We start from the raw sequence: 144,179 nt of genomic DNA on the forward strand, positions 1-144,179 counted from the left end.
CAGTACCAATGTGGACACAAGAACAAATGGATATAAACTGGCCACTAGGAAATTTAGATTAGAAATTAGACGAAGGTTTCTAACCATCAGAGGAGTGAAGTTTTGGAATAGCCTTCCGAGGGAAGTAGTGGGGGCAAAAGATCTATCTTGCTTTAAGATTAAACTCGATAAGTTTATGGAGGAGATGGTATGATGGGATAACATGGTTTTGGTAATTAAATATTCATGGTAAATAGGCCCAATGGCCTGTGATGGGTTTTTAGATGGGGTAAGATCCAAGTTACCCGGGAAAGAATTTTCTGTAGTATCTGGCTGATGAATCTTGCCCATATGCTCAGGGTTTAGCTGATCGCCATATTTGGGGTCGGGAAGGAATTTTCCTCCAGGGCAGATTGGAAGGCCCTGGAGGTTTTTCGCCTTCCTCTGTAGCATGGGGCACGGGTCACTTGCTGGAGGATTCTCTGCTCCTTGAGGTCTTCAAACTACAATTTGAGGACTTCAATAGCACAGATATAGGTGTGAGGTTTTTTTTAGGAGTGGTGGGTGAAATTCTGTGGCCTGCATTGTGCAGGAGGTCAGACTAGATGATCATAATGGTCCCTTCTGGCCTAAATATCTATGAATCTATGAAAATGAACCATGTAATATCAGTAGGGCCCTACCAAATTCACAGCCATGAAAAACACGTCACATAGCATGAAATCTGGTCTCCCCAGGTGAAATCTGATCTTTAGTTTTCTTTTACTCTATACTATTCAGATTTCATGGGGGAGACCAGTGTTCCTCAAACTGGTAATCCTGACCCAAAAGGGGGGTCACAAGGTTATTTTAAAGGGGGTCACAGTATTGCCACCCTTATTTCTGAACTGCCGTCAGAGCTGGGTGACTGGATAGTGGCATCTGCTGACCAAGGGCCCAGCTCTGCAGGCAGCAGCACATAAGGAAGGGTAGGAATACCATACCATTTCATCCTTTCTTCTATGCTGTTGCTGGTGGCAACTCTGCCTTCAGACCTGAGCTCCTGGCGTGCAGCTGCCGCTCTCCGGCCACCCAGCTCTGAAGACAGCACAGAAGTAAGGGAAGCAGTACTGAAACTCCCCTACAATAACCTTGCCAAAAAAAAGCAACCCACCCACGCCTTTTTGAGTCAGGCTCCCTATAGTTACAACACTGAATTTTCAGATTTAAATATCTGAAATCATGAAATTTACGATTTTTTAAAATCATATGCCCATAAAATTGACCAAAATGGACCACGAATTCGGTAGGACCCTAGATATCAGGAATTATCTTTCTTTCTCATATTGTAGGGAAAATTAACTATCACAGCCCTTTCTTTTGGTTACTTAAATTATTACCGCAGGGAACATATTCATTTCCTGAAATGACAAACTACTCATCACATTTAAAGCTTTCTTGTTTAGTGTTTGGCCTGATTCAAGATCACTAGCAACATTCTTTTACTAAGTGAAAGAAATCTTTGAAAAACAAAAGAGTTGCATAAACAAGACTCTCTTACTCTAGAAACAGGTCTAATCTGATGACAGGAACAAACAGAACTTCAGTTACAGGCAACAAAGCAGCGCCTCGGTGTTAAGAAGTGTCTCCCCCTTGATCCAAACGCAGAAAAGGCCTTGAGAGGGGAAAAAAATGGTTTTAACCAGTCTCCAAGGCCGTGCGTGGGTTATAATGACAGCACCACCCAGGGTCATTAGACTCACAGCACAGCCAGCGGACCCGTGACCTATCCGGCTACTAACCGCACCCCCGGCCCCGGCCCAAACCCAGGCGTCCGAACACCCATCTGCCCTTTGAGACGGTGGGAGAAAATTCGCCCATCAACACTTTTAAAGGATCGTGTCTGCAACTTTCCTGGGCGCGGACCAGCCCGGCCTACTCGGAACGGAAGGCGGGGGCCGGCAGCACGCGCGCCGGACAGTTAACGGGGCTTTCGCGGGACGCGGCAGCGCGAGGCGCCGCAGCGGTTCTGCCCGCCGAGCCGCGCGCTAGCCCTGGGCTTCGCCGGGAGCAGGTGCCTCAGCGGGGCTGGAGCTAACGGGGCTACGGAAGGGATGCGGCGGCCGCAAGAAGGACGCCCGAGCGGCTGCTCCCTTACCCGCGGTTGGACGGGCTCTGACGCCTGCGCTAGGCGCCGGGGCTGCAAGGAGATATCGGTCTGCGGGCGCCACCCAGAGCTGGCAAAATGGCGGCGCGACTGCCCGTGCCGAACGCCGCTGTGCCGGGCGCATGCGCCGTGGGCCGCGCTGACGCCAGCGTGGGGCGGCTGAGGCGGAGTGGGATGGGAGGCGGGAGTGGGCGCTTGAAGGTTCCTCTGGCTCTCGCTGCGGTGGGGGTGGGCTGATGCTGGGCTATGGACTCCCTGCGCCTCCCACCCTATTCACTCACAGGGGTCTTCAGCATGGGGCTGGGCGTGGCTGGCTGGGCTCCCCCAGACCCCCAGGCTTGCTTCCCCAGGCCCCTCTCCAGAGTGGGGTCAGGCCAATATCCAGCACCTCTGAAAACCCACCTGGAAATCCACCCTGCTTCTGCAAGCCCATCCAGGTGTGGGCCATGACTGTGCCCACCCGGCGCTCCGCGAGCTGCCCCCTTGGGTTCCCATTGGCAGCCTCTTCCTCCTCCCAATAATGAGCAACATCCAAGTCCATCCAAAACATAAGCACTCTCAGCATCTAATGAGGTGGCCACACCAAGGGAATAGCGTGTTAGCCCACAAAGTCCTTGAAGTGCTATTGGATGCTAAGAACAGTTGTTGGGATGAATTAATCCGGGGATCGTAGTCGCCAAGCTTGTGGCCTTCACTTTTGCCAGAGTTTGGTCTGTGACTGCTAATCGGGGATCTTGGTGGACCGTGGATAATAAGAGCTAGCCCTGGCAAGCTTGGGAGAAATTAAAGCTTTCTGTGCAAGAAATGGAAATATTCCTATTTGGAAAGCATTGCTAATACAAGCTTGGGAGAGAGATGGGACTATTTGGTCTTGATACTATATGTTTTGTACAAATCGGAGGAAAGATCATGCCAACCTGGAGTTAGTTCTCTTTAAAACTCCTGGCCTTTAGGCTATTGTAGTTAAAACATCCATAATAACAAAGTTCAAATATTTTGTAGCAATAGTTTCATTCCTTAAAATAGATATTTCTAAATGCCCATCACTGAGCTGCCTAAAAGGATAGAAATGTATGTTTCTGGCATTACTTCATAGTATGACAGTTATTAAATTTGCCTCATTATATGACCATTAATAAACTTGCTCCCTTTCCATATTTTTCCTGTTTTTGCAGGAAAGACAATCCATCATATCTGAACACTTTGAACATGTCTCCTATGCAGCTTTGTTAGTAGTACATGGTGCATTAATGTCCAGGAAGGAGATGTTTACATTTAATCTTTCAGGATAGAGAAGCTCACTAACTCTTGGCTGGACACCAAATTCTAGCCCTCATTTACTTCTAAGTGCTGTACCAACCTGGAAATAGGTCTATGCCTTTGGATTACCATGGAGATGTCAATGATTTAGGTGTGTGAAGTCATGCCACTTTCCAAGAAGCTACTGTAGCAGCATCCCTGATGGGGTCTGTGGTTGCTTGTTTAAGCAGCTTAAAAGGGCTGAAGTATTTCTAAATGTCTGTATGAGTGAATGGCAATAGAAGCTGTAAAATATGTACCAAGGTCTGATGCAAATGAATAATAGCATTTCCAAATAAAACTAAAACATCTGGGATAGTTTTGCCAAAAGGACTTAGGCACCTAACTGCCACTTTAGGTGCCTAAATCCCAGAATCAGTCCCTTCTGAAATTCAGCCCCCCTTTCCCCCCCATTCAGCCACCGAACCCGGCAGGCAGCTAAACTCACTCATTGCCTACATTTTTGCAATAAAATTCCCTGTGCAACTGTATTTCAACCACACACCAGGTGACTGGATGCTTAAGCCTCAGCATGATTCATGCACTAGGGAGAGATAAGCATTCCTCCATCTAACTGACCCATGGACACCGAGACAGTAAGTGTGCTCAGAACTTGCCTACTGGATAGGGCCTCTATATGTAAGCTTGCACAAAACAACTGGGGGTGGCCTCTCTCATAGCTTTTTAGTCCAGTAGTTAGGGTACTCATCTAGGATGGGGAAAACCCCAGTTCAGATCCCTTTTCCACTTGAGGGAGACAAAGGATTTTATCTGGGCTCTGTAACTTTTCAGATTAGTGTCCTAACCACAGGGTCATAGGATACCCTAATGTGGAAGGGCTTCCTCAGTCTCTGCTGTTGAATCTGTTCCACTGTAGAAGGTTTTGTTTTTTTGAAAGCAGATGGACCAGGAGACTGGCTACTGAGTCTTCTACCACTACCACCATCACCACCCCCTTTTAAGTGAATGTTCTAACCACCAATCTACAGAGCCATTCTCATGTGGGGTTATCTCTCTCTCCCTCTCTGGCCTCATGATTCTATTGTTATTTAGCCACAGTGGAACAGCTTCAATAGGCAAGAATGAGGGAGTCTCACATCATAATATGCCATAGGCCAGTGGTTAGGGCTTACACCTGAGCAGTAGGTCCCTATTCAAGTCACCTTTCCCCACGTGAAGGGAGAACTTCCCGTCTTCTACATCCCATCTGAATACCCTACACTGACCACTGGATTAAGAGTTATAAGGGAAGGCCTCCTCTCCTGGCTTCTTGCTAAAATGGCATAGGCACTTAATGCCAAGGCAGGGTTTTCAGAGGGAACCCCCTCCTTGCACCCAGGACTTAGTCACCTATGTCTAAGGGATGGGGTTTAGCACACACTGTGGCTTGGCATCTCCCACTGCCTGGCTTAGGTGAGGAGCTGCCTAGGATGCTGACTTTTGTGAATCCAATTCTGAGGCACTTATCTCTTTCCATTCATTGTATAGGGAGCCTAGGCACGGAACTCAGGCTTTGTGAATCCCATGGTTTTCTGAGTGCCTACAAATTTGACGTGGCAATATTCAGCATCACCACACGTAAAGTTTCTCTGTGAATCTAGCCCATGGTGAATGACTCAGATTTGTTATTCTTTGTAATAATCTTCCATAGATAAGAGAACAAATGCTGGTGTGTATAAGAAATGGGGGAAATAAAAATAATTTCTTATTCAAGACTTTGAATGGGAAAAAAAAAACATTTAACTATAGCTCCAGATGTGGAGCTAACTGTTGGGTGAAGACTACTGTCTTTTGTAGTGCATCTGTGCACTATATTCAAACCTTTACACAAAAGGATTTCATACATCACAAACTCTGGTAGAAGTTCTGCTGTCTCTGTAATAGACAGAGATTTGGAAGAAAAAAAAGTACAAAACAACCACACCAAAATTAGGCTAGTGCAGAAACAATGAGAAGTCCTTGTGGCACCCACTGTTTTAGCCCACAAAAGCTTATGCCCAGATACATTTCTTAGTCTCTAAATTGCCACAAGGACTCCTCATTGTTTTTGCTGATACAGACTAACATGGCTACCCCTCTAAAGCTAGTGCAGAGGTGCTGGAAATATTGTGTAGTGGGGGTGCTGAGAGCAATTGAATCAAACCTTAAACCCTGTATATAATGGAAATCACTTCAAGCCAGGGGGTGCTACCGCACCCCCGCACTCCTAGCTCTAGCACCTATGGGCTAGTGTACTTTTTCCCACTCTTTCTTTGAAAGGACCTCATCTAATCCACAGCAACCAATGTGTGGTGCGGATAACTGAGCAGCAGCCACTAGGTGGCAGAAACAACCAAAGGTGGCCCATAGTGAAATACTTGACAATATACCAGTATTGCTTCAACAGTTTGACCAATGAAGCATTTAAATGAGCCTGTCCTATTCTGAAATACAAGTGTCTATATGTATGGGGGAACTTTGAAGATCACATTTGCACTATTAGAAATGTTTTCAGATATTGCTATAATTTGTATTAACATTGAAGCATCTTGATTTATGTACACAATGCAGTTCCCTTTGAAAATATTTTATTATATAATACATTACTCTTGTAGTCACTGTATTTTTGCAAATTATCTTTATATCATCAGTAACCTGTTATTACACAGTTATAAACTCAGCAGTTTATACATCAAAGAGCAGTCAGTGAAAGCCATAACTATGAAATCATGGCAGAAGAAGCCAGTATCTTCTATTACTACTTAAAATATATATAGCACTTTACAAGCAATTAAATTACAAGCAGATTTATTTGGGCATAAGCTTTCATGGGCTAGAACCCACTTCATCGGATGCATGGAGTGAAAATTACAGATGCAGACATTATTATACTGACACATGAATGGTAACATACAAAAGCCAGTAGGAGAACACTTCAGTCTTCCTGGACATTCTATAACAGATTTAAAAGTAACTATACTTGAACAAAAAAACTTCAGAAACAGACTTCAAAGAGAAATAGCAGCACTAAAATTCATTGGCAAATTTTTCACCATTAATTTGGGCCTGAATAGGGACTGGGAGTGGCTGGCTCATTACAAAAGGAGCTTTGCTTCTCCTGGAATTGGCACCTCCTCATCTATTATTGGGAGTGGACTACATCCACCCTGATTGAATTGGCCCTGTCAACACTGGTTCTTCACTTGTGAGGTAAATCCCTTCTCTTCATGTGTCAGTATATACTGCCTGCATCTGTAATTTTCACTCCATGCATCTGATGAAGTGGGTTCTAGCCCACGAAAGCTTAAGCCCCAAAAAAATCTATTAGTCTTTAAGGTGCCACCGGACTCCTTGTTATACCTGTATAAGTCACCTCGGTACCAATATAACTCCATCCACAGTAGGACTTTTATCATTAAAACTATTTTAGTTTAAAAAATCACAGCCCTAACGCAAACAGTGACACTGGTAAAACTTATAAGTATACACAAACGTAAGATTTTTGAAGGGAAAATCAGGGAGTGCATGTGCAGTGTAACTTGTCATTTTAAAGGTTAAGTGATATGTCAGATGCATGGTAGAGCAATTTAGTGCATGCATTGATGGTGGGTGATCTAACCAAATTGTGAGTCATGGAATCATATAAATTAAGAGGTGGAAAAAGACCTATTAAATCATCTAGACTGGTGAGGAGACAGACTATATGATCTAATAGGTCTTTAGCATCTTTCATTTCTATGATCCACATCAGTTAACCAAGGTGTGGCCCGAAACCTGCAAACTGGTCCATGTGGAAAAATCCTGATGCTCACACAGAGCCCCACTGGCGCCAATGTGGGGAAGGGGCCTGCCTAAACAGATTTGCTTGAATGTTCAAGGACTTAATTTGTACTCTATTAAACCTGTTCCAAAAAGTTCACCTATATGACTTTTGTAAATTCAAAGAGAAATGTCAGGCAATCTTATCCAGGAAACAATGTGGATTGGGAATTATCTTTGTATATGTTCATATGAGGCCAGATCAACAAAGGGACTTAAGTGCTTACACTCTAAGTCCCAGTTTTAGGCAACACTGCAATCCACAAAAACAACGCTCAGCTGCTGCCTGACATTGTATGTTTCTAAACTCACCTGATTCCTAAATTTCCACTGTAAAAATTGCCCAGACCCCTATGTTCCGCTTCTGGGCATACACACTGTTGCTTCATTGTAGGTATCTGGGTGCCTATATCCCAACCTTAGCCCCAGTGCAATTCATGAACCCAGGGATGATAGGCATAGGAGTGTCTATGTTATTTGCAAGGCCTGATCCAGTAGGTGTGCTCTGAGCATGCTTAACTCCACACAAAGCACTGGAGCGGGGAGGGGAGGAGGAGGCCTCTCTCATATCTTTAGATTTGTACAGAAATTTCTCACCCCTCAGGAGAGTGCCCTAGCCACTGAAATATCGAGTGATACAGTCTTTGGCCCAATTAATATTTAATATTTCAATTATTTAATTAAAGTGGAATGGCTTCAACAGGAGAGACTGAGAAAGAGACACATCAGAGTATCCCATAGTCCAGTTACTAGAGTATTATCTTGAGAGAGAGGTGATCCTTGTTCAAATCCCTTCTCATCAGACTCAGGAGAGAATGGCACCAGACTCTTCTACTTGCTGGTGAGTCCTGACCACTGAGCTAAAGTTTATGAGGGAAGCTTCTTTCTCCTCCCACTCCTCATGACCACTTTGCATGGAGTTAAGTGCTTGCATCACTCATTCTCATAAGAAATGGATTAGGTGCCCAAGCCATCTGAGTCCAGAAGAGGGGTTCCTGGCAGTGGATCACAAGCCGAGATAGGTGCATCCCTGCAGGCCAGATTTAGGTGCTGAACTACATGAGGGAGTGGGACTTAGGACACACCCCTTTCATCAGCATCTCCCATTGGCTAGTTTAGGCAGACCTCACCTAATAGCTTTTATAGATCCTATTCTTAGGCACCCAGCTCTCCCCATTCATTATATAGGGAGCCTAGGCACCTAACTCAGACTCTGGGGCTCTCGTTGTTCCAGTGATTTTCTAGGCACCTAAAAGTTAGGTATTACAATGACTAATCCCTTTGTGGATCCAATCCATGGTGCTAATTACGGGACCCCAATCTTTACTGGGCCCTGTGGGTGTGATTTTAATATAAATATAACAGAAAATACATTGGAACTGCAAAAGACTTCGCTTGATTAACTCTTCATCTCAAGGCTCAGGTCTGCTGTCCCTAATGACCTGAGAGGGGGCTGAGCAACCTTCACTCCCACTGAAATCAGTGCTCAGCCCCTTTGAAAATCAGGCCATAAAAGCCTTGGTTCAATCTAGACTTGTGTCTGGGTTTCTCCCCCACCCCACCCCCAACCCTTGCAATATGAGGCTCTAGAGTTAATCATTATGTCTGTCTTGTTAAATATTTCACATTTTTCTCTGTTTACAAACAGAACAAATGACCTAGAACTGCTTTTTGGACATTTGTCATTGGTCATTTGTATGAAACGTGAAATTGCAGTGCAAACAAAGGCAATGGTCATGCGATGTCTACTTGCTCTTCGTACTGTCAGCAGGGCTAATGGATTTGCTCTGTAATTCTTCAGATATATGTGGCATTTAGCTCCAGTTTTTTAAAGGTATATGACCCTATTCTGATTTCAGGTGGGTACCATCGATGGGAGCTCCATCAAATATCTGAGGCAGAATTGCACTCATCAGTTGTCCATTAGTGTTGAAATAAGTTTTAAAATGTTCTCTTTAAAGCTAGTGATTCTCTTTAATCGCTCTGTGGTACACCCTGGATAGTTTTTTTATGCAGCATAAATCTAAAATTATGTCTACACTATCATCCAATAATAGAGCAGACAATATACTATGGTACTTCAGGAAAAGCATGATATAGCAGTTTTAATTGCCTGCAGGGTGCTGATCCATCTTGGAATCAAAATATGTGATGTTGTCATCAGATATGTTAAAGGGACAATTTCATGGGTGAAATTCTGGCCTTATTGAAGTCAATGGCAAAACTCTGATTGTCTTTAATGGAGCCAGGATTTCAGCCCATATATTTTAAAAAATACACGTGTTACTAATGTTGTATGCGGAAAATAAAAATGGAAAGATTTTCAAAATCTGACTGGCTTTTGATCATTTGTGTTGTGGATTACTTTTTGCATTTCACTTCTGCTGGAGTAACAATAATAGATTAGTAATTTTCACATTAAAGCCCTGATTAAAGCAATCAAATCTGTGCAGATGGACCCCTGTGCCTGAGCCCCTTTGAAGTTAGTTCACGCATGCAGATTTCGTTGCAGGATTGGGGCCTACAAGATTCTATTGGTGAGGAGAAAGCTACCAAGAGACAGAGCATACTCAGCAGCAAGCCTTCTCATTTGGAATCACTCCCATTTGATCCAGACCTTGTTTACATTCAGGAAATTATGTAAATCACACCTCCTTGTCCAGACTTCTTGCGATGTTCATTTCCCAGCATTCAGTCTATTGTCTAAGTTTCCCCATTTCTGTCTTGCAAAATTGTGGTATTTCTGGGCAGATGGAGATTTCTGCTTCATATACTTTACTACTAATCATATCATATCATTTACTGCAATCTAAGTCATATAAACTACACTCTGGTCTTGTGTATGCTAGGTTTTTAGCCACCAGTGCAACTGAATCAGGACAAAACCCTAGTGCATACACAACTTATGTTAAAAGAAAAGGAGTACTTGTGGCACCTTAGAGACTAACCAATTTATTTGAGCATGAGCTTTCATGAGCTACAGCTCACTTCATCGGATGCATACCGTGGAAATTGCAGCAGACTTTATATACACACAGAGATCATGAAACGATACCTCCTCCCACCCCAGATTGATAGAGCCAGAAGAGTTCCCAGAAGTTACCTACTACAGGACAGGCCTAACAAAGAAAATAACAGAACGCCACTAGCCGTCACCTTCAGCCCCCAACTAAAACCCCTCCAACGCATTATTAAGGATCTACAACCTATCCTAAAGGATGACCCAACACTCTCACAAATCTTGGGAGACAGGCCAGTCCTTGCCTACAGACAGCCCCGCAACCTGAAGCAAATACTCACCAACAACCACATACCACACAACAGAACCACTAACCCAGGAACTTATCCTTGCAACAAAGCCCGTTGCCAACTGTGCCCACATATCTATTCAGGGGACACCATCACAGGGCCTAATAACATCAGCCACACTATCAGAGGCTCATTCACCTGCACATCCACCAATGTGATATATGCCATCATGTGCCAGCAATGCCCCTCTGCCATTTACATTGGTCAAACTGGACAGTCTCTACGTAAAAGAATAAATGGACACAAATCAGATGTCAAGAATTATAACATTCATAAACCAGTCGGAGAACACTTCAATCTCTCTGGTCACGCAATCACAGACATGAAGATCACTATCTTACAACAAAAAAACTTCAAATCCAGACTCCAGCGAGAAACTGCTGAATTGGAATTCATTTGCAAATTGGATACTATTAATTTAGGCTTAAATAGAGACTGGGAGTGGCTAAGTCATTATGCAAGGTAGCCTATTTCCCCTTGTTTTTTCCTACCCCCCCCCCCCCCCAGACGTTCTGGTTAAACTTGGATTTAAACTTGGAGAGTGGTCAGTTTGGATGAGCTATTGCCAGCAGGAGAGTGAGTTTGTGTGTGTGTGTGTGTGTGTGTCCCTGGGAAAATGGGGGGGGGTGAGAAAGCCTGGATTTGTGCTGGACATGGCCCACCTTGATTACCATGCACATTGTAGGGAGAGTGGTCACTTTGGAAGAGCTATTACCAGCAGGAGAGTGAGTTTGTGTGTGTATGGGGGTGGGGGGGGTGAGAAAACCTGGATTTGTGCTGGAAATGGCCCACCTTGATTATCATGCACATTGTAGGGAGAGTGGTCACTTTGGATGAGCTATTACCAACAGGATAGTGAGTTTGTGTGTGGGTTTTTTGGAGGGGGGTGAGGGGGTGAGAGAACCTGGATTTGTGCAGGAAATGGCCCACCTTGATTATCATGCACACTGTGTAGAGAGTTGTCACTTTGGATGGGCTATTACCAGCAGGAGAGTGAATTTGTGTGTGGGGGGGTGGAGAGTGAGAAAACCTGGATTTGTGCTGGAAATGGCCCAACTTGATGATCACTTTAGATAAGCTATTACCAGCAGGACAGTGGGCTGGGAGGAGGTATTGTTTCATGATCTCTGTGTGTATATAAAGTCTGCTGCAGTTTCCATGGTATGCATCTGATGAAGTGAGCTGTAGCTCACGAAAGCTCATGCTCAAATAAATTGGTTAGTCTCTAAGGTGCCACAAGTCCTCCTTTTCTTTTTGCGAATACAGACTAACACGGCTGTTACTCTGACAACTTACGTTGAGGCAGCATGAGTTTTACACAGTACAACTTATTTTGTTTTCAAACAGCTACAAGTACATGAGTGGCTAAAACTCCGTGTAGACAAGGCTCCATGTACTATGGTGCTGGGTGCCACATAAATTCTTGTAATCATATTTTTTTTCTCTGCATATCAATCTATGTAGCAACAGGTAAGGTTCTCTATTGAAGAATCACAAGGCACCATTGGATATTCTTAACAAAATGCTTCACTTATATGCTGAAAATAGATTCCAAAGACTGAGGGATCTAACCATCTTGAAAGCCAACATATTTCTCAAGAGCAATCCTCAAGCTGCTCTGCACAGCTCTTCACTTTAGTTTAGTGAGATGATTAACTTTTTAGTCCCTAGATTAACTCACTGTGGGAAACACACATTAACCTGGTAATACACTCATGTTTTATGTAATGCACAATCTCACCGTGACATCTTTCCAACTCTGCTGAGACTGGCATTTAGGATAATCAGTATACTGTTTGGTAATAATGTGACCTGCTAGCTTTGCATATCTACAATAAACAGAGTCGATGATTATGTCAGTAAGAGAAGCTTGTCTCGTAAAACTCAACTGCACTGTTCTATAGGGAACTTTCATTCCTCTCCATCTTTTGCAGGGAAAATACAATAACATTAATAAACTATAGTGCTGAAGTGTATAACTTTTCAGATGTTCTGTTAAGAAATAAAATAGCTTTCTACTAATTGATCTGGTTTGCACATGTAATCCTCGTATTTATATTTTGGAGAAAATCTATTTTTTGTACAAAATGACAATGTAGGCCAAAACTTACAAATAAATAAATTTACAAATGAGACACTACTTTTATGGAAAGGGAAACCTGCTTTGATAACTCCAGCTGAGAAGGAGCAGAATTGGGGGACAACTGCAACAGTGAAAAAAATGTTATGGACACTGAAAATTGTACTAAAAAAAAATGTACCTGACTTGAAAGTGTCCCCCCAATTCCATCTACATCTGTGTACTCTAGTTCTAGATAAGTAACTGTTTGACTAAATATGGATAATATCAATTACATTGAGAATGATTTTCTTTTATGAGATCAGTAAGTGACTCTTTCCACATAACTTCAGATTTTGTGTATAGCACACAGAAATTTGGTGAGTCCTAGCAAACTGTAGAATTATATATTTGATTTGGCTCATATGTAACTAAAATCTTTTGGATATTTTCATAATTTATCTGTTTTTGTTACTTTACGTGGCCACTAGTACTGTCAGAGTTAAGTTGTATTAATCCTTTCATATCCGATGAAGTGAGCTGTAGCTCACGAAAGCTTATGCTCAAATAAATTTGTTAGTCTCTAAGGTGCCACAAGTCCTCCTTTTCTTTTTACTCTCAAAATAGTGTTGTTTTTTAATATTAAAAGCAGAATAAAACAGAATTTGTTGCGTATGTTGAGAGATAACTTTGCATCCAGACATAAGGGCCCAGATCCTGGAGGGTAGTTCAGCTCCTAAAATATCCATTGAAATCCATGAATGTGGGTCCTTGTGAATATTCAAGCAGCCATAAGGCCAGGCATGCTGCCTATATTTTAAGAATGAGCTTCATACATATTTTCTATTTACTCCATGATAAATCTTGGCCAAGAGATGTGCTTGAAAATAGGTGCAATATGTTACAGGAAAATCTATTTGTTTGCTTTTTACTCAAATAAAAATGCTTATTTCATAAGCAAGGAGGGAGGCAATGTCACATGACTAACAAACTTATAAGACTTTTTACTTCAAATGCTTATACTTTGTTCCTGAAAAGTATACTCAATGTATGGGTAAAATACAAGAGTGCTTAGAAACTATGTTAATACAAACAAATTAACAATTTATGAAGGGAAAGAGTCCTCCCTGATACTTTAATAAAATCAACCCTGCAATTTGATGCAATCTGATCAATTCCAAAAGGCAAAACCTTGTACTTCAGAAATATTTCTCTGAGTTCCAGATATAAGGCAATCTGCAGCAGAGGTTTAACTTTGTCCAGACATGGGGTGAAACAGAGAAATTGTCCCTCTTCACTCTTTAGTTTGATGGCAACATTTTAACAAGGGGCTCCCAGTAGCCCTGAAGATCATTACCCCTTCAGCTTATCCTGGCAAGCAGACAAGATCCTTCTAGTCAGAACTAGGTTTGCAAATGGTTTTCTGTTAAAGAACAGCACCATATACTGTAATTATGATTGGATGTTCTCATGACTACCTTTTCATTAGGATCTGTCCTAAGTAACTTTTATAACTTTTCTCCCTTTGAGGACAATTGCAATCAAACAAAACTTTAAAATGTCCAAACAGCTTCCTTTAAGAAATTGTACACAATACAGATAATAAATAAATAAGCTTTTGATGGGGACAGTGAATGATCATTCATATGTGAGCTCCATAATCATGAATCCTTCCTTCATACCTCACTCCCGAAAGAGAAAGACTCCCATTTACTTTACTCAGATTATGCTGAGGCCCCAAACCAGTCAATGTAGGACACAATGTGAATAAATTTGATTTAGATAAAGGGAAAGAGGCACTTTGCTCCTTTAGCGCTCTATTTTTCCAGTTAAGGTTGGAGACAGTGGTTCAGGCAGATGCTTGTAGCTGTAAAGCAAACTGTTCAATTCTTAGTGGATATTAAGACCAAAAGGGACCATTTTGGCTCTAGCCTAACCTTCTGCATAATGCACATCATAGAATTTCACACAGTTATTCCTGCACCAAGCCCAATAACTTGTGGATGAACTATTTTATAAATGAAAAAGTGTATACTTAATAGTGCTTGCTAATTACCTCACTTGATAAAATAGTAAGTAAATGTAAGGGTATACTAAGGCTAAAAGTGGGCAGGATTCACCAAAATTTGTCCCATCTGTTAACTCATTTTAAGCAGAAGGGGTGAAGTCCTCCCCCACTGAAGTTAATGGGAGTGTTACCACTGGAGCCAGGATTTCATACGGCAACTCAGCCCATGTAATGTGAGGGGTTGAACAGAGGGAAGGCAATTCTTCTCTGCAACTATTCCCTGACTAAAGCGATTGCTCCCTGGGGCTCAGGCAGTCACAGAGTGCAGATCCCAAGGACCTGGATTTAATTCTCCCATGTAAAAAGAATACTCGGCAACTTTCTTCAATGTTTCAACGGGGGTTAACTCTGCCATGCCTGATGTAAGAGAGGAAAGGTTACTAAAGGCAGAAAGTACACAATCTCCTCTATCTCTACAAAGGGCATATCTCAACTTCAAATAACATTGGAAGCATAACGAGTTTCCTTCCCCCCAAAACTAAAAAAGTTGGCAGTTCTTCAGACAGGCTGGTGCAGAAACTTTTCATCCTAGCTCATGGAGGAGACTGCAAACAGGGGGACAGAATTCATCCAAACAGTCATTGTGGGGCACATTAGCTATTTTTCTTTCATATGCCCTGTGTCATGCTGATCTTTTAGCTGAATAGGTCAGTATGCTCTGAAGTTAGGTATTATCTACTGAACTGAGCCCTAACATGTTTGCTCTGAATAATTGCTTTTTTTTTTTTTTTTGGGGGGAATTACACAACATACAATACTTTTCAAAATACATGCATTAGCCATTTCTAGTCATAAGCTCTATTTTATCTCTTTAATGGTTCAAGAAATTTAGGCAATATAAGTTAACCTGAATGTTGCATCACTTAAGAGACAAGGTGCCTTTATTTAGCACAGAGTAACTGCTCCAAAGGACCATTTTATCACTAAGACCCGAGAGCTAGAGCTGGTTGAAATGTTTTCATCCAAACATTTTTTTCTTCAATAAAAAATGTATCTTGAACAAAATGCAATTTTTATTTTGGTCAAAAATCTGGATTTTTGACCCAAAACCCTAAAACAGTCAGTTTGCAATAAAAAATTTGGGGTTTTGATAAAACATTTTTAGTTTTTGAAAACTGAAAATGTTTATCAACAACAAACAAAACAAAAACACTGTTTTTGAACAAAAATGTAAGTTTTCAAAACCTAAAAAAAATTCAGGTTTGGGGATTCTTCCTCCCATTGAAAAACAAACATACATTTGCAAGAAATTTAGGGAAAAACTTTCAAATGTCACATGAAAAACAATAGGTATATTTTTACTAGCCTCACAAAGTGTGCAATTCTGAGTTATATTTAGAACTGTGTCATGATTCATGTTGCTCCAATAAGTTTCTTAACCTTGATGTGCCTCATTTTTCCTTGCCTGTGATTTGGGGATAATTTCTACCTCACAGGAAACTTTGAGGATTATGTTATTAATTTTGATGAAGTGTGTTAGTTTTCCTACATGAAGGCTTCTATGGACCTTATTCAGACAAAACTCATACTGATATGAATGAGAGTTTTGCTTGTATTAAGACTGAAGGTTTAAAAAAAAAGACTTCAGGAACTGGGCTAATTTAAGGACAAAGTAGTATTTCTATTATTTATTCACTCTGACCAGAAATTTTTGCAAGCTTTTAAATTTCTGGTTAAATTCCAAATACAAAATGAAATGTGGAAAGTCTCTTTTGCAACATCTCTATGAACAATTCAACCTAAATGTTCCATCCACTAGCAAGATACTGTGATATTACCATAGCACTCCACTTCCACTGTGATAGCACCAGGAACTTATTACTTGTAGTTGAAATATTCTTATCGCGCTTCACTATCACTCTCACCCCTGCACATCAAACTAAGTCATTCTCTCCCTCATGAATATATGATAGAATCATGCTAATCCTATGTATCCTTCCAAAGACACTGTGGTGGAAATCATTTAATACAAATGTGTTCCCTTAATTCCTTAATTCCATGCCATGCCATGCCATGTCAGACTCATGTTGAAAACTTCTATTATAATTAGATGCTGGTTATAATTAGAAGGTTTGGGGGCCAGGTCGAATTCTGAATCAGGGATAGAGGCTGGGTCAAATTGAATGGTCCCAACTCTTCTCTTACTCATCTCATCTAAGAAGAGTTCAATCTTTATGAATAGTGAAACTTGAGATAAACTTCTTCCATCTTGAATGGCAGAAGTTCTTACGAGGTCAGCCCCTTCCTGTGTTATTTCAACACCATCAGAACCAGAAAACTGTCCCTTTTGGTCAACCCAAAGCCATAGGGTCAGGTTTGAATACAGAGAATTAAATCTAAATCTTATTCATTCCCCTGGGCCTAAAATTTGGAAGATAGTTGACATTCTGTCATCTCTAACTAAAACTATTTAAGGAAAACATCAAGGCATAAAGATTTAGATTTTTTGTAACCATTTGAAAGAAATAAGAATATTTAAGTGTTTTTTTGTTTTATTTTTAACCCCCACAGGAGATGATGTAACATAATTCATGCCAATTAAGTTAAGTTTGTTTGTTCAGATGGACTGAGGCCAAATTTCAAGAGCAATTTAATGCCTGATAGCTAAAATAATGACTTGGGGAAATTGGCTTAGCAAACATAGCAACTTGGGAGGCAAGGGTGAAGTGATAATTTCAAGAAAAGAAATTTAAGGGATTCACAACCTTCACAAACAAGTCCAGAGAATGTAGGTTAGAGGGTGATGATGCTAGTGTATGCAAATGTTCTCACATGAAATCTTCCTCAGGATCAATATAGGCAGGCACGCCAATCTCAGGGAGTGCGCTCAAGATAAAACCGTAGACTTTATTACGTGATAGAGCAAAATAAATTATTACAAAATGAAATGTGTAACAGCACAGTGAAACTGGGGAGGTTGCCACTTTATTTAGACAAACACGTTCTGTAACCAGCATAAGTAGCTCTAGGTTGAATTCTGTCACCCTTATGTCAATTAATACCTTGTTCAATGAGCAATAATAGTGCTTAGTTATTATACCTAGGCACAGATATGTCCAGTCAAAGGCAGAGCTGGGATTAGAACCAGTTTCTTTTCTAAAGTATCAGATATGGTTGCTATGTTGCAATTAATCTCAATGCCATGCTATCTTGCTCGGTTTTTGAGTTCTCCATGCTTTGAATTCTTGCTTTACTGACACAGAGATTTATTTCTATAATGCCACAAGGGTGCAAATCATTAAATGAGCATAAAGACACAGACCATATACCAAGAAACTTCCAAATTAAAGCCCTGATCTTGCCTCTTTTAATCATATGGGTATTCCTTATTCACACAAGCAGTCCCATTGATATAAATGTTAACGCCTTGATATTAGAAAAAATACAGATGAAATAAGTGGTGAAGAGATGCAACACAAAATAAAATAGTTTAGGTTTGGTACACACCCAGTCAGCTCCAGAAGTCAGGCATGGAGGGTAGGTAAGCCTTGTTTACAAAATAACTGTCAGGAACGTGTTAGCCCTAGACCAACACTCTGAGAGAAAGCTAGCCTGATGCCATATCAAAAGGTCAAAGTAGATGTCCAATTATGCCCTCAAAATATGTAATAAATACAGAGTTAGGACCTAACTTTGGGTAACCACATTTGAAAAATTTGGCCTAAGTTCATACCAAAATCAAGTTATAAAACTAATCTGTGTGTGAGCTACCCAAGCACAAAAGATAAAGCTTCTGAAAAATAATTTACATGGTTAAATAAAAACCCGCACAAAAAGCTTTTTTTCATTCTGTTATCTATCTCCAATACTTTTAAAGTACCTGAAATTTAATTGAACTTACCAAGAAACTTTGTTAATGGAGAACAAGCATCGGCCATTTCTGGGGAATTTTATATTTCAGGATAAATAGGAGTTTACGCTGAAAATACCATCTTAACCATAACTCTAGTATCACTAAAAACATATTGTGATCCTTTTTTTATGAAATATACAATCTAAGCTATTTTGCAATGCAGCCTGGTTGAGAACATAATACTTTTGGCTAGATTGTCCTTTAACAACCAGCCCCATATAAGAAATGGTGCTTAGCTCTGCCACCCCAGAAGCAGCTGTGGAAGGATTGTGCCTAAACAGGAGGTAAGTAATCTGGTGCTCACCCTTCCCAGTAGCAGAATATTACCCAATGCTTCAGCAGGCATTCCATCCCTCCTTGTCCACCTCCTGCCCACTGGTGTGGGGGAAGAAAAATTCGGCTGCTTTCTTACCTCAGACCTGCAGTGGAGATGCAGAGAGTCTGTGTGAGATTGAGGTGGGATGGCTTGTGGGGAGGGGCAATCTTATCTCCAATTAGGCCAAACCAGAATCTGGCCCTTTATGAATGGTGTGTATGTGAACCACTGACCTCTACTAGCTGGAACTGCAACTGCTCAGCTGTGTGTCATAGGCCATATACCACTAACAGAAATTATTTGTTGGCTCAAATGACAGGGACTTGTGATTATAGAACAGGAGGATTTGAATTCCATTGGCTTACTATGTAAAGTTTTCAGAGGCAATGGTGTGTATCGCAGTGACAACTGTGAGTCCCTTAAGTGCCCATAATATTAATCATATCTGAATAAATAGTTGGTACTGTTTCCCATTCTTATGAGAGTCTTTATCTTGACAGTGAGTGTAAGTAAATTTCCCTGTATTTGCAATCCTGTAAAATGTGTAATAATGAATTTATTATCTAGCATACTATATAAATTACAGGTCTGGGTTCTGCTGCTTCCTAATTCTCTGTTCTTCACAGCTTAATTATCCAATGCAGAATAAGATGGATCGCCTTTTTGGCCAGCAGTCATTACTGTAACAATGAAAGGTCTTTAGACATTACGTTTCTGATACCACATTCTCATGACACAGATTGCAACAAGAGTAAAGGTGCATGATTCCCCATAGGAGTCACCAGTAGCAATGAGAAGTGGAATCCCCGGAGAGAATTTATTCTCATTATGATCTCCAGATCATACTCTCTTGGTATTTCCTGGATGTTCTATTTACCATATAGGTCTGAGGAGAAGTGAGAAGCTGTAAATTCAAACACAATATATTAGATGGTTCAGCCAGAAATGACTTCTGCTAAGAATCTGCATGGATTTTTCCAACTGTGAGACACCGTCCATGTATAAAACTATGAGATACACAAATGGCTTAGCAATCATGCTGACTCTACCACTGTTTATCAGTATTGTGTATGTGTGGGTTAAAACTGGTGTCAGTAATGAACTGACTTGAGACTGAAACCAGTGTCTTCCTGTACCTCCTGTTTTTCCCAGCCCTTATCAGAGAAGTTATAAAGAAGTTGTTTTATCTGAACCCCCATGGATTATACAGAAGCAACAAGAAATATCCTGCTTTTATTACTAAGATCCCAGATACCTGGACTTTGCACCAAACAAATCTCTGTTGGCTTTAACCTTTGCACAATATCATAAATCTGTTTGCTGCGTGGCAATGAGATCACTGGTTGTTACAGAGCAAAGAACATGAACTGGTTAGTCATGTAAAATTATTCTCTAACTTTGAAGAAACAGCCACTTTGTAGCTATTTCATGCTCTGATTGATTTCAAACCAGGAACCTTATTAATCAAGTAGAATATCCACACCTCTGGGCTGTGTTTTGTCCCCAGGTGGTTCATCCATAACTTACATTGTTGATTCTGTATATGCCTTACAAAGTGATACATCAGTTTTATTCAGGTGCACAAAAGCAACTATTCTCAGGGTAGAAAAAGGATTCAATACTTAGTGACTACAATTGTATATTCATTCCAATATATTGTAGGCATAAATAGAGATGGAATTCACAAATTTTGATTTCTTGATTATACTCTTCATCAACATTTGAATTTGTATGGGGAAAAAATAGGGGAAAAGGTACAGGAAATTTTTACAAATTTCTCCTTACCATTTTTCAGTCACATCAGTATAACAATAGCCATAGCACCAAGAGCTAGATTTTTAAAGGGATTTAGGTACCTAAAGTTGAAGATAGGCACCTAGGGTGGAATGTTTCACAGGAGTAAGGCTCTTAACTTCTATTTAGGTTCCCAACTTGTATTGATTCCAATGGAAGTTAGGATCCTAACTCCTTTTGAGCATTCCACCCCTAGTGGGCGTTTCAGAAGCACCTAGGTGCCTAACTCCAATTGATTTCAATAGGAGTTCGTTATCTAGGTGCTTTTTGAATCCCACTTGGCAGCTAACTACATCTTTAGGCACCTAATACCTTTGAAAATCTGGCCTGTAAAGGGTAAACTGCTGGGCATTTCTCCTTGATTGCTTTATGAATATGATTTTCTTGAATTAGAAAAATAAATACAAACTATTAGCAAAGTGTATGACTTATTTCAGAAGATGACACTTAAAGGAGGCAGAGACACTCCCAGGGTTTGTTGTCATATGGTTTGGATATACATAATCTATATGGGGACAGAGTATTTCGGAAGAGCAGCAGTGCCCAGAACTGTGTTCAGTAAGTTTTTTGTGAAGACAAGACTTGCATTGTTAAGGAAGATAATTCTGTTGGGCCAAAATTAGCGCTGGTGTAAGCAAGCACAGTTGTATGGAATTGTACCAACCATACAAGGTCAGAATTTTACCATTTGTCCCTGAATCTCTTTGTGGTTACACAGGTGTAAATCAGAAGTAACGTCACTAAAGTGAAAATCTGTGTATGAGAAATGAGCATAATTATTTTCAGTAAAGATAATGTTGTGATTGAGGCAATGGCCTCAGATTCAAGACACCTGAGTTCAATTCCTGACTCTGCCACAGACTTTCTATCTGACCGCGGCCAAGTAATTAAGTCTCTCTATGCTCAATTCCCCAACTGTGAACTTTCCTATCTCACAGGGGTGCCTTAAGTATAAATAAATTAATATCTGTTACTGGGAGGTGCTCAGATACTATATTGATGGAAGGACCATATAATAACCTGGACAAATACATATTAGGATAGCTATGATATGGTGTGGTATGGTATGGGAGGATGTAAATATTTCTGTAACATTGACATAAATGACTAAAATCTAACCTGAAAAAGTAAAACTAAATTAAGTTTTAATTATATTGATGGCTACATGGTATCACGCAAAACAATAAAGAAGTAGTAATTGAAAGGAAGATTCAGACATTGTCATCAGGAGTTTGCTTCAGATTTACATTGGTATGACTGAGATTAGCAACTCAGGTCCTTCCTTTAAAATTGGGCAATTTTTGATAGACAAGTACTGAAAGCTTAGAAGCCAACAGCTCTGTCGGTATTTGGATCTAGATTGTTTTGTCTTGATCTGGGCTACTTAAATTTTAGGTGAGGCTTTGTAGCTTTACAAATGTTTAGACAATGGAACAAGCTGCAGCAGGAGGGATTGGAATTCCCATCAGTGGAGTTATTTAATGCTAGATGAGAGACACACATCTATCAGCTGGGTCAGGAATAATCAAACTAGTCATACCAGGATGCAGGGGGAAAGCTAGATGAATCACTAGAGGACCCTTCCAACTCAAATGAATCTATGATTTTTTTCTGAGTGTTATTAGATGTTGGTATATATGAGATGGTTCTGGGCATGTCTTCAGTGAAAACTTAATTCAGATTATCGACACTCAATTTACTCCTCCCGAGATGGCCTAGCTCAAATGAGAGCAGCCACACTGCAGGATCAGAGGTAGCCTCCTGATTCAATGGGAATGGGGATGGGGGCCAGGAAGATGATAGGGGGGGAAAAAGAGGGCTCAGGCCTGTGAAAGAGGGAACTCTGCTTTGCATGAGCTGGGAGAGCTCTTCCTGCCTCTCCTTGAGCTCCAACTCCACCGCCAATGGATGCGGTGGTATCCCTGACCCCCAACCCTGTGCCTACCTCGGGGCTCTCATCCTGGCAAGTCACCTCAGTCCCAGTGCAATGATGCCAGCAGTGATGATGGTGGGATCTGGGCCAGCCCAGGATGAGCGAGTCACTCCTTGCACTATCAACGGTGGATGCCAAGCCTGAGTGGTGCTGCCACCTGGTGCATGGGGTCGCAATGCCACTAACTCAAATTTGCCATGGCTTCCCCTCCACCACGGTGGCCACGTCAAATTTGAGTGAGGGGCATTGCAATCCCTGTGCCAGATGCATTGCGACTCCAGGTTGACCTGAGTTGGCTTGATATTCGTGGATGCAGTTGCACCCATGTACCCCAGCTAAGGCTGCCCCTGGCATACTGTGAAATAATACTTAAACTGCTGTGTCCACAAGGCGCTGCACTCATTTTTGTGCAGCACGAAGACTTCTGGGGGTATCTGGACTTCCCATTGTCCTTGAGGTGTAGTAAGCTGGGCCACTATATTAATTCTTTCACAGTGAATTGTGGGAGAACTTGTTTGTCTTTTTTGGGCTCATGGCAAGGAATCAAGAGATTCTAGCCTTCTTCCACACTACAAGGTGATGAGTTTTTCATACAAGTTTAAGTCTATGCCCCTTTTCGGGCTAGCCAACTCAAGTAAAAACATCACCACACTTGAATTAAGGGGTTTTGTATGTGGATGGGACTCAAGGAATGAGCAAGACTCAAGTTAGAACTTGAGTAAACTTGAAAGTGAAGACAAGCCCTCTGAATGAGAGTGGAAGAGATTCTGAGAGGGGATGGATGTATTGGGCACCAGGGGGAAAATCCTAGCCCCATTGAAGTCAATAGCAAAACACTCATTTACTCCACTGGAATCAGGATTTCACCCAAAACAACTTTATTAAAGGTCTGATAATGTATTCTTCAATATGCAGAATATGAAGCCTTTCAGAGTGCTGCATGCTAAAATACTGCAGAATCAGGTAACTAACTTCCATTCAAGGAATGGAAATAAACTGAAATAAAAATAGCAAGTGAGGGGAAGAGAGGAGTGAACCCCATAGTAGTACTTTTTTCAGAGTAACAGCCGTGTTAGTCTGTATTCACAAAAAGAAAAGGAGTACTTGTGGCACCTTAGAGACTAACCAATTTATTTGAGCATAAGCTCACTTGTAAGTGATTTTTATTTCAGACTCTTGATACGCTGAAAGAAGAGAAAGAGTTTTGAGTGAGTGGTAATGTTTGTGCAATATAAACCTAAGAATGCATACAATATAGTCTAACATTCCCTAAAGTGCCCTCAAAGCATTTACAATTGATCACTTTTCACTCTATCAATGATTGTAATAAGCTGCCCCTAAATTTGTTGTCCAATGAATTTATAGTTTTAGTTTTGTGTTTACATTTTCCTCAGGTCTATTAACTGTGGGCTCAATCCCACATTTCATACACAGGCAGAACTCAGCTGAAGTCTGTGGGAGTTTAAGACAAGCAATGAATGATGGGCCAAGCCTTAATTGTAACATTTTGTACTGTCTTTTCCCTTGAATTTGTTTTTAATTTCAAGGCAAATAATAATAATAGTATCCCAGTTTCTAGAAATGTTCTCAGATTAAAATATGCTTTTCTGAAAAGCAATGATTAACTTATATCCTCCTCAGTCGAAGAGCCAACACAAACCTTTTGTTTTGCAATGTAACTAGCATGTCCAAAACCAAAAAAACCAAAGCAAACAGAAAAGAACAACCAACAATCCTCAAGTCGTAGTAAGGCTTGTGCAAAACCACAATTGAGCCCTGCAGAAGTACCATGTCCTGATTTTGATCTTATGTAAACATGGAATAACTTCACTGAAGTAAATGGAGTTCACCAGTGTCAAACTGGTGTGGGATGAAAATCAGGCCCTACATTTTTGCATAGAAGTATATGAAGTTTGTACCATCTGCTTTTAATTAATTAAATATTTTAATAGTTAGACTAAAATTGAATTATTCAAATATTCTATATAATATGTAATAACATTCTATGAAATCCAGCAAATCAATGTTACTCTTTGTTACTCTATTTAAATAATATATTAGGCAAAACTGCAACGCATTAATGAATCTTCCTACATAGCTAAAAAGCTATGATTTTTTCATGTAAATAATGATACAGGCTTATTGATTAAACTGTCTGCTTTATCAATCACTAAACAAAAACTGACTAATTAAGTTCACATTAAAGCTTGACCCCCCCAAGCCCCACTCCCAACTCGGAATTTCATGATTTCGCATGTGAAATAGCGTATGAATTACCATGGCATCTGTCTTTGGCAGTCTCCCGCTATGTAGAATTCAGGCTTAGTGGGATTGATCTGATAAGGTGGCCGCAGAAGCAGTGTACTGAGTATTGATCATACTCCAGCAACTTCCCTGCTTGCCTCATGATCTTCCCTGCGTGGGCCAACATACAGAGCATTAAGCAATGCTCTACACACCATGGCTGAAGAGCACCCCCTTGTTTCTCTGGTCTGAGCAATCACAGGAATCTTGACCAAAAGGCAGGAAATGCAAAAGAGAAGAGGCTCACAGAACAATGATGAGTGTACATACAGTGGAGTAGAAAGGAGGTGAGTGGTGGAAATAAGGAAAGAAGTAGAGAAAGACAAGATCTACGAGACAGGTTGAAGCCGTGCATGGTAGAATTTAAAAATAAGGAGAACAATTCTGAAGTGAATGTTCAAGTATGTGGGAGCCAATGGAGCTGTCTGATAATGGGGGGTGAGGTGATCACACTACTTTATACAGAAGAAAAGAGATACTAAAATAGATCAAAAGTATGGAGTGTTGGTTATGATGTTAGTTCAATGATCTTGAGATTTAAGAAGGATATGGAGAATCTTAATGCAGTATATATAGTAAGTGATAATGCTAATATAACACATCTAGTGCTTTTCATCAGTAAATCTCAATTTACTTCACAGTCTTTAATAAATGTATCCTCACAACCCCCAGGAGGTAGAGACATGCTACTATCTCCAATTTACAAAGGGGGAACTGAGACATTACGTGACTTGCCCATGGTCACACAGGAAGTCTGTGGCAGAGCAGGAATTGAACTTGAATCTCTCAAGTCCTAGGCCACAGCCCTAATCACTGGACCAAAATGATGAGCCTTGGACAAGAATCTCTGAACTAATCAATAATTGGAGAAAATGTTCCATTGTATCCCAGGCTATTACAAAAACAAAGTTTTAATTTAATTTGAGATCTGCTACTTATTCTACTCATAGTGTTGTAGAAAGAGGCTAGCAATGGTTCATCTACTGCCTGGAAATGAATACTGGACCGGAATCTTTGTAATTACAAACCATCCACTTGGGAGACCACTGTCTTTCCTTCCTCATCTCCTTCCCACTTTCCCCCGTCATTACATCATGTGTAAAATCTAGGGCCCAATCATACAAACACTTACCCACGAGTTTAAGATTAAGCATGTGCATAAGTGTTTGCTGGACTGAGACCTGAGGCCTTGATTCAGGAAAAGCTCTTAAATATGTACTTAAGTGCCATTGACTAGTGGGAGATACGTGTGTACTCAAAATTAAGCATGTGCTTAAACACAATGACTGAATGTGGGGGCTTTCTATCATCAGGGACGCAGATTGCCCAGAAAAGCTTAAAGAGACCAGTCGTATGTGCTAGAAAGTGCCTCAGCACAGTTTTGGGTAAAATAATAAATAATATGTAATAGTACTTGGAACCGAAAGAGGGTGGACAAAATACACCTATAGAAAAATTTAAGGGGGGGTTGTCCTAATTTTATGCTATATGAACGAAAGACCAAGGAGTGTATTGAATTAAACTTCACACTCTATTGCTTATCTCCTGAACTTCCATGTTATCAGGTTAGATGCACAATCGTTATTAGACTGTAATATTGCATGGGGCATGCAGCACGTGCACTGTGTGTGAGACTCTACCAGAAATTCCCGTTTGTACAATTATACAAATAGGGCCCAAGAGTGGCACAACTGGGCTCTGAATTTTTTGACTGATGGAATATAATGCTGTAAAGGAAAAAATATTACTTTATATATTCATTGTCATAAATATCCATATTTAACGGCACATGCACAAAGGTTCAGAACTGAGTCAACATTAACTGCATTTCCTGAATTTTGTGTGCTTGATTTCTCAGATCATCTTAGGTTTGTGTGTGGTAGTTTGTTAGACCAGTACTTTTGGCACAAGAGCAGGAGCGTTGTCCAGGTTCGTAGAGTTAGACAATGGCTCATGTGTGAAACAGAGAAATGTGAACTCACAGGACCTGAAGAGAAGAGGCAGACTTCTGAAACAAAAGATCTGGGAATGCTGTGCTAACTCTGAATTTAATAATACTCAATATGCTGACTTTGCTGCCTCCTTGTCAAAAGCAACATTTCGTGACTCTTCTTTAACATTTTATTTACAATGTTGTACTATTCACTCTTCTTCATGGTATCTCCAAATGGATCAAAAAGAGAGAGTTGATGTCTGCTGGTCAGGGGAACAAATGAAGTCAAAGAATCACTGATTTATACATCATCATTACCCATCAGTGGAGGTTGGTATGGCTTAGGATTCTACAGTGAAAGATAGGAATTGAACCATGTTCCTAAATAGTGCTAAACTGATCATATATAACCCTGAATACCAATACTGAATTTTAGCTTTATAGCTACCACCAACAACAAATCATGTTGTTTCCAGGCTTCTTATACCTGGAAACCCAGGGTTTTTAGATGGTAATGCTGCAGCTATTCAGATTTAGAGAAATAAATAGTTAATGATGAGAGCAGAAAATATTCAGGGTAGAAACACTGACCACCAAACTAATGTTTAACTAAAATAAATTTGCCCTGGGTTTCCTTGACAGAATTTCCAGGAAACTGAAATGCACACAGAAGTCTATCCAGTATTCTGTGCTTAGTTGCTATCAAACATTGCCTGAAATTTATTGAAAAACAGCTGTAGTACGCCGGACCCTCACTAGAACACGGGATTTGGGATCCATGAGCGGTACCGCATTAACGCGGAGACCACATTATAGCAGGGATTGTGTTAAAATGAATTGCAATTAAATTAAATAAATTTGGGATCCATGGCCGCGACCGCGTTATATGCGAATTCGTGCTATATAGACGCGCATTCTAGTGAGGGTCTGGTGTATCTTAATTTTTTTGTTTTCAAACAGAATGTGTGTGTGAATCATAGAAACATAGGACTGGAAGGGATCTTGAGAGGTCTTCTAGTCCAGTCCCCTTCACTCAAGGCAAGACTAAATATTATCTAGACCATCCCTGACAAGTGTTTGTCTAACCTGCTCTTAAAAGCCTCCAATGATGGAGATTCCACAACTTCCCTAGGCAATTTATTCCAGTGCTTAATTACCCTGACAGTTAGGAATTTTTTTCTAATGTCCAACCTAAACCTTCTTTGCTGCAATTTCAGCCCATTGCTTCTTGTCCTATCCTCAGAGGTTAACAAGAACATTTTTTCTCCCTCATCCTTGTAACAACCTTTTATGTACATGAAAACTGTTATCATGTCCCCCACCTCAGTCTTCTCTTCTCCAAACTAAACAAACCCAATTTTTTCAATCTTCCCTCACAGGTCATGCTTTCTAGATCTTTAATCATTTGTGTTGCTCTTCCTTGGACTTTCTCCAATTTGTCCACATCTTTCCTAAAATGTGGTGCCAAGAACTGGACACAATACTCCAGTTGAGGCCGATTCAGCACGGAGTAGAGCGGAAGAATTACTTCTTGTGTCTTGCTTACAACACGCTTACTAATTCATCCCAGAATGATGTTCACTTTTTTTTTTTTGCAACAGTGTTACTCTGTTGACTCATGTTTTAGCTTGTGACCCACTATGACCCCCAGATCCCTTTCTGCTGTACTCCTTCCTAGGAAGGCATTTACCATTTTGAATGTCTGCAACTGATTGTTCCTCTGGAGTAGTAGAATTTGTCCTTAATGAATTTCATCCTATTTGCTTCAGACCATTTCTCCAGTTTGTCCAGATTATTTTGAGTTTGAATCCTATTTTCCAAAGCACTTGCAACCCCTCCCAGCTCAGTATTGTCCACAAATTTTGTAAATATATTCTCTATCCCATTGTGTAAATAATTGATGATGATATTGAACAGAACTGGACCCAGAACTGATCCCTGTGGGACCCCACTTGTTATACCCTTTCAGCTTGACTGTGAACCACTGATACTCTACTGTCTGGGAATGGTTTTCCAACCAGTTATGCACCCACCTTACAGTAGATCCATCTAGGTTGTATTTCCCTATTTGTTTATGAGAAGATCATGTAAGACAATATCAAAAGCCTTATTAAAGTCAAGATATACCACATCTATTGCATCCACAAGATGTGTTACCCTGTCAAAGAAAGCTTTTAGGTTGGTTTAACATGATTTTTTTCTTGACAAATCCATGCTGTTACTTATCACTTTATTTTCTTCTTACTTACTATTTATTACCTACTATTTGTTATTTTACACTATTTATTAATGTACCCATTTCACAGAGGTTGTAGTAAAAGACATGTGTCTTGCTTTCTCTTCAACCATCTGCTAAATCCTCGCATGATGAATCAGAATCCAAAACAATCTGAGTCCAATATTTTTCTTTTTTTAATAATGCCTGTTTTGTTGTAAATATTCGGCTTCCACATATCATCAGAGGGATCAGAAGTACAAAGCTTGCGCTAGGGGATCCTATGGCAGCATGGCACATGTGACTGTGTTTTCAGTGAGAAGTATGAGGTGTGGTTGGGAATCAAATGGAGCCAGACCAATTAAAACCAGGGGCATGCAAAAGGGGGGGACAGCAAGCAGGGGCATGGGGCACAGCACTCGTCTGGCCCTGGGGTCACAGTGGGGGGAAGGGGAGAGTGAGCTCCTGCCAGGTAAGGGCGGAAGGAAGGAAGAGTGAGTTCTTGCCAGAGATGGGGTGGGACGGGACGAGAGAAGGAAGAGCCAGCTCCTGCTGGGGGCCAGGAAGGGAGGGAAGAGCTAGTTGTCAAAAGGTGTCAAAGTTGTCAAAAGGCAAGTTGTCAAAAGGTGTCAAAGTTAAATTCCTGCGCACATCCCTGGTTACAACCTATGCTCCAGGATCAATGAATCTTACATAGTTTTTACCTGTAGTCTCCCAGTCTACTCCAATATGGGAAAATGCAGAAAAGATAAGGCCAAAACAACCACTGATTTTTTTCTCACAATCTCTCCCCTTTAGCTAGTTTTTTCTGGAGGAGCCACAAAGGCACCTAGAGTTCAATGCTTTGCGGAGAGCTTGCCTAGGATCCTGTTATAATTTTCTACCTGTGAACAAAGCCTGTCTACACTGTAACTGGAGGTGCAATTGCGGCTTGGGTAGGCGTAGCTGTGCTAGCTTTAATCTAGCAAACAATGGCAATGAAGACCTGACAGCCTGTGCTGCAAATTGCATTTTTGATTGCAATGTAGGCGTAGCCACAAGCACAAAGGATAAAATCCTCGCTCTGCTCAAGTCAGTGGCAAAAGTCCCATTGACTTCAGAAGGAATAAGATTTCATCCAACGTGCATAGAGTATTCCTAAATCAAAATGTAAGCAAGCAGGCTCCTCATTAAAGAAGTCCCAGTAACAACTGAGCCAAAAGCAGCATTATTTCTTTGAAAGAGAGTGATGCAGTTTACATGCCAACAGCAGACTTGCTTTTGGAGTCTACGAAGGATCCAGATGCCATAGCTAAAATTTCTCACATTCAGACATCTGGGTTCACTGATCACAGTTCAAAGGGAAATAATTAATAAAGAATAAGTGGTAAAATGATGTTATTTACGTAAGGGCACTAAATTTTATAGCCATTAAAAGCAATATATATATATATATTTTAATCACGGAAAGCTGGTTTCATTTTGTACAGCAGTGATTCCATTTTTCTCCTTGGAGAAAGTGGAAAAGAGCAAATGGAACTAATTGTTTGAAGATTAGTGGAGTCAGAGAGTTTCAAAATGATGACAAAAAGTGAAAAAGGGGACAATTTTAATGACTTTTTTTCTCATTTTCCAGCCAGATATACAAAATAGTTAATATTTCCTTATACAGCTCTCTTAGAGTCATGTGACTATATTCAAACCCCCAAAGATTCCAAGATTTACTACTGAGACCTCAGTTCAGTGTGTACTGGAACCTGTATCTGAGTGCATTGCTCTTGGCTTGCTGTCTCCAGTGCAGAAGAGACCTTGAACTCTTCAGCTGAACCCAGTTAAAAAGACTACCTCTGTGGTTATCTGCTTGTTAATTACCCTTGCTACAGGGAGTCCAGGAGCTGCTCTTCTTCTCTACACAGGAAGAGTTCTATGCACTAGAAGCAAAGATTTTGGTGGGGAGGATTATTTATGCTGCTTTTGTATTTTTTCTATCCACTTTTCAGTGGAATGGTGATCCTGCCCAGGGGTTGTGACGGCAACCTTATTACAGGGACTGATAAGCCTGGGAAGTTATCCTCCTTGTTTAATGGTTTCCAATGCCATTTCTCATAATGAAAGAGTTGGCAAGTCTGGAGCAAGTACTCAGCATTTTAGGGTGAGAGTACAGGGAACCGTGGAGGTCAGCAAAATCATTTTTTTGCAGCTATGAGCAGTGATGGTATTTGCTCGTGATTCTGGTTTTGTTTTAAGTTCTAGGAGATTGTATTGCACAGTGGCACATTACTGAAGAGATATTCATTACCAGTGAGAAACATTTTTCTTGTTCATATATGACTGACATCCAACACTCTTAGATCTGGTAGCATCACTGTGCATAAATCAGTGCTGGTTTCTGGTCTGCATGCTTCAAATGTGACCAAGGATTAATGGCCTTACATTTATATTTTACATAAGGAGATAACCTTTACATATGAACTTAGTGCTTGTTTAAGGTGAACCAACAGCCCTGGGCAGCAGCAATGCAATCTCTTCCAAATGCAAGTGTGCTTCAGGCCTGGGCTAGAAGGACCACATTTAAGGTGATAAATCTGGTTTGATTTCTATGGCCCAGTCAGTGTTCACGCACGGCCTACCTCCTGAACAATGAGTAAGGGTGCCCCGCAATGGTGGTAGTTTTTGTGGGAAGTTAATTATATGTTTAAAAATATGAGGGTTGTGACATAAACATACAAAAGTCAGAAATAAAGCCAAATTATTTTTCTATGAAACATTAACTTGACCTCCCATCCTCTAACTTCTCCTAAGAGGAAGAGGGGTAACATTTTCAAAAACTCTTGAATGATCAAGGAGCCTACGTCCCAATGACTTTCAATGAAGCTTAGCCATCTAAGGGCCAGGTTTTTAAAGGTATTTAGGCACCTAAAGACACAGATAATCACCTGGTAGGCTTTTCCAAAATGTCTAGGCCCATTGGGAGTTAGGACCCTAACAATGTTCATTGAGAGTTAGGAACCTAAATACTTTTGAGAATTTGAGCCTGTGACTATGCTGCTATTTAAAAATGGGGCTTAGGTTCCTAAGTCACTTGGACACTTTTGAAGATTTCTCCTGAAGTGTCTCCAGTGACTGTTCCTAGGGCAACAGAGTGTCTCACATAACTCAGCAGTGAACAGTTATGCACAATAGTTATGTGTGGGTCTTGTTAGAGGGTGAATGGAAATCACTCTGATTTTATCTAGCCCTGGAAGTTTACAGATGCAAGGTATTGAGGGAAATGAGAAGATGTACATTAAAGACTAAGGGAGGGTAGACTGTCCTCTAGAGAGGACAAAAGCCATACAAAGTCCAAAACAATGAAAATTATAAATTTTGCCCTGATCCTGAATGCAATGTAGTAAGGAATGCCTATGTAAAGGTTACAGAAAGGGGGCGGGAGTCAGAACAGCTGGGCTTCAGTTCTGGCTGTACCACTGACTCATTATGACACCTTTGGGAAGACACGTAGGTCAAAATTTTCAAAATTGGCCTCTGATTTTGGGTGCATTAATTTTTAGATTCCCATTTTGAGATACCTCGGCCCTGATTTTCAGAGGTGCTGAACATCAGTACCTTCCATTGAATGCAAATCACATTTTGATTGTTCCACACTTCCGAAAATCAGGCCCAGGGTATCTCAGGTTAGCCTTGCAAATACTGAAGCACCCAAAAAGACATCCACTTTTGTTGGCCTTAACTTGTCTGTGCACTCAACTTACTCCTGTCAAATGGCAACATATTATTTAAAGAGGTGTCATGAAACTTAATTAATGTTTTAGAAGGATTTGCAAAAGTGAAAATGATTATTGTAATAAATACAGTAACAATACATTTGGCTGAATTTTCTAGCTCATGAAACATTCTTGTGACTATCCAGAAGTCTGCTATGATATCATTTGCAACTGTGAGTGGCACCTTGTTAGTAGTAACTGTGACGGGTTGGACCCCCCTTTTGGAATGCCCTGCGATGTACTGGGGTTTCACGGAGCCCCTCTGCTCCACCAGGCTGGATTCCCTCTCCCTGTTTTGCTTAATTAGCCTCTCCGGCATCTTGCAGCACACACACATACACACAGGTAGGGCCACACCCAGCTGCAGACACAGACTGAAGTCATCTCTGTGTGAGAGGATTCACCCAGCACTCACGTGACACCCCTTTTGGGGAATAAACCCAAAATAATACTGTCTTGCACTGTATAGAAAAATCTGCACCGCACAAGCTCAGAAAAATTCACCCTCTCCCTCGATGTGAAGAGATGTGCACAGTTTCTTGCCCCCCAAGATATGAATTGCACAAACTGGGTAATGTTATAAACAAAACAAATGCATTAACTATAAAAGGCAGATTATAAGTGATTATAAGAGATAATAAACAGAACAAACAGATTACCGAGCAAATAAAACACAACACGCAAACTAAGCTTGATTCACTAAAGAAACAGGTTACAAAATATAATTTCTCACCCTAAATGTTGACTTAGGGAGGATGCAGAGTTTCTGTAGCTCAGAGTTCCAGTTATTTCTTCTTACAGACTGGACCCCTGTCTCAGTCTGGACTCACCCCTGCCTTTCCCTTCAGGTTAGTTCCTTTGTCCCTTCAGGTTCTTTCAGCAGTCCTTCTTCTTGGGTAGGCAATGGAGGAGAGTTCAGATCAACCCCCTCCCCAGCCCTTAAAAAGGATTTACCTAAGGCAGGAATCCTTTGTTTGATTCCCATCCCCCTACAGAGGAAAAGTGCCAGCAGTGTCCAAGGTAGTATTTTGTATCACGTAACAGGACCACCTGACCTGGTAGTGTCAGAGCTACGTTCCAGGATGCCTCTCAGGAAAGAGAGAGATTAGTATTTTCACAATCTTCTTGTTTCTTCTCAATGGGCCATCAAGGCTGTGATGGCCGGTTGTCTGGTGGGTGTCTCCCAAGTACACACACAGCTGTAATTGTTACATAGTGTGACAGGGTCGGACCAGATGGCTATAGGAGAGTAATAGAAGGCAGATATATTAGCCCCAGGCTAAGTAGGTCCCTTTTTCCTGGGTAAGGTAACGGGGAAGGTTCCAGAACAATCAGGAACCTTCTGGAGACAATTAAGACAGGCTGATTAGAACACCTGCAGCCAATCAAGAAGCTGCTAGAATCAATTAAGGCAGGCTAATCAGGGCACCTGAGTTTTAAAAAGGAGCTCACTTCAGTTTGTGGTGTGTGTGTGAGGAGCTGGGAGCAAGAGGCACTAGGAGCTGAGAATGAGAACGCAGACTGTTGGAGGACTGATGTGTACAGGCAATATCAGACACCAGGAAGAAGGTCCTGTGGTGAGGATAAAGAAGGTCTTGGGAGGAGGCCATGGGGAAGTAGCCCAGGGAGTTGTAGCTGTCGCACAGCTGTTCCAGGAGGCACTCTAGACAGCTGCATTCCACAGGGCCCTGGGCTGGAACCCGGAGTAGAGGGCAGGCTTGGGTTCCCCCCAAATCCTCCCAACTCCTGGTCAGACACAGGAGGAGTCGACCTGGACTGTTCAGAAAAACGGCCAAGCTGAGGGCTGCTGTGAAGCTCCAAGGCGAGCAAATCCGCCAATAAGTGCAAGACCCACCAAGGTAGAGCAGGAACTTTGTCACAACAGTCAATATTCCTAACCTTAGATACAGAAATTATACATGCATACAGATTGGATAATCACATTCAGTAAATCATAACCTTTCCAGTGAGCCATCTTGCATAAAGTATATCTTAGTTATGCCATATGCATATCATACCATATTTCTATGAAGAATATGGGGTGTAACATCACAGTAGTGATGCTTGGCATGGCTTCCCGAAGAGGTTCATCGTTCAGTCCAGAATCTTTTTTATCTACAGTTTTATCAATTGCAAAATGCTGGGAGATTTAAATACAAAAGTTATCAAAATGTGGTTATTTGTTTTTATGCCTTCATTATCTAACACAATTATGGAAAACTTCTTTACTTTGATTTTACTTCTTTTTATCCCATGCCCTTTGCTCTCCAACCTCTTCCTGAGCTCTGCTGAGGTCAACTCGGACACAACTCAGAATTGGGATCTTTGGTTTTACCTAAGAAAATATTCTTCATAATAATAATATAATATGACAACTGTAATTACTTGTATTACACTGATAAAAATATATCCGAATCCCATCTCTGAATGCATTAATCACTGCAAAAATAAACTTAGCACTGAAACAGAAATAACTGAAGTCAGACATTCACTTAAATGTCCATTGTTGCTGAGATCACACTTTGTACTGATATCAGTACAAGATCAAGATAGGATATTAAAGATGGGCAAAACCCATATTTACTGATACCACTCTATGCTATCTCCTGTGTGTAATACAAGAAAAACCGATTAATTACTGTACTTCATTCCATGGCAGACTTTGATACTGACTAAGCAGTAGACAAGAAAGACAGTTGCAAGATAATGCACAGTAGAAAGAACTAAACTGCTCAGTAGAAAGATCTAGGTGTTATTTAGGACATCTCATTGTAGCTGTTTGCCCAGTGTGTAGCAGTGATTTAAAAGATGAGTTAAGATCTTAGTTTGCATTAAACAGAGTTTAAAGTATAATTTATAGAATGTACTACCACCCCCAGGACTAAGCAACAGATGAAATAGAGGGCTTTACAGATCAACTTTCCATTCGGAAAAGAAATCAGTGACACAGAGTCAGATATTTTCTTAGTGTAATTTGTTTATTTTCAAAATGTACCCCAGTCTTGTTTCCCTGGACAGCAGGAGGAATCAACTGAACATGGATTGTACACTTTTTTTCAGGTAAGGAACCACTACTTTCTCCCACGAAGCAGCTATTCTGAGCCTCTGCCTCTCTCCGAGGGCTTGTACAGAATCTCAGCCAAACACCGATTGCTCCTTCCGAGGGACCAAACTTGGTGTGTTGACTGCATAACACAAAGTTTTGTTCCACCCCTCAGTCCCTGAGTTTGAAACCTAGGCAGCCCTGTCAGTGCCACATTCTCCCTTTGGAACATATGGTCTTGGTGTGCCAGCCTCCTCCTTTATATCCAGCTGTTCTGTGCTACCAAAGGGCATGAGCTGCTCCTACTGTTGGGCACAATGGATGTGCTAAAGCCCCCTCCCTTCCCTTTAAAAAAGTCTGTGATCACCTTTGCATCCAAGGTTCTTAATAGTGGACCATTCCACTATCACAATATTATTAAAAAAGGGGAAACATTCTAATGTCACACCAGCCAATGCTACCTTCCACCTTGAATATTTTATTCACTTTGGATTTCATTTCAGAGAAGACATAGAGGGGAAGAAAAAATTCTAAAAAGCAAAAACAAAACTGAGTGGAGTCATGGGAAGGTAGATCCTCCATATGGGGAGATTTTAAAAGATTAGGACTATTTTATTTATAGAGGAGATATAATGAGAGTAATAGAAAGTAAAATAATGGACGATAGAGGGGAACAAACAGTGGAGTTAAACAGTAAATAGGTATAAGAGTAGCTTCTTTATCTCAAGTGGTCGAGGATTGTGCTTTGGCACCAACAGTACTGGGCTCAGTCCAGCAGTTGAGGTTACTTCATGGTGGTGGCCTGCTGGGGTTGAATTCTGTTGACCTCAGACACTGGGGATAAACTTTCCCTAATCTTTGATACACTCCTTTCCCTGAGGAATGTATCAAAGATTCTCCAGTGTGAAAAAACTGCAATGACTCTTGAATAGTTTTCAGCTGCTATGGTGAGTGCAAAACCCAATTGCCTATGTCCTTAAAACTAGACAAAGGCCTGAAAAATACAAATAAGGAGACAATCCTTAGTTACAGGGGATGAACCAGCGGTTGTTTTTTTAAAAATAGGTGCCTAAAGTTATGGTCCCAAGTCTATATTTAGAGATCAAAATAAGTGACCTGATTTTCTAAAGTGCTGACAAAACTTGTTGACTTTTTCTGTTGCTTGCTGTTGTTCAATGGCTCTGCTGAACTCCCTTATATCCCTAGTGATTCTGGTGAGACAAGAGAATGGTAAAGATTATAGCGGAAATGCCGGGTAACGTGTCAGTAAGTTTGTAGCCAGGGCAGGAATGTAAGAGAAAAGTCTGGCTACCTCAGTGATGGCCCCACTATTGAGAAACTGCTCAGCAGTCTGCATGAGAGAAAAGTTACAGAGGGGTCCAATGGGTGTGGCTTTCATCCCACTTCTAGGGATCACTGGGTTGGGTGATCCATATATGGCTTCATACGGTGGCTGAAATTCACCTCTGCGCAGGAACCATTTGGCCTTCACTTCAAACCATACTATGGGGCTTCCAGGAAAGGAGTCTGAACTCTAGGCCTTCTGTACTGGGGTGAATAGGTTCATTCATTTTAAGTGATATAGCAGGGAAGAAGAATTGCCAGCAAGAGATCTCTATGGAGCATATACAGAGGCCAGTGGCACATGCAGAGAGGCCTGATTGTATCTGGTAACAGCCTTGCCACCAATTTGCAATCCTGAGCTCCAAGTGTCACATCAAACTAGGTTGTTCCTGAATCTTTTTGTCTAGTCCACTCCTCATTCTACAAATATCAGTTATATATTGACATTCCTTTGCATCATAAAGTGTATGTTTTCCTGTTTGGGTGAGAGGATGCCAGTTTCCTCAAACATGCCAGAAGTAGGCTCTACAGATTTTAAAAGAGGGGTTCTCAATTTATATTCAAAGAAGGAGCGTGTCTAGTTACGCATCAGTTATTACAGCTGATTTCAATGTTTGTTAATTGCGGTATCATAATTATCTTAATCATACAGTTATTGCAGGACTCAAAGTACATTTATTTTTATATAATGGAAAACACCCTGGGGTTAGTAACGCAAGTGAAAATAAAGTATGATGGTTACATTCTACAACAGTTGCTCAGATAAAGCTTCCACTGAAGTCAGTGGGAGTTCTATTTGTGTAAGATCTTACATGCACTAGTAGCCTCATATATCAAATTACATTTGGAGCAGAGACTATGGAGTAGATTTTCAAAGGCATAAATGGCATTTAGGAACCTAACTGTTGTTTGTGTCTTTGAAAGCCTACTCCTGTATCTTCTTGTGTGTTTGTCCATTGCCTGGCACAATGGTGCATCTACTACTGATAAATGGGTGCAGGGCTGATCTAAATATTTATGTATCTTATTAGTTGAACAATCTGTTATTCTGCATTATTTAGCTGTTAGCCTTTGAAATTAGACACACTTCTAATTTTAGATATAGCATTCCTCAGATCTTTTGGGGTAATATTATAAAAACAACCCACAACTTTTCTGAGGATCATATGATGTTGCAATAAGGGGTTTCACCTTTCAGGTTAATGTTTGACATTAGGTATAAATGTAAACTAGAAACTAGTCAAACAGAGAAATCTCTGTGTAAAGAATCCATGGATCTGTAGTACAGCTGGGACAAAGGAATAATCACCCTATGTTTTCAGCAATCTCCTAATTAATTCACTTCATAGTGATACCATTTTGCCAAAAACTGCAATGCTAATATGAAGAGAACATTAAGCCTGTTTCTTACTTTATTCCAAAATAATTCCTTACCAAAGAGTTTAGTCATCAGAAAAGGTCAACAGCTACTTTCACAACTTAAGTCTTAAATAATTAGAGTTCAATATTCATCTTAATACTAACCCCTGAAAAATACACATATCAAAATGAATAACTAAAATGTTAACTACTGCATTTGTAAGCTGACCTCCCATTCCAAGATTAAGTTTCTATCCCATTGGAAAAGTATCGAGTTCTCCTTCTATAACTATCAAATGTTCCCTTCTCGCAGGTCAAGGACCTGGCTTTGTTCTCACCCTCAGGTAAATCATATGTAATTCCACTTAAGTCACTAGAAAATAAGTATATGAGAAGTAGAAAAGTGCTGTTTTCTCCAATAGAAATAAACTCAAACCCTCTTAGAACCATGTCTTATGAATTCAAAGAAAAAAATTAGAATTACAGGAACATAAAAATTGCCATGCAGGAAGAGAGTAGTGGTTCCTCTAACCCAGTATCCTGTCTCTAACAGTTGGCAATGCCAGCTGCTTCAGAGAAGGATGCAAGAAGCCCTTAAGAAGGCCATTACGGAAAAACCTTCCTCATCCCCATTTGTCTCTTGTTCATGACAATTTATAGTCTTTCCGAACATTGGATGTCTTCATTATCCCAGTAAACATCCAGTCCCTGTGGCAACTAATTCACGAGGCCAATTGGGCATCATGTTTCATTTTTTCAGTTTCAAATTTACTGCCAACTTTCAGTTTCATTGAATGGCCCCTCATTTTCATAGTGTGAGAAAGGGTGAATAGAAGTGCTTGGTCTTTAATTGTTTTGTGTGCCTTTACCCTGCCCCCTCCTCTGAGATTCCTTTCTAACACAAATAGTCCCGGTCTCGCTCATCTCTCTTGACTGGATGTTTTCTCATGCCTCTGACCATTTTTATTGCTTGTCTCTCAACCCCCTCTATGTCTGCAATGTTTGTTTTGAGACAGGATAAAAGGCATTGAACACAGTACTCCAGATGACGACATGTCATTGGTTTATATTAATATAATGCCATTTTCGTATCATCTTTGCTATCTTTCATCACACTGCACACTAAGCAGAGGTCTTCACTGAACTGTTCAGGCGCAGTTATAAGCATGTATCTTTACTGAGTTCTGACAGCTAACTACAGTTAACCCAGTAAAAGGTATGAGAAATTCAGATTATTTCTTCCCATTTGCAGATCCTTGCATTTGTCACCAGTTAATTCCATCTGTCACTTTGCTGTCCATACACTTCGCTGTATTAGGTCTCTCTGAAATTCCTCACAGCCTTGCCTAGAGAGATTTGGAGGAGGAGCTGGCAAAGGAGCGCTGTGCCAGCTCTATTCCTCCTTGCATCCCCCTGCATAAGGATGATCCTTCTGTGGCTAGTGTAAGTGGTTTTAAAGCAGCTCTGTGTTGCTCTGCTTAATCTGAAATAAAGGAAGTGGCTCAGTACAGGTTGGACCTAGGGCTGAGGAAGTGCTAAGGTGGTTTAAAGTCACTTTTGTACTTTCCCCATGCTCTGAGTTGCACTGAGTGCCCTTGGTCCAGAGTCAGGAATGGGATAAGAGGACCAGGGAAGTTCTGAGGGCGAGTGATGGAAAGCAAACAGTTAGACACACATTAAAAACACTAACAATGTTCTGTGTGTAAAACTTTAAGCACATAAAAGTTTTCCATGTGGATAAAAGCCTCCACTTCTACCTCCTCCATTCCCCTCTGACATCCATGACCCCCACAACCCTACATAGCAATGAGTAGGGCATACTCACCTTTCCTGGGCTGCATGCCATTCACCAACAGCAGGGATGGTCTTAGTCTAGGAATCACTGCACTCAATCTACATCCCTGAAGGAGCCGCTGTGCTGGCATTAGGCTCTCATCACACCAGAGTACAGGAGTGGGGTCACAGTTGGGAGGAGAGCTCCATGGGGAACAGAATTCTGAGGCACTCTGAAGGCAAGTACAATTATCTTGTACTTAATGCAGAATAAGAAACCATTTACAGGAGGCAGGTGCTCTGGTGAGAGCAGCTGGAGTGGAAAACGCCCCTCGCAATGGAATTCTGGCTAGGATGGAACTGGTGAAATACAAATGAACAGGAGGAGGAGACTATAGTACTGTGGCACCTATGCAGGATTTAGCAAGATCTTAGATATTGGATGAGAAGGTAAGGGAGGAGTCAAAAGTGGCACCCAGCTTGCAAGCCTGGGTGACAAGGAGGTCTGTAGTGTTGTGCTGTAGCAGAGAAAGGCAATAGGGAGAAGAGGAGAGGGCATGGGTTGAAATGCAAAAAGTGTTGATAAATGTACCCGCAAAACATCCAAGAGGAGATACTAGACAGACAAAGGGTGGGTGGTGAAAGTTCTAGTGTGAAAAGGTAAATTTCAGAGAGGTGGTAGCTAAGCCCAATGAACTGAATGAGAACAGACAGTGAGACAGTTTAGAAAGTGAATGGGGCTGGCGATGGAGGAAAAAACAGAATTTAGAAACACAATTATCTATTTGCCTATGCAAATATGGTATTTTGCAAGTGAAAAATGGATAACCTTGCAAATTTTATGGTCATAGTTAAAGAGCTAAAAAACTGGCTCCATAAATCTCAGACTTGCTCATGTTGCTATCAAGAAAAAAGCATCAGGCTAAATCCTCAGAAGCATAGCCCCAGCCGTTCACTCCAGCAGAGAATCTGGCTCACAGCATCCATATTTCTCTAAAAATAACTCCGTGTTTTTCAACAAGGCAAGATAAGTTTTATGTTACAAGATAATCCATTTATTCTTCAAATTTGAAATGACAGGAGCAGCATAATTCTGAAAGTTTTGGCTCTTTCCTACTAAATAAATATTTAGGTGCTCTGTTTACCTTTAGTAAACCTGTTTTCAAAAAACTGAAAAAGGAGGAACTGATGGAAGGTTTGGTCCTGTTACTAAATAACATTTGAACAACAGAAGTTTTCTTTTCTTGTCTGACAGCCCTAGCTGTTATCTAAAGATAAACTCTAATTATGTTTTTTTATGGCTTATCTTAATTTAAAAAGTTAGTTCAGTTGAAGAAAGACCATTGTAACAAATCGCTGTGCTGTAGACAGACTGACACATAAAAATCATCCACACCCCATAATAACATGAACTAGAATGCTGCTTCTTCAGCTCAAGAGCAATGGTATCTACCTCTTGAGCTAATGGAGTTTTGGCTTTTCTGGCAATAAGATTAGGTTTCTGTGATCTCTGTATGTCAGACACTAAGGATCACATTTTCAAAAGACCTCAGAGCCTGATTTTCCAAACACTCAGCCTCCAAAATTAAAGCCAGATTTTCAAAATAGCTCAGCACCATTGTGAAAATCAGGCCATATATTTTGATGCCTAAACTGGAACTGAGCTGTTTTGACAATCTAGCTCTACAGCATATCATCATACACACATGCAAAGTGGGTAAACAACAGCATGTTTGTTTCCAGCATCATTCTTTCTGACTGTACAAAGGAGTGTGTCTTAGCAAGAACAGTGTGGATTTTCCAGCGTCAGCTAAAACAAACTAATATCCGAGATGGGTCTGAACCTAAACCTCACATTTGGAAACACCTGGGCTTGTGGAGAAGTGTATATCCAGAAATGGACATGAGCATGTGCGGTGGACAAATAAAGACATGGCCATTCCAGATGCCATATGCTCACAATACCACTCCAGAAGTGGTTTCCAAGTGAGATACCAATCTTATTTTTCTGAATAAAGGGATCTCTCTCATATTGGGTGAAATCCTGAAGGACAGTAGTCCACAAACCAATTGCGTTATCGTTTCATCCATATAATTCTTGTAGCTACCTGTGTTGATTTCAGAAGCTACTTTTTTTCCAAATGTATTCAAATTACACAGAGAGTTGGTTCATTCTAATTAGATGACTGCTGCTTCCAGGGGTGAAAGTAGGACGGTACAAGCCGGTACGGAATACCGGTAAGAAGTGGCTGCCGGTACCAGCCTGTACGCAGCTGACGTTAAAGCGCTGCCGCAGCACTGCTTTAACGTCACTGCCCCCTTTGCCCGTCCCCATTGGCGGCCTTGCTGGTAGGGCTAGTAGTGGGTGGGTGGGGGCATAAAAGGGATAGCTGTCCTAGAGCCCGGCAATTTAAAAGGGCCTGGGGCTCCTGGCTGCCGCCACTGCTACCACAGCAGTGGCTGGAGCTCCAGGCCCTTTTAAATCACTGCCGGAGTGCCGGGCAGCCTGGGCCAGGCAGCGTGGACAGGATGGCTGTGGGGATGCTGACCCCAGCCCCACCCCTTCTGCCTGAGGCCCCGCTCCTTCCTCCTGAGGCCCTGCCCTTTCCGGGGGCCCAGCTGGGCCCCCATACTGGTAAGTCTTCTATGTTACTTTCACCCCTGGCTGCTGCTTTATCCAAATTAGTTTCTGTGGGCTAACTCAATCTGTCTAATGCAAGGGATCAAACCCATTCTGTGGAGAGGGACAAATCCAATTTTATTATGGTCCATGGCCTCAGATAAATTTAGAACTACAGATTTCCTTTGACCCACAGCAGATCTCCCGTTGATGTCAATGGAAGGTGTGTGCAAAGATCAATGGCAAAATATAACCTCTATTTAGTAACACAACTTTTATTTATCATTTATTATTTGTTCAGTAACTGTCTGGATATATTTGAAATTCAAAGCTAGCATTATTGGTAGAATGAAAGGAGGAGGGAATCCAAGAAGAATCCTGATCTGATATTTAGGGTGGGGCAAGGGAAGGCTAGGACAAGAAGTTTGAACATAATAAGGAAGGCAAGAGAGTAATCTGAAGAGGGGAGTGTTATAATAAGAGCAATAAATGAAGGACAATTTTTTAGCAACATTTGAGATGGATAGAAGGGAAGAAGGGTGGCAGGGAAGGGTAACTGTAAGGTAGCAGAGGGCAACAACATCCATTAAAACCCTTTGGTGGGCCAGGGGCTGTGACATGGGGGAGGAAGGTCAAATCCTGACCATATGTGGTATGATGTGGGGTGGGAGGTGGGAGGCCCGGGAAGGGGCTGGGGAGAGGTTGGAGAAGGAACCTGCCCTGCCCTCACTCTGTAGAGGTGGTTCCCATCCTCCAGGGCTGGGCCCAGATTCCTACTCCATCTCGTTGGCTCTTGCCACAGCATCACATGACACACACATCCGCACACAGGCAGGGCCTCACCCATCCCCTTCTCGCATTACCACTACCAGGTTGCTTGCCCCATGCTAGGCTATAGTGGGTAATAAAATGATCTGAAAGGTCAGATGTGGCCCTCAGGCTACCAGTTGCTCATCCCTGTAGTATGGGATTTGGAAAGACAACAGAAAAGATTTTACTAATTAATTTGGAAGGTAACCAGAGCCAGGACATATGTTTTGTCCACTGAGAAAGAAAAGAAAGGTTGGATTTTTGGAATATGATAAAAGAAAGACAAGAAGACTTGGTAATGGGTTAGATGAAGAAATCAAAGGAAGAAGAGGGAGGAATCAAAAATAAACCCCAAGTTTATGAAGCTGAGGAACTATCCAGTATGAGCCATGATTTTGTAAAGGGATTGCTCAGTGCAACAAAAATAAATTTACTTATAGGACTTCAGGCTGGGAACTTGCCGTTTTGTTTAGCTGCACCGCAATAGATGGGGAGGGGGAGCATGGAATTACTACTAACTATGCAGCAAATAAGTGATGGGTGGGCATGGCTCCATCCCATAATACTCTGAGTAACCAAGTTATCCCTATCAAGACCACTTTACTATACTTGATTTATAGAATTCACTAATAAAACACAAATAACTCATAATTCACACAAACTGAAAAATGGCACTATTGGTTTATCCTCTCTGAAGTTCAAAATGTGATTTTCAACCCTAAAAATATAATAAACAACAAAGAAGTTCAGAGTCTTTTGCACCTTGCTACTCATGTAATCACATATTTTATTTCCTGTAGGCTGTGCACAAGAAATATATGCAATAACACTCTACCTTCGATTCATTATATAGCCCAAAACAGCCTCTCATAAGACAGTATTGATAGTTGCATAGATGCATGATTTTTTTTATTCTTTCATAGTGTATAGTGTCTTGTAAAGTCAAAAGCAGAATTTGAAAATATCAGTGGTTCACAATATAAACGTTGAGTTTTTTTGGCAATTAATTACCAGAAAGTTATTTTAATGATGAAATACATTTTTATAATGAGATGCTGGGTGCAATGAAATTCTTCACTTTCCATAAAGTACCCTATAAAACTCTGATATAATTCAGTTTTTTTACATTTGGGTTTATGAATAATTCCCCCTCATCCTCAAGTACTTCGCTGCAGCTCCATGCCCTAATATCTCTGGGCTACCTTTAAATCCCTACAGCCCTTACTCCCATACTAGTCCCTGAGAGTCCCTCTCACTGACTCAGCCCCTCTGGGCTACCTTTCCAGCTTCTGTGTTCTGGGACTGAACCTTGCCTCCCAGGCCACTTCCTTGAAGTACTTACAGACTCTGCTTCAGAGATCCATAAGAATCCCACATGCTTCCTATGAGTGCTCCCCCACACTGAGCTCTCTCAGCCCTTTTATGAGGCCCATTAGGTATCAGCTGACACCCCCCACCTCCGCCCCGTAGTTCCACCCCCTCAGGCTGAGAAGCGGCTAATTAATTATGGTGCAGCTGAGGCTGATGGAACAGGGCTGATTAGCCTAGCCCTTATAGGGACAGGCTACCCTGTTACCGTGTTGCTTTGGCAGTCAAAAAAGGCCTGCCCCAACCCCCAGGACGTTAGAGTCTAATTCAAAACAAGACACAACAAAAGTGGTTAGCAAGCAATAGGCGCTTGATCTAATGCTCAGTGAAGTCAATTGGTAGAGTAGTAAATAATGCTAAGGATAGGTGTGTTATACAAAGCAATCTGAATTATATGTTAATAATAATAAAATAAAATAATAATGATCATTAATCATAAAAATTGTTAGCACTTTTCCTCAGTAGATCTCAAAGCACTTTACCAAGAAGGTCAGTACCAATAACCACATTTTACAGATGGGGAAACTGAGGCACAGAGTGTTGCAATTACTTGCCCAAGGTCACCCAGCAGGCTAGTGACTGATCCAGCAATAAAACCAGTTTCCTGAGTCCTGTGTCCTGTCCATTAGACAGCACTGCCGGATAAGCTGAGTTCAGCTGAACAATATCTATTTTAATACAGTCAAAAGCAAGGTCATACATCGAGAAGCAAAGAATGAAGACCACACTTTCAGGATGGGAGACAGCATTCTGAAAAGTACTGACCCTGAAAAAAGGATTTAGGGGTCATGGTGGATAACCAACTGAACATGAGCTCCCAGTGCGAGGTTGTGGCTAAGCGGGTTAATACCGCTACTCAGATGTATAAGCAGGGGAATACTGAACAGGAGTAGGGCAGTGCTATTACCTCTGTATATAGTGTTAGTGAGACTATTACAGGAATGTTGTGTCCACACTTCAGAAAGGAGGCTGAAAAATTAGAAATGGTTCAAAAAAGAGGTACAAGAAGTATCTGAGGTCTGGAAAATGTGCCGTCTAGTGAGAGATTTCAGCAGCTCAATGTTTTTAGCTTATCAAAGATACGGTTAAGAGATCATTTGTTTCTGGTCTATAAGCACACACACAGGACAAAGATTTATGATAGCAGATGATTTCTTAGTAGAAAAAAACATAACTAGATCCAGAGGTTGAAAGGTGAATCTAGACAAAGTCCGACTAGACATAACATGCAAATTTTTGACTGTGAGAGCAGTAAGCCATTGGAATAAATTATCAAGGGATGTGATGGACTCTCCCTTGCTTAAAATCTTTAAATCAAGCCAATGTCTTTCTAAAAGATGTTTTATAGCTAAATAACAAGAGGTAGGCTTGATGCGGGAATTACTGGGTGAGATTCTATGGCCTGCCTCAAGCAGGAGGTCAGGCTAGATAAGCACAATGGTTTCTTCTGCCCTTAAAATCTATGAATTAGTGAAAGTTCTTCCATTGACTTCAAAAGGTGTTGGATCAGGCTCAAAAAAGAAGAGAAGACAATGGTAACAAAAAATAGATCAAGCGGGTCTATTTCACAACTTGATGGTTCAAAACCAGCTGAACGTTATTTTTAAAAAAATACATGCAAAAAATAATCTCTCTCAATATAGCCATGATTGGTTGGATAATCTTTTGTAGGCATCACAACAGAAAAGGGGTCTTTAGGAAGGATTTGCCACTACCCTCACAAATAAAGTTACTTCAACATGGTGAGTTCATCTGTCGCCTTCTATTGTTTATCACTAAAGCATTAATAATAAGGCCATATGAAAAGACATCTTCTACAGTAAACACATATCAAGGAATCGCTAATAAGGTTGTGGCACATTTTAGATGAGTTATCACAATGAAAATGTATGTTATTGATGCCTCTCACTTTATTTACATGCATACTACATGCTACAAAATGCTGCAGTTTCCTGATGTGTAGTGTTACACTGTATATAAAGGTTAGATATAATTATTATATTATGTAATGATTAAAATTAAATAACTGAATCAGCAAAATACTTAAGCACATGAGTAACTTTAAGCCCAGGAGCAAGCCCCATGATTCAGTGAAACTATTCACATGCCTAGAGTCAACAACCTTGTTGAATCAGGGCATAAGTCCTCAGTTTAGCTAGGGACCTCTCTAGGGGATGAAAGGACAGTTCACTTCCCATGGCCCTTTGATCCTTGGCCTCTGGTGGGAATGCAAAGTAGTGCTAGTTACAGTAATGTTTTTTTATGCTGCCAGCTTCTGTCCTCTAGGAATTGAATTGAGACTAGTATCCACTAAGGTTGCTTGTAAAAAGGCAACCTATAAGCGAAAGATTATTGATATCCTTACTACTAACCTTAACTACTTGCTCTCTGATTCCTCAGAGAGTCAAGCATAGTAGGTAGCACTTCATCATCCAGTAATGACAAAAGCTACAGGAATTTATAACCTGTTCTATATTTTGTTTAAAGTTCAGTCTCCATCTAGCATTGAAATCTGCTCTCTATCTCTTAATGTTTCATTCATTATGGCTAACATTTCTGGTAATGCCACGTAAAAGATAATTGTTTTTCTTCTTCTCTTTCATATATTTCATCAATAACTTAGCAAAAAAAAGTCTCCCTGCCTCTTATCTAAGATAAAAAACAACAACAGATGAACCAAGAGTGTAAAATATTTTAATGCAGATGTTCCCCAACTGTGGTCTGTGTGATCTCTGGCTGGTCACGTGGTGCGAGTTCCTCCTTCTTGTTTCTAATGGTTAAATTACATTAAAAGGTATCTAAAACCTTCAATTCTTTCCTGATATTACTGTTCCATGTAAGCTTTTGGAGAAGATGCCCCAGGAATGTTATATGAGTATGACGGTGAGGGAGGATGGGCCAGTGACTAGGGCACTAGACTATGTCTTGGGAGACAGGGATTCAAATTCCTGCTTTGCTACAGACTTTCTGTGTGACCTTGGGCAAGTCACTTAGCTCTGGGCCTCAGATCCCCGTCTGTAAAATGAAGATAATAGTACTTCTTTACCACTCAGGGCTATTGTGGGGATAAGTACATTAAAGACTGTGCAGTACTCTGATAATGAGGGCTATGAAGGTGCCTAAAATAGATAGAAGATGGTCCATGTAATCATGAATGGGAAAGGAGGTGGGTCCACATGATAATCTCCTTGCTAGGGTCTGGTCACATGTAAACATTAGAGGACTTCAGTCTAAACAGATCATTGGGGTCTATCAAGACAACTTTTTGACGTTTTTGGACAGCGTTTTAAAGATTCAAATTATGAGGGCCTTGAGACCTGTCTTCCACAAAGTATAACGGTCAGATCCTCAGGTATAAATTGCCCTAACTCCATTGATATAGACATGTACTAACTGAAGATCTAGCATTCTATCTAACAGATTTTACGAGACTTAATAGTACATCTTCCTCCATAAGCCATGCCAGCTCCTTTCAGTTACAATTAATTACTTGCTAACTTTTCTTCTCTCTTTTTGCGGGGGAATCTTTCCCTCTTCTTACATCTCTCCTAAGAGCAAAAGAAGGGAACCACCCAGAGCCAAATGCTTCCTAAATAGCTGCACTTCACAGTTCCGTAATTTCCCCCTGTGTATTTACTATTAAAACTAAGATTGCGTCTATATTGTGCAGAAACATGAGGTATGATCTCACTGTTATTTCAAAGTACATATTGTCTCATCAATATGCCCCTCCACCCAACTGGGGCATCACGGCCTAAGTGGGTTTCCTTCCCCAGCCATGTGGGATAAAGAAGAAGAACAGCACTCCTAGGGAAAAAGAGTCAGCAAGCAGAGCAAAGATTCGCCTCAGATGGGCCTGACCCAAAGCCCATTAAAGCTAATGGGAATACTCCTATTTATTGAAATAGGCTTAAGATAGTGCCATAGAGCTCATGCCAGCATCAGGGCAGAGTTTAAGGGGTAGTGAGGGCTCCCTTGTCTCCTGGATCTAGCATTAGGATTGGTACAGCATTAATTGCTCCCTCCTTCCTCGTATATCATGGCTGAAGTTGGAGCCAGCCCTCAGGTGCATAGAGACTCCTCCCAGCTGGAGTGACCTTCTCAAACCACCCCTCCTCCCACTATTACCAACACAGCTCTGGACATCAATGTTGTCCTCAGACTCCACTTTCTTCAGTTTGAAATATGGACTTTCTTCTCCCTCTGCAGATTGGCATCAGTCACCTCCCATCCCTGTGTGACGCACTCTGTATGGTTTTATAAAAGTATGCTGATGAGTGTGAATATAATGTAACTAAAATATGCTTCATGCAAAAGGTCTCTTGTAAGGTATCATTACAAAGCTTATAATCTAATCATCTGATTTGTCTAAATGAAATATAAATTATAACTCTGAGGGCCTACTGTAGTTATGCAAAGTGTGGGCCATTAATGGTGGTTTGGAATCTTGATGGCTCCCATCAACCAGGACAATTGACTGTGGATGGCTCTGTTTGCAGGCAGGCCTTCCTGTGAGTTAGGCTGGGAGGAATGAAGGCTTGGGGTCTCACAGGACATGTGATATTGTCACCTGAACTGGAATCCATCTTTAACCTGGTGCTTTTCCACTGAGAAGGAGGGGTGGGAACCCAGAGGGACAAAGGATTCCCGCCTTATGCAAAAGATATATAAGTGGGTGGAACAGAACAAGGGGAGGCAGCCATCATGAGAAATCCCCTAGCTACCACATGAGCTGGAATAAGGGCTGTACCAGGGGAAAGGATTGTGCCCACACTAGAAAGGTGTCCAGTCTGTGAAAGAAACTATTGAAACATCTCTAAGGATGAGATTAAATCTATATTCAGTTTTTATTACTGTACTAGACTTAGACTTGCGTGTTTTATTTTGTTTTGCTTGGTAATTCACTTTGTTCTGTCTGTTCCTACTTGGAACCACTTAAATCCTACTTTCTGTATTTAATAAAATCACTTTTTACTTATTAATACTTGGGGGGGGGGAAACAGCTGTGCATATCTCTCTATCAGTGTTATAGAGGGCGAACAATTTAAGCTTTATACAGGGTAAAACGGATGTATTTAGGGTTTGGACCCCATTGGGAGTTGGGCATCTGAGTGTTAAAGAAAGGAACACTTCTGTAAGCTGCTCTCAATTGAGCCTACAGCTGTTAGGGGACGTGGTTCAGACCTGGGTCTGGGCTTGCAGGAGGCTAGCGGGTCTGGCTCAAACCAGGCAGGGCACTGAAGTCCTAAGCTCAGTGCACAGGAAAGCCGGGGGAGAAGTAGTCTTGGCACATCAGGTGGCAGCTCCCAGGGGGTTTCTGTGATCCAACCCGTCACACCCTCTTCCTCAAATAAAGAAAGAGAAAGAAAGGAGGGAGGCAAATACTTGTATACAATCAGATCCTTCAAAAATGTTGTTCTTGTGGTATTTTCAACCCAAATCACGGAAGGAGAGGGAATTCTCACAAGAAAGTCTGTTCTTATGAGATTTCTGATCTGACCAAAATGGCTTGCCTATCCAAGTGCCTTTAGATGAAATCCTAAACCCCAGAGATGTCAAGGAAGGGCTGGGCTCCCTGGCTGAACTATATCTGCCATGATGCACTACCTACCTTCTGGTTGAACTGACATTGTACATCATGAGAGTTATGTGAACATGGTGCATCATGGGAGACTAATCTAGCAACAGAGCCTACCCCACAGAGAAGAGTCAAGTCATGAGGTACCTGAATTACAACTCCCATGAGGCACCATGGCAGTTTAGGGGCACCCAGATTACTGTTGATCCAAGCTAAAAATAAATGTTTTGATTTGGTTCAACAAAACAAAAAGAAATATTTTGATTTGGGAATGTCAGAACTTTTCATTGTGGACAGAAATGTCAAAATCAAATGTTTTGACATTACTGAACTGAACTTCTGGGAACTTTCCATTCTGAAAAAAAAATTGCTTTTCATAGTGATTTGGGAATTTTTCCCCAAATATTAGAATTCCCTATGGGATGGAAATCCTGATTTTTGACCAGCTCTAATATACACTTAAATGTTCATGAATACTGTACAGTTTTCAATTTCCTTCATTTAGTTTTCTGAATAATAATGATCATTTCTTATCATTACTTCTCATTTCTTTAAAAAGAACAGGAGTACTTGAGGCACCTTAGAGACTAACAAATTTATTAGAGCATAAGCTTTCGTGAGCTTATGCTCTAATAAATTTGTTAGTCTCTAAGGTGCCACAAGTACTTCTGTTCTTTTTGCGGATTCAGACGAACACGGCTGCTTACTCTGAAACCTCTCATTTCTTTGTTGTTGTTACCAAACAAGGCGATGATCTCTAAAAATCTGGGCTAACTGAAACCAGCAAGAATACTGAATTTTCTAATCCCAGCATTTAATATGGCCTCTCGTGCCTGGATATTACCAGCCTGTCTGAAATGCATCTGCTTTTTAGCAAGGTATGAAGGAAATTTTTGCCTTACAAAGGGCATCAGTAACATTGATTGTTCTATGACAGGTTTCAGAGTAACAGCCGTGTTAGTCTGTATTCGCAAAAAGAAAAGGTGTGCATCCGATGAAGTGAGCTGTAGCTCACGAAAGCTTATGCTCAAATAAATTGGTTAGTCTCTAAGGTGCCACTAGTACTCCTTTTCTTTTATTGATTGTACTGCCTCTTCTGGGCACATGACAGCATGTTCACATTAAGTAAAGAGAAGATGCCTAAATTGCACAATAATCTAATTGCTCTCATGTATAAGTACCATTCAAGCCCTCAGCCTCCATACTAATTCAAAGTTCTGTAGTGCTAGCTTGCCCCAGCAGTAATTTACATGATTTACTTTATTTCTTGCTAAAAGGAGGAAACCCCTTTTGTTGTAATATTATCTTCTGCTGTTAAAAGTCAGTTAAAGACCGAAAAATACAATTGAAGTGGCACAATCATTTACTACAGATAAATGTTCAGTCTTCTTCTGCATGCTGGGGCCTCAGCAGCCCAGGCTGAGCCTTCTGCCGCATTGCAAAGAGGATCCAGGACTCTAACCTTTGGACCTTTTGCAATTTGCTCTGAACTTTCTAAACGATTTGGCTCAGCTGCTTGCAACAGACTATATAAATGCAGGGCCAAGTGAGGAGGCTCATTCTCTCCCTGAAACTTGGGTAGAGGAGGTGAAGGGAGGAAGGAGAAGAACTGAGGGGACAGCAGCAATAGGGTCCGGTGCTCACCATGGGCCCTCTGCAGCTCTGGCTGCTGCTGCTGTTGCTGCTCAGCAGTGATGTGCTCACTCGTAAGTAGCTTTTTGCAGCTTTATGTGAAAATCTATTAAAATATCAGGGAGGGAAAAATCTATGGGACTATGAATCACAGAATCAGAGAAGCCAAGGATGGGAAATATGAAATCTATTCCCTTTTGGGGAGTGTGTCCTAATAGCAGGATCCAGATTAAATCCATAAAGGAAAAGTTGGAAATGTCACCATTTCTCTGGTTTATTTTTAATTTATTTGACAAGTGTAGTGGTATCATCGTCCTTTATTTTTGCCTAGCTGCTTTTCTTTACAGTGATCATTGCTCACCTGCGAGGAGACATTTTATAGTATTCTGCAGATTTCGTGTGGGTGTTGCTAATATGTTTTACTGCAAGTGTGATGGGATATGAGTGATAAAACATGATGTGTCTGGTAGGAGGCACTGTATGTGAAATAGTGATTTGTATTAAAAGATGACAGTAGCTCTGTAGTAATTTTGGTTCAGTTCAGTAAAGATAGACCTGGTATAATTTGGGGAAAAAAATGAACGTGGTGTGGTGGAGTTGTAAGATAACTCCTTCCTGGCCTAGGAGTGTCTGTTTAGATTGTTCAATGGTACCATAGTTTGTAAAATGTTTTGGGATCCTTCAGGAGGATAGAACTATGGGTTTAATCCTTCACCATTGAAATAAATGGGTGTTTAGCAGGATCTGGTCCTATATGCAGGTAATGATAATACTCACCCCCAATGTGCCTTTATTGACTTCACCGGAGTTACACTAAGGATGTATTTGGTCCTATATATTGTTACTAGTATTGTTGTTTTTATTAGATTATGTGAAATAAGTAACTTTTTTTCTAATGCAAAACAATATGAGTCTGATCAGTTAAGTCAAAGAAAGGACTGTGGGCTTTGAATCAGGGTGCATGGAAGAATAAAGTCTCAGTATTCAAACTAACCTTAAGTGAATGCATAGCTTTATGCAATCCAAATATCGATTAAATTAAACACCTTTTTCAACAAATATGTTTACCCTCTGTCATCAATACAGCTGCCTCTTACTTATCTACTTTTCGCCAGTCCACAAATTTTATAATTCAGACACAAAAACGGAGGTCTCTCCCTGCTTCTTAGTCAAGATGTAATAGCAGAGAGTTGTACAGAGGTCTCATATAGCAACACTATCATTATTTTTACAAAGGAAATATTACCGCCGTACAGTTATTAGTCTACTATTCAATATTTTCATAATTTAAAACTAACCTAGAATTTTTAGTGTCGTAAAGAAAGCATATTCTGTGATGCATTTGGTCTGTTTGTCATCTATCAACAATTCTTTTTATTATTATGTTGTACATTTAGTGCCTGATCATACACCATTAATATCAAGGAGCACTTTGCTACTGAGTTCAGTGATCTGAGGATCAGGCCCTTGCTTGCTAATTCACAAAATTCAGTCATTTGCAGTGTTTTTTTAATGCTCGACTTTACCATTTAAGTAGATGGGAATTTTGCCTTTTACCTCAGTGTTTGCAGAACTAAGCCCTTAATTGTTAGTACAAATTAGTGAGGCCCCACTGTGTCTGCATATCCATCTCTGGACTGTGATGCAGAATGTACATATGAATTTCTATTTTATTTGTTTGATATTAATCATTTGTAAAAGTTTTATTTTATGCTTTGCTTTTTTACAGAAGATGGGCCTGAAAATGGAAATCCAGCTTGTTCAAGTAAGGGTTCTCCCTTTGTATTCCTTTTGCTCTACTATTGTTTTAACTGACTATACCTCCCAAAGTTCAGGTTTTTGGTTTTTGGTTTTCCATTTCCATATATCTCTTCCTTTAAAACAGATGTTTACTCAGGCAAAACTCCTGTTGACTTCAGGAATTACAGGGTCTCAGGGACTTAGCCGTATGAATTTTAAGACTTTTCATCAGCCTGAAAAGCAATGATTATCGCTTTGAATTTTAAAAAACTTTCCAAAAAGAAATACCACATTTATTTGCTTGATTGATTTTCAAGATCCATTATTTTGGAAGTCCCCTTTCTCTGACTTTGAAGATTTAACAGGGAAATCGTATGCATTTCATTTCAATGTACACTGGTAATCTCACTCCTGATTTACTCCTTTCGGTTATTGCTACACCCAAGTATTTGACTCATATAGCTAACTAAATACCTACAGAATACTTTATGTCAATAACTCTGTCAGCCGGGATAATAATTTATTAAACCAACCTAGTCAAGAAACAGGAAATGCTGACTTTATGCACAACCTTTGTAATGGACCCTGGTTGGCCCTGACAGCTTGCTTGGATACAGAACGTTCCTCTGGAGGGTCAGTGTCCATGAGTTGTTTTGATCTTTGTCTTTGATAAGCTTTTGCTTTTTCTTATTTGACACTCTAGCACCATCTACAGGTGATCAGGATTAATTCATCCATCTGAGACAATTCAGAGAGTTTTTTCTGGGTTTCACTGTCAATTTCTCAACTTTATTTTTATTTACTATTTCCATCATTATTTATTCCTTTTATAACAGATAAGGTTCATGTTAAACCCTGGAAATGAAGCAGTAGTTAGAGAGAAATTATGTCTCCTAGAATTAATACAACAGATATCAGTATTGTGAGAATTGATGAAAGTATACAAACAATTATAGTATGGTGGAGTGTAAGATAGCTGAAGTTTACATGGATAGCCTTCAAACTGTTTGTATGATTGTAATTAATATAATTGGCTGATCAGATTAGTTAAATCATTGGGGATGAAGAGAACTATATCATATTAAGTATTTATTGCTATCATATTCATATTTATTAATAATTAAATTAATGGTGTCTAAAATAAAATACTTGACATCAAAGGGAAAATAGGTAAGGCTTACAGACTCTGGAAATCCAAGGAAAAAAGAGGATACTTACAGCAAAATTCTACTCTCATTTACAACCCCAATGATGTCAGAGTAAACTCTTGGCCAGATCCTTAGCTGGTGTAAACTGGCACAGCTTGACTTCAACAGGTCTATGCTGATTTACACCAGCTGAGGATTTGGCTCTCTGATTTGAAATTATTCAGTTCGCACTTCCATAGCTTAGTCTGTGTCATATATTCCTCTTCTAAGATGTATAGCTTGCTTTTAAAATCTCTCTTTTCCCCTCTAAAGCGTAATTCTTGTACCAAAATATAAAGAAAGCAGTCAAAATCCCACCAGATTCTATTGAGATATTCCCTGCTGACATGATAAAATGTGTTACAGGAGCATGGCTGAGAATATAATACACTTCACTGAGCCAAACACAGTGCTGGCATAAAGAGACAAAACTCTTGATTTCACTGGAGTATGTGTGCTTACGCCAAGATGAAGTTGACTTTCCTTCCTCCCAAGGAGGATCAGGGTTAGTTTCCAGTTCAGCCTGCAGACACAATGGCAGTTATCTGTGAACAGAATTTGGCCCACAATTTCCAGGCCTGCCACTGGAAGATCTCATATCCCTGTGAGACAGTGAAGGATATTCTGCTTTCATCTACATCTACGTAACCTCACTGATTTTTCATTTTATCTGTAAGCAGAATTCAGTATGCTGTTCATGGCATCATTTTTGCTCTGTGTTATACAGCACCTAGCACAATGGGGTCCTGGTCCATGACTAGGGCTCCTCTCCTAGGCGCTACCACAATACAGATAATAAATAATAATATTGTTAAATCTGAATCTCTTTTGCAGGTAGTAGGGACAGATAGGTGAAATTCTCCAGTGTGAAGAGACCCAGCACAAGGCCTGTCTGCCACTTAAGTCCTCTGAGCTCTTAGGAGAGGCTTCTAAACACATTTCCTCCTGCCTGATGTTGTCTCAAGGACTTAAACAGTGCACAGGCCTGATCTGGGTCCTGTACACATAAAAAAAAAATGTCCACTAACATAAAAAGGAAGAACTCCAGGGAGTCCATGAACTCAGATGTGAGTTTGACTCAGAAAAATATCTCATGTTCCCAGAAAACTCATAGAAACTTTTGGACAGGAGGACGGTTCTTTAGATTCTCACAGAATTAGAATTAGGGATTCTGGTTTGGGGGTTGGTTTTTTCCACTCCATTTCCACATTTATCTTTGTAAATGTCAACCATGTGAAATTCCTGGACAAATTGGCACTTATAGTTTTCTTTGAATTGTGACTGCACAAATTTGAGCTGAACTCTGTTGTTAGCAAGGAAGCAAACACCACTTTTAAAGAAACCCAATACATGCTTTTTAAAAACAATCTAATTAATTGTCTGCATAGAATCATAAAAAGGTGGGGCTGGAAGGGATATTGAGAGGCCTTTAAGTCCAGCCCGCTGTGCTGAGGCAGGACCAAGTAAACCTAGACCATCCCTGACACATGTTTGTCCAATATGTTCTTAAAAGCTTCCAATGATGGGGACTGCACAACCTCCCTTGGAAGCCTATTCTAAAACTTACTTACAGATATAGTTAGAACAATTTTCCTAATATCTAGTTTAAATCTTTTTTGCTGCAGATTAAGCCCCTTTTTTTCTTTTCCAATATTCAGTGGACATGGAGAATCATAGAATCATAGACTCATAGAATATCAGGGTTGGAAATTGATCACAGTCCTCTTTACAACAGCTGTTAGCATATTTTAAGACTATTATCAGGTCTCCCTTCAGTTTTCTTTTCTCAAGACTAAACATGCCCAGTTTTCTCATAGGTCAGGTTTTTAAAACCTTTTCTTATTTTTATTGCTCTCCTCTGGACTCTCTCCAATTTGTCCACATCATTCTTAAAGTGTGGTGCCCAGAACTGGATACAGTAGTCCAGCTGAGGCTTAACCAGTGCTGAGCAGAGCAGGAGAGTTACTTCCCGTGACTTACATACAACACCCCAGAGCGATATTAGGATTTTTGAAACTGCATCACATAGCTGACGCATTCAATTTTTGATCTACAATAACCCCCAGATCCTTTCCAATAGTATTACTGGCTAGCTAGTTATTCCCCATTTTGTAGCTGTGCATTTGTATAGTACTTTGCACTTGTCTTTATTGAATTTCATCTTACTGACTTCAGAACAATTCTCTAATTCATCAAGGTCATTTTGAATTCTAATCCTGTCTTTCAAAGTGCTTGCAACCCCTCCAATTTTGGTGTCACCTGCACATTTTATAAGCATACTCTCCACTCCATCATCCAAGTCATTAACAAAAATATTTAAATTTGGAAGGATTTAGATTTAATTTTTTTCAATTTGACCATACACACAGAAACCAATGAAAAAATATTCCCATCCATAATATTCTAAATTTACCAATAGGCAAAGTAAGAAAAGAGCTGCTTGAGAATTTATTAGAGTTTGATTTAAGGATATTTACTTTGTGTATTTTGACATGCAATGTTGACAATTTGTATTTTAATAGCTATAATGCTTTAACTTTTTAAAATCTCAATATCAAATGTCATTAAATAATTATTGTCTAAATATCCCCTTAATTTCATGTAACAACTGTGCAAATTTAAACCATTTTTTAAAATGGTTTAACACCCATAATTTTGCAAAACTGAAAATTTAAATATTTTTTAAAAATGCTTAAAATAAATATTTATATTATCCATCAAAATTATAAAAAAAATTGATTCTGTCAAACCTAAAAATATTGAATAGGGTCAGACCCAGGACAGAACCCTGTGGGACCCACTAGATATTACCTCCCAGTTTGACAGTGAACCATTGATAACGACCTACCTTGGACACCAGGTGGGTCAAAGAACTATCAGCCCCCTACAGGCCAAAGTGGATGCTATCCAAAAGTGGCCTGTTAGTCTCTAACGGGCCACAAGTCCTCCTTTTCTTTTTGCAGATACAGACTAACACAGCTGCTACTCTGAAACCTGACTCTTTAAGTATGGTCTTTCAACTAATTTTGCACCTATCTTATAGTAATTTCATCTAGACCACATTTCCCTCATTTGCTTATGAGAATGTTATCTGGGACTGTATCAAAAGCCTTCCTAAAATCAAGATATATCACATCTACAGCTTCTACCCTATCCTTTAGGCCAGTAACCCTGTCAAAGAAGGAAGTTAGGTTGGTTTGGTATGATTTATTGTTGACAAATCCATGCTGGCTATTCCTTATAAACCTATTATTCTCTGGGTGCTCATAATTATATTGTTCAAAAAATGTTTAAGTATCTTTCCAGGTATTAAGTTAGGCACACTGGTCTATAATTCCCCAAGTCCTTTTTGCTCATCTTTTTGAAGATAGGTACTATGTTAGCCCTACTCCAGTCCTCTGGGACTTCATCCATCATCCGTGAGTTCTCAAACATAATTGCTAACAGTTCCAAGTTTTCCTCAAGCCATATTGACTTGGATATATCTAATTTATCTAAACATTCTTTAACCTGTTCTTTCCCTATTTTGGCCTGCATTCCTTCCCCCGTGTTAATATTAATTGTGTTGAGTATCTCATCACCATTAACCTTTTTAATGAACACTGAAACAAAATAGGCATTAAACACCTCAGCCTTCCTGATGTCATGAGTTTTAGTTCTCCTTCTCCACTAAGTGGAGGACCTACACTTTCCTTCATCTTTCTCTTCCTCCTAATATATTTAAAGAACCTCTGTTTATTGCATTTTATGTCCCTTGCTAGGTGTAACTTATTTTGTGCCTTAGCCTTTCTGATTTTGTCCCTACATGCTTGGGCTATTCTTTTTACTCCTCCTTAGCAATTCATTCATGTTTCCACTTTTTGTAGAATTTCTTTTTGATTTCCATGACTTTAAAGAGCTCCCGATGGAGCCATATTGGCCTTTTATTATTCTTGCTATCTTTCCTTTGCATAGCTTCATTTATCCCTTACATTTTCTTCCGATGGGGCCTACATTCCCAAATGTGCTTACCATTGACTTTAATGGGGAAAAAAATCTGAGATGCATAGACTTTAAAGCCAGAAGGGATCATTATGATTGTCTAAGCTGACATGTTGTATAATACAAGACAAAGGATCCAATAATTTGTGCATCAAGGCCATAATTTCTGTTTGAGCACATATTTCTGTTTGAGCAATATAGTACATATTTTGGAAAAAAACATCCTATCTTGATTTAAAGGCTTCAAATAATCACAACTTACCATATCTCTTCTACAGATTTATCTTAAAAAAACCCCAACTTATGTACAAAACCAAAGAAGAAATCAGCCATAGGGATATTGTAATATTTCCCTCATTTCTGGCATTATTTCCAGTTTGCACAATGCTATCTTGAACTGTATTGTGATGATCTAAATATGCATCTGTCTGTGCTATTCATAAAAATGTATTTGTTTTTCTAATTGCAGAAGATGCAACCAGATTTAAACATCTCAGAAAATACATTTACACCTATGAAGCAGAAATAGCAAGTGGAGTGAAAGGAACAGCAGATTCACGAAGTGGCTCTAAAATTAACTGCAAGGTAAGGAAAGAGGAAGAAAGAACTGACTTCAATCAGAAAAAAGATAATGGGCAACATGGGGATTAACAATTGGAAACTCCTCCCCCATACTTCCTATGGCCTCCATCTCCCTTCCCCCTCCATTTTGTATTTAGTGAATGTAGTGCTTGTGAAATGCACACATTTGACAGCCCTGAAGTCTGAAGCCCTTTATTTTCCGACAGAAAAGGCAGTGGCAAGATTGGCAGAGTTTCTTCACTCCTGCCAATGCACCTCGAACCTGACCAGGCTTTTCTACTCCTAGAGAAGAAATAGCAGAGTTGGTAACTCAGTGCATGGCTCATTCAGTATTTGGCTTTTCCTCTGGGTCTGCCAATAGAAGCATTCAACACTTATCCACTAGAGCCTAAACTGAGACTGCTAATTGATCAATTGATTTCATGCAGCACACTGAATACTCACCAGGTGATGACAACTTTCAGTTATCATCTTCCTGGGTCAGGATCTGGTATCCTAGGGGTGAAAGGCTCCATAGGCCATTAGCCCGATAACCTATGCTATTCTCCTTCCAACTTCCTCAAAATGTCACATTTCACAATATTACTTCATTAACTGGGTAACTGGGAAAATAGCTTTTGGGTGTTACAGTGTTCTGTCCAGTAACTAAATACTCCTCTGTATAATGCTCAAATTTCTTCACAAGTTTTGAAGCCAATGTCAAGACCACACTGCAGATTGCTGGTTTACAGTGAATATTGCTGGTCTTTGCATCTAGCATGCAGTATGGTGTGGAGCAAATGTTCAGTGTTTCTCATTAGTCATCTTCATGCTTGTTCTGCTTGAAATGTACTCACTTTTGACACATTCCATATGTGAGAAATCTTATAAATTAGAGGCCTGATTCTGCTCCAATTAAAGTCAATGGGAGTAAGGTCACATGTTATTATCATTACTTTAAGAATACCCATAAATACTCTGGTCATACCATTTCAAATTTCAACATTTTCTGACAAAAAAGTTTTTGCAAAAAAATTCTCACTTTTTGACCAGCTGTAGTTATAATATTATTTGATTAATAATAATTCTGGACTTTATAATAATGTTGGACCATGTCATACTCACTTTCCTTAGTTAAGTAGTTCTATAGATATCAGTAGGACCAGAATAGAGCAAAAAGGACTTGGTCCATTGTGCATATTTTCAGAGATAATATGCTGTCTCTCTTTTAAAAAGATTTGAGAGTCTAAGGTCTGTATCCTCAGCTTGTGTAAACAGAACTGCAGAAAGAGCTGGTTGGATAAATGGTCCTCCCACCCTGTGGCAAATTTTGAATTTTTGGCAAAAAAAATCTAAATCTGAAATATTTTGGCCAAAATCCAAACTATTTTAGCCAAAATATTTCTATTCCAGAATGTCACTGCAGTGCCTTATGGGTGTTGTAGTTTGGATGCCTTGTGCTCCCATTTTCTTCTACAAGTTGGGCTCCCTGGTTGGACTATTCTCCCCTATTGGTGAGGATAGGCTGTGCATCATGGGAGTTGAATGGCCATGATGTATCTGAGGAGATAAAACCCGGCTGGGGAACCCAGTCCTTAGAGGAGAATAGGGAAGTGAGCCAACCAAACTACCATTCCCATGAGACAGCATATCCAAATAGAAGTATTTTGGGTTTGGAGCATTCATTTTTTTAATAAAAAATCAGTTTTCCATGGAAAGCAGACAGTTTTTCAACAAAAAAGATATTCAATTGAAAACCCAACATTCTGTTGAAAAATAGTTTTAACTGAAAATTCTCTACCAGCCCGAAGTGAGGAATTGATTCATATGTAGTTTGGTGAAATGGGTGGAGCAGGCGACCTGGGTACTTGTTCCATTCTTTGCCATTGACTTACTATGTGATCATGAGAAAGTCACATAACGTGCCTGTCTCTCAGTTTACCCATCGTTAATATAAGGAATATATTATTAATTATTCATATTTCCATAGCTCTTAGGGGCCCAAGTCATAGACCAGGATCCCTACATGCTAGGTTCTCTACAAATCTATATGACCTTTACTCCACCTGGATATTGTAAGATTACTTAAAGCACTCTTCGATCTTCACACAAAAACTGCTATACAAGTGCACGGTGCACACAGTGTTACTTTAAAAATAAATTTAAGAACATCTCCTGTATCTTTAAAAATAAGAACCACATAGTTCTGCAGGAGTGATAGTGAGAGAAGGAGAAAACATGTGCTGTGTATGTTTTCAGGTTGAGCTGGAGGTCCCACAGCTGTGTAGCTTCATCCTGAAGACAAGCCAATGTACCCTGCGAGAGATGTTCGGTGTGGATGCTGAGGGAAAGAGTCTCCTGAAAAAGTCAAAGAACTCGGATGACTTTGCCAGAGCCATGGCCCAGTGAGCAAAAACTTACTAGAGCCTTTGCTAACAAACCCATTCTTATTTAATTCGGGATAGACTATGACTTTACAACCTGCCCTGTCCTTTAGAAGGGGCGATGTATGGCAGTGCTGTCCCAGACTCGGGAATGAACTGTGATGCTGAGAGAGCAGGAGCTAGTTGCAACTCCTTGATTCAGAGCCACCTGGCTGTGGCACAATTTGGGGCTGCATGGCGACAGCCTTGAATTGTGTCACTGAAAGCCTGGGTGTAGCAGAAATCATCCCATCCACACTCTGACGCTGGAATGTTCACAGCCTGCTCCCTTCTCTCCCTCATATCAGGAGTGTGGGGAGTGCTGGTGTAGGAGTCAGTGTAGTCCACTCTGAGTTTTCTACCAGAGGAAAGTTCCCCTGAACATGAGGAGTTGTCAAATGGACGTCTCCAGCCACTTTCAGACTACTTTGCTCGGCTTACACGGCACAAAGTAACATTAGCCCACCTAAGCAAACAGCCCAGGCTTCTGCTACTGACCTTTAATGTCCTTCCCAACTTAGCTCCTCCCTACTTACCTGCACTGGTAAGTTATTGTGTCTGCCCCCTCTGGTCCACCAGTGAAACCAGCTTCCATTGCTTGCTTGTCCATTTCTCCACATGAACCTTCACACTTGTTCAATGCCTCCCTTTATGCATGGAATGCCCTTCCTGAAGATGTCCCTAATGCTATTACCCTGTTCTGCACATCACAGGCCATAGAATTGCACCCAGGGATTCTTGCATCCAGCAAAATAACTTGAGGTTTAGGAGCTAAAGCATATTTGTTAGAAAGATATCCAGTCTTGATTTAAAGACCTCCAGTGATGGTAATCTGTTCCAATAGTTAATTACCCTTACTTTGAAAACATCACATCTTATTTCCTCTCTGAATTTGTCTAAATTTAGCTACCAGCCATTGGATTTTGTTATGCATCTGTACACTAGATTAAAGAGCCCTCTAATATCAGAAATCTTCTCCCTGTATAGGTACTTACAGATCCATCAAGTTTACCCTTAGCCTTCTCTACAATAAACTCAATAGACTCAGCTCCTTAATCCTGTCACTATAAATTAGGTTTTCCAGACCACAAATCATTCTTGTTCCTCTTCATTGAATGTCCTCAAAGTTTATAACATCTTATTCTTTAAGTGTACGGTATACACCAGAACTGAGGAGGTATTAATGGTCAGTAGTTTCCTACTCAGTATTCAAAGAGAAACTAATAATACCAGGTAGAGTCATGGTTGGGGATAGTCTATACAGACTATACAGAATTGGGGGAAAGAACGGAGCAATATAAAATAATAAGCAGAGAGCCCAAGCTCACTATTTCTCATGAAAAAAAGGGAAGGGAGAGATGCAGAAAGTGGTTTATTAGGGAATATTTTAAATGCTGTTTTAAATTATTTGGAATGTGTGTATTTGTACAGTCCTTGGCACAATGGAGCCCAATCTTGATTGGGGCTTTGGGGAGCCACATTAATACAAGTGAATAATTCTATATCTAGATGTACATGGAGCATTTGGCAATAATCAAGATGGTAAGCTCTTGGCTAGCTTGTTTTTATTTTTGTCTCACACCTACTATTTTTTTGGGGGGCAGATATGAACTGAAATTTAGCACTCAGGATGGGAAGAAGGTCCAGCTGTATTCAGAGAAGAATGAACCAATGAACATTCTTAACATCAAGAGGGGGATCATCTCAGCACTTATTGTGCCAATGGAAACAGAAGACAACCTAAAAACAATCTCCATGGTAGGAAGCTGAGCAAAAGTTAATTTACTTCTTTAACAAATGCAGCAAAACCCACTAAGTGGGCCCTGTCCTGAAGTTCTTACTCAGACAATGGGATTTCAGACTAGACTTGAACTCATTTGGTAACATGAACAATGATGTTAATTTTCTCCGCTCTCCAGGATACCATATATGGGAAGTGCGACAGTGAAGTTGAAGTCAAGGATAGAAAAGGGAACACAGCATCAGTTATTTCAATTAATAGAAACTTGAAAACCTGCGATAACTTCAATCCCATCAGAGACTATGTCAGCCCAATTGCCCTCATAAAGGGACTGGTAGGTATAGCAGGGCATAATGTTATTTAAGAAAGTGCTTCATTATATTATTTTAGTTCTTCAGAATCTGACCCTCTGCCTTTGCTTCCTGCCATTAGTGGAAGTCAATAGAAAAATCTGAACTTTGGGAAATGAATATCATCTCAACTTCTTTCACATTGTTCTCACAAATACTGCAAAGTGATGTGGGTTTTTTGTTTGGTTGGTTGGTTGGTTGGTTTGGTTTGGTTTGGTTTTTTAAGACACTAGTTGGGAATAACTGATTATATATATATATATATATATATATATAATATATATATATATATATGTAATCACACTTTCCCATGGGCTTAGTACTGTCAGGTGTGAGGCACCTTGTCAGATCAGGCCCAAGGTTTTCTAGATAGCCCATTAAACTTTATTGGCCAAATCTTCCAACATGCATATGTACATTGTATGTAACCAGCATATGCATGCAAGTAGCTTGATGTGCATGCTGAGGTTTCTGCATGCACCAAGATAAATCCTTTGACAAGCCCCATCCTCAGAAGCAGATCAGGGTATTTGTGCATGCAAGTAGGCTGAGTGCAAACGTGCACACACACGCGCTGGAATATTTGTTCCTGGTACCGAATGCTCCCGTGCTTATACTTTTAATGTTTGTTCTTGATGGAAATCTTTAAACCATTTGTAACCATAGGAGGACTGTGAAGTACATCCACTATTTTAAAGTGTCTAAATTATTCTAACCATTGCAAGTTACTTCATAATGATAAGGGCCAGTGCTTAATTTGTGCCAGAGCTTGCCAGGGCTGAGTGTGGGCACCTTTAGGCTTGACAGTTCATAGCTCTGGCACCTCTGGGTTTGCTGCATCAGTAATGAATGTAAAAACATTACTTGAGCCCTAACACCTAATTGCTTGAGCCCAGGCAACTTCTTTCATGACAAATGCACCCTCAGCAAGTTTGCAGATGACACTAAACTGGGAGGAGAGGTAGATACGCTGGAGGGTAGGGATAGGATACAAAGGGACCTAGACAAATTGGAGGATTGGGCCAAAAGAAACCTGATGAGGTTCAACAAGGACAAGTGCAGAGTCTTGCACTTAGGACGGAAGAATCCAATGCACCGCTACAGACTAGGGACCAAATGGCTCGGCAGCAGTTCTGTAGAAAAGGACCTAGGGGTTACAGTGGACGAGAAGCTGGATATGAGTCAGCAGTGTGCCCTTGTTGCCAAGAAGGCCAATGGCATTTTAGGATGTATAAGTAGGGGCATTGCCAGCAGATCGAGGGACGTGATCGTTCCCCTCTATTCGACACTGGTGAGGCCTCATCTGGAGTACTGTGTCCATTTTGGGCCCCACACTACAAGAAGGATGTGGAAAAATTGGAAAGCGTCCAGCGGAGGGCAACAAAAATGATTAGGGGACTGGAACACATGACTTATGAGGAGAGGCTGAGGGAACTGGGGATGTTTAGTCTACAAAAGAGAAGAATGAGGGAGGATTTGATAGCTGCTTTCAACTACCTGAAAGGGGGTTCCAGAGAGGATGGCTCTAGACTGTTCTCAGTGGTAGCAGATGACAGAACAAGGAGTAATGGTCTCAAGTTGCAGTGGGGGAGATTTAGGTTGGATATTAGGAAAAACTTTTTCACTAGGAGGGTGGTGAAACACTGGAATATGTTACCTAGGGAGGTGGTGGAATCTCCTTCCTTAGAAGTTTTTAAGGTCAGGCTTGACAAAGCCCTGGCTGGGATGATTTAGTTGGTGTTGGTCCTGCTTTGAGCAGGGGGTTGGACTAGATGACCTCCTGAGGTCCCTTCCAACCCTGATATTCTATGATTCTATGAAATTAAGCACTGATAAGGCCATGTCCTTTCCTGTAGGTTATAAGGGCTCAGTCCTACGGTACATTCTCAGGCAAACACCATAATAACTTCACTGACACTTAGGACAAGATATCTGCAGGAGTGGTGGCTGTGAAGAGACTGCAGGATATGGACTGAGATATTGGCACAGTTTTTCTTTAGACAAGGATGTGATTTAATTATGAACCAAACAGCAGCACCACTCCCAATGTGCTGTAACTGTTAATATTGTAGCCCAGTAACCATAGCGATCAGAAATGTGCTTGTTTTACTACAACAAAATATGCCAAATGTTCCTCTAACTATGTTTTACAGAACAGCCCATTATCCACCCTGCTTAGCAGCAGTCAATCCTGTCAATACACTGTAGATTCAAGGAGAAGGCATGTGGCTGAAGTAGACTGCAGAGAAAAACACCTGTTTCTGCCTTCCTCGTACAAGTAGGTGGCATGTTATATATCGTTACCCTTCCTTTGTAAATAGTCATAATGAATGATAATAGGTCAAATTCTGCCCTGTTTTACTGCCCATGCAATGGCGGGCAGGATTCAGCACAACTAATTCAGCCACAACTAAAGGACTGTGTTTTTCTTTTATTTACTAGAAATCAGTATGGTATGATGACACAAGTCACGCAAACTCTGAAACTTGTCGAAACCCCCAAAATCAACAGCAGAAACTTTGATGAAGGTAGGTCTGCAGTACTGAAACATTTTTCAGTTTCACCGTGGCACATTTCTGGCTTCCCATCTCAGCATGCGCTCCTCATAAAACATGTCCACTGATCAAGTTAGATTAGCTTTGTTAAGAAATGCATAACCACCTACGATAAAAAAAGCAGGATATCACTTTCAGGAAAAAGCAATGGTGTGTACTCACCTATACGTGAAATAATTCTAGATATGGGGAAACAAATGCACTATTCAGCTACATCAGTACCTATATAAAACTTCATAAAGATCCTGTTATTTAAACAGGAAGGATGCTTTAAGGAGTCAGAAACTAAAATGTCTCTGTGATGTCTTGCTCTTGTGGGCAGTGTTGCCTAATGGTCAGGATTTAGGCCCTTAGATATGTGGTGGTTGGGGAGTGTAGGGGAGCCTGGGCCCTCCCACTCCACCAGGCTCCAGCTCAGGGCCCTGTGAGGGCTATCAAAGGTCTGACATCCAAGAAATCCTTAAGGCTGCCCTCCCTGGGCAACTTCCTACCACCCCACTATGGTTCAAAATTTGAAGTCTGTGAGAAGAAGGTGTGAAGGGGGTCAGCTCAGCACTGGGCACTTCCTCATGGCTGTGCTTTGCACAGCAGTGCTCTCTATCTCTCTCAGGGTAGCAGCTGCCTCTTCGTGTGACTTGGCCCCCTGGCCAGGTCAGTCTCCAGTCTCTCGCCTGTCAGGGTAGACTACAGATAGCACAAGGGGAATTAACACAAACAAACTGAGTTCATATGAGAATGAGAAGGAAATGCCTCTCCCTCACGGTGCATTTGAAGCAGGTCCTTGTTAGTATCTAGGCTTGTTTGTCAGCCTGACATAGAATTTTGAGTTTGACGTTTTGAAACTCATATCTTATACTAATATGTGTGAAGAAGAATGAACAAAGAGACTGTGTTGCATTTCCCACAACCAGATGGGGCTTTTAGTACAATGAGAAAAGATAAGGGATACAGCTAAAGTGTTACTGGGCATGGTGGGGATGTAATAGATGAGCGCACACTTGAAGACTGCCTCAACTCCTTATCTCAAAGCAAGGTCAAGCAACCAGTTAGGAGGGGCAATGGGGGTTGTAGAGGGAGGTATAAGAAACACTAAAATCCGAAGAAAGGCCTGGCCTTGGCCAGAGCACAAACTCACTCCTTACCCCTTCCGTGGGGTACAAAAGGGATGGAATGAAGACCCCAGCTCACGACCCTCGAAAACAAAACAGGACCATAAGTTGTAAGGGGTGTGACTAGGGGTGTGCACTCCAGGTATATTTGGGCCTGCTAAGGAGGAGGAGGTGGGGATGGGTAATAGGGGAATGGGGACACAGGCAAGGCTCTGTGGAATCAGAGCTGGGAAGGGGGACATGGAGTAAAGGCTCTGTGGTGTCAGAGCTGGGAACAGAACACTGAGAAACAGACTCTGCCAGCGTGTAGAGCTATGAATATGATTGCTTGGCACTAACCCCAATAAACATCGAATTGCCTGCACTTCAGACTTCTGATCTTCTGCTTTCTGTATGTGTGACAAGAATCAGGGGAGAGGGTGAAGGGAAAGCCCTCTAACAGTCTTCCCTTCCCTCAGGAAGTTGTTGTTGGGAGAGGTCCTACCTTCCCTCAGCCCTTTCCTCAGGAGCTGCAAATTGCAGGTCCACTCTCTTCCCTGGTCTTCCACCAGTGAACTGTTCTGCTCCCTTTCAACTCCTCCTCCAGTCTGTTCATGTCTTGCAAGTGTGGCAGGGTGGGGCTAGCTGAGCCCAGAGCAGCTCCATAATCCCTGGTTGCCCAGTGTGGGGTTTGAGATCACAGTGCTTACAGAAAGAAATAATGCTTTTCCTGTTTGTTAGATAAACTGGAAAAGAAAAGTCTTTCCTTGGAAAGTGCAGATACCAAATCCTTCCGGCATGGGGACACTGTGCTGAAGGTCCTCCAGGAACTGCAGAAGTTGTCAGCCTCCCAGCAGAACCAGCAGAGAGCAAGTCTTTTTTACAAATTTGTAACTGGACTTAGAGGCTTGCACAATGACACGCTAGGGTCTCTTGTACTGAAGATGATGGAGACCTCAAGGTAATGTATAAAAAGTGTAGCTCTCGCATTGTGTAAACACAATGCCTGGTAATGTGAACGCAAATTTAATTCCAGAGGTGATGTTCTCCTGTAAACAGTTTTAATCATAGCCTAAAGTAATATCTTAAAATGCTGTAATAGTTGGCGACTGGGAAAGACTGCTAAGAGTGTGTGTGTTTGAGGGAGAGACACAGAATGCTATTTAAATGTTATCCCACAAACAAACAAGTCCAGTGGGGTAATAATTTTCTTCAACAGGTTTATTCTTGCCTTCCACAAGGTAGTAATATTTTTCATTTTCTCATTAACTGTTATTTTGATATATATAAATCCTAGTATATTTCGGGGGGAGTAGACTCCTAAGTGTAAACCATACTGCTCGGTATTATATGGGATCAAATCCAGAACTTGTACCAATTGTCCCTCAAATGGTCGTGTAATAAATGCTGCATAACTGCATAATAAGCCTTTATCAAAGACATCAGCAGTCCCCCTGTGACTCCTCCCCTCCCCCCACAGTCCCATGAATAGGTAAATTAGATTAGACTTTTAAGCTATTCAGGGAATAGATGTGTTAAAATACACTGATTACAAGCCCTGGCATGAGCTGCTACCACTACCAAATCTCCAGTTGCGGAGAGCACATTTTTGGAGGTCCAGGACTGGGCCACAAATCTACTGCTCCACCATTTCCCTCCTGGCTGCATTTTATTCCATTTACACATACACAGGAAAACGCAGCCTTCGTTTAACTCAGAGGTGGGCAAACTATGGCCCGCGGGCCACATCCAGCCCATGGGACCCTCCTGCCCTGCCCTTGAGCTCCTGGCCGGGGAGGCTAGGCCCTGGCCCTTCCCCTGCTGTCTGTCCTCCCCCACAGCCACGCTACCACACGGGCAGCACTTGGTGTGGCGGGGCTGCGTGCTCCAGCAGGGCAGTGTGGCAGCGTGTCTAGCTCCAGCCAGGGGGCGCAGTTGCCAGACATGCTGCTCTGAGCAGCATGGTGACAGGTCTTGGGGGGTGGATAAAGGGCGGGGAGTCCCAAGGCAGTCAGGGGACAGGGAGCAGGGGGCGGTTGGATGGGGCAGTGGGCGGGGGGCGGTCAGGGGACAGGGAACATGGGGGCTTGGATAAGCATGGGGTCCCGGGGGGCCTGTCAGGGGGCGGGTGTGTGGATAGGAGTCAGGGGATGGGGAGCGGGGGGAGGTAGGATATGCGTGGGGTCCCAGGGGGCCTGTCAGGGGGCAAGGGTGTGCATAGGGGTTGGGGGACTGGGAGCAGGGGGGTTGGATGGGGGTAGGATCCCAGGGGGCGGTTAAGGGCGGGAGATCCTGGGAGGGGGCGGTTAGGGGACAAGGGGCAGGGGGGATTGGATGGGTTGGAGGTTCTAACATGAACGGGAAAGGAGTCCAGGAGAGCTGGCTGTATTTCAAGGAATCCCTGTTGAGGTTACAGGGACAAACCATCCCGATGTGTCGAAAGAATAGTAAATATGGCAGGCGACCAGCTTGGCTTAACGGTGAAATCCTAGCGGATCTTAAGCATAAAAAAGAAGCTTACAAGAAGTGGAAGGTTGGACATATGACCGGGGAAGAGTATAAAAATATTGCTCGGGCATGTAGGAATGAAATTAGGAGGGCCAAATCGCACCTGGAGCTGCAGCTAGCGAGAGATGTTAAGAGTAACAAGAAGGGTTTCTTCAGGTATGTTGGCAACAAGAAGAAAGCCAAGGAAAGTGTGGGCCCCTTAATGAATGAGGGAGGCAACCTAGTGACAGAGGATGTGGAAAAAGCTAATGTACTCAATGCTTTTTTTGCCTCTGTCTTCACGAACAAGGTCAGCTCCCAGACTGCTGCGCTGGGCATCACAACATGGGGAATAGATGGCCAGCCCTCTGTGGAGAAAGAGGTGGTTAGGGACTATTTAGAAAAGCTGGACGTGCACAAGTCCATGGGGCCGGACGAGTTGCATCCGAGAGTGCTAAAGGAACTGGCGGCTGTGATTGCAGAGCCATTGGCCATTATCTTTGAAAACTCGTGGCGAACGGGGGAAGTCCCGGATGACTGGAAAAAGGCATGTCAGCATGGATTCACCAAGGGAAGTGAATCCATGTCAGGAACAGTCAGCATGGATTCACCAAGGGAAGTGAATCCATGTCAGGAACAGTCAGCATGGATTCACCAAGGGAAGGTCATGCCTGACTAATCTAATCGCCTTCTATGATGAGATTACTGGTTCTGTGGATGAAGGGAAAGCAGTGGATGTATTGTTTCTTGACTTTAGCAAAGCTTTTGACACGGTCTCCCACAGTATTCTTGTCAGCAAGTTAAAGAAGTATGGGCTGCATGAATGCACTATAAGGTGGGTAGAAAGTTGGCTAGATTGTCAGGCTCAACAGGTAGTGATCAATGGCTCCATGTCTAGTTGGCAGCCGGTGTCAAGTGGAGTGCCCCAGGGGTCGGTCCTGGGGCCGGTTTTGTTCAATATCTTCATAAATGATCTGGAGGATGGTGTGGATTGCACTCTCAGCAAATTTGCGGATGATACTAAACTGGGAGGAGTGGTAGATATGCTGGAGGGCAGGAATAGGATACAGAGGGACCTAGACAAATTGGAGGATTGGGCCAAAAGAAATCTGATGAGGTTCAATAAGGATAAGTGCAGGGTCCTGCACTTAGGACGGAAGAACCCAATGCACCGCTACAGACTAGGGACCAAATGGCTAGGCAGCAGTTCTGCGGAAAAGGACCTAGGGGTGACAATGGACGAGAAGCTGGATATGAGTCAGCAGTGTGCCCTTGTTGCCAAGAAGGCCAATGGCATTTTGGGATGTATAAGTAGGGGCATAGCGAGCAGATGGAGGGACGTGATCGTTCCCCTCTATTCGACATTGGTGAGGCCTCATCTGGAGTACTGTGTACAGTTTTGGGCCCCACACTACAAGAAGGATGTGGATAAATTGGAAAGAGTCCAGCGAAGGGCAACAAAAATGATTAGGGGTCTGGAACACATGACTTATGAGGAGAGGCTGAGGGAACTGGGATTGTTTAGTCTGCGGAAGAGAAGAATGAGGGGGGATTTGATAGCTGCTTTCAACTACCTGAGAGGTGATTCCAGAGAGGATGGTTCTAGACTATTCTTGGTGGTGGAAGAGGACAGAACAAGGAGTAATGGTCTCAAGTTGCAGTGGGGGAGGTTTAGGTTGGATATTAGGAAAAACTTTTTCACTAGGAGGGTGGTGAAACACTGGAATGCGTTGCCTAGGGAGGTGGTGGAATCTCCTTCCTTAGAAGTTTTTAAGGTCAGGCTTGACAAAGCCCTGGCCTGGATGATTTAATTGGGGATGGGTCCTGCTTTTGAGCAGGGGGTTAGACTAGATGACCTCCTGAGGTCCCTTCCAACCCTGATATTCTATGATTCTATGATTCTGAGGGGGGCAGTCAGGAGGTGGGAAGTGGGAGGGGGCGTATACAGGGTGGGGGCCAGGCTGTTTGGGGAGGCACAGCCTTTCCTACCCGGCCGTCCATACAGTTTTTGCAACCCCAGTGTGGCCCTTGGGCCAAAAAGTTTGCCCACCCCTGTTTAACTCATTATATTACACTGTATCACTGAGGATTGTGATTGGTTTGTGGATGTGAGGAGGGTGAGATAGAGAGAGAAACATGTGACTACATGTCTTGGGTGTTCTGTGTTTGTACAGCGCCTAGCACAATAGGTTCTTGGTCCATGAATTGGGCTCCTAAGTGCTACAATAATAAAAATAATGAATAATAACAATAACAGTAATGTAATAAACCTTTTGTTGTCCATAGCTGGTTATGATATTAGCATAATTTGTAAAAATAATATGATTTTAACTGATTTTAATGGCCATTTGTGTGATATATTTAGAGACACACAGCGATATATGTATATATCACTCACACTAGAACGCATACAAATCTAGATACAGACACAGAATACATAGATATAAAAGATATCAATGATACAGACAGGGATGGAGAAGGATACGCCTGAACCAAAACCCCAGTTCCAAACCCTCCTCTGGACTTTGTGGAAGTTTGGATCTAGATTTGAACTTCAGGTTGTGGACTAGTCTCTACAGTGGACCTGACTGGAAAACTCTTACTCTGAGACACTCCAATTTCATGAAGTTCTGATTTGAATTTCATGACTCCATAGAGACCTAAAAACATTTCTCAGTTGTAGAAATTATCTATCTTCATTTGAATATAGTTGTAACACACTGGCTGGATGTTTCTTTCTAATATGCAACATGGACATATACTCAAGAACATTGGGCTAATGTCCATAATCTCTTTCCCTTTCAGTTCCATCACAGTGCAGGGTCTGATTCAGTGTGGTACTCCAGATTGCTTCGGTTCTATACTTCAGATAATAAGAACTGGAAATGTCGATCCTCTGGTGACGGATGCAGTCACATACAGCCTTGGACTCCTGCCTTTTCCATGTACCAAAAGAATACGGGAAATTCTTAACATGGCCCAGTACCAGCAAAGTCGAGCTACTTTTTATGCTCTAAGCCATGCTGTTACCAAGTGAGTATATGTGCATATACGTGTACAGGGAAAATGTTAGGACAAACTCTGACAGAAGTCATTACTTGGAGATTTAATCATTCAGATTGCTATGTTTGTGCAAATTGACTTAGAAAAGGATTCCCTACACACACCTAAGTAAGGTGTTTCTAATGGTTTTTGGTTCATTTCTGTCTTCCCTTAGATTCTATGAAGACAAGAAAACTGTGACACAGGAAATAACGGATGTTGCAAACTTTATGGAGTCAATGATTGGCAATGAGTGCTCTGGGAATGACGAGTTAACCTACCTCACACTTAGGGTATTTTAATTTCCCTCTCTCTTTATATAAGCTATTATTTTAAAATCACAGCGTGCAGTATAGCATTCTTATTGACTGGGGAAATATATTTATTGCCTTGTTTTCATAATCCACAGGCTATTGGAAACATGGGCAAGGCAATGGAGGTTGCTAATCCGAACCTGAAATCTGCTCTGAAGACATGTATCAAAAGTGAAGTTGCGTCACTTTCTGTTCAGAAAGCAGCCATCCAGGCACTGAGAAGAATGACTATCACTGATGAGGTAAATCAATCTTTAAGAATTTGTACAGTTCTAGCTCATCTCAGTTGTATGCTTCAAGTTAATGATTAAACAAAGCAGGTTTTCTCCATCCATGAATATTTTATGCTGTTCCCCCATTATCTATTCGCCTGCCTTTCTTTCGAACCCCTTCCTTGATTTTACTGGGTCTGATACTCCTCTTACAGCAGCTTTCTGCTGATATAACCAATGGGCCAGATCTTTAGTTTGTGTAAATCGGCATAGCTCCATTGTGTTGCACCTGTTTTACACAGGTTTAATTACGTGAGACGAGAATTGGATCTGTCCATTGCTATTGGATGGGGTCTTCAATGAAGTAATTACAATGATGATGTGGCCCAATGACTTCAAGAGAGTTACCTCTGACTTACCCAGGTTTAATTATAGTGAGAGGAGAAGAATCAGGCTCATTGCTTTTACTGGGTGGTTATTTGTTGTGGTAGTGTTGCCTAGTGGGTAATTCACTAGACAACCACCTGGGTTCTGTTCCTGGTTCTACCACTGGCCTTCTGAGTGACCTTGGGCAAGTCAGCCTCTCTGTGCCTCATTTTCTCCATCTGTACAATGGGGATAACGGTACTGACCTCCTTGGTAAAGTGCTTTGAGATCTATGGATGAAAAGCACAGTATAAGAGTTAGGCATTATTTGTATTTGCACTACAGCAGCATCAGAAGATTTGTTTCAATCACACTGGGGATGCATCGTGCTAAACACTTTACAGAAATGAAGAAAAAGCCCGTTCTAGCTCCAAAGAGCTTACAGCCTACAAGACAGGACCTTTTTTCATGTTTTAAATAGTTGTTAAGATGTTGTACATCACCCCAAACATTTCAGAGATTGTTTTTCTTGTGTACTGTGAAGGTGAAGTAATCAGAATTACTATGCAATATATATGAAATAAGTAGAGCTGGTTGGAAAATAATTTATTTTTCCCTAAGAAAAATGTCAAGCAAAAACCTTTTCATTTTTCATCTAAAGTTTTCTTCAGAAGTTTTTGGCCTTTTGTTGATAAAATAAAAACTAAAAATGTTTGGGTTTTCAACAAACAACAAGCAACAGTTTTCATTTTCAGTTGACAGAAACCAAAATGAATTTCAGTTTTGACAAAAGCAGATTTTGTTCATGAAAATTTCCATCAAAACAAAGTTTTAATGATTTTTTTTACCAGTCCTAGAAATAAGGGGTTTCCCTGCTCTATAACGCCAGTAAAGTTGCAACAAGGTTACATGGGTGTGATTTAAGGAAATAATTTGACCCAACATGTTTCAATCAGAGACTTGGCAATATCATCTGCTAGCCAGATTATCAGTGCACTAATGTACCTTTCATTGTTGGTACAGGACCGTGCTGTGCTTCTTAAAGCCTTCCAAAATGCCGATGCTCCAGTTGACAAACGTCTGGCAGCCTATCTCATGCTGATGAAAGGCCCTTCCGCATCTGATCTCAACAAGATCATTAGAGCGCTCCTAAGGGACAAAAGTGAACAAGTGAAAAGCTTTGTCGCTACCCACATTGCCAACATCTTGGACTCTGAGGAAGTAGGCATCGATGAGTAAGTACAATTAAATTGTACGTTGTTGACATAGGAACAAAGTTATAACCCTAATCGGAATTCAGATGATCCTATTCTGTGCTTTTTTCCAAAGACTAATCATGAACTGAAATAGCCTTATTAAAACAATTTTAAGTCAGAGGGCCAGATAATCAGCTGCTGTAAATCAGTGGCTTCAATACAGATATGCCAGCTTACACCAACTGAGGTCCTGGCTCTTACCCTTGCTTTTACTACATGAACAAGTACAGAGCATTCACTAAGTACAATCAAGACAGGTGGCAGAAGAAATCATTATTGTTTGAAGACTAACTGATTTCTGGAATGTTTACTAATTGTATTCCAATTAATTTCCTTTTTTCTTAGTCTTAAAAACAAAGTACAAGAAGCTCTTAAAGGATCTCAGATTCCAGCAGCCAATGACTTCAGAAAGTTTTCACAAAATTATCAGATTTCCAAACGTATTTCCCTGCCCGGGCATGATCCTGTCTCAGCCAAAGTAGAAGGAAATCTGATCTTTGATCCAAACACCTACATTCCTAAAGAAACCATGCTAAAAACTACTCTGCAGTTGTATGGACTTAGCCCAGTGGATATCTTTGAGGTACAACAGATGTCAAATCCTTACACTGTTACTCAGTTTTTACATATTTTCTTTCTGTTTGCTTATACTGACTTGCAGTGACTAAATATTTTATTTTTACAAGCACTAAGATCCTGATCTAAACCCCATTGACGTCAAAAGGAGCCCTACCATTGACTTCAGTGGGCTTTGGATCGGACTGGCCCTTTCTTGGCACCCATTACCATCATGTCTGGGAGCATTTCAGGCTTAGGTTGAGTCATTCAAGATCTCATTAAGCGTAAAATTCACCCCTATGCAACAGCCCCATTTGAAGTGCATTGTCACACTAATGTCACACTTGAGCACTCATATTACGGTTTTGGAGGGATGTAAGCAATTCATAGGTCTTGTGCTGATGCTGTGCGTGGGGGTGAATTTCATCCAAAGAGAGATCAAATGCTTTGCCCCCCAGCTGCATGCATGCATCTTCTCTATAGCTTTCTGTAATTGCAGTGTACATTTGAAAATGTACCATTTGTTCACCAGAGAGTCTCTTTGCTGTAAAACTCCCTAGAAGCAGGGAATCTGTCTCAGTCATTATATTGTTTTGTTGTGTTTCAGATTGGCATGGATGGGAAGAGTTTTGAGCCAACGCTAGAAGCATTGTTTGGGCAGAAAGGGTTCTTTCCCGACAGTGCCAGTAAGGCTTTGTACTGGATTGACGGCAGAGTTCCAGAGCATGTCTCCAAGGTGCTCTTTGACTATTTTGGTTACTCCAAGAATGACAGACAGGATCAGGTATACTTTCAGACTGTTCTTTGGACAGTGTTTTATTAATATTTAGCACACACATAAATCTGTGTGGAGTACTTTCCGGTATGTGTAATGTATTGTATATCTGGACCATTGCCCTCTCGTAGTTAACTTACAGAAGTTAAAAATCCCTAGTTACACCTAACTAAAGGTGATTTTCCTTTATTGCATTTCATAGAATCCTTTGTTTTAAGAACCAAAGTTCCTGAGTTCTGTCTACAATCAGGCTATGTGTGCAGATCAGCTGGAAGCCATTATGTAATTGTACTAGGTGTATCAAATTCTCAGGCTTGTTACAAGGGGATTTCATTTTGAGGTACTTTTTTGTTGAATTCTCAGGATGTGATGAAAGGAATAATGCTGAACTTTGAAAAACTGATAAAAGAAATGGGAAACAAAGAAGTTCCTGAAGCTAGGGCCTACCTCCGAATCCTGGGAGAAGAACTTGGGTACATGAAACTCAACGATTTCAAGCTTATGGGAAATGTGATTTTAAAGAGCATTAAAACTCTGCAGGCTATTCCAGAAAAGGTATGTTTCTCAAGTGCAGAATGAAAATATTTCACATTAGGTTTTTCTATCAGATATTTTTATATTTATCTTCCAAATAAAGCAGATATTTGAATGGAGTACTAGTCACTTAAAAAGAAAATTATTTAAAATGTAGTGTCAAAATTTAGCCAAAAAAAGACAAAGGCCCTATCCCCAAAGTTATTTAGGTGCCTAACTCCCATTGGAACAAATCCATCTAATTGTGCATCTCGACAACAGAAGAATGTGAGATTCACAACAATGCCTTCAATATCATGATTATCTCTGTATCTTTATTCCATTTGATTTCACATGCCGGGGATCCAATCCAACAATGAGATCCATGCAGAGTCCCAGAGAAGCCAGTGGGAGTCTGCTGAGACACAAATATGCACCTACTGACTCCAAAGGATCCCATTGCAGGATTGAGACCAACATGGGAGTAATCACTAAAATCTTAATGCTTGTCTATGGCTATTTTGCTAATTTGTTAATTATGGAGGTAGAGTATAGAGGAAATTTTTTTAATATTTTATAATATTAAAAAGGAAAGAAAATGTATTGCACTTTAGGGATATTGGGTGAAATCCTGACCCCACTGAAGTCAGTCGGAGTTTTACCGTTGACTTCAGTGATGCTAGGATTTCACCCTTCTACCTAATCTGATCCACCTAAGTAATTATATTACGCCTATCACCATATAAGCAGGTGGTCATTATTGTTTCCTCAGATTTAGGTGAAGAAATTATTGTATTAATTTTTCTTAAAAGCCAGATTTTGATAAATGTTCTTTGTGAATGTTTTTATTTGTGCCTCATAAAGTAATATTTTTGTGCAGTCTTGGTCTCTGTACTGTATAAGAATTATAGTCTTAGATTACGTGATTATGATTAAAGGATATTTTTAAAAGGTCCTTTATACCTCATCCTAGGATTCATTTTAATGTCACAAAGCCTATATTAAAGTACTTCATTATTCAATGTTTCCTTATTTGATTCACAGATTGTGCAGGCCATCTCAAAAGGTACAGAGGGTGACTTATTTGTTCACTACATCTTTATGGACAATGAATTTGAGCTCCCAACTGGAGCAGGATTGCAGCTCCAAGTTGCTTTGTCTGGAATTGCAACTCCTGGAGCCAAGGCTGGGGTGAAGATTCAACCAAAGAATGTGAGTCTTAATTCCTGTCACGATATTACATTCCCCTAACAAGTGTGCCATCTCCTTTGGGCAAAAACCAGAGATATCAGCAGATTGTCAAAGACAATAAAGAATATTCCAGAAACAAAGATTAAATTATTAATTACAAAGCTTCCAGGTTGTCATTGGGTGAGGGCAATATTAAAATAATAAATTGAACAAAACAAATATTAAAATATACCTGGGTTTTATATATCTATCTAAGATTATTCATCCAAATTAACCCAAGTTAACAGGCTAACTTCTCTGAAATCCTGAGTCACCAGAAATAGGTTTGAAACAAAATCTCCAATCCAAACATCTCTGAAATTTGGGGTTGTAAATTTTTGAATCTGCATCCAGATTTTGCATCTGGCCCCTATTTTGGTTATCAGCCAAATTAAAACCTTGAGCCTGAGTGGTCTTATACATTGGGAAAGTTTAGATAGATCTTTGGACCCATTCCTATTTGTCAAACCTTTTACTCACTGGAGCTTAGTATAATCCTCCCACTGTAGAAAAGTCTCTTCTGACTGGATTTAAATTGTGTGAGGCTCTCCAAACAGCCATTTTTTATTCAAAGTCTCTCTGCAGTGGGAACAGCTTCAACAAAAAGCAAGTTCACTGTCCCTGAGTTATCTCCCCCCATATTTGCTTCCCCACAAATATCACTTCCCTTTTCCTTCAGATTCTATAGTGTGTCTTAGGCCTGGTCTACACTGGGGTAGGGGGGGCAGATCGATCTGAGTTATGCAACTTCAGCTTTGTGAATAACATAGCTGAAGTCAACGTACTTAGACCTACTCACCGTGGTGTCTTCACTGCGGTGAGTTGACTGCTGACACTCCCCTGTCGACTCTGCCTGTACCTCTCGCGGTGGTGGAGTATAGGAATCAATGGGAGAGTGCTCGGGGGTCGATCTAGATGCGATAAATCGACCCCTGCTGGATCGATCACTGCTCGCCGATCCGGTGAGTAGTATAGACATACCCTTAGGGACCAAACTTTACTGAATAACAACATAATTTGATAAATTAATGTACCAATATCTAGATCTAGTCCATCAATAAGAATGAGAACATTACTCTTATATTGATATTATCAGAACTAAACGATGTTCTTTGGGGAATGAAATATATCATTTTCTCTTTGCCCCATAGATGCAAGCAGACCTGGTCCTTAAACCCTCGATGGCAATTGAGTTTATAACTCATGTGGGAGTAAACATCCCAGCATTTGCTAGAAGTGGCGTGCAGATGATCTCCAACATATACCATGAGTCTGGAATTGAAGCCCGGGTTGGTTTGAGAGCCGGACAATTAAAACTCAGCATTCCTGCTCCAAAGGACCCTACCAAGCTCTTCAGCTTCAGGTATTTGGATCTGGATAAGAATATTGGCTCTTTCAAGATTGCATCCTCCTTTCCTTCTTGCTTTTTTGCTTCTGAATGATAAATATTGTACTGGATTTTATTTTGATGGTGATAGGCTTTTTTTGTTTTTGTTTTGGATTTCTTTCTTTATTTGTTTGTTTCTTTTTTGCTATTCTGGAAAATGACCGCTACTGTAAAGCTACGATAACTTCCTTCTCGGTGTAACGTAGTAGTCAGAGCAGACTAAGGACTGGGAGTAAGGCTTGAAAGATTCCTGAATTTGTTACTCATTTTCATAGTATTTGCCAAGACACATAACCTGTTTATGCCTCAATTTCCCCTTTTATAAAATGCTGGTAATAGCAATACATATCTATGTGATGGGGGGTTTAATTAATTATCATAACCACTTTGAGATTCTAAGATGAAAGGATCTGTATGCATGCAGGTTATTTATTATATAATAATTATTAATAAATAATTTTATCATGTTCTCACTATTTGCTATTTCCAAAGCCCTGTATTCACAGAATCATAGAATATCAGGGTTGGAAGGGACCTCAGGAGGTCATCTAGGGCAACACCCTGCTCAAAGCAGTACCAACACCAACTAAATCATCCCAGCCAGGGCTTTCTTAAGCTTGTAATAGGTATATTTTTTCAGAAGGTTTTCACTTGAAAACTAATCTCATAAATAAATAGGATTTATCAAATAACAGTAATATTTAGATACATGTCTTGAGAATAACTAGGCTTATTTTTCTTTTCCAGTAATACATTACATTTGGTTTCTCCAACCAAAACTGAAGTGATTCCACCTCTGATTGAGAACAGAGAGTCGTGGACATCTTGCAAACCTTTCTTTGTTGGTCTAAATTACTGTACTAAAGTAGCTTACTCTAATGCCAGCTACACAGATGCAGCACCATACTACCCACTGACTGGAGAAACCAGGTCAGTCATGTCATCCTTCACTGTATCTATTTTTTGTCTATCCCACAAAAGTCAACCGTCCCCCTTATGGCTGCAGTACATATTGCTTTTTTTTTCATGTACTTTAATAAAAGACAGGCAGGATCAACTCAGAAACAAGATGGATGGGAATTGAGGTGATTTTTACCTTTTGCTATACTAATTGGATTTGTTAGTTACTAATATAGATTACCTTTTTCCCATTATGAATTCTCTAGGATTGAAATTGAAATACAACCTACAGGACAAGTACAGGAATACTCTGCAAATGCTAACTATGGGCTACAGAGAGAGGGAAATGACCTGGTAGACACTTTGAAATTTACCACTGAGGCAAAAGGTAAGAATCTAAAGAACAATCAGATTTAGCTCATCTTTGAATTATGACATTGCCATTAAGAAAAATCAGATTAACAAAATTAGCATTGCTATTTACAACATACAATACAAAACAATTTTTGTACCCAAACCTGCAAATGCATGTCCTCAGTTTTATGTACATGAATAGTTCCAGTGCACAGGTGTTTGAAGGACCATAACTATATTTTGCATCTCAAAATGTTTTACTGTGTTAAATAATAAAATTACATTGATACATGAAAGCAATAAAGAAGGGAAATTACCCTATAAGCAAGAGAAAAGATACATTGTTAGGTGAAATATGAAAATAAATGGTTAGTCAATAATGCACAGAAATACTGAAAATCTGTTACAGAAAAAGAGTTGCACCAATATCAGATTGTATGGAGAGACAAACTGAAGGAGATCAGTGATAGATAAAGAGAGAGAGCAAGCAGAGAGGTCATTAGAGACAATACAGAGACTCCAGTAGGTTGGATGGAATCCTTAGAAATTTGAAAGAACAAGGAGAGCAAATTTCAACTTGTGTACTCAAATTGTTCTCTTCACTGTCTGCTTTAGATATTTGGGGTAATGCTATTTTCAGATGCTCATTTTTTTCATCCTTCCTTCTATAAAAGCCTAAAAAGACATCATTAATGTTTCATTTTTCAGGTGCAAGACAAACTGAGGCCACACTGACCTTCAGATACAACAGAGACAAGAAGATTTTGACCAGTGATGTGCAAATTCCAAAATTTGATATCGACTTTGGTACCAACTTCAGAGTCAATGATGAATCTACTCTGGAAATGAGGGCATATACCTTTATCTTAGACATCAGTAACAAGAAGATTCCTGAAGTTACTCTTACTGGTCGCATAAGGTAATCCCAAGACCCTGTAAGACATTCCGAATATTTTGAAATGAGGTAACTGAATATTTTATTAACAGTAGGGTTTTCAGGAGTACGTTCTTCCAGGTCAGGGGTCGGCAACCTTCGGTACGCAGTCCATCAAGGTAATCCGCTGGTGGACCATGAGACATTTTGTTTACAGTGACCGTCTATAGGCCTGGCTCCCCCTAGCTTCCAGTGGCCACAGTTTGCCCCCCCCAGCTTCCAGTGGCCACAGGGACGTGCTGGCTACTACTTCCCAGAGCTCCCATTGGCTGGGAACGGCGAACTGCATCCACTGGGAGCTGCGGGGGGCCATGCCTGAAGGCGGTCAACGTAAAAAATGTCTCGCAGCCCACCAGTGGATTACCCTGATGGGCCACATGCTGAAGGTTGCCAACCCCTGTTCTAGATACACAGAGATTGTCCATCATCTACATGCACCATCTGACTTCTCTCTCTCTCTTCGTTCAAATCCCTCTTTAAAACACACTTCTACCATAAAGCCATTCATCTATAATCCACCACAGATAAATAAAAAGAAAGTAAGTATAATCCAGCTTCAGAATGGATCCTTCACACTATATATGGCATATATAATTTTGGTTACAAATTCTTTGAGGTAATTCCCATATCTTCTGTTATACTGGTAGAGTGTCAAGTGTGCCATTGGCACTCAATACATAATAAGAATAAAAACATCAGAGAGCTATCTGTAAGAATCCCCACTCTTCATGGTAAGAATATTTCCTGTAGCATCTATGGAAGAGTTTATAATTAATGGCAGTTTTCCCTTCATCCTAAAATTGTCCCAGAGCCACAGTGAACTGCTCACTTTCTTTAATACCCTTCATTCTTCAACAGAATTCTCCTACCTTGATGCTGCCCCAGGGATCTTCCTCATGCAGAGCTGCCTGTAACACCAGTGGCATTAACAAAGTTCAAGTACCTTGATTCCCTTTCATTTACACCAACGTAAAATCACGATCAAGTCTACTCAAGTCAGCAAAGTTACAGTGGCGTAACAATCCTTAAGCTAGAGGAAGATCTGACTCAGTAGTAGACTCTTGCCCATAGCGGGCCAAATGCTTTAGTGCTTACTCAGTTGTTAGATAAAACTACTATTGATATCATTGGGAGTTTATCCTGAGTAAGGATTTTAGTATTTGGCCCATATATACCTGGACAGAAAGAGCTCCACAATAGTATTATAATAATTTTCCGTAATCAATGGGAATTCAGAGCACTCCATAGCTCAAGGGTCAAGTTCCTAGGTCCAAATAAACTCATTCTTTGTACCACCCAGAATTCCTTTTTGCAGTTTTAAATGCTATAATTGCTCCATAGTGTACCCAAACAGGTGACATTCACATTTGCTACTATTTTGCTTTCACAGATATGATGGGAAGAAAGATGCAATGCTGGGAGGTGTCATTTCTATCCCTCGCCTACGGACTGAACTCAGAACTGAAGCATTGCTTCATCATTCACTGAACAGGGTTTCTCTTCAGATGGATTCATCTGCAACAACTTATGGGAACTCAATTTCAGAGAGAGTTGTTTTCAGATACGGTATGGGCATTTATCATGACATAGAAACTTCACCCATATGTGAAAACCATATATGTAATCTCCTGTTACATCCGTTATCTAGTACTTCTCTATACACGGTGAGCCATACAAGAGTAACGTGATTTTGTTAATTTTTATCCTCCCTCCAACCCCGAATTCATGATTTTCAGATAATGAGAAGATTGAACTAGAGTGGAATTCAGGCACCAGCACGGCAGTGAAAAAGATGTCTGCCAACTTCCCTGTTGACTTTGCAGACTACCCGAAGGCTTTACAGAAGCATGCCAATGAGCTGCTGGACCGGAAAGTGGCCAATACAGATATGACATTGCGGCACATTGTCTCACAATTCATCGTGGTAAGTGTGAATATTTATTTTAAAAATATTATAGCTTGATCATGCAACCCTGAAGAGCAGTCCAACACATTTTACTGGGACTGCTTGTGTAAATAGTCACTTGTGTGTGGAAGAGTTGCATTATCAGGTCTATCTGCTCCTCTCCAGAAAAGCACACAATCATGTGCTTAACTTTAAACACATGGGTAGTCCCACTGGCTTAAAGCTAACAATTATTTCATACTACTCTGGAAAACACATCCACTGTGTCATTGCAGGCAACCCGTACCTGGCTGCAGAAGGCATCCAAGGATGTTCCCTTTGCCCAAACTTTACAAGATAAGCTAAATGGACTGCAAGAACTGAACATTCAGACAATGGGGCTGCCTGATATTACCATTCCAGAAGAACTCTTCCTGAAAAGGTAAATGGAGAAATAAGAACAGTCACCACAGGGAACTGAAACTGGAAATTTGGTCATGTATTTTTTATTTAAAATATGATTGGATTTTGTTTTAGACAATAGCACATAATGACCATAACAAAGAATTGTAAGAGCAGAGATATATAATTATGTTTACTAAATGGCATATATATTTAATATGCAGGGGCCGAGCCTCAGCTAGTGACATTTGCCATAGCTCCACTGAAGCCAGTTTATACCAGCTGATGATCTGGCCCATCACATATAAATATATCATGCACTCCATATCCCTTAGCAGAAAATGAATTGTTTTTCTTATGCTTTCTTTCACTGTGGTAACGTGAAGCTAATATTAGGCAAAAGCATCTTCATTGCTTTCAGTCTGTTCGTGGTCAGAATATGGGTTGGGAACCAAGTGATCTTTCTCCTATGGTCTTACCAACTATGCCCATTATTATAACAGTGGGTAATTCTGCTGCCCTACACTACATTTTTGTTAACCATTTCAGATTCAGTGCCTCTGGTTTATTGGCCATTTCTTAAAAATCACAACTTTGTATTTGGGATTCCATGACTTTCAGATTGCTCCTTGGTGCCATTCACTTCCATTCAACAGCACACATTCTGCCTAGCTAATCTATCTGTCTTGAAGTTTGCACCATATTCACCCCTTTGGTACCTGACTGACATTTAGGACCATATCTTATATAACATATTTTCTGATACCCCAAGGTTCTAATACATTTCCAATTCTTGTGCTTCAGTAAAACTGTTTTGTAGACAGTCATATGTGCCAATGGACTTGGTCAATATTTTCTCCAATTCTGGAGTGGTCCTTATTGGTATGTAGAGAACAACAACCTTAATCAAGTACAGCTGATAGAATAATTCATTACAAATAATGCTTGTGAATATAGCCCTTTTTTACTGTTTGCAAATTATTTATGAATCTGTCTTGATTTCAGCAAATGTATCTATTATTTGTTAGTATTCACAGAACAGTTTATTCAAACAATTTCAGCCCATGTGTGTTAGAAACTTCACTTTGACTATTTGGTATTCATTATTTGTGCTGTGCAATGGAGCATTAAAGTATAAGTATTAATATTCTGGTAGCACAAAGAGATTCCAACCCTGGTTGTTCCAGCCACGGAGCACACGTAAAATAGCAGACAGTCTCTGTCCCAAACATCGTATAATCTACAGCCAGGTTAGAGAAACAGATACAGACAAACAACAACAAAAAGAACTTGCCAAAAGTACAGATCTTATAAATTACAATGCAATTTCTTCTCATTTTTCTCTGTGCATAACAATATCCCACACTACCACCAAACTTCCCTGTTTACAGCCGCCAGTCAGTTTTTCACGGTCACATGCTATTGTTTCTGATTGGATGGCTGGAACTTTTAAAGAAAAACAATAACAGGTATTGAAAGATGAGTAATGAGTAGTGTGTAATGATCAACACACTTTCCAGTATGAATTTTTGGATGAATAAATAATGTCTTCTAAAATTAATTAAATTTTGAGATATTCAAATAACCAGGAACTATCATAGAATATAATAATAATAATAATGAAGTCCTTGATGTAATACTCTACAAACATATCACTTTTATTCACATGAATATGAACAGATCCCTTTTTCTACTATTCCAAATACCATATTGCAGATGACATTAGCAGATGACAGAACGAGGAGTAATGGTCTCAAGTTGCAGTGGGGGAGGTTTAGATTGGATATTAGGAAAACCTTTTTCACTAAGAGGGTGGTGAAACACTGGAATGCGTTACCTAGGGAGGTGGTAGAATCTCCTTCCTTAGAGGTTTTTAAGGTCAGGCTTGACAAAGCCCTGGCTGGGATGATTTAACTGGGAATTGGTCCTGCTTCGAGCAGGGGGTTGGACTAGATGACCTTCTGGGGTCCCTTCCAACCTTGATATTCTATGATTCTATGATTCTATTGCATAAGTGTGGCAATGACATCAGAGAGGAAGGGTTTCAAATCAAGACACACCAATTGGAGCACTTAGGGCATTATTCTGGGAGTTAGGAAAGTGTAGTCTTTTTTATATAGAATGTGACCTTGGTCAAAAGACTTTTTCTGTCTTTGCCTCAGTTTCCTCATTTATAAAATGCATATTATACCTTCATCACTCTGTCTCTGACACCCATTCCCATACCAACATCTCTGTTCATTAATGTTCATAAAGCAGATTAATATCCTCAAATGGCAGGTGCAAAGTATTCATTAGAGTAGAAAATAAGGAGCAAAATAAGAGTCTTGTGTTTAACTTCCTTGGAAAAACTCATTAGAGAAGCAACCAGCATGGTCTAGTCAATTTATCTTTGGGGGAAAAGGTTTAATTAGTGAATGTATGTGGAGTGCTGAGCTCAGACTATTTGATCATAATGGTTCTTTCTTCCCTTAAAATTAATGTATATATGAATTACCTCATTATCATTATTAATAATAACTACTTTTGTGTGTTTCATAGAGTTTTACGTAGTGGGTAATTTTTGTGTTACAGTGATGGCCGGATCAAATATATTTGGAACAAGGACAATGTTATAATTAACATCCCATTGCCATTTGGCGGAAGATCATCGCATGACATAAGTCTGCCAAAGACCGTAAAAACACCTCAGTTGGTAATGAAATCAATTGGAATAAATGTGCCATCTCAGGAGTACCGACTTCCACTATTTACTGTTCCAGAGTCCTACCAACTCCGTGTGCCTTTACTGGGCAAGTTAGAGGTTTCTACAAATGTATATAGCAATTATTACAACTGGTCTGCATCTTATACAGTGGCTAACACCACAGATAATGTTTCCAGTATGAGAACTAGTTATCTGATGAAAGCTGATTCCGTTTTCGACCTACTTTCATACAACGTGCAAGGTAAGAATTTTTGTTAATAGTATTATACTTTTAAATCTACTTTTAAAATATCTATATTTTATATGTACTATGAAAAGCACATTCGTTTTCAAACTATTTATTTAAAAAAATGTTTGTGTAAACTCAAATCTTTTCTTCTTTTTAAAATATGTAATATGAAATTTATTTAATTAGGTGCTAAAAATAAATCCAGATAGTTTAATAATAATTTCAGATCCAAATTTTCCAAGGGGCCCCAACCCAGCCTCTGAAGCCCTGCTCCTGAAAATACTTAAGCATATGAATAGTCCCATTAAGTTCAGTGGGAATCCTAAGTGCTTTCAGAATCAGGGCCTATGTTAGTGTTTGCAGTTATTTGTGCATGCAGTTCAGTTAGCTAAATCACAAACACTTTTATGTGCACAAACAGGTTTCCATGCAAATAGGCAGGTGCAGTTGTATTGCTATTATTATTGTTAATTATTGTATACAGCACCATAGTGTGTGTGTATGTGTGCCTATACGTATATATACAAAAACATATATGTATGTCAACAAAGACCTTGCCCTGAAGAAATCACAGCCCAAGGATCTGATCTTGAAAGGAGCTAGGTTCCACAAATTCCTATTGAATTAACTCAAACTCCTATTTGAGAGGTTAATGTGTGCTCTAGACTGTTAGCTACTCTAAGGATTGGGTCATGAAACTGGGATTTTCAAAGGGAGCTCGGCACCTAAATCTAAATTTCAATGGGAGTTAGCTGCCTAACACCGTTAAGCTTTTTTGAAAATCCCAGCATGAAGCATAATAAAGTTGAAGACAATGAAAGAGATGTGTCATAAACACTGATTTGGATGATTTGTTTGGCATATAATTTGTTCATTTCAAGTGTAAACAATGGTTTGGCCTATTTCATCTTATAGATTTATATGTAATATCACAATGAGAGTTAATTTAAAGGCTGTTTTTGAAAATTTAGCCCCAGATATCAAACATCCAGTAGTATAGAAATGTTTAGCATTTACTTTACCAAAACAGTGTTTGCTTTTTGAACAAAATAATATGCAATTCTGAAAGCTTAATGATATCATACATAATATATCATTTTGTCTTGTAAGTAAATGTAAGATATTTATTATACCTTTATATCTTCTGTCTTCCCCCTTCCCAATCTCCTATTCCAGGTTCTGGAGAAGCATTTTATGATCAGAATACATTTGATTGCACATATGAAAGTTCCCTACAGCACAGACTCCTAGATTCAAATTTTAAATATATCAGGACAAACAAATATGAACCTACTCTCACTGTAAAACAGACCGTCTCACTTGCGGCATCTAGCACTCTGGGCACTCAGTTCTCCTTTTCTACAGATACGGATTTCAGCCAGAAAAATAATTTGAATATCAACAAAGTACAAATGGAAGGGGCTCTAAGAGTTGCTTCAGCCTTTGCTAAAGGAATTTACACTCTCTCAAGCACCTATAACAAAAACAGCCATGAGTTAACTGGGAAATCCAATCTGACGTTTGACTCGTCTTACCTTCACGCTACCAACCAGATAACTGGCAAGCGAACTGGTGATGTACTGTCAGTCACTTCAGTCTCTAATATTCAGAGTGGTATCATAACAAACACAGCTTCACTGAAGTATGAAAAGAGCCAGCTGAATGTGAAGTCAGAAACAAATGGAAGATACCAAAACCTTGCGGGTCTCAACAAGTTTGAATTAATTTTGGCAAAGCAGATGGCTTCAGTTCGCTCTGAATACCAAGCAACTTACAAAGAAAACCGGTATTACACCCTTCTTTCAGGTTCCCTTAATTCCCAGGGTCTTGAACTAAATTGTGATGTTACTGTGAATGATCAAAGAAACCGAGCAGCACATAAGTCTACATTAAGGATTAACCAGGATGGTTTGGCCAGCAGCGCAACCACAAACCTGCAGTTTAATCCACTAATGTTGCAGAAAGAAATGAATGCTAGAATTGATGCTTCTGGAGGCACCTTGGCAGTTACTGCTAAGGGACGCTATGGTAAACACAATGCACAATTCAGTGTAGATGGAAGAATGGCCCTAATAGAAATAGCACTAGGAAGTGTATATCAGAGCACAATTCTGGGCGTGGACAGCAAAAACGTCTTAAACTTTAGAGTTAATAGAGAAGGACTCAAGTTTTCAAATAACTTGGTAGGATCATACAAGGAAATGAATCTTGAGCACGTGAATGAGCTAAACATTCCTGGCTTATCCTTAACATTTACTTCAAAATTAGACAATACCATCAGCCCTGACAAGTCCCACAAGCATTATTTTGACCTACAACTGCAGCCCTATTCACTCACAGCTAAATTGAACAATGACTTAAAATACAATGAAACTGGTATAACCAACAAAGCACAGTTGCGACTGGAGCCACTGAAGCTGACGCTGACTGGTAATGTGAGGGGGGCCTACGGAACAGATGAAGTGAAGCATACATACACCATCACTTACGCTGATCTGGCTGCAAATATTAAAACAGACACAGCTGCAAAAATTCAAGGCACAGCACTCATCCACAAAATTAACCTGGATGTTGCAGGGCTTGCTTCTTCCATTACTATCTATACAAACTGTGATGCAAAATCCCTGCATTTCACCAATGTAGTACGTTCTGCTATGGCCCCATTTACTGTCACTGCTGATGTACACACCACTGGTGATGGGAGACTATTTGCTATGGGAGAACATACTGGACAACTATACAGCAAATTCCTGTTTAAGGCAGAGCCCCTGGCTTTCACTTTCTCCCATGATTACAAAGGATCTACCAGCCACAGCCTAACTACTGGAAAAAAATACACTACATTACTTGATAATAAAATCCATATGCTTTTCACTCCATCAGAGCAGTCAAGTGCCTGGAAATTGAAGAGTCAAGTGAACAATAATGTATACACACAGGACCTCGGTGCTTACAATGATGCCGAAAAAACTGGTGTCGAACTTAGAGGACAAGCTTTAGCTGACCTCACTTTAATGGACTCACCAATTCAAATACCATTAATGCCTGAACCAATTAATTTAATTGATGTTTTAGGTCTGAGGGATGCCGTGGAACAACCTCAAGAATTCAGCATCTCTGGCTCTGTGAAATATGATAAGAACAAGGACGAGCATGTTATCAACCTGCCATTCCTAGAATACCTGCCCGCTTACTTTGAACAAATCAGGGGTGCGATTCTATCCAAACTGCAGTCTATACAAAGGTACTTTAAAAGCATAAATATAGATCATTATATGAGGAAATACAGGGCAACTATGGATAAGCTCCCACGGCAGATTAATGACTACATGAACAAATTAGATTTCAAAAGCAAGGTTAACGGCATGAAAGAGAAATTGGTTGCTTTCACAAAGGACTATAGAATAACAGCTGATGACCTCCAGAGTGCACTGGAAAATGCCAGAATCAATTTGCAGGAAGCACTGTCTCAGCTGCAAATTTACCTGATACAAATTGAGCAACATATCAGAGATAATTATGATCAGTATGACATTAGAACAGCTATTGAAAAACTGATTGACCAAATAGTTGAAAAAATTAAAGTTCTGGATCAACAGTATAAAATCAGTGCAACGACGATTAACACTATTCAAAACTTACAGTCCATTATTTCTCAGTATGACCCAAGCAAAATAGAAAGCAGTGCAAAAGCCTGGATTCAAAATATGGATGCTGAGTACAAAATCATCGCTCAGGTACAAGGAAAGCTAGAACAGCTCAAGAGTCAGATTCACAAGATTGATGCCAAACATATTGCAGAAAATTTGAAACAACAGGTACAGTCTGTTGACATTAAAAAGCTTTTAGAAAAAATCAGGAGTTCATTACCAGTTCAAAAAATGAATGAAATTATTGAACAAATTAAAGATATTCTCCTAAATTTGATGGAGGATTATGAAGTTGCTGAGAAGATCAGTGCTTTCCGAGGCAAAATGCATGACATGATCATGAAGTATGAGATTGACAAGCAGGCTCAGTTTCTAATGGACAGGATGATACAATTGTCTGACCAATATAAAGTGAAAGAAACTGTCCAAAAGCTAACTGTTTCCCTGAAAAAAATTGACATAAGATCATTCTTTGATAAAATTGTTAGTATTATTGATGATGCTGTCAAGCAAGTACAAGCATTTGATTATCAAAAATTGATGGATGAAGTCAACAAGTTCCTTGACATGGTTATAAGCCAGCTAAAGTATTTTGACTATAATCAGTTTGTAGATCAAACAAACAACAAAATCCGGGAAATTACCCAGAAAATCAATGATGAACTCAGAACCCTAGAACTCCCACAGAAAGCAGAAGCATTAAAACAGTATATGAAGGATGTCAATGCTGCAGTTTCAAAATTCATAGAACAATTAGGAGACACCAAGCTTACAGCAGTCATTGATTGGTTCAGGGACCTCCTAAGTTCAACAGCGTTTGCTGATCTGAAAGTCAAGCTAAATGAAAACCTGGAAGATCTACGAGACAGGATTTATCAAATGGACATTCCAAAAGAATGCCAGAGATATCTTCAGAAGGCAAGCCAGTTCTACAATACCATTGTTGCATATATTTCTGACCAATGGAACATTGCTTCTAAGAAGATTGCTCTTTTAGCTGAGCAGTATGATGTAAAAAACTGGGCTGAAAAAGTGAATGTGTTTGTTGAAACAGGTTTCAATGTTCCTGAAATCAGAACCAGCATAGTCAACATACCTGCCTTTGAAGTCAGTCTCCGAGCTCTCCGGGAAGCGACATTTCAAACACCAGATTTCATAGTTCCATTAACTGACCTGCATATCCCCTCTTATCAGATCCACATAAAGAAACTTAAAGACATACAAATTCCAGTCAGGTTTACTACCCCAGAATTTACTATTCTAAATACCTATAAGATTCCTTCCTATACAATTGACCTGAATGAAATCAAACTGAGGATTGTGAAAACAATAGACCAAATGATGTCCAGTGAATTTCAGTTGCCAGTACCTGACATGTATTTTAGAGAACTAAAGATGAAAGATATGCTTTTTTCTGACATTTCTTTCCCAGAAATTTATATACCTGAGCCACAAATACCTGAATTCTTGATCCCTAAACTCAATCTAAATGAGTTCCAGATTCCTAACATTCAGATACCGGCATACCAGCTGCCACGTATTCCACACACAGTCACTGTCCCTACATTCGGCAAACTGTCTGGTACTTTCAGAATAGCTTCTCCATTCTTCACACTGTCCACTCTTGCTGACATTCAGAACACTACAGCTTCCGTAAACAGCCCAGAATTTGTAGCCACTGTTTCAGCTCAAGCAACATCCAGATTAGATTTCCTTGCTTTCACTGTGAACGCAGATGCACGCCTCTCAGCCCCTGAGATGCAGCAACTGATCCTTAAAGAAACCATGAAGGTCACCCATAAACTCCTTAAAGTTGATCACAACAGTGAAGTGATATTTTTAGGGACTTCTGTACAGGGGAAAGCTGAAACTACTACAAGCTTACGTACTACAAAGAATTTGATGGAAGTACACAACAACTTACTAGTCCGGCTACAGAGGAAAATTTTGATGCAGAGCAAGACAACATATTCTCACAGACTGAATATTCCGCAAGCTGATCTCTCCAGCCAGGCTGATCTGATGAATGACATGATAACAGAGGTAGAAGCAGGACACATATCATTTACTTCCAGTGGTAAAGGAAACTGGAAATGGGCTTTTCCTGATTTCTCTGATGAAGGCACCCATGACTCCCGTGCCACTTTTACGATTGAGGGTCCCTTTATTGCATTTGCTGCTGAAAACAGGATAAATGATAAATACTTGAAGATCAACCAGAAAGTGAATTATGAATGTGGTCTCCTAAATTATGCAACACTTCAGCTTCAGTCTCAAGTTGAGTCGCAATATGTGGGTCATAGCAATTTAAGTGTACAAGGCACAGGGCAGCTAGCAACGATGAAAGTAGAAATAAAAGGAAATCATGAGGCTAAGCTCAATGGGAGAGTTGCTGGAACCATAAATAATAATATTGCCTTGTTGGTGCAGCCCTTTGAAGTTAGCATATCAACAAACAATGATGGGAATGTGAAAGTTAGTTTTCCATTGAAGGTGACTGGAAAAATTGAATTTCTGAATAATTATGGTCTGGTGCTCAGTTCCTCTGTTCAGCAAGTCCACTGGCAAGCTAATGGCAGGTTCAATCAGTACAAATATTCCCACAGCATGTCTGCTGGGAACACTGAAGACAAGATTGAAGCTCGTGTGGAAATGAATGGTGAAGCCAACCTGGACTTCCTAAATATTCCTCTATCAATTCCTGAACTTCACATTCCTTATGTTGGAATCAAAACTTCTCAGATGATGAAAGGGTATTCACTTTGGGAACAGACAGGCCTGAAGGATTTATTGAAGACTACAAAGCAATCATTTGATTTAAATCTGAATGCCCAATATAAGAAGAACAAAGACATGCACTCACTCCCTCTTCCCTTAAAAGCAGTGCATGAAGCAATTAATCAGTACATCATCTTCTTCAATAGACATTTTGAGAAAGGAAGGGACAATGCATTAGATTTTCTCACCAGTTCATATAACAAAGCCAAGATAGAGTTTGACAAATATAAAGTAGAAACTTCAGTCAACAAACTACCACGGACTTTCAGGATTCCTGGATATACCATTCCTATTATGAACATCGAGGTGTCTCCCTTTATGGCAGAGCTGCCAGCATTTGGTTATGTGATCCCCAAAGAAATAAGCACAACAGGCTTCACCGTCCCACTTATTGGGTTTTCAGTACCATCTTACACATTAGTCCTACCGTCGCTGGAGATGCCAGTCCTTCATGTCCCCAAAGATCTGCGCACACTTAAGCTTCCTAAATTAACAGTGCACAGCCCATCAAACCATATCTTGATTCCTGCCTTGGGAAACATTACCTATGACTTTTCATTTAAATCCAGTGTGATTACCTTGAATACAAATGTTGGGCTTTTCAACCAGTCCGATGTTGTTGCTCGCTTCAGTTCCTCGTCTTCTTCTGTCATTGATGCACTGCAGTTTAATTTAGATGCTACAACAAGCCTGACGAGGAAAAGGGGTTTGAAACTGGCCACAGCATTGTCCCTGAGTAATAATAAATTTGTGGAAGGAAAGCATGACAGCACTGTTAGCCTCACAAAGAGGAACATGGAAGCTTCCGTGACAACAAATGCAAAGATCAGCATGCCAGTTTTTAAAATAAATTTCAAGCAAGAGCTTACAGGAAACACTAAGTCCAAGCCTACTGTTTCCTCAGCAATGAATTTAAATTATGATTTTCATACTCTTAGGTATGGTGCCAGTGCTAAAGGTGCAGTTGATCACAAACTTACTCTAGAAAGTCTTACATCTTACATTTCTGTAGAAACAGCAACAAAAGGAAATATCAATGGAATGTTATACACCCTAAATCCATTTTCTGGGATGCTAATCCATGAGGCAAATACCTACCTGAACTCTAATGGAGCTCGCTCCTCAGTCAAGCTGGAGGCTAATTCTAAAGCAGATGGAATCTGGAATGTGGAAATGACAGAAAAAGTGGCTGTTGAAGCATCTACGCATCGTGTTTATGCAGTCTGGGAGCACAATGGGGAAAACTATGCACAGTGTACCCCTCTTCTGAGAACTAGAGGGACTCAGAGCTGCAAAGTAACCTTAGAACTGGTTCCTTGGAGTATGTCAGCATCTCTTCAGCTACAAGCTACTCAACCAAATTCCTTCCTGGACATAGCTTCAGTTAATCAGGAAGTCTTAATGAACATCAACACTGAAAACCAGAAACTTGGCTGGAAGGGTGAAGGCCAAATTCAGTCATTATCTCTCAGTCATGATATGCAGTTATCAAATGAAAAATCAAAGGCACAATTTGACATTTCTGGATCTTTGGAAGGACAGGTCAATTTCCTCAGGAACATTGTGTTTCCAGTTTATGAAAAGAGTTTATGGGATATCTTGAAACTGGACCTCACTACAAGTGCTAACAAGAAGCAGTACTTAAATACTTCTGCATCCATAGTTTATACAAAAAGTGAAGACGGTTACTTTTTCCCTATATATGTGAACAGACTGGCTGACGGCTTCACAATCACTGTTCCTGAGATGCAACTAGAAGCTCCAAATCCAGTTCTCACAACTCCAGAATTTCAAGTTCCTTTCACAACCCTGCAAGTTCCACCGTATACCATTGACTTGAGAAATATAAAAGTTCCACACATGCTAAGCATAATGCCTTTTGACATCAATTTACCCTCTCTGCCAAGAATGAGATTCCCCAAAGTAGATGTAGGAAACAAGTACATTACACTGGAAGAATATAAAATTCCTTACTTTGAGGTGACAGTACCTCAGTACCAAATAACTCTATCTCAGTTCACTCTTCCAAAAAGCATTTCCCTTGGTAATATGTATGTGGATCTGAGTGAAGTGGCTAATAAGATTGCAGACTTTGACTTGCCAACAATTACAATTCCTGAGCAGAAAATAGAGATCCCACCTCTCAAAATGTCTTTGCCTGCTGGAATTTATTTCCCTGCATTCGGTGCTTTGACTGGATCTTTCAGAGTTGCTTCACCATTGTATAATGTCACCTGGAAAACAGACCTGAAAAACAACACGGACTCTTTTAGATATTCCATTGATTCTACCTCCAGTTCAACACTACAGTTCCTGGAATATGACCTGGAAGGTAAGATGAACTTTGGAATTTCATACTCCAAAATTTGAGTTGAAAATGTTAACATTATTTTTTTTCCAAATATTATTTTGTGTTTGAAGTGCAGTTGTACTGTGAAAGAGGGATGTAAAAGAGGATCCCTTTTCCTTCTCTGTGTTCAGTTTAGTGACAACATAACTTTATATCTTCTCACTCCTGTTAGCTCTGCTTAGTCAGTACAGCTAAAAGAAAGAGAGCTAGTTTCTGTTCCTTCTTGCACATCATCAACCCATTTATTTTTAGTAAGTCTCAATTAAAGGTTCAATCTTTTATACCTGTACAAATCATCCAAAAGCTCAGAGGGTTGCACAGGTTTAACTAAGGGCATAATTTGTTCTGTAGCAATCTTTTCATTGACTTGAAAGGGCTCTGGATTAGTGAGGCTCTATCACTGGTAGTAATGCAGAATCCAGCTTGACTGATCCCAAGCTCAGTTTGTAAGGCTGGCAGTTAAAAAAATACCCATCTTTTTGCTTGGAAACTGAGCACATTTGATTTAAAAATTATTGAAACACACACTCGGAATGCCACAAAAACATTTTTAGAGCCACTTTTCTGAGCGCTACCAAACGTCAAAGTTATAGTAAAAACATGAGGTAAATTTAACATGACATGCTGTAGAAGAGAAAACTCAATTTATATTCCGTATCAAGGGCAAAAAGCTAAGCAAAAGGGCCTTTTATATCCAAATTACAATAAAAGACATGAAGAAGGAATTATAAACTTCCCAATTTTAATTTCCCTATTTTTCCCTACTTTTCTAGCTACAGTACATACCTTGCATTTTAAAATGTCTGGGACAAAACAGATACATGCATATCCTTTTGTATTTTGTATTGTGGGCATCTAACTTCTTACCACACAGTGGTGTGTGACTGTGGAACCACAGTTATGTATCCAGCTGAAATACAGGATACCATGTGATGTGGTTTCTGCAGTGATTCCAGAAATTCAGACAATGCGAAATCTCTCTTTTGCAGCTGTAGCAACTACCAGATATGAAGGTGATGTGTTTGTGACAAAGGCAACAGGCAGCTTTTCACATCGTGACATGAGTGTGGAGTACAAGGAAGATCTGACCATGCAAGGATTTAGGTAAAGATTTGTTCAGGTGACATGGTTTATAATAGACAAAATGACAAGAGACACACTATGGCTTAGAAACCTAATTCCTACAAAGCACTTTGTGGTAATTATAAAGAATAAGTGTCCTCCCTTTGCTCCCTCACCCTCACCACTCCACTCCCATTAGATAACTGGGAATCTGGAAAACACTCTTTTTGCATCTGATTGTTCTGAATAGCCTGCCATTTCACATAACTGGTGAGATGTAACTAAGGTTTTCCTATAATCAAAGATCCTGCTTTTCAGCACAGCCTCCACTGAGGCTCTGTTTCTGTGAGCACAAGTCATTGGAAACCTAATTTTTCACCCACAATCATTTATGCTCAGAATTACAGTGACCTGGATGTCCAACTACCTGATTTCATCTGCTTAGTAACAGTGACCACAAGTAACAATAACTGTGGGCACAACATTTTTACCTACACTTATTTGTGCCTGCAGTACACAGATGGAAAAAGAAGTAGTTTACTAGTTCGTAAAAATCTGACTTTATAAGCCATAAGAATCAGCCAACAACATTAAGGGCCTATTTTGCAGTCCTAATTCAAGCAAAACTCCTGACCAACCTCAGTATGGAGTTTTGCCTGAGAAAACAGTGTAGGATATGACCCTGAATTTGCATATGTGCTAGTCAGAGTCCCAAGATAAAATGTTGATAGTAAAACTCTTAGTTTTCTTTTGCTTGCTTTGGCTTTGTTTATACTTGTATTAATCACGAGAGATACTGTACGAAAACATACTGCAATATGTATTTCTTTAGGGGCTGCCCTGTAACTTAGCATTCACTCGTTTCTTAAACACTGTTTGTTCTTGGTTATATCAGAGTCTTGGCCCAGACTGTATCACTAAATATCATCAGCCCAACCTTTACCGATGTTCAGATGCGTTATTGGGGAGATAGCCACAGGATCTCCTCATCAGTATCTTCACCTTCTGCGGGCACCCTGGGTTTTCGTGTTGAGATGGACACAGATATTCTCCAGGGGAAAATTTACTACCAAACTCAACAGGTAGGCAAGGCTTGAAATGAAGCAAAAAGACACAATGGGGCTTGGGATTTTACCTTTTAAAGTGACTGTAATGCTTACTAAAGGGGTTAGAGTGATAGTTTTGAAAACTGACCTCTGTCCAAGGAAAACATACCATAAACCATGCAATGTGAGCTTCCTTTACTCCATCCAATCTCATCAATATGACTTAACCCCATTCTGGAAGTAATATCTCTGTAAACACTTTTAGAGGTAAGAAAATCGTTCAAGCGCCCTATCTATTTAGCCTTGGCAGAGCCTTGAGAGCACAAATATGCATCCATTAGGCAGTGGACAGAGGGCATCAGACTAATTGTGTATAAACCACTGTACAACCATCAGATTATTTTATGAACTAACTGAGGATTGAGTCGGTACAGCAGGTATGGTGCATACGTTGCTCTATAATGCACTGCACTACTTCCTCTTTGTCCTTCAAATCACTGCAAAGCAATTTCCAATGCATTGAAGGTGTGGGAATGTGAAGGGATGTTGATTTGTTCTTCATTGACATCTCTTGTTATGTGATTTTTCTTCTGTTGGGGAAAATGGATTGCATAACTGGTCATATGTAAGATCGGTGTTCATAAAATTGAGGTTCTACTGTACTTGTAATTACTGTACAAATGCCCAAACTAGAAACAGCAACCTAGAAGTGATGGTAATGAGATACTGAGCCTAAGTTCTAGCTCCCTGTCAAGGATCTTGTGTGGAATCGTTAACACATCGCAGGTATCTTGTGAGGCACAGAGCTAACAGCCACTTATTGGGTTTGGCAACAAAAAATGCCATTCCTGAAAGTCTACCACAATAACTTCAAAATTAGAGACTTAATATTCCAAGACTGTGATATGTTAATTTAGATATCACATAAAACTCACAATTTAACTTGTGTAAAATTGAAATCAGGGAAAGGCATTTACTTTCTTAGGGTCTGATTTAGCAACCCTTAATCATACTGAGTAACATTTATGCTAGTAGTCTTGTTGATTTAAAGCACTGGAGGATCACAGACTTGTAATGCTTTTGTAGTAAGACAGTAGATCTCTTTCAATTCATCATGTAAAATAATTAAATAGAATCTTAACACTAGTATGACATGCTTAGTGAATGAGCAGAACTGACACCTTACCAAGTAATTCTTGCATCTTGCTTTGATACAATTAACAGGTAAGACAAAGGAATCAGAAAGATGTTATAAAAAATGAGACCAAATTCTGCCCTGATTTACTTTCTTATCCCACTATTTTTAGGTGTAAGGACAGAATTTAATCCAATACAGCATTTAAAGACATGCAGACACATGATAGACAAAACTGAGTTTATATTAAAATGAATTGAATGCAAGATAAGAAAATGCCTATCTAAAATCTCTCTATAATTTAGGGTCATGTTTTTAGAACAGAAGTAGCATGTAATAATATTTTATTTGTTTGAATTGGAATCTATTTTTTCACTTATACCATTTTGGATTTTCAGCCTGCCTCTCAGAATGAAATTGACATATTAAAAAGTGAGATATCATTCAAGAAACCTGACCTGATTCAGATCAAAACTAACTGGAACGATGCTGCTGCTACAGACATGCTGAGCAGTCTAAAAGAAAAGGTACCTACAATGACGGAGGCTCTCTATAACAGTATTAACAAGTACCACCATGAGCATACAGGAATGGGAATTAGTGCTGCCACCCTAAAGCTGAAGAACATCATGCAAAACAAGGCTGAAAGAACATACCAATTAGCCACAAGAAAAATAGATGAAATAGATCTTCACCTTAGAAGAGCTGCCTACCAGGCCACTGGGAAATACCAAGAGATGACAGTCAAAGCTAAACAGTTATATCAAGAAGCAGCAGATCAAGCAGACCAGATTGACTACCAGCAAATAAGAGTAAAGATTTTTGATGCTACAATGGAGGTAATAAGGGAATACCACAAGAGGATAAAGCACCTGATTGACTCAACCATCGAATTCCTGAAGATCACAAAATTCCGGGTCCCTGGACTGGCTGAGAAGTACACCGGTGAAGAACTCTATGTAATGGCTACAGAGGAGGCAGCAAAAGCTACTGATCTATGCATTTCAAAAATGCAGGAGTATTTCAACGTTTTGATTGTATTTGTCAATGAGACGGAAGTTAAAGTTCCTGCATCTGACAGAATTCTCAAAGGCAGTGAAGTGCTTGATCAAATTAAAGAAATGCTAAAACATTTGCAGAACAAAGCCAGACAGATATTTGCTACTCTTCAGGAGGCTGACTTTGCAGAAAAGCTTAGGCAACTGAAACAATTAGTGCAGCAAGTTTTCCAAAACATAGAAGAAATTATTAGAAACTTACAATCGAAAAACTTTGAAGAGATTAAAGTTCAAGCACAACAGATGTACAGTGATACCATCAACTCAGACTATGCAGAAAAATTGAGATCCTTAACAGAGAATATTAAAACACACCTTTCTCAGTTAAAAGACTTTAGCCAGAAGACATTTCAAGAGATTTCAGAGAAGCTACATCAGATTCTTCTATATGTAAAAGCACTGCGGGAAGAATATTTTGATCCAAGTTTAGTTGGGTGGTCAGTCAAATACTATGAAGTGGAAGACAAGGTACTAGATTGGTTAAAGAATCTAATGGATGCTCTAGTGGACTGGCATGCCAAATACATTGGAGATACTGCTGACTTGGTTTCACGTCTGACTGATCAAGTACGAGAATTTGGGGAAAACCATGGCCAGAGGTATTATGATCTGGTTACTGATGCTGATGGAAAAGGAAAACAGAAAGTCATTGAGCTCTCTTCTGCTGCTCAGGAAAAGATCCGATATTGGTCTGAAACTGCCAAAAGGAGTTCTGCTGAATATAACAAACTAGTCAAAGTGAAAATACAAGATGCCTATCACCAACTCAGCGAAGCCTATGAAAGGCTAATTAGTGCGACACAAAAATTAATTGATCTGACTATAGAAAAGTACTCTACGTTCCTCCAGTACATCACAGAACTTCTCCATCATCTTGAGAAAATGACAACTGATAGCATAAGGCCATACATAGCTGTTCGTCAAGGAGAGCTTAGAATAGATGTGCCTAAACCATTTGACTGGCAATCAGTTTATCAAATGACCCAAAAACATGAGGAGGCACTCAGAAAAAAATTGGAAATAACACGCATGTTGATTCAGAAAGGCATGGACCAAGACTCCAAGACATGGATAGAACTGCAAACATTTATTGACCAGCAGCTTGCTGATGAGCAACTGAATACTCAGCAGATTATGGAAAATATACAGCAGCACGTAAAAGCCTGAATGGACATGTAGAAGAGCAAAAATCACAAGTTTGTGTCACACTGTATTTAAAAGATGACAGCAATCAACATACTGGAACTTTGGGAAGATACTGTCTGAGTTTGTACTTGTAAATGAAACCGAATAATCTACAGCAGGTTATTTTAATGTGCTTCAAAAGCCAATAAATGAATTCTTTATTATATTTTGGTGTTATTCATTATAACCAGTTTTACTTGGGCCATGAGCCTGATCCATTAGGAACAATGGAGGCCTTTACATTGACTTCACTGTGTGTTGGACCAAGTCAATACTATACAGTAAATTTTGTAAATAGTCTCGAAAGCTAGGGTTTCAGATAAAGGTCAGATTTGTGAGCCTGTTAAAGAACAACTTGGAAATTCAAATGCAATTATTTCAAAGTATAGAAATTAACCACAAAACTTACCCTCATAGTTATCTCTGGAAAAAAAAGAAAAGGAGATGAATATGTGCACTGCAAACAAACCAAAGAAGAAAGTAAATAAATTCTGGGATTAAAATCAAGAAGGAAAAATTCCTCCCATTGTAAAAAAAAAAAAAAGTCAGATAGTTTCCTCAACTAAATTATAAAAATTAATAAATAAATATATAATGCTTTGTTAAAAACAAATAATAAACAAAACGTGTATCTAGCAGTATTATTTAGAAAAATAGACCATGAATTTCAGGAAAAAATAAATTATTGTTCTGGGCTAATGTGGTGACCCAGAAATTTAGGGATTTTTCTGATTTTTTTTTGCACTGAAAAATTTTAGGTTTTTCATCACATTGTATGACTACGTTATTATTCACAAGTTTTACTGCCAACATTGATCACCATAGGAGTCAGAGGGAGTTTTACTATTGTCTCCCATGGCCTTGGGGTCAGGTGTCATATGAAAGAAACACCAAAATATGAAATTTCAACTCAAATGCTGGAGTCTTCACTCAAAAATATTTCCATCTCTGAGAGAACGTGTGGACATATTTTTTTCAGGTTTATATACAACTGTTAGAATGCGCTGTAGATACTCCTTCCAAAAAGGCCCAGAAAAAGCTGAAATAATGGGCTTTTTACTCTTTGTTGCCTCATTCAAAATAAACTCTTTTAAAATGTCACTAGAAATTTTGTGAGTATGTTTATTTTGGTGTAGTTAGTTCACCCCACGTTTTTTTTTCTACGTTTATTCATGGGAAAGGGGTGCTTTTATACGAGGTTTTGTGTAGCACACGTTTCTCATGTGCCTCTACACCACCATGATCAGGATGCTTTTGGAGGCAGGGTTCATTCCATGGTGTAATTGTGAGCTATGCCATTATCAGATACCATTAATAATTATACCATTAATAATGGGAATCAGATGGGCAAGACTAACCCAGAGAAACAAAGAGTCAGCCACATCCAGTCGAGTGCATCCATCCATACAGTCGTGAGGAGGAAAGACTTACCCTTGGAAAGTAAAACTACAACAGTTGAACCATCCAGTGTTCCCAGGGATCTCAGTCATGACAAGTAATGCAGTAATACTCAGCAAAAAAGCTGGGTTGTGAACTGTAAAAGGAGTTCTTGCTTTGAATAGGACTAACCTAGGATCTGGATACCTTCCCACCTCCCTCGCTTCCTGAGAGTTGGGAAGATTCATAGATATTTAGGTCAGAAGGGACCATTATGATCATCTAGTCTGACCTCCTGCACAACGCAGGCCACAGAATTTCACACAGAACATTGCTGTAAAAAGCCCTTTTCACGACATCTACTGAGTGCCTGAGTGCTAGCAGACTTGTGATTCAGTCTCATGACCCTGGCTGCAAGAAGCCCTTCCACATTCATTTATAAGGAATATCAAGCCTGTGGGACACTGGATCTTTATTTTACCAGAGATTATCTAACCCGTCACACCAACCCCCAAAATGTATGAACCTAACCAGATTTTCCAAACACATCCTGAAACTTGCCGCCCTCATAGCAAAGATCTACAAGACAAAGGGCAATAGAAAGACACCATCAACATCCTGGGGGGGATTTGTATCTTTTTTCTTTTATTTTTCTTTCCTCTTTCTTCCTCATGCCTATTTATTTCTGCCTATCATCTATAGCTCTTGGGAGGGATAACAATTCTACACAAAGCCTAATATGTCAGGGATGGGTAAACTGAATAATATATTTGCCAACTAACATAAATACTGGTGTATTTGGCAAGACAAAAGTTTTCTAAGAGCAAGCACAATAGTTTACACACCCAACAGTGCTGAAAGGTTAGAAGGTGATTTCCAAGTCTCATAACAGCATTGCAGCGAATAGATTAAAATTCTCAATTATGAAATCTCTGTGGTAGCCATTTTGCAGTCATTCTATGGTTGATTTAGGGAGTGTCTGGTAGCAACATGCTGCTTTCAGAGAAGAGCTCTCACTATAAATAGCATCAGATTTCCACACCAAAGAAATAATTTCAAACACTCTGTGTGTGTGTGTGTACACAACAGGAAGAATGAACTAATTTTCCATACAATAGCATGTTACCAACTGAGGATAACTTTAAATTCTCTGGCTTTTTTTTTTTTTTAGATTGTATCAAACTTTACTTTTATTTCCTGTGTAATATTTTACAGAATTTTGAACTAAACCACAATTATTCAAATTATGGTACAATTTGCTCCATTTATGAAACTTTAGTAATATAATCCCTTGAAATATTAGTACTCCCATCCTGTCCTTTTATTGAGTCTAGTTTGTACACTGAGAAATTAGATATTTCATTAAATAGCATTATGTGGAAGATACATATCAGGAATGAACAGCTATCTGGGACTCAATGACATTGTTTCTCTTTGCCTATAGTTTTTTATTATCTGAATTCTCATAAATGCCGAAGGGACTTTTCTTTATAATTTACAAGTATTAGACATAGAGCAGAGTTGGTTGTAAAAGTTTAATTAAATAAAATATTTTACAAAGAAATTCAGAGAACAATATGCCCTGCTCTCAACCAAGTCATCATAGAAATAACATTGACAGGAAACGTGTGTGTTCCTAAATGAAAAATCACTGCAAGAAGCAGGAGAGCAAAAATATTCCTGAACTTTAGGCTGTGCAGTGTTACCTAGAACTAGCTTTAAATAAGGAATATAGGAATGTGGATAGACCAATAGCCCATAGAGTATAGTATCTGTCTCTGGCATATGGCAATTTGTTTGGCATCCATCACTATGATTAATCAACACCTTACAAGGTTTAAGTTGAGAGAGAAGGTGGGTGAGGTAATATCTTTTATTAGACTGCAGACAAAAGGTGTAAGATGAGACTTAATTTCTCAGTAAAAGAGACCAAACTCCATATTACTCTGCTGCCTGAAACTGTATCAGTCAGGTAGGAAAATACAATGTATGAAGGGGAATTCTATGTTTGTTCTGAGCATGGGACGCCTACTGAGACCCAGAGTTGGATGCATTTCACTGATACAGAGCCGAATCCTGACACTTAAAATCAATAGCAAAACTTCTATTGGGTTCAATGGAGCTAGGATTTGGCCTGTTGTGCATATATAATTTGAGAATCACTTTGGGATCCCACTGTTTGAGAGAAGTTATATTATTATACTGCATACAAACATCTAGGGAAAGAGCATTCATATTGAAATGTCATGCATTCACAAGTCGAGAAATGCAAGAATGAAGATTGCCTGTGCGTTGTTAATTTGGCCCCCTTAAGCAGTCATATTATGTTATAAACATATGTGACATAAACATATCACAATTCAGGGCAACTGTACCTGTATTCCCTAGTACTCCAATGGCACCCACTCTAGCCTTCAGGCTTCTCAGCCATCACCTCCCATGGAGTAGAACTCCATCATAAATAAACCATTAATTCCAAACAATTCCTGCATGGTGTTGCAATATTTGTCACCTCTCTTCCATAGAGAAGTTACATACAATCCCAGTGCACAATAACACATAAACTTAATACCATAAGGTCTTGCAAGGATATTGCAGGAAATTGCCATATCTGTCACAGTACAGTCTTGCCCAATATCACATAGGGATTCCAGGAATAGAACCAACTCTCTGGGGTTCTTCTCCAGTGCCCTAAATACAAGAAAATATCCTTACTCTTCTTGCAACTCTCTGCCTCTTGTGCACTGAATTAGAGTCTGCTTGGGCCTAATTTTTAGACCTGACGCAGTCCAAGCCTCAGACGGTCGAGTCATTTTCTGACCTGACCTCAATCCTTCCTGTAAATCTGAGTCAGCGCCTACCTGTGAGGTTTGTGCACACCAGCAGCTGCATGCCCAGCTCCTGCTGTTTCCCCCTCCTGGGGGTGCTGTGTGTGCTGCAGAGCGAGAGGCACTGCTGCTCCTCAGCACACTCATTCCACAGCCACAGCACACCTCGCGCAGCAAGGTGGCTGTGGCCAGCAAGAGCGGGCCATGCAGCCTTCTACAACCCCATGAGCCGGAGGAGGCAAGCTGACCCAACCCGAGCCCGAAAGGGTCTGGTGGTTTTTCCACCCAACCTGCCCTGGACCAGACACTTGCAGTCAGGTCCCATCGGGTTCAGGTTGGGTTGTAGGGCTCCACGCTGAATGATGCTGTGCTCTGTGTGCTCAGGTAATTAAAGGCACATGATGTGTCTGAACTCTGTGGTGAATGAGTGAGGAACTCTGGAATTATGAGAATTCAATACCCCCCCCCCATTTCTCAATTTATCGTCATATAATGAAAAAGTAGTTACACCATATCACTGCATAGTACATACCCTGACATTCTGGCTGAACCTATGACAATGTAGGCCCTGATTCCGCTCTCAGCAACGTGGATGTAACTACCGCAGATCTGAGCATTTCTTACCAGTGCTATAAATGCCACGCCAACACCTAGCAACCTCCACATTGCATTATACTGCTAGAAACACTTCTGTGAAGCACACAAATACTCACTTTTCCTTAAAGAAACGTCACTCACATAAAAAGGAAAGGAGCACTTGTGGCACCCACGCTCATGAAAAATCAACTCTCAGAACCTCCATGGTGCATGCGTTGCCGAACAAAGAAATTACATAATATTATTGGCTCCCATGGCCCACTATTCCCCCTGTTCATCAGGGTTTGTAATCATCATATGTCAAGCTATATATTAACCTGGGGCCAATTCCTGCAGAATCACTCCGTCAAGGCAGTAATATTCCTTTCACTGGGACTACTCACATGTGTAAACAGGGCTGGATTATGGCAGTTTGCCATTCTAGGCATCCCACAACACAGGGCCTCACATAGCTCCATCCCCATGTCCTGCTCTGATCAGGAGAAGCAGGCATACCCACTTCCTCCTGCCCCAGGAAGCAGGGGTGGCAGCAGGGAGTACCTCAGTATTTACCCCAGCTGCTCGGGACCATCTGATGGAGCGGGTAAACTAGGCCTGCTATGTTCTTCATCTGCCACCTACAGTGTTCTCTGCTGGAGTGGTGTTGACAGAGCCCCAGGGAATTGGGTTTTGAAGTTAACATCCTATTGAGATGTATGGAGAGTTCCCAGTTCCCTGAGCTATTGTTTTGGACAGGTGTCCCTGCATCAGATAGACTCAGGATGTATTTTCAAGCTTCTCTTCACAACCGTGTAGGCTAGAAACTTATTTTTTTTTAAAATGAAAGCTGAGATTCTGCCTTCAACATATGACTCCAGGAGCTGATGCCCTAAGGATGTGCCTATAGAGCATAGTCTGGCCCTGTGTGATATTCCTGTATGAGTTTGCATAATCTAGTCTTTAGAACGTAACCATTTTTATGCCTATCCCAAAAACCTTAATCCCAATCCTGTTCCTCATGTATTATTCGCCTTTACACCTATTTACATCTATCTTGTAGATAATATTGGAAAATACATATGTGGGAACTGGAATGGTGGTCTAGTAGATCACACACTGGAGTAAGTGCAAGGGGATGTGGGCTCAGGTCTTAGCTCAGCCACAGACTTTCTGTACAACTCTGGGCAAGTCACTTAACCTAGCCTGTGCCTCAGTATCCTGTTTGTAAAATGGAGATAATGCTTCCCTTCCTCAAAGGACTGTCATGAGGATAATGACTGTGAAATGCTCAGGTACACTGGTGCTGAAGGCCAGATAAGTAGATAGAGACACTGTAATGACAACAAGAAATCAGTAGTTATACGGGTTTATCTCTAGTATCATTATGTTCATTGTTGTAGAAACTTGCATTGGACTTCATGTGCTAAATCAGTCAGAAGCTCTCTATTTAACCCCTTCCCCCATCACACATACCAAGCATACAGCATATAAAAAAACTCACGCCGATAAATGATCCAAGGAATGGCCTAAACAGCTGCTAGGAGTTAATTTATATTGTGGTTTCTCCATCTGCTTTTAACTTTGGAAATAATCTGCCACCCATTTCACTTTTTGGCTGAAGCATAATGCACCTTTTTAAAGACACTACTCTGTCTAATAGAGATGTTTCTTTTTAGTCCAGGATTTTTTCCCCCCTAGAAATAACAAACAGCTATCTCATTTACCCTCCACAAAATGCTGGCCACTTACTGTGTGTAACTAAGCCCCATTTCATCTGGTTTAATGTTTAGCATGGCATGCAAACTAGTAGATTACAGGGGGCAGATGATTTATTTAATAAGAGGTTTTTTCCATAGAAAAAAGCAAAGTCATTGCAGAAAGAAGGCTGTGTACGATGTAAAAGCACAGCCTGCAATGATTGACACAAAAAAAAGTCCTGCAGCATATATTGGTAATCCTGATGCTAAACTTAACTGCTTCACCTCTTCTTTCTTTTCCTCCATTACTTTGTGTCTTGACCCCCTTCTCCATAGCTCTCTTCTAGGATTATTGTTCATTGCATGCACCCTACCTTTGGAGTGAACAATTCCCATTTCCTACAGCCACATAGAAACAGCAAGCCCTGATGTCCACCACGGAATATAATTATATATGAGATGCACAGTTTGTTTTGCTGTAGCTAAATTAATGTCAGCATTTCTATTAATCCAGACCACAATGTTTTTCACAGGGAACAATGAGGGCTTGGAACATAGCTATAAAAAGATAGATCATGAAGTATTTTCGCACACACGAGTTGAGGTCAGGGTTTTTTTCCCATTCTCTGTTCCCTAACCCTATGCAGCAACAACCACCACCATCTTTCAGCTACTGAAGGGATTCCAAATATGGAGTGTTAGTAGTTTGGGGCCCAACCCTGCAAGATGAGGATGCTCAGCATCGTTCGGGAACATTTCCAGGGTTGTTACTATGTAACAGGACTGGTGTGTTGAATAGTGTGGAGACTGACAAAGTCGAAAAAATTCAGTGCATTTTGCCAAGAAACAAGGCATTTGCTGATGGTGTTAATTAGCTGGAGTTTGGAATTAATGGTTTCACAAGGATATTTGGCATGCAGATTTTGTTTGTTTGGGGGGGGGGGGCTAAATCTTGCCTCATACATATACAGGCAGGAAAATTCTATGTCTCTGGAAGAGTTTTTCTCTTCCTTTTACTAAGCTCTTTGTGATAAATTGCCACACTGGGACAGAAAAACCTCCCACCTGCTTCAAAAGCCTGGGCTCAGACCTTGGCTTTGGTTGTTTCGAAGGAGCACAAAGCAGCCAGAATGCCACTTTAAGAAAGTATCCCAGGAATCCCCTGTTATAGGGTAATCACTGAGTGCCACAAAGCTTGTGTAGGCACCTCTATCCCACCTGTTTCTCTGTTCTTTGACATGGGAGGTGGAGGAGTTCATTGTGCTCTGCCAGATCCTGACCCTGAACGCAGATAGGGCTCCTCTAAGTTATACTAAGGTTGCTCTAAGTTATACCAGGGGCAGTTTTAGCTCTGGCTAGCCCAGTATCAGGGAAGTAGAAATGTGGTGTAGATGTACCTTGCTCGCAACACTTCCTCAACTACGCCAAAGACAATCTCAGCACAGACTCCCTGTGTCAGAGAGAGGCCTATAGCTGATACGTTTCTCATACATTCCTTCCTGACTCAGGCCAGTGACCAGCCCTGAAGCATGATCACGGGTGATCTTTGACACATATATGCCATGTATCACTGGAACTATTTAATTATTGGTCACATCTAATGGCATCTCTCTCTTCAGCTTGACATGTTTTCAAAAGATCCTAGACCCCCACTCTAACTGAAAAGCAGGAAAAAGTGACCATTGTAAAATGATTTTTATGGGTACAAATTGGCTCCCACATCACTGTAATTTATCTTCAACACATGTAGTAAACTGCTTTTGGAAAAGGAATGCTCCATAAATGTGATCTTTTGTTTTGACATTATACATTCCTACTTTCAACTAGATGCTTTTGGATGATTAATCTAAGAATGTTGCTCTTGCAGTCAACCAGATAAGGCATCTTTGGAAGGAGGAGAGGGGGAATGTCTACAATTATTTGGCTAAAGCAGTATCGATACTTTATGAAATTGTGCCTTTGTTTTGAAAATAAACACATAAACTTGGCTCCAAATGAGAGTTGTTAGAATTTGTTTCCATTATTAGAAGAATTAGAATAGGTCTTCACCTAAATGCATTCATGGCTAAAAGCCATTATGGATTTCAACTGGTCACCATTTATAAGTCATCATTTACTGGCAGTTACCACAAAGGGCTAGCGGAATCAACCACAGTTTTCTTGTCTGTTTAGAACAGGTGTCTGTGGTATGGTATGTGTGTTAATAGTGTGTTAAGTAAGTGGACTTTTTAATTGCCTTTACTGCACTGAATTTTGCAAATCAACAAGTGCAAACAGGTACATTAAGAAAACAAGGAAACTGAGCAAAATTTTCAAAAGCACTCAGCATTTGCCAGTTAATCTGATCATTGAACATATATTCTAAGGGCTCTATTCTTCTTATCTCGCAAATTCTACCCTTTGACTATGCAATTGATACAGCTGTGGTAGAAGATATCAGAGGCATATTTCTGCTAAACATAATTGGCTTTCAGTCCATTCCTACGTCCATCAATTAGTTTCTCCTTGTGAATTTTTGTGCTTAACGTGTGCTTTGCTCTGGCTGTCACAGAGCTAGTCAATTCTTTACTGAATATAACAGATATTAGTGTCTTATATCTAATGAAGGGTTAACTGGGGAAGATATAATAAGAATTTACCTTACCCTTTTCCAGCATTTGAATTGAACCCAAAATATATTTTGCAAAATGTCACTCCAACCCTTAGCTAACTTTTTTTTGGATGTGCGTGGAGTGGAAGTCTCCATATTATTATTTTATATGTATTCCATTGACACCTAAAGGCTCAGAAGAAGATCAGGTCCAGTAGCAAGATCTCTCTGAATCTGGTATCAGAACTTGCCCTTACCTCAGTTTCCTGTTAGTACTAGTCGTTCACTGGCTTCCAGCACTGTCAGATCTCTGAAGCGATGTAGCCCTCTGCCTAAATCCCAAAGTCCTTGCCTTCTGGAGTTTAACTCAAAGTCTAACATAAACCCAAAAACAAATCTCTCTCCCCAGGTTCTTCCACTGGGCACAGCCCTTCCTCTGAAGGTCTGTCCTCTGTGACCTTGTCTTCGGCCTTCTCCTGGGCTTTAATCAGTCCCTTATTCCCCTCGTATGCAAGGGTCACTGTACTCCCTCAGAGGTGGCCATATGGGGGAACCCATGCCCATGCTCACCCTCTACTAAGGGTTCCATAAACAACTGGTCTGTTTGCCCAAAATATAAAACTGCCCTGCCTTCTCCTTCCCAGGGCATTTTTCTATACACTGTCCATCCAGGGCTCTTCATCAGCCCTTTCCCAACTAGCTTTTTTGCTCTCAATTAAATAATGACTCCCAAGTCTACTTTCCTTAGACTTAGGGTGACCAGATAGCAAGTGTGGAAAATTGGGGCGGGGGGTGGTAATAGGCACCTATATAAGAAAAAGCCCCGAATACTGGGAGTGTCCCTATAAAATCAGGACATCAGGTCACCCTACTTACAGTCTTCCCTAACTGTCACTAGAATTGCTTTCAGATCTACTCTCCCCTGCTGAACTCAGCTTTCTCTGATCTCCCAGCTGGCCTGGTGTAAGCACATGATTCTTGTCACGTGTCTACCCTTTAATTCCATTCACCGGCGAGATGAGCTATACCAGCCACAAGTGAAGCTGAAGCCACAGAGCCAGATCAATCTGTGATGGGCCTTCAATGTGCTACATATTCAAACGAACAGAGAGAGACAATCTTTGCCACAAAAGCTAAGTCTAAACAGACAAGACAAAAGGTGGGAACAAAGAGGGGTAAAATGATGTATACAAATTTACACAGCCAATCCCCTATGCCCTAGCATGTGAATCGTGCTGTAGTTCTCCACTTCCAGGTTTTGGCTGGGCTTGAGAGAAGGTCTTGAAATACTGCAGGAGAGGCTATTCTTGTGGTATTTTAACTGGAAAATCATAAAAGCAATTAATGAGAGTATAAGAGTATTTTGAAATTTCCAGGTTGGTTTCTAGAGCAAAGAGGTTTGGATAAGTCCAGATAAGCTTTGGACAAGCAGCCAAACCTAGTGATGCTGAGTAAAAATGTTCTAACACTCCTAAGTGACTTTGAAGCCTGTCATAAATATAAAGGGAAGGGTAAACCCCTTTGAAATCCCTCCTGGCCAGGGGAAAGCTCCTCTCACCTGTAAAGGGTTAAGAAGCTAAAGCTAACCTCGCTGGCACCTGACCAAAATGACCAATGAGGAGACAAGATACTTTCAAAAGCTGGGAGGAGGGAGAGAAACAAAGGGTCTGTGTCTGTCTGTAGTCGTCTTGGCCAGGGACAGAACAGGAATGGAGTCTTAGAACTTTTAGTAAGTAATCTAGCTAGGTATGTGTTAGATTATGATTTCTTTAAATGGCTGAGAAAAGAATTGTGCTGAATAGAATAACTATTTCTGTCTGTGTATCTTTTTTGTAACTTAAGGTTTTGCCTAGAGGGGTTCTCTATGTTTTTGAATCTAATTACCCTGTAAGATATCTACCATCCTGATTTTACAGGGGGGATTTCTTTATTTCTATTTACTTCTATTTTTTATTAAAAGTCTTCTTGTAAAACACTGAATGCTTTTTCATTGTTCTCAGATCCAAGGGTTTGGGTCTGTGGTCACCTATGCAAATTGGTGAGGCTTTTTATCCAACATTTCCCAGGAAAGGGGGGGTGCAAGTGTTGGGAGGATTGTTCATTGTTCTTAAGATCCAAGGGTCTGGGTCTGTAGTCACCTAAGCAAATTGGTGAGGCTTTTTACCAAACCTTGTCCAGGAAGTGGGGTGCAAGGTTTTGGGAAGTATTCTGGGGGGAAGGACGGGTCCAAACAGCTCTTCCCCAGTAACCAGTATTAGTTTGGTGGTGGTAGCGGCCAGTCCAAGGTGTAATATTTTGTACCTTGGGGAAGTTTTGACCTAAGCTGGTAAAGATAAGCTTAGGAGGTTTTTCATGCAGGTCCCCACATCTGTACCCTAGAGTTCAGAGTTGGGGAGGAACCGTGACATGGTGGCACAGTGGTGGGATTAACCTGAAATCATTTTGAGATCCAGTTGAGATTTTTTGAACTAGAAATACAGATTTTAAAAAAGAATTTTTTTTTCCTTTGGAAAGGAAGCAGTTGAAACTGAAAGCAGATTGTTTTTTCTCTGCTTTGTGGCCAAGCAGAGACAAAAGGGGATTATCTTGTGAATTGCAGGTTTTCTTTGCCTGGAGGCAGGGTACTTAACTCCTGCAGGGAAATTCACAGTCTTCCAACCCAGAGGTTTTTTTTTTCTTTTCTTCCTAAAAGTAAATAGGGGGTGTGTGCTCTACCCATTTGCCTGGAGACAAAAGTGGCAGGGGTTTTTTTAGGATTTTGATTTTTTTTTGTTTTACAAGGAGCACAGGTTTGCAAAGAAATTTTTTTTTCTTTGGGCTGGGTAAGCAGGTTTCCAAGTAGTTGGAGGTTTTTTGCTTTAATTTGGGCCCAGAGCAGAGACAAGGGATTTGTCTTTTTTCTGTAGGCTGACAATCACTATCAGAGAATAGGTATTCTATTCCAGCACAGCAAAATTTTACAGCCAAGTTTTGTTTGTTTATTTCTAAACCTCGGGTGTAAAGTTAGTTAAAAACAGAGAGGTTAGAATGGCCAAATCCTCGGCTCGACTACAGCTGGAATTAGCCAAATTTCAGGCTGAGGAAAAACAAAGGGAACATGAAAGACAGATAGAACTCATGTGGCTGGAGAAGGAGGTACAGGAGGCTGCCCACAAGAGGGAAATGGAGGCAAGGAAGCATGTGGAGGAGATGGAGAGGATAAAGGCCCAGCAGAATATACCAACAAACCCTAGCAATCCTTCTCCAGGTACCACTTCCCATCCCAGAAAGTTCCCCACCTACAAGGCAGGTGATGATACTGAGGCCTTCTTAGAAAACTTCGAAAGGGCCTGCCTTGGGTACAACATCTCTACTGACCAATACATGGTAGAGCTGAGGCCGCAGCTCAGTGGACCCTTAGCTGAGGTGGCAGCTGAAATGCCTAAAGAACATATGAACAAGTATGAACTGTTTAAATCCAAGGCGAGAGTCAGAATGGGGATAACACCCGAGCAGTCTCGTCGGAGGTTCCGAGCCCTAAGGTGGAAACCAGACATGTCATTTACCCGACATGCCTACCACATTGTGAAACATTGGGATGCCTGGATATCAGGAGCAAGTGTTGAATCTCCAGTAAATTTGCCCTTCCTAATGCAAATGGAACAATTCTTAGAGGGTGTTCCTGAGGAAATAGAAAGATACATCCTAGATGGGAAACCCAAAACTGTAATCGAGGCAGGAGAGATTGGAGCCAGATGGGTGGAGGTGGCAGAGAAGAAGAAAACTGGTCGCAGTTGGAGCGGAGACCAGAAGGGACCACCCCAGACCACACCCTATTACCGGGGGCCGCCCAAAGCCCCACCTACCTCCCAAAGAACCCTCCAGACCCCTTATCGTCCCACCACCCCGTTCTCCAGCAACCCACCTCGCCCCGGTGACCCGTCAGCTGGACGATGTTTTAAATGTAACGAGCTGGGGCATGTAAAGGCCAACTGCCCCAAGAACCCCAACAGATTACAGTTCATTGCACCGGAATCACACCAGAGGTCCACAGGCCCAGATACCTCCCAGATACCCTTGGAGCGGAGGGAAACTGTGAGTGTGGGTGGGAAGAAGGTCACCGCGTGGAGGGACACCGGAGCACAAGTGTCAGCTATCCATGCTTCCTTAGTGGACCCCAATTTAATCAACCCAGAGATCCAAGTGACGATTCAACCCTTCAAGTCCAACTCTTTCAATTTGCCTACAGCCAAGTTGCCTGTCCAGTACAAGGGCTGGTCAGGAATGTGGACTTTTGCAGTCTATGATGATTATCCCATCCCCATGCTGTTGGGGGAAGACTTGGCCAATCACGTGAAGCAGGCCAAGAGGGTGGGAACGGTCACCCGCAGCCAGGCTAAACAAGCCGTGGGGCCTAGCTCTGTTCCGGAAACTTATATCAGGGCCCGGTCAGAGGTGATGGACCCGGACCCCAGGCCAATGTCTGCAACAGCAGTAGTGGATCCAGTCCCAGAGACCCAGACGGAACCAGTCCCGGAACCGGAACCAGCCAAACAACCAACACCAGACCCCGTGCCAGCACTGAATCCAGTACTTGCAACCTCAACACCAGAGGACCCCACCGAACCTGAACTGGCAGCAGCCGATAACCCTACACAAGAGGCTCAGCCGGAGCCTGAATCCCAACATAGTGCACCAGCGGAGAGTGGTTCACAGTCAACAGAAACAGCTCCATCCCCTATATCGCTTCCAGAGGGACCAACCCTATGTCCCCAATCCAATGAGGAACTGATGTCTCCAGCATCAAGGGAACAGTTCCAGACCGAACAGGAAGCAGATGAAAGCCTCCAGAGAGCGTGGACGGCGGCACGGAGCAACCCACCGCCTCTCAGCTCTTCTAATCGATCCAGGTTTGTTGTAGAAAGAGGACTTTTATACAAGGAAACTCTTTCTGGGGGACACCAGGAAGACTGGCATCCTCAGAGACAGTTGGTAGTTCCAACTAAATACCGGGCCAAGCTCTTGAGCTTAGCCCATGATCACCCTAGTGGCCATGCTGGGGTGAACAGGACCAAAGACTGTTTGGGGGGATCATTCCACTGGGAGGGAATGGGCAAGGATGTTTCTACCTATGTCCAGTCTTGTGAGGTGTGCCAAAGAGTGGGAAAACCCCAAGACCAGGTCAAAGCTCCTCTCCAGCCACTCCCCATCATTGAAGTTCCATTTCAGCGAGTAGCTGTGGATATTCTGGGTCCTTTTCCGAACAAGACACCCAGAGGAAAGCAGTACATACTGACTTTCATGGATTTTGCCACCCGATGGCCGGAAGCAGTAGCTCTAAGCAACACCAGGGCTAAAAGTGTGTGCCAGGCACTAGCAGACATTTTTGCCAGGGTAGGTTGGCCCTCCGACATCCTCACAGATGCAGGGACTAATTTCCTGGCAGGAACTATGAAAAACCTTTGAGAAGCTCATGGGGTAAATCACTTGGTTGCCACTCCTTACCATCATCAAACAAATGGCATGGTGGAGAAGTTTAATGGAACTTTGGGGGCCATGATACGTAAATTCGTAAATGAGCACTCCAATGATTGGGACCTAGTATTGCAGCAGTTGCTCTTTGCCTACAGAGCTGTACCACATCCCAGTTTAGGGTTTTCCCCATTTGAACTTGTATATGGCCGTGAGGTTAAGGGGCCATTGCAGTTGGTGAAGCAGCAATGGGAGGGATTTACACCTTCTCCAGGAACTAATATTCTGGACTTTGTAACCAACCTCCAAAACACCCTCCGAACCTCTTTAGCCCTTGCTAAAGAAAACTTACAGGATGCTCAAAAAGAGCAAAAAGCCTGGTATGATAAACATGCCAGAGAGCGTTCCTTCAAAGTAGGGGACCAGGTCATGGTCTTAAAGGCGCTCCAGGCCCATAAAATGGAAGCATCGTGGGAAGGGCCATTCACGGTCCAGGAGCGCCTGGGAGCTGTTAATTATCTCATAGCATTCCCCACCTCCAACCGAAAGCCTAAGGTGTACCATATTAATTCTCTAAAGCCCTTTTATTCCAGAGAATTAAAGGTTTGTCAGTTTACAGCCCAGGGAGGAGACGACGCTGAGTGGCCTGAAGGTGTTTATTACGAAGGGAAATGTGCTGGTGGTGTGGAAGAGGTGAACCTCTCCATGACCCTTGGGCGTATGCAGCGACAGCAGATCCAGGAGCTGTGCACTAGCTACGCGCCAACGTTCTCAGCCACCCCAGGACTGACTGAACGGGCATACCACTCCATTGACACAGGTAATGCTCACCCAATTAGGGTCCACCCTTACCGGGTGTCTCCTCAAGCTAAAACTGCTATAGAACGGGAGATCCAGGATATGTTACAGATGGGTGTAATCCGCCCCTCTGAAAGTGCATGGGCATCTCCAGTGGTTCTAGTTCCCAAACCAGATGGGGAAATACGTTTTTGCGTGGACTACCGTAAGCTAAATGCTGTAACTCGCCCAGACAACTATCCAATGCCACGCACTGATGAACTATTAGAGAAACTGGGACGGGCCCAGTTCATCTCTACCTTGGACTTAACCAAGGGGTACTGGCAGGTACCGCTAGATGAATCTGCCAAGGAAAGGTCAGCCTTCATCACACATCTCGGGCTGTATGAATTTAATGTACTCCCTTTCGGGCTGCGAAATGCACCCGCCACTTTCCAAAGACTTGTAGATGGTCTCCTAGCGGGATTAGGAAAATATGCAGTCGCCTACCTTGACGATGTGGCCATATTTTCGGATTCCTGGGCAGACCACCTGGAACATCTACAAAAAGTCCTTGAGCGCATAAGGGAGGCAGGACTAACTGTTAAGGCTAAGAAGTGTCAAATAGGCCTAAACAGAGTGACTTACCTTGGACACCAGGTGGGTCAAGGAACTATCAGCCCCCTACAGGCCAAAGTGGATGCTATCCAAAAGTGGCCTGTCCCAAAGTCAAAGAAACAGGTTCAATCCTTCTTAGGCTTGGCCGGTTATTACAGACGATTTGTACCGCACTACAGCCAAATCGCTGCCCCACTGACAGACCTAACCAAAAAGAAACAGCCAAATGCTGTTCAGTGGACCGGAAAGTGTCAGAAGGCCTTTAACAAGCTTAAAGCGACACTCATGTCTGACCCTGTACTAAGGGCCCCAGACTTTGACAAACCGTTCCTAGTAACCACAGATGCATCCGAGCGTGGTGTGGGAGCAGTTTTAATGCAGAAAGGACCTGATCAAGAATTCCACCCTGTAGTGTTTCTCAGCAAAAAACTGTCTGAGAGGGAAAGCAACTGGTCAGTCACTGAAAAAGAATGTTATGCCATTGTCTACGCTCTGGAAAAGCTACGCCCATATGTTTGGGGACGACGTTTCCACCTGCAAACCGACCATGCTGCACTAAAGTGGCTTCACACCGTCAAAGAAACTAACAAAAAACTTCTTCGGTGGAGTTTAGCTCTCCAAGATTTTGATTTCGACATCCAACACATCTCAGGAGCTTCTAACAAAGTGGCTGATGCACTCTCCCGTGAAAGTTTCCCAGAATCAACTGGTTAAAATCGTCCTTGAGATGTGGAAAATATTGTTAGTCTTTATGTACTTGGTAGTATATTTAGAGATGCATGTGTCTTATTAACTCTGTTTTCCTAGAGCTCCAGGAAGAAATCCCAGCCAGTGTTTCACCCTAGCTGAGATTTGGGGGGCGTGTCATAAATATAAAGGGAAGGGTAAACCCCTTTGAAATCCCTCCTGGCCAGGGGAAAGCTCCTCTCACCTGTAAAGGGTTAAGAAGCTAAAGGTAACCTCGCTGGCACCTGACCAAAATGACCAATGAGGAGACAAGATACTTTCAAAAGCTGGGAGGAGGGAGAGAAACAAAGGGTCTGTGTCTGTCTGTAGTCGTCTTGGCCAGGGACAGAACAGGAATGGAGTCTTAGAACTTTTAGTAAGTAATCTAGCTAGGTATGTGTTAGATTATGATTTCTTTAAATGGCTGAGAAAAGAATTGTGCTGAATAGAATAACTATTTCTGTCTGTGTATCTTTTTTGTAACTTAAGGTTTTGCCTAGAGGGGTTCTCTATGTTTTTGAATCTAATTACCCTGTAAGATATCTACCATCCTGATTTTACAGGGGGGATTTCTTTATTTCTATTTACTTCTATTTTTTATTAAAAGTCTTCTTGTAAAACACTGAATGCTTTTTCATTGTTCTCAGATCCAAGGGTTTGGGTCTGTGGTCACCTATGCAAATTGGTGAGGCTTTTTATCCAACATTTCCCAGGAAAGGGGGGGTGCAAGTGTTGGGAGGATTGTTCATTGTTCTTAAGATCCAAGGGTCTGGGTCTGTAGTCACCTAAGCAAATTGGTGAGGCTTTTTACCAAACCTTGTCCAGGAAGTGGGGTGCAAGGTTTTGGGAAGTATTTTGGGGGGAAGGACGCGTCCAAACAGCTCTTCCCCAGTAACCAGTATTAGTTTGGTGGTGGTAGCGGCCAGTCCAAGGTGTAATATTTTGTACCTTGGGGAAGTTTTGACCTAAGCTGGTAAAGATAAGCTTAGGAGGTTTTTCATGCAGGTCCCCACATCTGTACCCTAGAGTTCAGAGTGGGGGAGGAACCGTGACAAAGCCCATTGAATGTCTTAGGCACATTTGAAAATTTGACACACTTAACATAACTGAACCTAAATGCTGAATCACTTGAAGTTGGACTGTCTCTAATAGCAAGTGTGATCACCATTTTCTGAGGAACATACACTGTTTTCACCTATACACTGTAGAGTGCAAACACCTTAGGTAATACAGAGGAATCATAAAATCATAATCAGTAAGGCAGAGCAGTATGATTCATAGCAAGTCAAGGTGGAGTTTACAGCTGTGAGAACCTTCTTCTTACTTGAAAAGACTTCAGTCTGTACACTAGACAACTAAGGATCTTTCCGGAAGGCTATATGTCTTCAAGGGATTCACAGAGCACTGGCTCTGTGGATGAGGGGAAAGCAGTGAATGTGTTATTCCTTGACTTTAGCAAAGCTTTTGATATGGTCTCCCACAGTATTCTTGCCAGCAAGTTAAAGAAGTATGGATTGGATGAAAGGACTATAAAGTGAATAGAAAGCTGGCTAGATCATCGGGCTCAAAGGGTAATGATCAATGGCTCCGTGTCTAGTTGGCAGCGGTATCAAGCCGAGTGCCCAAAGGGTTGGTCCTGGGGCTGGTTTTGTTCAATATCTTCATTAATGATCTGGAGGATGGTGTGGATTGCACCCTCAGCAAGTTTGCAGATGACACTAAACTGGGAGGAGTGGTAGATACGCTGGAGGGCAGGGATAGGATACAGAGGGACCTAGACAAATTAGAGGATTGGGCCAAAAGGAATCTGATGAGGTTCAACAAGGACAAGTGCAGAGTCCTGCACTTAGGATGGAAGAATCCCATGCATTGCTACAGACTAGGGACCGAGTGGCTCAGCAGCAGTTCTGCAGAAAAGGACCTAGGGGTTCTGGTGGATGAGAAGCTGGATATAAGTCAACAGTGTGCCCTTGTTGCCAAGAAGGCCAATGGCATTTTGGGCCGTATAAGTAGGAGCATTGCCAGTAGATAGAGGGACGTGATCGTTCCCCTCTATTCGGCATTGGTGAGGCCTCATCTGGAGTACTGTGTCCAGTTTTGGGCCCCACACTACAAGAAGGATGTGGATAAATTGGAAAGAGTCCAGCGAAGGGCAACAAAAATGATTAGGGGGCTGGAGCACATGATTTATGAGGAGAGGCTGAGGGAACTGGGATTGTTTAGTTTGCAGAAGAGAAGAATGAGGGTGGATTTGATAGCTGCTTTCAACTACCTGAAAGGGGGTTCCAAAGAGGATGGATTTAGACTGTTCTCAGTGGTACCAGATGATAGAACAAGGAGTAATGGTCTCAAGTTGCAGTGGGGGAGGTTTAGGTTGGATATTAGGAAAAAAAATTCACTAGGATGGTGGTGAAGCACTGGAATGGGTTACCTAGGGAGGTGGTGGAATCTCCTTCATTAGAGGTTTTTAAGGTCAGGCTTGACAAAGCCCTGGCTGGGATGATTTAGTTGGGGATTAGGTCCTGCTTTGAGCAGGGGGTTGGACTAGGTGACCTCCTGAGGTCCCTTCCAACCCTGATATTCTATGATTCTATGTGATAGATAGGACTCCAACCAAAGCTCTCTGGTCTTGTTACTGTATGGGTATACCTGGGAGAAGAAAAGTCTTCTTCCCCTTTCTTCTCCCCACACCTAGGCAATTTAAGCCATGGTTTAGTCCTCAGTAATTTGAAAATTTCGTCTCAATTATGAATAGCAAAGATGGATACCTAAGTAGATAATTGTATAGAACCCATGTCTTCCTGTGTGTCTCACAAATTCACATGATGTCCCCTGTAGAGCTGGGCAAAAAAAAAAAGATTTTTTTAGTTCACTGGCAGTTCCTACAATCAAAAAAAGTCTGTTCGACCTGAAACAAAAAGTCCAGTTTGGGTCAAACAAAACATCTCGTTCAGTCCAAAATGCAGGCCTAGAGTCAGGAGGGGATAGTAGGGAGAAGGATTAAGTTAAATAGTAATTGGAGCAAGGACATGACGTTGGGTCTCCCATGTCAGGTGCGTGTCTGAACGACCATGCTATAAAGTCTTTCTGACTTAACTCTCTCTCTAGCCCAGTGAATGTTCAAGTATTTTATGCAAAGTGGAATAGCTTCAATGGGAGAGACTGATAAAGCTCTCCCCCAGATATCTCATCTCCTAGTGGCTAGTGCACTCTCCTGCAGTGTGGGAGATGGTAGACCCACATTCAAATCCCTTCTCCACATCAGGCAAATGTGGGAACAGAACTTGGCTTGGCTCACCCACATCTTAAAGTGAGTGCCCTGACCAGTAGGCAAAACTTAAGAGGTGGGGGCCACCTCCTCCTCTTCCAGCCATTTTGTGAACCTAACCTGACATTTTTCTTTCTGGCTGTGATTGGGTGACTACCCCACACTCACTCTACAGGGCTTAATGTAGGCCACATGGCCACTGCCCAATGGGTCCAATTAACCCATTAGGCAGCTGATTAATGAGGCTCAGCTGGTCAGGAATTGGTGGGGCCTAAAAAGGCTGAAAGGAGAGGAGGTTGCTTGAAAAAAGCAGACACTCCCAGGAGAAAGGGAGGAGTGTGTGGAAATTGCAGTCACTCCCTTGGAAGAAAAAGGAGGCTTTGGGGAACTGGTAGGCCTAGGAAAGAAAGAGAAACCATTAGTAGGAAGCAGTTCAGGGCCAGAGCAGTGAGGCTAGAGAGAGAAGGCCCAGACTACTGAGCTGAGGGTCCCTGGGCTGGAACTCAGGGTAGAGGGCGGGCCGAGGTTCCCCTACCAGCCACAGGGTGAGTGAGAGGACTGCCCAGGACTATTGAGGGTCTAAACCTTCCTTGGAGGGGGGAATGCGGTCAGTGACACAGCCAGAGAGCCGAGCCACAAAGAGGATGCTGTGGTTCCTGAGGCTGCGGAAGGAGCTGAGGGCAGGCGGAGTGACAGTGTGCAAACTGCAGACAGGGGGGTATCAGTCTTGAGCTAATCACCAGAGTACCAGAAGGAGGTGCCAGTCTGGTGGTGAGCAGTGTGCCCCGTGACACTGGTCAAAACTATTCATAAATTCTTGGGCCAACTGAAACTGCATTTTTCAGCAAAAAAACTGTTTGTCTGAAAATTTCACCCATCTCCAGTGCCCAACCATTAGGGTTAGTATTCTGGTCTCTGATTTTAGGTGTGTAAAAGCTCATGTAGCTTGACAGTTTCCTATTGGCCACAAAGATATACAAGCTTTTATATAAAACATATTCAAACACTGTACAGTACTTGGCAGTAACTGATAGTCACGAAATCTCCTCCGCAAGCCCAGATCTACATTTTTCCGATGACTGCTGGAATGTCTGAGCTGGAATGAAAACTCCCACTTTCGGTCAAACCAGGCCCACTGTCAGGGATCTGGACTGCACATGTGGAGTAGGTGGTGGTCCTAGAATAGACAGAATACGTGGAAGAACAATAAAATGAGCTTTTCAAATACAATACTTACTACGTACTGCAATTTGCTGTCTGTGGCCAGGATTTGGCCCTCTGTCTGGTATTTGCCCCATTTGTGATCTCAGATGTGTTGCTGTGTGGAAGCATGAGGAAGGATTGAGGCCTGAATGCATTACACTGTCACAGTTATGTCTGGGGACGCACGGAGCAAAGAGCTGGTCCTCGTGTGGTGTAAAAGAATCTAAACAGAAGAAAAGAATCATTCTGTCCAAATAGCCAAGGGCTTACTCTCAAGAGTACTGCCCCTTCTTGCCATGAATAGACAGTGTACAGGTGGACTCTTATAATGCTAGTGCTATTATGTCTTGCTGCTCCTTTTCCCACATTGTCTTTAGAGGGGTGGTGTGATAACAATCTGAGAATCCATGAAACAAACATGAAAGTAGCACAACAACATGTAAGTTGACCATCAGCTTTCTCTTTTCCTTAACTATTCTTCTTTCCAAACACAATAAATTGTCCTCTGAATTTACAGTCAGTATAGTTTATTTTTATTACATTTCCACGAGCAGCACTGAACTGTGTCAAAAACTTGTACCTTTCAAAGAAAAGCCACAAGCCACAGGCTGTTTTCCTACTGTTCATGTTTGCATCCAATCTGCCAAGGGCAGGAAGAGTCCACTACCTTCAAACATTTGCATACCAGCAGGTTGGTTTGGGTTTAATGTTAATGTGGTTAAAATAGCTTCATTCAGATTTGGAGCAATGCTGACTCAAATTAAGGGGAAAAAAATTTACAAGTACAATTTTTCCCCAACATATCTTTCAAAAAACAACATGACTTCCATCATACTATATTCAACATTAATAAGGAGATGGCCCTATAACCTATTGTACACTGGTTCATGTTACCAGTACCCTTAGGACTTTCAGTTGTTTGGGGCTGGCAGTGCTGCAAAGCCCATATTAGGCTTTGCATGGAAAGAGAAAGGATGCCGTTTGGCATCCCTAGTAGAGCAGATTGTGAGGAAGCACCTCCCAGCAAAAGATATTGAAGCTGTTGCAATGAAGCAGTTAATCAACATTGAAGTACTAAGCAGAATAGTATGCTTTAGTCAATGATTTGGAAGTGAGAACCTCAACTTGTTGGCATAAATAATTACTAAGATTAAGTCTTAGTAAGATGTTTGTCTATCAGGAGCAAGACAGTAGAGTAAGAGTGATGTCAGAGCTTGTCTGGTGTTCTGCTGTTAGTACTAGCTATTATCGCATAATACACTTACGCTGAGCTGATTTCTTAGTGTCCAGAATGAATCTCTCAGACATTCTCCATTGGCCTTTAGCCATCAACTCATACTGGAACCATGGAACTCTCCCTACTCTCAGGCCTCTACACAGAAGAATGAGTTAGACCAGTGGTTCCCAAACTTGTTCCGCCACTTGTGCAGGGAAAGCCCCTGGCGGGCCGGGCTGGTTTGTTTACCTGCCGCATCTGCAGGTTTGGCCCATCGCAGCTCCCAGTGGCCACGGTTCACTGCTCTAGGCCAATGGGAGCTGCTGGAAGCAGCGCGGGCCGAGGGAAGTGCTGGCCGTTGCTTCCAGCAGCTCCCATTGGCCTGGAGCAGCGAACCATAGCCACTGGGAGCCGCGATCGACCGAACCTGCAGACGCGGCAGGTAAACAAACCAGCCCGGCCCGCCAGGGGCTTTCCCTGCACAAGCGATAGAACAAGTTTGAGAACCACTGAGTTAGACTAATGGAGGAGTAGGAACTGTGAGGCTGATGAAGTGGAGGAAAGCTGCTGACTAGAGCTGTGTGGTAATACAGAGTTTGTCCATTACAAAATTTGGGGGTTGTTATAATTCCAATGATTTGGTCCAAGTCCAGTAAAGAACTATTTTTAATTTCCATAGTTCCAAGCGAAATCTGTGTTGGTTTCCCAAATGTACACCTTTCTTATTGAATATGAGTACAATTTTCACCTCCAAATTGGGGAAACATTTTTCATCAGACTGAGGAAACAGAAAAAATTGGAGAAACCAATATGTTTTCATTTTTTACAAAACCATGATTTCTTTCACCAGTTTGTCCACTGCTGCAATATTTTTCATCTCATTCAGACCAACATGCTGTCTAATGTCAAGGATTTAACTGAGCGAGGCACCCACCAGACTCCACTACACTGCCATGAAACATAGCCACTGGAAATAAGAGCGGGAAGGTACAAACTATCATCCACATTTTCCTCTACATGAAAAAACCTTACTCTGGAAATTTAAACGTGTTGAGTTTCCTCTGATTCATTTGGGGCAGAGGGGAAACTTCTGCTCCCCTCCCCCAATAGAAAATGTGTTTTACCCCCTAAATTTGAGGTTGTCTCGAGATCTTCATGCATCTCAGAACCCCCACAAAGGTCAGTGACATCTGAGCTGAAGCCAATTGGCTCCATGCTAATCCTTATGGGGTCTTTGGTGGGGTTTACAAATTCCACACTGGACACATGGAGTTAATGAGCTAATGTGGGCTCAGGTGTCTAGGCCATGTTGCACTTGTGAGAAATGTCAGGATTAGAGTGAAGAGGGAGAGCCCCAGGTCAGTTAATGACAGGTCAGGGAAGAGAGCAGACCTTCAGCACTCAGCTCCTGAGGAGAGGACTGACTGATTTCAGGAGCTCCCCAGCCAACTGCTGCCTGATGACCTCTCCCTAAAGAAAAGGAGGCCCAGATACAGATGCCTCTTGAGAGGGAACCATTCCCCTCTGTTACTGGTGAACTCAGTCTGTTTTGTGTGTATGTATTAATGCCCCTTGGTTTTGTTTGTTGACTACCCTGGAAGAGAGAGACTTTAAAGTGACCTGGCCAAAGGACCAAGTCACAGGAAGAGGCAGACCACTGCAGGCCAGGATTAATGTCCAGCAGGATGTACCTGATGGAAAGAGAACTGCTATACCATGCCCGGCCACAAGGAAGTACTAGTGGTGAGTCAGCCCCTTCATGGGGAGGTTCTTCACTACCTTATGGCAGCCCAGCTTCATCGGGAACCATCTGTTCCCCATTGGCAGCTGCGCCAAAACCTTGTAGGTTTGTTGTACTGGACACAACAGGAGCTATGACTGGTTCAGCCAGCACTGATGTGCAGACAGGTTTCCAGTCAAAGGAACATGCTGCTCCGCATTCCCTGTCCTTGTCTTCACTTGTGAGCAAGCTAGCCCCTGCAGCATGGAGGGGCTATTGCGCTGTCTGGCAGAGCACGCAGTAGAGCTTCTCCTCTTCTCCCACCTTTCCCGGCATCGTTCTGTACCTATCTAGTTACCTGTCTGTCCTAGATTTGTGCTTATTTCTGTCGCATTAAAGCGCTGTAGCTCAAAATGCAGCACATAGCAGAAGGCAGCATATAATCCTGTGAACATAGCAGAGCTGAGCAACCTCTGGAAGAGATCAGGACCAGTTCATACAATGCTAAAATGCCTGAAACTGCAGTGAATTGCTGGGCCATGAAAGCTTCACCTGCCCAGGAACAAGTTAATATTAGTGTGCTTACTGCTCATGTGCCAGTCCCACATAGTATGGTGAACAAGCTAACTGGGACAATTGGTGTAATAACTTGAGCACCTAAGGCCTTTAAAGTAACCCTGGGAGTAGTATCTTGTATGCTCCCCCTACTCATGCTTAATAGGAATCCGTCTATTATTCCACTAACTCCTTCCACATGTACATACCAGTTCTAGGTAGATTCCCTGTTCCCCATCCAAACAGAGAAAGGAGTTTGGCACAGGTGTGTAAGCATGTATAAAATAACTAGACTGCATGTTACATCTTGGGTCTTTGAATGTGTGGCCCAACTGAATAGCTTTGCATAGAGCCTCTGAGTTGGCCCTGAGACAGCTTGTAAAGCACAGTCAAATGAATGTGATTGAAAATACTGCTGCTGCCATCATTCAAGAAGCACATGGTATCAGAACATTGAAACAGTGGAATAAAATGTACCCTACGTTATTGCTATAATGATATCTAGCTTAACAATCTATGACTTTATTAGCGTGAAGGATCCTGGCAAAGTTTAAAAAGCCTCAGCCGAAACATTGCTGCTCAGTCAGATGATGGCACTATAGACAAAGTTCCACCAGCAACACTCCACACTCATTAAAATGTGTGTTATGCCGTTCATTATTCTGGTTTCATTCTCTGTACTGATTTTTCCCTGGTTACCTGGTTGGAAACTGTACCCCCTGATAATTCATACACTCACACAGACAGCCTATAACAAATGTTGCTAAGAGAAGGACTGCCACCTGTTAAGAATCCATGGTTTGGGGATGCACTGAAGTGTGCTCTTTTCCCACACTAGTATTTTAAAAGGTTATAGATCATGTGTGCATAATAGGCAGAACATTAGGTCACTTGTCTCACTTACAACAATAATCCATTTTGATATGGGTCAGGTTGACACAAAGAATCCACCCATACCAGGTCTATTGACAAAACTGATCCCTTTCCCCCAAACTAATGAAATTTTCAACTAATGGGTACTTAAGTTAATAAAGTGTGCCGCACATCTGCTAGGAGCCATTTGTAAAATAAAGCACTGGAGTTCAATTTTGAGATCATTGACATAGTGTTTGAGTGGCATCCCACAGGGACACAGCATGGCACCAAATTAAGGAGAGTAACACAATAAATGTGTGAGAAATTATGTTAGTATATAAACAGTAAGTGAGAGTGACTCTTTCTTTAAAGGAAGCATAATGCTGTTTGGGGTTCACACCATCACTAATGAACTGAGTAGGCCAAATCCTGGTACCATTCCCCCTCCATTCCCCCCTCCCCCCGCCAAAGTCAATGAGAGTTTTGACAATGACATCAAAAAGCCAAGGATTTGGCCCAGTGAGTTATTTTCAAGGAAATTGGAGCACAACTATTCTTAGAGCTAAAAAAATCTTTTCAATGTGTACGTCAAAAAATCACCATTCCATGTTACACAGGTCATGGCATGCTGAGGATAACAGAGAACAAATATTTCAATAAAGCTAGGAAAGGCTGGGAGTTTTTTTAAATTCCTGAAATTTAGCCAGCCCAGTATAATGCAAGCCAAACGTCACATTAACAATAATGAAGCCCTATGCCTTTGCAGCACTTATGAATTGAAAATATGTCCACATGAGAATTAAAGATGGTCCTGAAGTGTAGCTTGAATTTGATTTCTCAGCTTTTCAATGAGCTACGGCACCTGATCCTAGCCATAGAATGTCCCAGGATATCAGATATTAAGATGGTAACTTTACTGACTAAATAAAAGTTATTTTAGATAAGTTGAAGAGTTTTGAAAAATGTATTATTACAGATGATGAATATTTTTCAAACAAAAAATGTTTTTCACTCAAAAAGGGTCTTGTTTAAAAAACATTTCCTTTTATATTTCATTTTGAATATTGAATGGTTAATATATTTTTTAATGGAAAGCATTACTGAGAATTGAAAAAATTGATAACATGTTCAATGTTTTCTGTTAACTTTTTTTGGCGGTGAGATTGGAAAAAAATATTTTTTGAAAAAGCAAAAAAATGGGCACACCTTGAACACTTCAAAATTGAAAAAGCTTTGATTTTTTAAAAAACAGGTTTCCATTTTTGGCCAGTTCTACTTGTTATTTACAATCTTTCAGCCTCTCGGGGCTTGTGCAGAAGGATAAAAGTAGTACCAGCAAAACATTAAAACTCTCAGAAACACTCCTAAAGTAAATTTTTGTTCAAATGAGTAGCATATACAGAATACATGAGGGTATAACTGTTGCCAGCACCCAGTACCGAGAGGCTGAACAACAGCTTGAGTTGGTTCGTTACCCGGTGTGCTGCACCCAATAATCACAACGGGGTGGAGAAGCAGAAAAGTTTATTTGAAGCTTCAAAAAGGTACAGGGAGATTTGAATCTCAAATCCTGTACCCAGAGCAGGAAGTTACACAGGCTTTTATACATCCTTTTTCCCAGCATACTTATCCAATAGCAAGCTGCTCCAAGTATCCATATAGCCAGCCAATCCAGTTCCCAGCTAGTTCCCTGATTCTCTGTTAAACTATACATAAAGCTGCTTTATTCAGCATTGTTCTTCCATATCTGCCCTGTTTGGCCTTGCTTAGTTTCAGGCAGTCTGACTTCGCAGCATATTGTTGCAGATCCTCAGCATAACTGCTATGTGTGCCTCCAGGCGGGGGGGCCAAGGACATTTGGGCCTAGTACGCAGAGCTGCTGCGAGTGCCTCCAGGTGGGAGGGGGGCCAAGGACACCTGGGCCTAGTACGAGGGGGCTTCATCACCACTCGTGGTCTTCCATCCCCTCGAGTTACCTAGTGGCCATGCCCCAGTGTTCCCAACATAACGATGTCAAATGGTTTTATTGGCACTCACGGAATGATCAGCATAGCTTCGCTATGGCTTTTCAACACCAGTAATGTGCCCAGCCTAAACTCACGCTGACGAAAGCCTTATAAGGCACAGATCTCCCAGGGTATGTCTACACTGCAATTAAAAACCTGCAGCTGGCTCGTGCCAGTGACTCTAGCTTGCAAAGCTTGGGCTAAGAGGCTGTTTAATTGTTAGGTGCAGCTGTTTGGGCTTGGCTGGGGCCTAGGAGCTAGCAAGATGGGAAGATTCCGAACATCTCCACCACAATTAAACAGCCCCTTCACATGAGCGAGAGTCAGCTGACACAGACCAGCTGTAGGTTTTTTAATTGCAGTGTAGACGTATCCCAGGCCTTCTCTTGCCCATATAAACTGCAGCTTCCAAAGTAGAACCAGTTGAAATTTTGTGAAGTTTTGATATGGGTTTGTTTCTCTAAAAAACTGGAATTTTTTTAAAAAAATATTTTATTAGGATTTTTTCAAAAATTCAAAATGTCAATGCTTTTTTTTTTCACAAAACAATTGCACCATTTTTCAACCACTTTAATGCCAAAGGCAGTTTCCAAACTTAAACAACAGTCCCAGGTTTTTATTGAAAGTCTCATTCTTGTCATGTTCTAATGAGACCTGCCATTTCAAATTCCAGTCTTGGAAAACAAGATTTTTAAAAAAGAGACTTCAAGATCAGTCTTTCTCACAGTGTTTCTAAACTTTCACTACTGGTCCCAGTTGTCATCCACAGTGTGTGAAATGGAAAATAATGGGGAAGGGAAAAAGCCATCAGACATTGTCACAGCTGAGATCCTGTTTTATCCAAACTGGTTTCCTATGTGACAGGTTCATGCAACAATAACGTTTTCCAGAACAATCAGTTTCCCCACCAAAGGCCTTATCCAAAGCAAATCCATGGGAGTCTTTCTACTAACTTCCATGGGCTTTCAATCACATTCCAACACAGTCATTTTATGTCTGGCGTCCATAAACGCACGGCCTCCAGAGAATTCCTGCTACAATTGACTGATTTACACATATCTGTGCCAAACCCCTCTGGAGAAGGATGTAGGCATGAAGCAGAAGCTCACATTGATTACAGCAATTCTCACATAGGTATTCACTACACTGAGGATACTCCACCAGCCCAGCCCCCTTCTGCTCTTAGCACACCCCCTACTCACACATAAAGCCCTATCCCTGCAGACTTGCACTGAAGGATTTCTACAACACAAGAGGAAGGGAAAGCAGGCCTAAGGCTTTTGCTTCTCAACATATAATTAGCTAATGATACAGGGTACTGAATATTTGAATATACTGAAAGCTTAAGCTACTGTATTTATAAGAGTCTGTTCCATTCAGTCACTAATGTTGCCAACCCTCCAGGATTGTCCTGGAGTCTCCAGGAATTAAAGATTAATCTTTAATTAAAGACTATGTCATGTGATTAAACCTCCAGGAATAGATCCAACCAAAATTGGCAACCCTATCTGTCACATTCACTGATTAATACCTCATATCATGCATAATATCTAATTGCATTGGGTTCAGCTGCTCCAGCCCAAGCCTAAACATCTGCATCACAATTAAACAGCCTCTTAGCACAATCCCCGCAAGCCGGAGTCACTGTCACAAGCCAGCTACAGGTTTTTAATTGCAGTGCAGACTTTCGTCTGCAGATAAGAGTCCTTTGTAAAGGAGGTGAGTATTAGTATGCCTGTTTTTACAGGTGGGGAAACTGAGGCACAGAGCGATGACGTGGCTTGCTCATGGTCACCCTGCAGGCTAGTAGCAGGGGTGGGAGAGGGATAGCTCAGTGGTTTGAGCATTAGCCTGGTAAACCCAGGGTTGTGAGTTCAGTCCTTGAGGGTGTCTTTTAGAGATCTGGGGCAAAAATTGGGGATTGGTCCTGTTTCGAGCAGGGGGTTGGACTAGATGACCTCCTGACGTCCCTTCCAACCCTGAGATTCTATGAATAAAACCCTCATCTCCTGAGCCCCGTTAAGGACTCTTCTTTTTCAATCTGATTACATGAGACCATTTTGGCCACAGGTGAAAGCTGCTATAGTTCTCCTGGATTGGAGACATCGTACATTGAACATTAGCAAAGTCTGCACTAGCTACAAGCTGGCTAGGCATCTGTCTAGGGCGGCAGCTTTCTGAGAGTAGCAGATTGGCGGTGCCACCAGGGGATAGTGGGGCTCTGAGGAGCAGGAAGCTGCCCCCAGACAAGCTGCTTGGGAAACATTCCCACCCCCAACCCCCTGAGACATTTTCTGAGCAGCTTGGGACTGCTTCTGGCAGCACCATGACCTGCCAGTACAATGACCTGCCCAGGTCCATGTTGGTGGCTGGCCCTGGCCTGCCACTGTACACCTGGCTCCTGTGGGCCCTGCTGTCTGGGCAGCCATCAGCCGCTGCCTCACCAGCCACTTCAACTCCCCCATGTCCAGGCTCTGGAGGGAATGCCACCATGTGGGCTATGGGCCCAACAGCAAGGGGCTCATCTGGAAAGGTGAGGGGGGGTTGCTGGGGACAAATCGGGGAATAATCTGGGATGGGCTCAGAGTGCAGGGGCTAAGGTGCAGGGCTGGGCTAGGGATGCAGGCTGAGGTGCAGAGACCCCCCAACACCATCTTGTGGAAAGGCACCTGCTGCCCCCTGTGTGAGGGAGGGTCAGCCCCCCAGCCTGGATGGCTTTGTGTTGCCCATTAACCAGGGCTCTACAGACTGGAAGCTGGCCCCTGCTGCTGCCTGGATGTTGGACTGTTATGCTCCCAAGGAGTCTGGCCCCAGGGCCCATCAACCTCTGCAGTCCCAGGCTGGGATCTGCCCCATCAGCCTCGAACCCAGCTGCATGAGGATCAGGGGAGGAAGTGGCAGCAGAGGTGCTGGCAGTCTGCTACGAACCCCTAACAGAGTAAGAGGGGGACGGCAGACTGAAGTTTTGCCTAGGACAGGTATTATCTTGAGTGGTTGCTGCACATTATTATTATTTTATTAATAATTAATTAAATAAATGATTCATTATAATTAATTTTTATTATAGTATTTGTTCACTGGATGGATTGTGTGCCATTTTCCTGTGCCCGTTGGCAATGCTCTAGCACTTGGAATAACTGGTAATAAACACAAACACAACAACAACAACAGCAACAAAGATTTATGACCTGTTCTCAGGGTTTATACTTTGAGTTGGTTTCAATAAATCACATATTTGTTCAAGGTAATTGAAAACAGAGGCATTTCATGGAAAGCACAAATGGGGAGTGGGGAGGAGGGACTAAAAATAATAGAAATTTGAGGTCAGTTTTGGTTTACTCTAAGGTAGCTATTTACGTTCTTCCCATTCAATGTGATACAATAGGAGCTGATTGGACTAGATTCAGGCTTTGCCAGCAGGCTCTTGGAAAGGCCAGTGCACATCTGTGCCACCCTAACAGCAGCACAGTGGAGGAATCATGCCTCAGACAGGCCTAGTTCTAGCCCTACTCTCAGATCATGCCAGGAGGCTTGTAATTTGCTGCAGGTCCAAATCATAAATAATTTACTGTCCTGTACCCCACCAGCTCAGCAGTGCCAGCCAACTTGTTGGTGGAGGAGAGTCAAGGCTCCACCTACTTCCCATATCATGGCTCCTTATTTACCTGCTCATGGCAGGAGTGGGGGGCGCAAACCACCCATTGACTCATGCATGATCAGTCCCAAATTCTGGTTAGCCCATGCACAGCCATAAGGGGTGCTCTTAGACCCCATTAAGCACTTGCATGGGCATTTAATCCAAGGGATAATCAAGCCCACAGTAAACGAATGAACGAATACTACTTAAAGTGTACAGCACACCCCCTATCTATTGTATCGAGATTGCACAGCTGCCCTCAATGGCGATTTTTTTCTGTATTTCTAATTATTCCCTCTGTCATTTATTGAGAATTACTATTTACATAACTTCATTTTGCACTCATCCCTGCACTCATGAGGGTCTCTACAGACCTAAGCACATGGGTGGTCCCCAAAACTTGGTTTGTAAGGTGAGGGACAGGGAAGGGAAGGCAGGCATCCATCAGTTATTCACACAAAGCCTGAGCTCAGTAAAGGATCCAGGCCTTGGAAAGATATGTGAGATATGGGGTAGGATGAGGGAAAGCCATCATTCCCATTAGTTGACTGTGGAGGTGCTACTTCAGGCCTATGTAGGGCCTTTAAACATAAGGGATAATAGAAAGATCTATAAAATGGTGTGTCTGCTATGTGTCACCCTCTTCTATGGCCATGCCACTTCCCATCTTCCATGCATGGCTGTATGGAACAGAGTTCTGGCCCATGCAGGGGAATGCATTCCATTCATAGCCCCTCACATTCAGCTCCTGGCCCTTCTTGTGCTGTGAAATCATAAAGGAGGGGGCTTGTCTAGATGGTGCATTAGCCCACCCTAGAGAAGAATAAATTCTCGTGCGTGCTAGCATGTCATACACTATCTGGCCCTTGCAGATCGTGCTGGCACTAGAAGTTTCCTCATGTCTGTTAGTGTAGTCCTGTTTCAAACACAACCATGTTAATCCACATGAGGTAACTTTTAGTGCACAACAGCTGGGTCCACACTGACTAGTTCATGAACATTTACACTCCTGTAGTGCAGATTAGCGCAGCTGGTAGACGAGCCCTTATAGTTTATTTTAATTCCTATTATACAAAATCCTCTATATCAATGCCCTGTCTTTTGCTTTGTGCAAACTGAAACCTGTTCTGTCATTCTTCTTGGCTTACAAGTTAACAATGACAAACAAATGCACAAATCTACAGTGTAGGTATGTAGGGGGAATGTCTAGCAGAAAAGAAAGCACCAGTCATTCGACTATTCTTCACTCTTATAATTAACCATAAGCAAAATTGTTTATTTTGGTTTCAATTATCACTCAGCAAATGGGTGTCCTCTTATTCCACTTCAAACAGGGATTTGATTTTCAGTCTCCATGAATCATATTAATCCCAATAACTTGTTTTTCAGACATCATTTCAAAACAGTATTTGCCATTTAGTGATTCATGTCAAATAATTTAGCATGTTAATTTACAGGTGAACATGTGTCCACAGATCATACATCCATTTCCACATCTGGCACAAGCTTGTAGGCCATCTCAAATGAGAAATCAAGAACTAGATAGGCTGGAAACTAAATAATTCTCTGACCCCTAGAGATTGTGCAACCTAATTCACCTCTCATTTTACACCAATTTTCCAGCAGTGTAACTCCACTGATCTCAGTGGCATTAGTCCTAATTTAAACCAGTGTGAGAACATAATACTTAAGGCTACTGCATGGCAAGTCAGGGTATAAATCTACTGTGCACTAGCTTGCCATGCACTAACTCAACTTTATAGACAAGTTCTTAGTAGTTTTTTCAACCAAAGGGCCAGAGTCTTCTTTCAATTGTTCCTGTTTTTCACTCATGTAACTCCACTAACTTCAACAGACTTACTCCTGACTTGTACCCCTATAAATGGGAGAAGAAGCTGGCCTACAGGACATAATTCTATCATTTACCCAGATTACCCACTGATGTCTCAGGGAGTTGGACCTGGGCAAATGAGGTCACAATTGGGTCCATAGTGCTTTAGGCCAAAGCCTCTTGTCAGTGTGTAATCTGGGGATTTGAAACAACACAAAGGAATCTTCCCTTCCAGGCTCCAGAGTGAGCTGAATCACTCCACCACTGCTATTCCTAGCTAATATTTCAAAGTTGTTTTTATTTCAAAGTGTTCAAAATGTGTTTGTTTTTCCTTTTTTGCAAAATTTTTCTTGTGCTTTTTTTTTTTCAAAAATTGTATCCAAAACTCTAACAAATTAGCTATCAACATTTGTCACTTCTCAAAAGCTGGAGGTTTTTGGTAAATGAAACATTTCAATAATGTTTTGTAACATTTCTTTTTTGAAATGGAAGAAAAGGAAGAAATCATTTTGATGGGGGACATGCATTAAAAAGGCTATTTATCAACGAAAAAATTGGTCCAAAAACTTTAGACCAATTCTGTTATCAACCTTCTTTTGTTGAGGAAACAACTTCAGGACAACAACGGAACCTTTAGCAAAACACCACCCCAGGCCCATCCTGCCACATTGTCACTGCTACAGTTTAAGATTAAACCCAGCTAACAACAAAACAGTTGTGTCCTGGAAGAAACATCGATGTAGTGTTGACACTAGAATTTAGCATCGTGACAGGTAGGGACACTCACAACCTGGATACTCCTTTATACTCAATAAACCCTACCAACCAAGTGGGGGGAGGAAGGAGGGAGGAAATTAATTAAATTAAATTTGAAAAGATAACTACTCCAAGAAGAGTTTTGACCCTTAAAGGAAAAGTATCAGAGAATCTGTGAACTCCACTATGGACTTTGCTATTTCTAGTGATTTTATGTGGAAGGTGGCTCAGATATTATGGGTGGTAGTATAAAACTGATCAATAGATTAGACAGAATATACATTAATTAAGACAGGTTAAAACACAACTAAAATCCAAGTGTAGAGCTACCCTATCCTAACATTGTGTACAGTTTTTTGTGTGCTTCCTTGTGTGTGTGTGAACTTTGAATTGTGTGCACACATCCTTAAGCAGTGTGTCTATCACATTGAATGTTTTTAGTAATTGAGGAATATTTTCTATAGGGATAATAAGGAAAACAGAACTCTTAAAAACATTTTCCAAATTGTAGAATATTTCAAATTTCAACCATTGTCTGTGTGTGCAAATCAGATATGCAAGCCAGGGACACACAAAAGTTCATGAGACCCTTTCATACGCACGTGAAAACCTGTCATGTTATTTTAACCCAAGAGATTACAGGAGTCTCCAAACATTTGATGATCTCTTATGCTAGGTGTGCTGCAGAACTTTGAAGCAGTGAGATAAATTAACTGGTGCAGTTGCAGGCACATAGGGTAACACCTCTCCAGTGCAGCCCCATATCTCTAGCATGTCACCATTGTATAGAAAGCCCATTGGAATGTCTGCACTTCCAAGAACGTAGCCGTGTTGTACCGCCACACAGAGACAAGAGCGGAATCCAACAGAGAAGCATTTTCAGTATAAAGTTTCAGCCTTCAATTACCATTCTCTGTCTGATCATGTTTGCGGGGGGTGGGGAAAGGAGGCGAGTCTGAGGACCTGAGGATGCCTCTGGAGGACGCACTTGAACACATCGTGACATTTGGAAACTCACACATCATATTTTTTCTTTTATTCCCTGCGGTGCTTAGCTAGCTACATACGCATCAGGAAACACCTAGGCTTACTAGTTTTTTGTGAAATGCCACTACCATGCTGTGTTCTGTGCATGACACAGAATGAGGCAGCCCCATTTCCAAGCTACTTGCATTCTAAATAGATCGATATAGATATAATAACCACATATCCATATATATTCTCACATCACATGTGATATAGATAGGTTTAAATAGGGAGTAAGTGGATTCAGAATTCCATCTGCTATATGAAAATTAAGAGCAATTTAACTGAGTCAAATGAGGGTGCACATGGTTAAGACATGCGCTTGGCAGACAGGAGTAGGAATTTGGATCAGAATAGCCCACAGTCCAAACACACAGGAAGACAGTCCTTGCAAAGAGTGCACCATTCAATTATTTAAATATAAACCAAAGGCTTTTAGAAAGTAAAGAGCGGGAACAAATATACACTGATGAGTAAAAATAGCAAACGCAGATTTTGCAAGCAACATCCTAAACGTCCCCAGTCGTTCGCACTGTTTAGCATCTCTGTGGTTGGTCCTGATCTTTTTACTCTTCAGTCAGCAAGGATACTTATCAAAAATCATTAGGTTCCCAGCTCTCACACACGGGTGGCTCCTGTAGAGAGTGAAAAGGATAGAGCAGTATTAGAAAACAGCTACATTGTAACTTTTGCAAAGGAAGGGATTTTGTAATAAACAGGGAATATCAAATACAGATGAGAAATAAAAAAGTAAAGAGCCCCCTTCCGTGTCATCATATACATGATTAGAGAGACTTAAAGAATTCACCAATAGACTCTCCAAGCAACTGAGTGTTGCTTCGATGGTATGCAGTCAGGTTGTATTTATATTCAGAAATCCCAGCTGTATCAGTGTACCCAGTGTACTGAATATTTGTGAGAAGAATTACACACAATTCTGTTAATAAAAGAAATCAAGGGACATTTTCAAGGGAGGCAGATTGCTGTAGGTGATACTGTTATCTTCCAACTTTTCTTTCCCTTTGTTCACTTTTAGACTTCAGTGAAATTAGAATAGCAATATAATCATACATAAATTCTACATTTAAAACAGGCTCCAGAAAAATCTAGTTTACATAGAAATGTATTTGTTTGGGAATAAAATAAGAAAGTCGTCTAGTGACGAAAGCAGAATAATTGTCCTATGTCTGCTACCAGCTCACTCTGGGACCTTGAGTAAGTCATGCTGAACCTCTCTATGAACTCAATTTAGCCATCTAAGAAAAGGGTACAATATCCCCCCAAGCTAGTTTCTTTTCCAGATTTCTCATTCTCAGGTCCCAAATAGCTCCTCACACATGTACACCCATTCCACACACAATCTCATCTTTGTTGTCTTTTCATGATGTTGGGGGACTGATGACTTGTCTTGTCTCACCCCCGCTTTCTCCTGGGACAATTCCCTGGGGCCGTCGGGTTACTGGTTGGCTGTTGCTAGATTGCAACTGTGTGGCAGCACATTATCCCTCTTCCCCAGCACCAAACCCATAACAGTCTTACGAGCCATAGGTCTAAGGTACTGCAATAGATATATTAGGGTGGGATTTACTCAAGTAGTTAGTTCTGGCGTAATTCTGATACCACAATGTGAAGACTAGTGGAGGCAGAATTAAGCTGAGCATTTTTCCCATTCATCTTCTTTTATGTTTATTTTAAAATAATATTTTATGTATTTAAGCCCCATGTTTTCTTTCTAGATCTTTTACATTTTTCTGCAGTCAAAGAAGTTGATAGTTTCTTAATAGCTGATATTACGATATGATAGTCTCTTAATGGTCACAAAATAATTAACATATAGATTATAAATGGCTACCTAGCTTCAGAAGTGGGGAATCCACATCCTATAAACAATCCTGAGAGCTCCTACGATACTTATTTGGGGTTCAGTTGGAATGTCCTATGAGGAAATACTATGTTTAGTCTGGCAGAGATTTACTTGAGAAGTGGCTGCATAATGGTATACAAAATACAGACAAGTTAAATCTGGACAAAGGACAGAGGTATTAGAGAACCGAATTTCTTCAAATACTGTAAGATGATTAAAGTAAAAAAACAACCAGATCTTACATTAATGAACAACCGCTGGTCTTGTGTAGCCCTTCAGTCCTTTAAAAATAACAATGAGAACCTCAGAACAATTAGTAGAACAAATATTTGTTCTTACAAAAAACATATTGAATAGATTTGGAACACAGGAAACAAGTAATTATTAGAATCAAAATAGGCTAATGTTCTCCCTCTGCTATTTCTAAAACAATTTGAGTTTCACTATTAGTATGTGTATTTAACATATCATTTTGAATCTCGTTACAAGTTATTTGGACTACATTTAATAGGATTATTATTTTTGGCATTCATGGTCATGCAATGTCTATAAACAATACTTCTGAACCCTTTAACACTAGAAATGGCCATATGGTGTCAAGAAATGAGCAGATCTTTTTTGTATTTTTAACAGTGCATTTATGTCATTCTTTTAATTTTTGGATTTCTATCTGCAGTTGGTGGCATGTGTCACCACTGAAGTACTATGTGTCTGTCTAGTTGCTTATCTAGCCCTGATCTCCATAGGATCTGTTTAGCTGTCCCTTGTTTAATGTCATTATGAGCCATCACACTATTCAACAGGTTCCATGGTCATTGTGAGATGGCTCGGTTTTTGGAGATTTTCTGGAAAATTGGTGGATAGGAAATTGACAGCCATTAGAACCATGAGAACTCTTTTCATATGATGTATCCTGCCCAGAGAAGAGGGGAGAAGAAAGGCAATTATTGTAAACCTTATAAGTTTTCCTCAACTGTAGTTCGCCAGAATGGCTCTTTCCTGTATTCATGCCCCAGCAAACACTGTGAGGAAACTCCATCCTGTTCCAATAGAAGTAGATTCTGTGCTGTGCCTCCTGAGAGAAGGTGCAGATGGGGGGGGGGGTGTCAGGGTTCCCTCCCCACTCTGAACTCTAGGGTACAGATGTGGGGACTCACATGGAAGACCCCCTAAGCTTATTTCTACCAGATTAGGGTAAAACTTCCTCAAGTCACAAACTCTTTGCCCTTGGAAGGTACACTGCCACCACCAAGTGATTTAACAAAGAATCAGGGAAAGGACCACTTGGAGTTCCTATTCCCCCAAAATATCCCCCCAAACCCTTACACTCCCTTTCCTGGGGAGGCCTGAGAATAATATCCTAACCAATTGTCTTAGGACAATAAAGAAATCAGTCAGGCTCTTAAAAGAAACAGAACTTTATTAGAAAGAAAAACGGTAAAAGAAGCCCTCTGTAAAATTAGAAGGGAAGCTAATCTCACAGGGCAATCAAATTTAAAACACAGAGGATTTCCCTCTGGGCAAAAACTTTAAAGTTACAAAAAGAAAATCAGGAATACACCTTCCTCTCAGAGCAGAGAAAATCACAAGCCAAAACAAGAGTAAACTATCACATTTCCTTGCTAGTACTTACTAATTCTAATGGAGTTTGTTAGAGAGCTTATTCCTTCACTCTCCCACTTCCCTGGTCCTTCTCACATGAACAGAGAGCAACAATACCCGAAGTCCGAAGGTGCAAACAATTCGATGTTTATTGGGGTGAACTTCCAGCAAGCTTAAATACAAGTTCCTTTTCCTTATTTCCGAATCCCAACTTACTTCCTGTTTGCCCCTAATTTATATAGTAATATTCTTAGCTATACCTTAACCAATCATTCTACTAAAATTTAACTAGCCAATCCTAACATATTGTAACATGATTATGTAACCAATTATATCCCACCACCTTAATTAGTTTACACCCAGCAAAATTAATTATACAGCAGACAGGAACAATCACAGAACCAGACAGAGATTATACAGACAAACAATAGCAAAGTGGGAACTATAATGGCAAGACAATACAGAAGTGAGGATTTCACATCCCAGTATTGATAAGTGAGTTCTTGCCAGACAGGATGCTATCAAACTAAGTTTTCTTTTACATTTTCTAGGCACTTCCCTTTCTCTGGAGCTGATAGGCATACAATCCTGTCCTGATAGTGCCTAACAGCCCAATAGCACCTTATTTCAATGTGATTAGTTTGGAATGTGAGGATGTGACCGTTCGCTTCCCAGTTTATGGCTGCCTCTGCTGCTTAGCCAAAGGCCTTAGCCTAAGAACAGGGCCCCAGACTGTCACAGTAAGAGAAGGACCTTACATTGGCAGACAGTGATTTTGATTCTTTCTTTTATACCTCTAACTAGCCAAGTGATAAGAATACACCTAAATTCTTAAAGTACAGGCCTTTACAGGCAGGCCTGAATATCTATATCCTAACAGAGTTGGATTACTTGCTTTCTTGATCTCTCTCCGGCAAGCACACAGAATAGACAGACAAAACCTTCCTCTCCCCCCTGCCCAGCAGATCTGAAAGTATCTTGTCCCCTTCTTGGTCCTTTTGGTCAGGTGCCAGCCAGGTTACCTGAGCTTCTTAACCCTTTACAGATAAGAGGATTTTGTGCCTCTAGCCAGGAGGGATTTTATAGTACTGTATACAGGAAGGTTGTTACCCTTCCCTTTATATTTATGACAGGGGGCAAGGAGCGGGGATGGCAAAGATGGTTGTGATCGCCTCCAGTGTAATTTAGAGCAGCTTTGAAGTTTGCTTTAACTTATAGTAACCCCCCAATCGCTGCCTGTAGGCTGCACCCCAAATCCTCATTTACCCAACACTGGGGCCTGTGAGGGCGTGAAGGGACATCTACATAGAACACATCACCAGACATGGGCAGTACCAGCAGGGATGAGCTGGAGTGCTGATGAGAAGCGCAGTTGGGAAAGTAACTGAAATACTTTCCTCATGGATTGTACTTTCTAAATGGACAACCTACCCTAAATTCTCAATTACTGAGGGACAATCTTCACTCATTGCTATATTTGCTTTCCACAACCAACTCTCTGTATAACTTTTCATAAGTGATGTACCCGAATACTTGGATGCTAATATCTAAACTGTATTCTTAAATTTATTCACCTAAATTTGGGTTATTGCTGATTATGCACTATATATCTTATGACTTTAAAAACAAACTTTGTATTTGTGGATAATCTAAACACTATACCCAGATGTACAGACACTCTTTTCTTAACCTGTGTTCTATATAATTTTTAATATTAGCTTTAATAAAAATTTTAAATCTAACCTCTTCCATCAACCCTATGCTAATTCTGCATCAGAGAAGGTATCCTCTGGCTATCTGAGTCTCTGTTATGGCCCACAGAAGAAGCCAGAGAGGCATGTGGGAGTTAGCACAGAATAGGTCCCTTATTAGCTGCCAGTAAGAAATGTTCAGAGAGTTAATCCCTGGTCATGACTGCCCAGATGGAGTGGAGTGAGACTGTTGCCAGGAAGGCTAGGAGAGGGCATTTAAAGAGAAGTTGTATTTTCTTTTTTTTTTTTTTTACAATTCTGCCTAGGTTCTTAAATGATGCCCATTACTGTGTGGAGTCATGCGAGAAAGATGCTTTAGTATAAGAAAGAAATTTTGCATTTTAACTGGTCAAAATAATGTTGATATGCAATGATAGGGGAAACAACTTCTCTTTACAAAAATGATTGAACAATACTGAGTAGACAGTTTGTTTACATTAAAATGGCATAAAGAAAAGGAGGACTTGTGGCACCTTAGCGACTAACCAATTTATTAGAGCATAAGCTTTCGTGAGCTACAGCTCACTTCATCGGATATTGTAGCTCACGAAAGCTCATGCTCAAATAAATTTGTTAGTCGCTAAGGTGCCACAAGTCCTCCTTTTCTTTTTGCGGATACAGACTAACAGGACTGCTACTCTGAAACCTGTCATTAAAATGGCATGTATTTATCACCACCCTGATTATTTGCCTTTATGTTTTGACATTCCCTCTCCTTTGTTTCTTTGTCTTTTTAAGTAATGAGCGCCTTGAGCTTGAGTGTCTTTGTCTGTGTTTGCACAACAGCCGCTCTAATATGGTCACAACAATGACTGGGCACAACAACACTGCAAATAATAAAATAAGAATTGAGCTGTTGAAATAACATTATTCTGCCTTCACTACCCTATGAAGGTACAACTGAATGTAACTAAATTGTAGGCTTAGTCCCACAGGTCTGAAAGAATTCATGAAGGAATTTCTAACCACTTCAAGGTAACAAAAGAAGCTGCCAGTTTGGCATGTAAGGATACACCGGTGCCTGGTAGAAGTAAATTCCTTGTTTGAGACAGACACTTCAATTACACAGTGGCAAATTCTACAGCAAAGGAGTTCTCATTGCACACAGAAACCAGAAGTGTATAGAAGGTAATAGGGCTTGATTGTGCAAGATGCTGAAGAACTCCTGCCTTAGACTTTGCACAATTGAACCCTACAGATACATTTCCCTGCCTGCTTTGATTTATTCAGGGACAATAGAAATAACATATTTATTCAGTCTTTCCTCCTAAAATAAAACAAAGCACTTTACAAATATCAACTGAAAACTACTGCCCGTAACACTGGACAAAAGTTTGGGACAGGATGTCAAGATTCCTTCCCCACTCTGAACTCTAGGGTACAGATGTGGGGACCTGCATGAAAAACTCCCAAGCTTATTTTTACCAGCTTAGATTAAAACTTCCCCAAGGTACAAACTATTTTACCTTTTGTCCTTGGACTTTATTGCTGCCACCACCAAGCATCTAACAAATATATAACAGGGAAAGAGCCCACTTGGAAACGTCTTTCCCCAAAAAATCCTCCCAAACCCTACACCCCCTTTCCTGGGGAAGGCTTGATAAAAATCCTCACCAATTTGCATAGGTGAACACAGACCCAAACCCTTGGATCTTAAGAACAATGAAAAAGCAATCAGGTTCTTAAAAGAAGAATTTTAATTGAAGTAAAAGAATCACCTCTGTAAAATCAGGATGGTAAATATGTTACAGAGTAATTAGATTCAAAACATAGAGAATCCCTCTAGGCAAAACCTTAAGTTACAAAAAGACACAAAAACAGGAATCTACATTCCATTCAGCACAGCTTATTTTATCAGCCATTTAAAGGAATCAGAATCTAACGCATATCTAGCTAGATTACTTGCTAAGTTCTAAGACTCCATTCCTGTTCTGTTCCTGGCAAAAGCAACACACAGATCGAGAGAACCTGTGTTTCTCCCCACCTCCAGCTTTGAAAGTATCTTGTCTCCTCACTGGTCATTTTGGTCAGGTGCCAGCAAGGTTATCCGAGCTTCTTAACCCTTTACAGGTGAAAGGGTTTTCCCTCTGGCCAGGAGGGATTTTAAAGATGTTTACCCTTCCCTTTATATTTATGACATAGGACGTAAAGAAGAAGAATACTATATCCAACTGAAACTACAGGGTAGTCAGAATGTAATTAAACACCCAGGAATTGGCCAAGAACACAGGGGTTAATAAATGACTTTTGACAACAGCTTGCAAACGACGACCGGCGGTGAAGACTAGCACTGGTTGAATTTTCCTATGAAACATTTTTTTCATCAGAAAATGTTGATATGTCAAAACCAAAAGTGTTTGTGTGAAAGGGTCGGTTTGACAAATCTCCTGATTCAAGAAACTATCGATAAAAAAAAAGTTTTTTGAAATTATTTAATCAACCCACTTTGACATTTTTGAAACAAATGTTTTAATCAAAACAATGAAACAACATTTTTGTTCTGAAATTTTCAATAAGTTATACTAAAAAGGT

The 144,179-nt window shown here is 41.0% G+C and overlaps 2 protein-coding genes across 4 annotated transcripts in view; one reads left to right on the forward strand and one right to left on the reverse strand.

Annotated features, from left to right (window-relative positions):
- TDRD15 (tudor domain containing 15) overlaps positions 1 to 2,185 on the reverse strand; it is a 12,593-nt gene extending 10,408 nt beyond the window's left edge. For 2 of the 3 annotated variants that reach the window (XR_012157772.1, XM_073335097.1), the window contains exons 1-2: positions 2,117 to 2,185; positions 1,520 to 1,633 (exon numbers count right to left, since the gene is read on the reverse strand). The gene's annotated coding sequence lies outside the window, so the exon portion shown is untranslated. Of the gene's footprint in view, positions 1 to 1,519; positions 1,634 to 2,116 lie in introns of those variants that run through there. The other variant, XM_073335098.1, reaches the window with a different exon arrangement.
- Positions 2,186 to 52,210: 50,025 nt separating this feature from the next.
- APOB (apolipoprotein B) lies at positions 52,211 to 102,825 on the forward strand. Its single transcript, XM_073335899.1, has 29 exons — positions 52,211 to 52,350; positions 54,006 to 54,041; positions 59,654 to 59,769; positions 62,005 to 62,150; positions 63,773 to 63,926; positions 64,088 to 64,243; positions 66,413 to 66,537; positions 66,702 to 66,787; positions 68,644 to 68,863; positions 73,195 to 73,422; positions 73,607 to 73,724; positions 73,841 to 73,987; positions 75,347 to 75,558; positions 75,925 to 76,162; positions 76,745 to 76,921; positions 77,276 to 77,467; positions 78,470 to 78,637; positions 79,807 to 80,018; positions 80,790 to 80,972; positions 81,209 to 81,330; positions 82,005 to 82,215; positions 83,621 to 83,796; positions 83,967 to 84,154; positions 84,412 to 84,557; positions 87,092 to 87,465; positions 88,630 to 96,213; positions 97,221 to 97,335; positions 98,189 to 98,375; positions 99,873 to 102,825. The coding sequence occupies exons 1-29, from the start codon at positions 52,290 to 52,292 to the stop codon at positions 101,697 to 101,699; spliced, it is 13,905 nt and encodes a 4,634-aa protein (XP_073192000.1). The 5' UTR covers positions 52,211 to 52,289; the 3' UTR covers positions 101,700 to 102,825.
- Positions 102,826 to 144,179: the final 41,354 nt, after the last annotated feature.

Source organism: Lepidochelys kempii, chromosome 3 (assembly GCF_965140265.1).
Source record: "Lepidochelys kempii isolate rLepKem1 chromosome 3, rLepKem1.hap2, whole genome shotgun sequence".
NCBI classification, from domain to species: domain Eukaryota; kingdom Metazoa; phylum Chordata; order Testudines; family Cheloniidae; genus Lepidochelys; species Lepidochelys kempii.

Bases quoted from the DNA above. Each gene is read 5' to 3' on its own strand.
- APOB (XM_073335899.1), top strand. From the start codon at position 52,290: ATGGGCCCTCTGCAGCTCTGGCTGCTGCTGCTGTTGCTGCTCAGCAGT. The intron at 80,973-81,208 runs GTCAGTCATGTC...TGAATTCTCTAG, and splicing joins CCACTGACTGGAGAAACCAG to GATTGAAATTGAAATACAAC. The intron at 82,216-83,620 runs GTAATCCCAAGA...TTGCTTTCACAG, and splicing joins ACTCTTACTGGTCGCATAAG to ATATGATGGGAAGAAAGATG.